The sequence below is a fragment of the Cololabis saira genome, chromosome 7, assembly GCF_033807715.1.
Source record: "Cololabis saira isolate AMF1-May2022 chromosome 7, fColSai1.1, whole genome shotgun sequence".
NCBI classification, from domain to species: domain Eukaryota; kingdom Metazoa; phylum Chordata; class Actinopteri; order Beloniformes; family Belonidae; genus Cololabis; species Cololabis saira.
The window spans coordinates 37949173-38091420 of NC_084593.1; the positions used below are offsets into that span (position 1 = coordinate 37949173).

Here is a 142248-nt window from a genome sequence, read left to right on the forward strand (position 1 = left end):
CCATATAGAATATTTACATTTTGAACTTTTGTCTTCTATCAGGGTCCATCAGAAAAGAGACTCTCTGGAACATGAACCCAGCTGTTTGTCCTTGAAGAGCGACCACTCAAATAACAGATTTATTAACTTTAAAGGAGACCAACATTCTTCTTCAGAGAGGTGAGATGTATTTAAACACATTAAATGTATTTAAATCAGTCCTCATGTTAGGACATTTCCACATATTTCTTCCTCAGTAGATCCATGTAGTCCTGGACCCTTGTGGTCCTCCATCACCTAATGGTGATTTGAGCTTCCTCCTCATAGATCTTCGTCTCCTGTCAGGAGCTTTTTCCTCTGGTTGACACATCTGGAGGTCTTACCTTCCAGAGGACTGATCCTGATGATGATCCAGAGTTCCTCATCTGCTTCATGTCTCCATCAGTTGTCCATGTTCCTGATCTTGTTGTAACTTTTCACTGAGGTCACATGTACGTTTTCAGTGGATCAGCAGGACTAGTAAACCTTCACCACCACAGCCAGTCCTCTGATGGACTGTCCTCATCCAAACACGACTTCATGGACCTCCAGCTTGTGTTTGTCTCTGTGAGGACAGACATGATGTGAGCTAATTCTTCCTGGTTCCTCCACAGACTGGACCAGCAGAGCTCAGGGCCTCCCAGCGGTCCGTCTGTCCAGCAGGATCAGACACAGCTGGACTCCATATTTCTGGTCTGTACATGATCAACAACTGCTTCTCCATTTGTTCTGTTGATGTTTGTCTCCATGCTGGTCTCTGGAGACCAGTGGACTGTCAGTCCGTCCAACATGGATCTGATGTTTGTCTCCATGCTGGTCTCTGGAGACCAGTGGACTGTCAGTCTGTCCAACATGGGTCTGATGTTTGTCTCCGTGGTTTCAGTCTGATTGTGTCCTTCATGTGGTCTTCTGTTCCAGCTGCTGGAGGACAACATTGTCATGTTTGTGAAGAACGAGCTGAATAAGATCCAGAGGGGTCTGAGTCCAGATTACCCAGAATCCCTAGAGCATGTGTTGCAGGGTGAGGATGAAGAGCAGAGGAGGAGCAGCAGAGAGGCGTTTGTGAAGATCACAGTGAACTTCCTGGGGATAATGAAGCAGGAGGAGCTGGCTGAGCGTCTGCAGAGCAGTAAGAGGATTTCTCTGAACATTTAAGCTGCTGTATAAATGACCCAGAATGCCTCATCAGATGAACAACATTCACAGATCAGCCACAACATTAAACCCACTGAAAGATGAAGGGAGGAACTCTGCTCATCTTGTTCCAATAATGTTCTGCTGGAATCAGATCAATATTCTTGATCCACATGAAGGTTATTTTGACCGTTGACACCGAGCTAAACATTTCTGCAGACCAGTCGTCCCCACGTGGTCCCAGCACCCCCCTACAGTAGCATCCTCCTTGTACAGGACAGCAGTGGACCTCAATAAACATGTTTAACTGACCAACACCACAAGATAACTGGAAGATTTTAGTCCTGGTTTCCTCTTCCAGGAATCCTGCTGAACTCCAGATTGTCTTGATTGTCTACAGATTATTGGATCAGATCATCTTCTGGTGTTTTCAAATCCTAAACCTGGAAAATCCACTTCACAGAAACTGAAACAATAACAAGAACACAACAACCCACAATCCATCAGGGCTCTACTGTTACATCCTGGTACTAGAAACTCCAGGACCCCCAAAATGTTCTTGTCACTTCCACGTCCTGAATGTTCAGAGGTGTTTTGGTGGTAACGTTAGAGTTGATAAGTGTCGGTTCACATCCTGATTCTTTAGGAGAATTAAATTGAACTTTATAAAACACTAACTGGTTTCTTTTTTCCACTTTTAATAAGGTTCTTTTGCTGCAGTTTGTAAAAAGGGGCTGAAGTCTAAGCTGAAGAAGAAGTCCCAGTGTGTGTTTGAGGGGATTATTAAAGCAGGAAACCCAACCCTTCTGAAGCAGATCTACACAGAGCTCTACATCACAGAGGGGGGGACTGGAGAGGTCAATGATGAACATGAAGTCAGACAGATTGAAGCAGCATCCAGGAAACTAGACAGAGCAGAAACAACCATCAGACAGGAAGACATCTTTAAACTCCCGCCTGGAAGAGATAAACCAATCAGAACAGTGATGACGAAGGGAGTGGCCGGCATTGGGAAAACAGTCCTAACACAGAAGTTCACTCTGGACTGGGCTGAAGGAAGAACCAACCAGGACATCCAGTTCCTGCTTCCATTCACCTTCAGAGAGCTGAATGTGCTGAAAGAGAGAAAGTTCAGCTTGGTGGAACTTGTCCATCATTTCTTCACTGAAACCAGAGAAATGTGCAGCTTTGAAGAGTTCCAGGTCGTGTTCATCTTTGATGGTCTGGATGAGAGTCGACTTCCTCTGGACTTCCACAACAATGAGGTCCTGACTGATGTTACAGAGTCCACCTCAGTGGACGTGTTGCTGACAAACCTCATCAGGGGGAACCTGCTTCCTTCTGCTCGTCTCTGGATCACCACACGACCCGCAGCAGCCAATCAGATCCCTCCTGAGTGTGTCTCCATGGTGACAGAGGTCAGAGGGTTCACTAACCCACAGAAGGAGGAATACTTCAGGAAGAGGTTCAGAGAAGAGGAGCAGACCAGCAGGATCATCTCCCACATCAAGACATCACGGAGCCTCCACATCATGTGCCACATCCCAGTCTTCTGCTGGATCACTGCTACGGTCCTGGAGAAAGTCCTGGAAACCAGAGAGAGAGGGGAGCTGCCCAAGACCCTGACTGAGATGTACATCCACTTCCTGGTGGTTCAGGCCAAACTGAAGATGGTCAAGTATGATGGAGGAGCTGGGACGGATCCACACTGGAGTCCAGAGAGCAGGAAGATGGTGGAGTCTCTGGGAAAACTGGCTTTTGAGCAGTTGCAGAAAGGAAACCTGATCTTCTATGAACCAGACCTGAGAGAGTGTGGCATCAATATCAGAGAGGCTTCAGTGTACTCAGGAGTGTTCACCCAGATCTTTAGAGAGGAGAGCAACCTGTACCAGGACCAGGTCTTTTGCTTCATCCATCTGAGTGTTCAGGAGTTTCTGGCTGCTCTTCATGTCCATCTGACCTTCATCAAGTCTGGAGTCAACCTGCTGGAAGAACAAAAAAACACCTCCAGGTGGTTTAAAACAAGAGCAGAGACTCACCTCTATCAGAGTGCTGTGGACAAGGCCTTACAGAGTCCAAACGGACACCTGGACTTGTTCCTCCGCTTCCTCCTGGGTTTCTCACTGGAGACCAATCAGACTCTCCTACGAGGTCTGCTGGAACCAAAACAAAGAAGTTCACAGAACAATCAGGAAACTGTTAAATACATCAAGAAGAAGATCAGTGAGGATCTGTCTGCAGAGAGAAGCATCAACCTGTTCCACTGTCTGAATGAACTGAACGATGGTTCTCTGGTGGAGGAGGTCCAACGGTCCCTGAGGTCAGGACATCTCTCAACAGATGAACTGTCTCCTGCTCAGTGGTCGGCTCTGGTCTTCATCTTACTGTCATCAGAAGATCTGGAGGTGTTTGACCTGAAGAAATACTCAGCTTCAGAGGAGGTTCTACGGAGGCTGCTGCCGGTGGTCAAAGCCTCCAAGAAAGTTGTGTAAGGACGAACACGGACACATCTGTTTTAGTTACAATCACATGTTGTGTTCTTGGAGGAAACCAGTTAAATTCACTGTTCAACTAAGTTCAGGTTCATGTGGGACCAGTTCTCCTCCATGATTCATCTCAGGAATCTTTACATGCAGAGAAAAGAAATGCAGCTTTGATCAAGACCGTAGTGCAGCAACACTTGATTAATAGTTGAATTAATCAGTATTCATTTAAATTCTATGATTCATTCATTTGTTGAATTAAATAATCAATGATTATTTCTCTTTTATCTCCTCTGCAGGTTGAGTGACTGTAACCTCTCAGAGGACATCTGTGCAGATCTGTCCTCAGTTCTCAGCTCTCAGTCCTCCAGTCTGACAGAACTGGACCTGAGTTACAACCAGCTGCAGGATTCAGGACTGAAGAAGCTGTGTCCTGGACTGGAGAGTCCACACTGTCACCTGGAGTCTCTCAGGTCAGAATTCACCAAGTGTTCAACTGTTGACCGTTAGAACTGTTTGTTTGGTTGTTTTATTAGACCTCTGTTAGCTGCTGACCTTTCACAGCAGTTTCTCTGGGGTCTCATCAGAATCATCAGCTGAATTACAACATTATCATTAATTAAAATACATAAACATAATGCTCACAATTCGGAGACAACAGACACTAGGACACCTGCTCAAAGTGCAAAAATAACAACATTATAATCAGCACAATGGCATTATGACTCTACATTCCCTCTTTTTAAATTCAGGAATTACATTTTCTCATCACACTCTCAAACAATATATTAAGAAAAAACTAATCAATAGCTCACTTTTCAATGTTTATTTTATTCTCCCTGAGTAAACAGAAATTACTTGAGCTTCTTCTTAAAGCTTAACATATTATTATCTCTAATCCAAACGTCTGGTAATTTATTCCTCGCCACCATCGCCCTGGGATTCATTGTCTTCTGTTTTAAGTTACTTGTACATGGAGGCAACAGAAAACCACCTGCCGAGTTTGAGTTGTCTTGTTCATGAAGTGTTAAACAAATAAACTTTCCTAAATAACCTCATGATCTCTCTTTAATCTCCTCGGCAGGTTGAGTGTCTGTAACCTCTCAGAGGACATCTGTCCACTTCTGTCCTCAGTTCTCAGCTCTCAGTCCTCCAGTCTGACAGAACTGGACCTGAGTTACAACGACCTGCAGGATTCAGGACTGAAGAAGCTGTGTCCTGGACTGGAGAGTCCACACTGTCACCTGGAGTCTCTCAGGTCAGAATTCACCAAGTGTTCAACTGTTGACCGTTAGAACTGTTTGTTTGGTTGTTTTGTTAGATCCCCGTTAGCTGCTGACCTTTCACAGCAGTTTCTCTGGGGTCTCATCAGAATCACAATGGTGGACGAGATTTCGTCTCATCCAGTGAAAACAAAAGAACTCGGAGGCTATGGAGCTAGAACAGTTTAAATCATAACAAATGCACAGGACAATTCACACCTGCGTAGTGTTGTGCAACTCAGGTAGCTAAGCTGGTCAGTTATTGAAGGCTAATGATAATTCTATTAAAGAATTATTAATAATTAATAAAGTTGACTATTTATCAAATTGAATTACCAAAATGATAATAATTCTCGTAGGGGCACCACCCCGGGGCCTTAATCCAGGGAAAAATGATAACTTCACAGCAGAAAATCAGTCTCAGATGATTAGGATTATCCTGCAGAACAGTAAATCTTACTATCACTTACAGAATAACAATTGAAGGAGTGAGATCCGAACACTGGCTCTGCTCAAACAATCAGTTTGTGACCAAATCTTGCATGAAATAACAACAACCACTCATTAAAAATCAATCAGAATTTATTTACATACGGGTATCAAAGAAGATATAGATAAATACCCGAATAAATCCTGATGGCACACTACGTTATTATAAAACCATTAATTAACTAGAAAAACAACAATCAATAAAAATGAAATGAAAGTTAAATGCATGGAATGAAAAAAGAAATCAAAGCCATAACAAAGATGATAAAGAACGTCTACGGTTTAAAACATGGTGGCTGCACAAAGATGGCGGGACTGTAACCACGCCACGTGCAATTAGACCGGATGGCGATCCCGGTGTTTAAACCGTGATCAACTGGCGAAACGGCGCTTTAAAGCATGAATGACTAGCAGAAAGTGGTGACTACAAATTAATGACAACAGTCATGATAATAATGCTGATGTAATCTCAGCTCTGAACACAGATTTAGCTCTGAAACACTCCCAGTTAAACTAATACACCCAGGTCTCAAAACCTCACGCCTCCTCGGGTCTCCGGGTGCCGATCAGGGGTTCCTGCCGGGTCTTTTGGTCGGAGTCCCCAACCCAAGAGGTCTCCCGTCTCTACTGCTCTTCCCCCTGACTCTGGAATCAAAAGAGGACGGTGGTGCAGCGTGCAGCAGCCGGCGCTCCCCCCCCCCCCGGTCGGAGGCTCTCACGTCGTCTCGGGTGCGCGCGGGGCCGGTCCACTTCTTCGGAGTGCGGGTGCCCGTCGGGCTGATGAGCGCGTGGCCCCGGACGGGGCTGCGGGATGCGTCGCGGTCTGCGCTGGGCAGGCTGGCCACAGGTCCTTCCAGGAGAAACTCGAGAGCAGAGAGAGAAGTTAGAAAGAGGAACGGGTCTCACCCTGGACTAGGGTCCGAGCTTCGAAGCGGCTTTCCCCCCCTTTCCAGCTCCCAGGGACCGGGGACACGTGGGGTGGGAGTCGGAGCTCCGGATGAAAAGTTGAGACCAAGAGTCAATGGGAGCCGGAGCTCCGCAGGCCCGGTCCGTTGCGGGCTTTCCGCCTCCCCCCAGCAGGGGGGGAGAAGGGAGATGGGATATTTGGCCCGGAGCCAGATGATCCAGCTGCTCAGGAAGAGAGGTTGATCGGAAGAGAGAGAAAAAGGGAGCAGCTGCAGAGTTTTGATCCTACACGCGCTGCGGTGACGTCATCGATGCCTCGCTCGGGATTGGGTGCGTGTCGCTCTCGGATTGTAGTTCATGGCACAGCGGCCATTCTAGGAGGCACATTAAAGCGGGTTTCAGGCAAGGGGGCGTTGCTGGTATTTATAGCTTTTGGGTCTGTTCAAAGAGGCAGTACCCCCCTTTGAGGCCTGGTTTTCGGGCTCCGCTGCGTCCAGCCCCCCCAGGTGTCGTAAATCCCCAGGGAGTCTGTTCCCTGGCAGAAACCCTGCTGATTCACTGTTTTGACCCCCCCTCTAGGGGTCATAAACTTACTATCTCGAGCCAGGCCGAGATGACCAGAAGTTGGCAGCAGGGGGTCATAAAAACTCTGACTTCAGGAAGAAGGGCCAAAGTCTGGCTTTACTGGTCTTCATAATCCTGAAATTGTTCATATACATTTATAGCAGTCCATATGATCACTGGGCATATGGGCGACGCCCAACAGTAGGACAAGATACACAAATGTATTTCTGATGCACACACAGATATAACCTGATTTACAAACGGTTTTGGGTCTGTGGACTTTGCTGCATTTGTGTGTGATTTTGAGACTCCCCTGACTTGCCTCAATCCACAAATGTCTTTTTTTTAAACAAAGAATGATCTGCAACCAATTAGATATCTTCCTTGTTTCAGCCAATCATAAGAACTCACCCAAAATGGGGGACAATATACTCATAAGCCAATGACATTAAGTCTTTCAAACCACAATATGCATGTGCATTTCAGTTCAACATGTCTTCCAGCAAGGACAGCAGAGCGATAAATCAAACATCTAATTTAACATGTTTGGATACTTAATCTCCTTGTTTACTATGAGAAGTGTTTAGTTATTAATCTCAACCCCTTTAATTGTGCAACTCCCGATACAATCCACATATTATTGTAGTGGCAGCTGTCCATGCAGGGGTCTGTCAGCTGGGATGGTGCAGGGACTCATGGGATGCCATATTCCTTTGGAGGTTTCCTTCACTAACTGGTTTTGTTTGTTTTATATGTGTGGTTTTACAGTTTTTTAAATGTTTTTATTGTTTGGTCTCCCAGTTGCGATAGTTTTCACAGGTGATGCTCTGGTTGCTGGTGCATCATGAGTGAGATGGGTGTAGCAGCTAATGATATCTCTCTGTGTTGTTGCTTGAATAGTTAAAAAAATCTGACTTGCAGAATTTAAATGAAGTTTTCTTATCAAAAAACGGGGAAACAGGCTCGACATCAGCCAGGTAGAATCAGTAGGTTGGGAAATGCTGGAGAGCTGGGCAAACGCACTAGACAATCTGACAGAGGACATGTGGACCTGTGCTGGTATCTGAAGGAGGACTGATGACGATGAAAACCAGGGGTGGAGATGGGCGGGAAGCACAGGTGAGCGGAATGAGATAATTACCTGGATAATGAGGGGGGCAGGATCTGAAATGACAGGAGACTTAGTGACCTGGGGCCTCATTTATAAAGCTTGCTTGCGCACGAAACAGGGCTTGAAAGATGCGCAAGCCACCTTCTACGCAAAGGTTGGGATTTAAAAAGAAAAAACTAACCGAAAAATCTGCGTATCCCTACACCAAACCTGACCCTCCCGTAGGAACTTACTTAAGATATGGGGAACTGGCGACGCAGGCGGTGAGGTGGTGAAATGAAGCCATATTCATGTCATACTCTTAATAATGTCATCACATATCAGACTTATAATATAATAGCGCTGATCGTGTCCCTCTGTGTTTGAAACACAGCGTCAGTCAGGACTCTGGTGCTGCTGCTGCAGCCGCGGTGGACACGCCGTGCCGGGAACCTCCTAGTCACCCACCGCGACAACCGTAGAGTGACTGAGGACTGAACAAATGAGGGGCTCCGTAGAGCGTTTAGGGGCTCTACGGAGCCTCTAAAGGGACACAGATTTTTTTTTTTATATATAATTAGTTTTACGCGCGGGCGTAAGCCTAAATTATGGTTCCGCGTTAAAACGACGAAGAGCCTACGCCGTAGGGTACACGGCGACGCGCACCTACGCCGTAGGCTCTGCGTTGGTGATGCAGAACCATAAATCAGCCTTGAGCAGCTCTGAGGGGAGAGCTGAGGAGGGGGAGCGGGGCTGCCGGGCCGTCTTCGCATCGCCTTTGCAGACTGTCTTGATGATTTGCAATTACAGGCTGAGCCTACCGTTACTTTTTAAAATGTAAAAAGTGGAGGAGACAAAAACACGATTTTGAAAAGTGGGGGGGACATGTCCCCCCTGTCCCCAGGCACTCACAGCGTTTAGCGCAGAAATGGCGGGCTGCCACTCACTCGCTTTATTTTATACTATTTATATACTTTTTCTTCTTTTACTGTGACCACCAAGTAATGTAGTTTTCCTGTCCTCCACTTCATCCACAACATCTCGATCTCAGTCTCCGTGAAATTCAGTGGCACGGTCGCCCGCCATTTTCGGCTTTTGGGTTTACGTGCACTTGTATGTATGAATGTGTATGTATGTATGAATCCTACGCACTCTTTTATAAATGAGGCCCCTGATGATGACATTCACAACAGCGATCATCCCATGACCTGCAGTCAGTCCAGAACCCTGCTGCCTCACTAAGACCAGGAGACCCGAGTCCTCACTAAGACCAGGAGACCAGAGTCCTCACTGAGACCAGGAGACCAGAGTCCTCACTGAGACCAGGAGACCCGAGTCCTCACTAAGACCAGGAGACCAGAGTCCTCACTAAGACCAGGAGACCAGAGTCCTCACTAAGACCAGGAGACCAGAGTCCTCACTGAGACCAGGAGACCAGAGTCCTCACTGAGACCAGGAGACCCGAGTCCTCACTGAGACCAGGAGACCCGAGTCCTCACTGAGACCAGGAGACCCGAGTCCTCACTGAGACCAGGAGACCAGAGTCCTCACTGAGACCAGGAGACCAGAGTCCTCACTGAGACCAGGAGACCAGAGTCCTCACTGAGACCAGGAGACCAGAGTCCTCACTGAGACCAGGAGACCAGAGTCCTCACTGAGACCAGGAGACCAGAGTCCTCACTGAGACCAGGAGACCAGAGTCCTCACTGAGACCAGGAGACCAGAGTCCTCACTGAGACCAGGAGACCAGAGTCCTCACTGAGACCAGGAGACCAGAGTCCTCACTGAGACCAGGAGACCAGAGTCCTCACTGAGACCAGGAGACCCGAGTGGTCACTGAGACCAGGAGACCAGAGTCCTCACTGAGACCAGGAGACCCGACTCCCCACTAAGACAAAGTGGACCACGTAACTCCAAGTCTTAGATCTCTGAATGGTCTCGGACCAAAATACATCTCTGATCTCTTGGTCCATGATGAGGAACACACTCCCAGAATGCATCAGGGCTTCTGAAACTCTCTAGTCTTAAGTCAAGTTGAAAACATTTATATTTTCTGCTGCATTTCAGTAATCTCCCATAATGCACTGCTACCTTTTATTTCTTGCACCTCATTTGTTTTATTCTTTTTAACTTATGTCAGTCTGTCTTTAATTTCTGCTTTTAAATTATTTACCTTTTTAATGTATTTTTTAAAACTGTTTTTATGTAAAGCACTTTGAGTTGTCTTTTTCATGAAATGTTAAACAAATGAACGTTCCTAAATATTCTCAGTCTTCATTTCAATTCTATGATTGATTCATTTGTTGATTTAAATAAGATGATAATTTCTCTTTTATCTAGTTACAATCACATGTTGTGTTCTTGTAGGAAACCAGTTAAATTCACTGTTCAACTAAGTTCAGGTTCATGTGGGACCAGTTCTCCTCAATGATTCATCTCAGGAAACTTTACATGCAGAGAAGAGAAATGTAGCTTTGATCAAGACCGTAGTGCAGCAACACTTGATTAATAGTTGAATTAATCAGTATTCATTTAAATTCTATGATTCATTCATTTGTTGAATTAAATAATCAATGATTATTTCTCTTTTATCTCCTCTGCAGGTTGAGTGACTGTAACCTCTCAGAGGACATCTGTGCAGATCTGTCCTCAGTTCTCAGCTCTCAGTCCTCCAGTCTGACAGAACTGGACCTGAGTTACAACCAGCTGCAGGATTCAGGACTGAAGAAGCTGTGTCCTGGACTGGAGAGTCCACACTGTCACCTGGAGTCTCTCAGGTCAGAATTCACCAAGTGTTCAACTGTTGACCGTTAACTGTTTGTTTGGTTGTGTTTTGGGAGAAAAACACTTTAGGCTCAGGAGCGGTCGGCTGTGCAAAAATGAATCAGACACATACTCGCTTTTGCTATAAGATATGAATACATTTATTAGAAAGCAGTGCACACAAAAAGACTCACACACAATTGCCCTTTTGCTAGAATAACTCTGTGTCAAGTTATCCCCCGCAAATGACAAAGCAACAGACAATTACATAGGGGCTAGACGATGTACCTCTTACCTTAACACAGAAGGACTGGAGAGCCGGAACAGTCCAGGCAGAGTAGCGATAAAAACCCCGGCTGGGCGTCGTGCACGAGACCCGCAGCTGACTCTAACCCGACTTCCGGCTTTCCCCGTCTTTATACGACAGCTCACAGAGGGGGAGCGAAAGGGCACCTTCAACCCCCGCCCGCAAGCTCTCACGCTAAGCCCTGGTTCACACGGGACTGAGCTTCCCGTGTGAACAAGCGCCTCTCTCACAGTTACAATAATACTAAACAGCAGGTGCAGACTGTGTTTTGGGAATTCAGGACATCTTCAGGACACAAAACATATTTTTTCTCCCTTCAGGTTGTTTTATTAGACCTCCGTTAGCTGCTGACCTTTCACAGCAGTTTCTCTGGGGTCTCATCAGAATCATCAGCTGAATTACAACATTGTCATTAATTAAAATACATAAACATAATGCTCACAACTCAGACAACAGACACTAGGACACCTGCTCAAAGTACAAAAATAACAACGTTAAAGCGACACTACGTAACTTTTCCACCTTAATATCATATTTCCAGAGTCATTGTGATGGTACATCAACTTCCAACAGGTTTAATGACACCTCTGTCATGGTCTGGGGGGGTCTGTATCACCTTCACTGGCACTATGTAACTTTGAGGAGCATGGTAGGAACCCTGCCACACTAAAAAACTACACATTTTTACGGCTTTGACTGCGTTACGGCACACGTCACTTCCCCCTCCTTCCCGATTCGTAGTCGAGACGAAAATGGGCGGGGCTTGGAGCGCAGCTCCGCAGAAGCTGGTAACCCGTTGCTGCGTTGTGGCTGCAGCAGCTCAACACAACAGACGTGGGGAAAAGATCGCTAATGGTTTAACTTTTCACCGCTTTCCTACTTGGAGGCAGAACCACGGAGGCCGGCCAATTATTTGAGATAACAAATTAAAAGAGTAAAAGAGTCGTCGGCTCGGTTGGATCGCGGCTGTAACGAGTCCGACCAAACATAATGTTCCTCAGTAAACAAACAAACACGCACAGACGGGCGTTGGATCAAAACACAGGTTTATTAAACCGCAAACAAACACTCACAGACCGGGGTCGGATCATTCAAACGGGTTTATTCCCCACTTCTCCAGCTAAACGCAGTTGTTGGCCAGCTCTCTGCGGTGCGATTAATTTTGTTGAGGAGAAAATATTAACTATTTGATTTGTAGCTGCAGAGGAAAAAAATAATCTCACGAGGAAAAAAAAATATTGCTCACGCCTCGGAGCCTCTTCAAAGCAGTCAAAAGAAAAGTAAGAGTAATACAAAACATGTACTGTATGTTGTACTATTATACTAATTTATTGAAACACATGGCGAGTCAAACATTTACCAAAGCAGCTGCCAAACACTCCTAAACAAGGTAGTCGGAGACGTGGGTTCTGCAGAACTGCGGCAGTAAATCCTTCTAAAGAGTGGCGCTCCGACGAGGAGCTCCATTCTTTAGTAGGGATTTCAAATGGATCCAGACCATTAATAATCATCATTTTCTCCATATACCGCTCCCTGGCTTCCTTGTTTAAGGTATCCCGGTAAATTCCAGTTCCTTTCCAGCAGTTTAACATCTTTTTTTTTTTTGCGTTCCGTCTGTTCACTTGGTGAAACAGAAAAGCGTCCCGTCTTCTCTCAAAACAAATGCACGCGACGGGACAGGAGTTTTCCGGCAGTACGCGCTGGTGCTCATGGGAAACGTAGTGTTCTTTCTGGTAAAGCACTACCGCTTTTGTCCAAAAGATGCCGCCAAACTCAGAAAAGCTGAAAGTTACGTTGTGCTGCTTTAAGATCAGCACAATGACATTTCCAATTTCCTCTCCAATCTGATGTCTTCTTTACCAATAAAAGTTCTCAAATAAGACGTTTATGTCAGACTTTGAAATGTTTCCTTTTTAATATTTAATTAGTTTCCATAAAATGACCAAACTGGAGCACCAATAACTGTCAAATGGTGACAACCTCAGCAGCAGAAGTGTCTGTTCTTCTAATCTTGATGTTGTGCCACAGCGTTTGCGCTGTTCCAGTTATCAAGAGTTATTAATAATTTTATTCAACAATTACTAATAATTAATAAGGTACATTACTTATCAAATTGAATAATCAAAATGACTTAATTCTTGCAGGGGCACCACCTGGGCCTTAACCAGGAAAATGATACTGTAGCTGTATGATACTGATAATGATAATGATACTGTAACTGTAGTAGCAAATCAGTCTCAAAAATAGATATTATTCTGCAGAGTAGTACATTTTACTATTATCACTACAGAATAACCGTTGAAGGCAATTACTAGTTCGGCACTAGCTCTGTCAAACAGCCATTGTCAAAATACGTGCAAACAACACAAAACAACTCTCATTAAAATCAATCAGAATTTATTTACATACAGGTGTCAAGCAGATGGTAAAAGCGACACCCAAATAAATCCTGACGGCGCACTACGTTAAAACATAAAACACTAACCATCAAGAAAACAACAAGAATAAAACGTTAACTGCATAAGGAAAATAAATCAAAACAGTAAACGTGATACAAAACTTCTGACCATCTGTGTCTCCAGACAACTGGCTGCACGTGGCCGGCAACGCATTTAAAGATGGCGGCGCCCTCGTCACCACGTGCAATCAGACGGGATGGAAAAACACGGCATTTAAACCGTCAATAACTGGCGAAAAATGGCGCCACAAAATAAACAAACAACAATAATGCCGGTAATTGCCGGCGTTACACAGTAATATATACATATGGTAAACAACCATAAACACAAATTTAGCTCTGAACCGCTCTAGATTAAACTGATCGCCCAAAACACATGAAACCTCACGTCTTCCGGTCTACGGATCTGGGGCGGCCTCGTTTCTCTCTCTGCTTCCAACTCTGGAAAGAAAGGGGACAGTTGCCGCAGATGGCGCCTTACGCCGGCTCCCTGGTGCCTGACCACGACCTCTACGGTGCCTCGCTGCGCACGGGGACCGGTTCCGTCCGTCAGAATGTGCGGCTCGTCGGTCTCGTCTGTCCCGGGCTGCATGGGCTTCACAGGTCCAAATCTGGAGCTACTGCGGCGGTTCTGGCTCATGCGGGCGGTCATCCTGGGAAGCCACGTTCCTGGTGTAGGACAGTGCTCGAAGAAAAAGAGGGGGTTTAAAGGCAGAGAGAGTCAAGAGCGCAGCGCTCTGGTATCGGATCTCACGCCCGGTCCATTAATCCAGGTCCCGAACGGCTCCCTCCCCGCCCCAGCTCTCAGGAAAAATGGGGAGACGTGATCCAGAGGTGCTGCGGGGGGGGCCGTCAGCGCCTGGCCAGTGATTCAGGCGCCGCTCCCAAGGCACGTTGGTCTTTGTAGTTCTTCACAAAGCCATTTTAAGAGGCATTTTAAAGCTGATTTCAGGCCGGGGTTGAGCCGGCTTTAAAGTCGAATTCACACATTCACAAGAGTTCACATGATCACATGACGTAGTCCAACATCGACAAGGTGCTGGACTGATCAATATTCTGTCATTGATCCATTTCTGATCATCTGACCTTGAATAAAAACCAGCAGATTGTTTCTGGAGACTTCAGAACATTTCAGACCAAACGACATCCCTGGAAACACGAATGCTGTTTGGTTGAGAAAAGAGTCAGAAAGCCAAATGTTTATTCAGCTCAAATGAAGCTCATTAAAGTGATCTTTAAACACAGCTGACTTATCTGGTTGTAAAACTCACTAAAGTGTTGAGGACAGATATGTCAGTCATTGGGTTTGATGTCACATGATGCTCTTCACACGTCTCTCTCCACATCTGGATGCTGTCGGCCTCAGCAGCAGTGGGACTCTTTGTATGTTGATGTTCATCCACAAGTTTAGTTCAGGCTGAAACGTCTCAGCAGCATTTGTTGGATTCAGGGTGAATTCCAGTGTTTCTGCTGATCCTCTGACTTTTCCTTCAGCGCCATCATCAGGTGAACACGAGGACAGAGTCAGCTTTAGTCTCAGAGCAGTTCTCTCAGGCCGCGTTCAGACTGCCAGCCAATATCCGATTTTTATCCCATCCAGATTGAAACTGGATGACTCTTTTGAAGTCTGAACAGTCCCAAACCGCATGAGATCCGATTTTTGCAAACCAGATCGAAACCACCTCCGGGAGGTAGTTTCATATCGCATTCATATCGCATTTGGGCAGATGCGTCTCAGTCTGAACAGCTCCAAACACTCAGATCGGATATGACTGTCCCAGACCCATGCTCCAAACCACCCGCCCATTTCCAGTTGTGGAGCTACTCATCCTTTCACAGAGAGCATGTACAATCTCTGATGTCACGTCAAAAACTATTATTTGTAGTTTAAGTGTTGCAAATTCACATTACAAATCATGTTTTAATAGCAGAAAAAAGACCGCATTTTCCACGCACAGTGCGGGTTGCCGCGTACCCTACGCCGTAGGCTCTGCGTTGGTGTAACTCGGAACTATAAATCAGCCTTCAGTCGCGCTGTGAGCCTGAACCTGCAGCCCGTCAGCTCATCAGGAGGAGAGGTTAAAGAGCAGGGCTGCCAGTTGTTCATTGCTGGTTCGTTTTGTTAACTCTGAGCTTTGTTGGTTGGTTTGTTAGTTTGCTGGTGGTTTTGTTCTGAACACTTTTCTCTGTTTCTCATTTTGCTGGGACGCCGGGTCCCTCCGCCGAGACACAACTTTTTGCGGTATGCGTTCATTGTTATGTCTAAAAATGATGCGCAGTGCCGACCCAATCAGAAACGGTACAGATATTTTGGGATTTTTTTTATATATATAAAAAAATAAAATTATAAAAAAATAAAGGATCCCCATAACCTTTGATCGGGTGGGCAGGACGCACGTTTGGGTGGACACAGCCCACCCCTGCCCCAAAACCAGCCTCGAGTTCCAGTACACAGAGGACTGACGGGAGGATTAGAGTGAGATGGGGCAGTCTCAAACGATTTAAAATAAAGCACAGTGTATGCCCAGCTTTACAGGTATGGAACAGCATGTGAGCTGGCTCCATATTGTTATTGTTTTTGATGCCGCAATTACATGACTTCACACAATACACGCGCTGGGTGACGCCTCCTCTCCGACGTCGTTGCTACGGCAACCCGTCAGATCAGTCAATGATGTGGCCCAGTCTGAACAGAGCCAGATGCGATTTGGACACTTGCTAAAAACAGTGTGGACAGTCAGCCCTGAAAATCGGATATGAGAAGGAATCAGATATGAATCAGATTTGCCTGCAGTCTGAACGCGGCCTCAGAATCTCTGCATGTGTGTCGTGTTTCTGCAGGCTGTCAGGCTGTCTGATCTCAGAGGAAGGCTGTGCTTCTCTGGTCTCAGCTCTGAGCTCCAACCCCTCCCATCTGAGAGAGCTGGACCTGAGCTACAACCATCCAGGAGAGTCAGCAGGGAAGCTTCTGTCTGCTGGACTGGAGGATCCCCGCTGGAGACTGGACACTCTCAGGTATGAAGACAGAAGGACATCAGTGTGCTGGACTCTTCATGGTGTTGTGGACATCATCTTTGTGGCTCTCTGGCTTTGAACAGAGATCTTTGAGCAGATGGAGCTGCTGCAGCTCATCTGGTGCTGCAGCAGAGCTGATAGATGCAGTTCACAACTCTGAGCCGTTCTTGACCCAGTAAACATCCCAGAACCACAGCAGTGTGGTTTTCAGGCCCATCAGAGCACAATAACAGCTGCACCTTCACTCATCCATGACATGCTTTCCTCCTGCTCCTGATTCAGCAAAGATGAAATCAGATGAAAAGAATGTGTTCAATCTGTGCTGCAACGTGACAACCACAGGACAGGACTTCAGAGATGCTGCATTCAAGTGCATCTGTCCAAGTGTTGGACTGTTCCTTCATCAGTGTGTGAGAGCCATGTAATGTTTGTTTAAAGAGACTGTGCTGGTCTGACCCCCCTCTTCCTTTCAGGGTGAAGCCTGCTGGACAACGATGGTTGACACCAGGTCTGAGGAAGTGTAAGTGTGTTTTTATTTCATTCACGCATTCAACCATCTTCACACTGACACATCATTCATTCATGAGTCCATCAATCATCAATGACAGATCAATAATAATTGCAGCTGGGTTGTTTGTTCTGTCCATCAGATTCCTGTCAACTCACCATTGACACAAATACAGTCAACAACTACATCAAACTGTCTGACAACAACAGGAAGATGATGTATGTGGAGGAGGATCAGTTATATCCTGATCATCCAGACAGGTTTGATGTTCTTCCTCAGCTGCTGTGTAGAGAAGTTCTGACGGGTCGCTGTTACTGGGAGTTCCAGTGGAGAGGAGGAGTTACTGTATCAGTGAGTTACAGAAGAATCAGCAGGAAAGGAAACTCTGATGACTGTGTGTTTGGAAGGAACCATCATTCCTGGAGTCTGGACTGTTCTGATGATGGTTGGTACCGTGTCTGTCACAATAACAGAGTAACACATTCGTCCTCCTCTTCCTCAGTCTCTGACAGAGTAGCAGTGTATGTGGACGTTCCTGCTGGAACTCTGTCCTTCTACAGCGTCTCCTCTGACAGACTGATCCACCTCCACACCGTCAACACCATATTCACTGAACCTCTCTATCCTGGGTTCTGGTTCTGGTCTAGTTGTAGTTCTTCTGTGTCTCTGTGTTGAGTTCAGTCTCAAGAGTCTCCTCCTGCCAGAGAAACTGTCTCTGTTGGGCCGATAGCCGATAGTATTCCTTGGAAACTTCTTCCTCTTCCAGTCCTTCAAAGGTGGAAGCTGCCGTTATTCCAGGATCCACATGTTGTTCGTCTGTCTGTTTCCAGTCAGAGCTTCACAGTGAACACCAGCATGTTGTTTCTCTGCAGCTCAGTTCAGCTGAGATCATTCAGTTCATGTCAGCTACAGTTAGTTTGCTGCACATGTGACCAACTGTGATGAGCTGCAATCAGCCAAGATGAATTTCCAACCTGCTGACAGATCTGAGCACAAGGTTGCTGTGCAGCCAGGATTCATCCTGGTCTTTATTCAACCCACTTCCTGTTCCAGCCATGACATCACTACTGGGCTGTCAGGTCTCTGTCATATATGAGCTCTCAACAAGATGAATAAGATGATCCATCCATTATCTAACACTATTATCTTTCCTCTAACACCATCAGCTGGATTCATTCTTACCTCACGGATTGCTTTCAATGCGGGAGAGTAAGCAACAAAATTTTGCCTGTCACAGCCTGTACTGCCCAAAGGTCTATCCTGGGACCGTTGCTTTTTAGTCTGTATATTAATGACTTTCCCTCCATCTGTGATGGTGTGGAAGTCCTAAATGCAGATGACACAGTTGTCTTCACGGATGACACTGACGCAAACGCCGTCGCTCAAAAACTCTCGGTGGCCATGGAAAAGGCAATGAAGTGGCTTAACAAGTCCTGTCTTACACTGAATACAGAAACGGTTGCAATGTACTTTTCAAACAAACAATGCCATAGCGTCCGTCCCAATATATTGGTGGGTAGTTTCATAGTGAAAAATGTTGAAGAGTTTAAATATTTGGGTGTCATTTTGGACCCTAGTCTTAGTTTTAAGAAACATATTAAAAAGACCTCATGGTTTAAAATTTAATATTGCCAACTTCCGTCACATTAGGAACTCCCTATCTTTAGAAGCAGCTAAATCCTACTTTAATGCCTTGATTTTATCCCATATTTTTTACTGTTTGTCTTCATGGTCTCAGGCTAGATCATCAGTTTTAAACCTTCTTAGATCTTTGCACAATCAGGCTTTGAAAATTCTTGATAGAAAGCCACAACGTTTCCATCATTGCCACATATTGTTAAAACTTAAAGTTTTAAGCTTTGATAATTTAATCAGGTACTCCAAAATCCGCCTGGTACACAAAATCCTGCACGATGCTGCCCCACCCCCCCTAAAGGCCTATGTTCAGCCACGCTCTCAATCGACAAGTAGAGTGCTACGGTCTGTCTCCAGGGGTGAGTGCAATGTTCCCATAAGGAAGTCCGGCTTTTCTCAATCAGCTTTTTAATATAAAGCTATTAAGGAATGGAATAGGCTCCCGAACAATCTAATGAACATGGCTGACTTCCATAGTTTTTCTAGGGCCGTCAAAAAGTGGCTTTTGGATGGTCAGTCCTGTTCTCATTGATAGTACCGGACGGGTATTTGGCCATCAGATGGTACCCTTGTGGGTACCATCTGATGGCATTTGGATTTTCTGATTTATTTATCTTGACCAACCTTATTTTTTGTTCAATTAGTCTAATCTATGTTATTTTAATCAGTCTGTATTTTGTACTTGCACTAAGTGATTTAAATGTTAACATTTTGTTGTGGTTTCATGACATTGTACAGTAGTCCGTTGCATTTGAATACTGTCATTATTGTAAACCCTAATGTGTACTATTTATGTTTCTCAAGCACCACAGATGGAAATTAGCTTGTGGCTAACTCTGGTGCAGCCATCTTTTTAATGTACCTGCACATTGTCCTTTAAATAAATAAATAAATAAATCTAGAACTGCTTCTTCATGTTCAGGGTCCCGGGGGTCAGCCTTGTTGATTTTAAATGTACTACGATGATTTTTATGTACATTTGTCAGAAGGAGAAATCAGCAACAATAATGTGCTTCTATGGTTCCTAGACTGCAGAGGAAGAACTGGACAACCCCTCCATTATGTCATCTGTAACGTTGTTTTCAGCTCTCATTTTCTCACCTAATGATTCAGTGAGTCAAGAAAACTGTTTGGTCCATCGTCCACTGGATCACATTTCTACCAAATCTATATTTCTGTTGATACCAAATATAAACAGCTGTTTTCCTCCATTAAAAGCTGTTTCAGCATCTAGAGTGCAGACTGCAGCTCAGGGAAGTAGTTTTGTGGATTACTGAACAATATTAAAGTGTTAATGTCATCACATGAGTGTTGGTTTGTCTTTAAGCTGTAATTCTGGTTGCTGCCATCTTGTCCGTAAAAATCAACCATCAGCATCGATGCCAACTACTGTCCATAGATGCAAAAGGGGAACAACTCCTGCTGTCAGCCTCTGTAGAACTTGACTGGAACATATTTATGACCAAATAAATGTTGGAAACGGGCAGATCCAGACCTGCAGTTCTTCTGTTGACCACTAGAGTCCAGATCCAGACCTGCAGTTAACAGATCAGAAACCATCAGAGTCTGGAATAATGAAGCAACTGAAACACTGAAGGGCTGCTTCGACCTCATAGACTAGGATTTATTTTTTAATGATTGTGGTGGTGATCTCCATGCACTGACAGACACACTGACCTCATATTTTATTCTGTGAGGAGACTGTCACTCCCACCAGACAAATAACTATTCACGCAAACAATAAAACAGGGGACATGAAACGCTGTCTTGCTCTAAAGAAGAAGGCCTTCCTACAAGGAGACAAGCTTAGGGTGAGGGAACTGGAAAAAGATTTCAGGAGGAAGGCCAAACTGGCCAAGATCAACTTTAAAGTAGCACAACGTAACTTTTAGCTTTGTTGAGTTTGGCGCCTCCTTTGGACAAAAATCCGTAGTGCTTTACCAGAAAGAACACTCCATTTCCCATGAGCACCAGTGCGTACTGCCGGAAAACCCCCGTCCCCGTCGCGTGCATTTGTTTTGATGAGAGAAGACGGGACGGACTTTCAAAACTACTTTTCTGTTTTCAGCGGTCGTTTGCAGGATGGATAGCGAAGAGGTAATGTATCTATTTTTGGTTAAACAATATAATATGACGATGTTGAAAAACACTAAGTTTTACTTGGTTTTATAGTTGTTTCAGTGAGATAATGCGCCCTACAAACTCATACGCTCTGCACCTTTTTCCTGTCACGTTTTTTAGAGGGACTTTGTCATTAATTAGTAGTCCAACATACTTACTGACAAAATGAAAAAATACTTTATAACCTGTGAATAACTGAATGCCCATTCCTTATATTTTGCAGATCAGCCCTGCACAATTTTACAGTTCTCAGGAAAAATACTAGAAATGTTCTATACATTTTCTTTGCATTGCATTATTTCCTTTAGTGCTGTAATTCTATTCAATTGTATCATTATTTTATAAAGCTTCCTCATTGCGAATTACACATTTTTATGATCACTATTATTTCTCTGTCTGTTGTTGATATTGTCAGTAATTTTAGAATTACCAAAACCCAAGACGAATATGTGAATGTGAATATGTGAAAACATTCTAATTTTGATTCTTATTGATCATAGAACTCTACATTTACATTTGTATCATAACAATTCTGTCTCTTGTTTTATCAGGAATCTGCTGTTCTTGAGAACACCTCTACCTCTACCTCATCAGAGTTTGAACCCCCACAAAGACAGAACCGACACGCAGCATATCGCCAGTTTGTGCTTTGGCAGCATGATGTTTGGAAAATAAGAGACACCTTTCCAGACCCAATGGGACAGTACAGTGGTTTCAGGGCTCGCCGTCTTCTGTAGAATGGAACCTTTATGAGGATTACTGCAAATATTTTGATATTGTTTTTTTTTTTTGTTACATTTTTTCCTGTACAGTTGTTTTTGTGTGTTTAAAATAAAGACATTTGTGCAAAACAAGACAGACTTTTATTTACACACCTTTCAGAAAATAGAAAATTCTTGAACTTTGTTATTTGCATAGTGACAGCAGTTTCCCATACATACTTATTATAAACAATAAGTAATCTGTATCACAGTAGCAGTAATGAACAACTGTATGACAGGATAAATTACTGTGAATAAAGTAAACAAGTGTAAATAGAGTAGTAGAAAAATAAACTAAAAATAATGAACTGATAATAAAAACTGAACTATGAAACAGTGTAAGAAGTTACTGTAAATAAATACAATGACTATAGTAGCAGTAGCATCTTGTGTCCATCCATGTTTCGTGCTGGGAGAGTCCGCGTGCGATTCACTGCTGGAGTGTAGGAGAACCTTCCCTGCATGAGGATGTGATTCTGGAAGTTTTCCAGATCTGATGTAGTCCTGCTGAGTGTGAGAATAAAGATACAAAAACATTATGTCTTTCTGATAATTACTGACCTATAAATCATTCAACATATTTTGTTGATCACAAGTTTGAATTTTTTTCTTTGTTGAAGTCACTGTAATTACGCAGACAGTAAAAGCAATTAATGTATAGCTATAAAAAAAATTGAGAAATGTATATATTTATACACTCACAAGATAAAACGACACATTATAAACACCATATAAGGGTTCTTTTACTACCCTTGTTATTATTTTAATATAATTCCAACAAAGTAGATTTATTTTATATGCTTATATGGTGTTTTATATTGTATTCTTTTTATCTGGAAGTGTATACTTTGTCTATATATTTCATTTTTCTGGCTATATTTTACTATATCTACAAATTTGTTGCTTTTACCATCTGTATATACAGACCTGAAGAGTCAAAAGGTTTACATAGATATTGACATTTGACTCTTCTTCCGGCTCTCAGTGAAGGCGGACGCTTTTTCTGCTCCTCTCCCTCCTTATCTGCCCTGCTGCTGCTTTTGTCCTGTCTCGTCTTCAGAGTCTCTCCTTTTCACTCCTCCAAAACTCTACAATCATGGAATTGATTAACTGGTCCCTCAGTACCATTGACCAAATTTTTGCAACGAGAAGCCAGGGGGTTAGGGAGCCCTCCTGCCCCGACGGGACATTTTTTGCTGGTTACACGATGGACGGGTACAAGAACTGGCGGCCGATGTGTCTCAAAATCTTATCTGTCGAGGATATTGAGGACGCCTTCATAATTGGATTTATGATAGCAGGATTTCTTCTAATTGAAGTGGGGATCTTCCTGGCCTATCGACAATCGCGGAAGGCTGCGGGGGCCGTTCTGGCCCTCTCTGAGCTGCTCAAAGCTGCTGAAGGATTGAGCACGGGGCTCCGCACTCAGACTGTAACGTTGGGTGAGCAGGGCCGCAAGCTGGATGCGATTCTTGAACAGAATCGTAGGCTAGCAGGGGTCTTTGAGCTCTTTAACAAGATGGAGAACACCTTGGAGAAGCTGGGCACCCGGCTTGGCGGGGACTGATCACAAATTTGTCTGATCGGAGTTTATTGAGGAACCAGAAGACTGGAAAGCAGACGGAAAATTACTGAGCTGCCTGCAAATTGTTGATTCGATTTGGCCTTGATGGAGCGGCTGGCAAGCCTCTTCGTCACAATCTCCCTGGAGGAATGTAAACGTGACGCTCTGCACCCAACTTAACCCTCCCAACAAAGGGATAAAGTGCATAAACACCTGCGGATCTACCTCCCAGAACTGTACCGCTGCCTGATAACATCAAGGACGCTTGGCTGCACTCTGGGCGAAAAGTTCTCGGACTTATCGCGTCACAGACTCTCACATACACACTGACACACCCCCCTCTCCCCATATCCAATCGCCTTCCTGACCCCCCTTCTTATCAGCCCCCCTGACAAGGATGTTTTGAGTTTGAGCGCCACGTGTTCGCGGCGCTCACTTGGATGAACTGTGCCGGGACCCCCCCTCCCCGACTTGCCCACCCCCCATCACCCACATGCAAGTCCTGTGACGTCTGTGCTTCGTGTGCTACGAGGAGTTTTTTTGCAATATGTTGGTCGTGAAAAAAAAACTCAACAAAAAAAATACAATTTAGATTAAATAGCAGCTTTGTCGGGCAAAAAAAGCAAAACCCAAAAAGAAAAGAATACTTAATTGAAACCCATAAATCAATTTATTATATTTTTAATTTTTCATATCATTTTTAGTGGGTGTTTTTATAATTTTTTCTGCGTACTATGTCACAATGTAGCCTGGAAAAACGAATGTTAATACAACCACATGGCTTTTGCTTTACATTAAAACTGCTTAAAATTGTGGTTCCCTAGTCCTTTTAGTTTAGGGAAATTCCTAACAGAGCAAAATGATCCAGAAGTACCTTAGTGGCAGTCAGGATAAGAGCACTAACAATAATTTCAGCTGTTAAAGACTCTACAGAATCTAGAGTCTGACTGCTTTACGGTACTAATGAGAAACTCTCTTTCCTGCTTCCTTTAAACCGAAAGAACACCACTCATTATGGAGAAACCTTATGAGAAATGTGTTGACAGTAACTGCTGGGGGAGGTCCTCACCATCCTTTTATGATACAATAATGGCCCCCTGTTGTGTTTCCTACATTTCTGCAACGTTTCTTGCCTTTATAAAGCTCACAGCACATGACAATCCAACAAAAGCTTAAATACATAGTATTGTGTGTTCAGAACATTGCAGGTTCTCCTCAACAGACCAACACATTCACTTAGTCAACTGCAGCTCATTCAAAACTCTGGGAATCGAGTCCTCACTAAGACCAAAAAAGTGGAGCCCATCAGCTCTGAGGTCTTTACGCTGGCTGCCTGTCCGTCAGAGGACAGATGCTTGTCTATGAAGCTCTGAATGGTTTAGGACCAGAAATACATCAGTGGCCTTCTGACCCAGTATGAACCTTCCAGACCCCCCAGGTCACCTGGATCTGGTTTTTATCAGTTCCCAGAGTCAGAACCAGACATGGAGGAGCTTCATTCAGCTTCTATGCTCCACGTGTTTGGAACAAAAGATAAACTTTAAAAACAGTGTATTTAAGTCCAGGTTGAAGACACACCTGTTGTCAGCTGCATTTAGATTAGATTGTCCTTTATTTCTCCCTCAATGGGGAAATTCGCTTTGTGCAGCAGTAGTACACTCAACACACACATGCAAGGGAAGGGTAAAAAAAGTAAAAAATACATAATTACAAAATATAAACAGTATATACATTGGAATTAAAAATCAAAAGTAGTGCAGTATGGGAAAGAAAGAAAAACAGTGCAAAAAAAAGCAGGTAGGATGTTTATGAAGTAGACAGATATTGCACGTTACTGTCCGTTGCTACTGTGAGCAGGCCTGGTTGTGGAGTCTGATGGCAGCGGGGAGGAAGTACCTGCGATTTTTTTATTATTATTATTATTATTATTGATAGATATATACAGAAAAGGTACAAAACTTCAGGATAAAATGTAGTTACAAAATAAGGACAGTAAATTATATATCAAAATAAAATAGAAGGCTTGAGGTTTAAGGAGGAAAAATTGTTTTAAAAAAATCAGGTTGAGCCTCTGCTGCCCTCTACTGTCCAGCATCAGCTACTGAGATGGACTTTTTAAACGTTTTTTTTTAACATTTTTTTTATTGACATATACAGAAAATGTACAAAGGATAAAATGCAGTTACAAATCATCGAGCTCCTTCAGCTGGAGCCTGTTCTCCCGTCTCTTCTGCCCCCACTTCTTCAATAACCTCTTTCTCTGCATAGACTCTTGCACTTCCTTACTCCACCGCCAAGTCTCCTTGTCTACTTTCCTCCCAGATGACACTCCGAGGACTCCTGTCCGTCTCCCTGATCACATTAGCTGCACTTTTCCAGTTTTCCAGTTCCAACCAGAGCCTGTTTCAACTCCTCCCCGACAGTCACACAACAATCTTTCTTTCTCAGCTTCCTCAGCTCTGCTGGAAGACAGTGAGCTTCTAAATATTCATCACAGATTGGAAAATACTTTACATACTATCAGGGGCGTCAATTGGGTATGGCAAGGTATGGCAGCCGCCACACCTTTGCTTCAAGGGTTAAATGTAAATGTTTGTTTTTTCAAATACATTTATGGAATTACTCTTGTCTCTTTGCATTGATTATTCTATTACTTAATACATATAGAATAACTACAAATGCAAATCAGAACATGATCGATTTCACTAGTTATTATACACTGCAAAAACTCATCTTAACAAGAATATTTGTCTTATTTCTAGTTAAAATGTCTAATTTTTAGTAAAAAAAAATCTCATTACATTTAAGACAAGACTCAAAAACAACCATTTTCACCTGTTTCAAGTAGATTTTCACTTAAAATAAGTAGAAAAATCTGCCAGTGGAACAAGATTGTTTTGCTTGTAATGAGAAGATAAATCTTGTCCCACTGGCAGATTGTTCTACTTATTTCAAGTGAAAATGTACTTGAAACAGGTGAAAATGGTCAAATAACAAGTTATTTTTCTGGTAATGACTCTTGTTTTAAGTGTAATGAGATTTTTTGACTAAAAATGAGACATTTTAACTAGAGATAAGACAAATATTCCTGGTAAGATTTTGAGTTTTTGCAGTGAGCGAGACTGCATTTGAAAAAGTTCCAGTTTTCTTGACCACACACATAAGCTACATAGCAGACTTCTGTGATGGGTATTTGCTGGACGTGTTGATTGATACTCTAGTTAAGTTCTGTGACTCGTAACCTTGCCATACCTTAGCTTCCACTGAATTTACGCCACTGCATACTATCCCAGTTAAACAGGAGGTTTGTTACTGGGGTATGTGGGTGTCCAGAGGTCTGCTAAAGCTAAAATGATGTCTTGAGGACATTTGGTTTTTCTTTACCCAAGTTTATATTTAAGAAATTAGGTGACATTGATTTGCTTTTGAAATGTGACTTTGAATTTTCTAAGTAACTCGTGAAACTCTCTCCCTTCCATCATCAGGTCCTGGAAAATGATTTACAAGCATAACTTTACTCCACATGACGTCAACAGGGCAAATCTAAGAAGAAAATCAATATCCATGGAGGTTGGATGGAGAGACACATTTGGTCCATAGTTCATTTGATAAATGATAAAGGGGATCTATTAAACTATGAGAAATTTAGAAACAAGTACAGTATCTTACATGTTTTTGGTATCTCACACACTATTATCTTTTGTAAAACCCTCCATATTTTGTCCCAGTATCTTTTTAATTTTTGACAGGACCAGAATATATGTGTATGGTCAGCATCCATGTGGCCACATGCTCTCCAGCACGGCTGCTGAGTAGACACTTTCTTAATCTTTGGGGTTATAAAAAATCTGACCATATTCTTCCAGTGGAATTCTCTCCAGATCCTGGAGCTACTGGACGTGCACTGTGTTTTACAGATATTAAACCACTCTTCCTCTGTTATTTGTTCTTTTAATTCCTTTTCCCATTTTTCTTTAATATAAAAGGAAGAAGACTTTGTACATGACATCAAACTTTTATAAAGGACTGAGATTACTCTGCATTTTTTACCTTTATAAACTCTGAAATACCTCAACAACCTCACTTTCAGTGTCAGTTTTTATCTCTTTCTCATAATAGTCCTTTATTTGCAGGTAGCGAATGTATCTTTTTAAAGCTATGTAAACACAGAACGTGTTGAGACTCGAATGTTTGTTTACATTTTTTATGGGCGTGGCTTAACCTCCGCTCCAGTTGCGTCAAAGAATGATGACGCGTGATGACGTCATCGCAGGCTTTAAATACCGTGGTTTTCTGCTTAGTATCTTTGAGAAGCACCTTGACAAAGGATTATCTCTGCGGGACACAGTGTTAAACGCAATTATTTCGGGTGAAAACGCCGATCTGCGACTGAGAAAACTAGTCTGAATATTAGATTGTTGCACTAACAAATATTAACTTAACGTATTCATTAATCATTACAGAAATGCCGAGAAGACAATGGAAAAAACGGGGCACTCTTAACACCGATTTTCAGTCCTCCATCCCTGATGAACTAAAAGAGACTGAGATGGAAATGGAGGAAAAGGAGGATAAAAAGAAGTCTCGGCAGGAGGAAAAGACCATAGAGGAAGAAAAGAAAACAATAAAAGAGGGCTGGAAACAATTGGAAATTGAACAAAGAAATGCCGGTGACATTAAAATTAAACTGGAAAAAGAGCGTGAAAAGCTTGAAGGAAAGATGAAGAAGCTGCAGCAGCAGTCCATTGATTTGGAGGAAAAGAACAAGTTACTTGATGAAACAAAAATAAATATTGAACAAATTAAATGGGAGAACGAGCAGGAGAAAACTGATTTGATAGAACAGAAAAAAAGATTGGTCATTGAGAAAGAAGAATTTGTCAAAGCAAAGAAAGATCATGAGAAAGAAATAGAAATGCAAACAGAACAGAAACTCATTGAGATAAATATTCAATTGGATGAAGGTCTTCTAGAAATCCAGACAGAGAAGACAAAGATGCTTCAGCAGATGTTAAATTTAGAGAAGGAAATTAAACAATTTGAAGAACAGAAGAAAACTTTGGAGATGGATAAATCTATAGCAGATCAATCCAAGTTAGAAGTGGAGGAAACCAGGCATGAATTAAAATTAGAAAAGGATCATCTGCAGCACCAGGTAAGAAAAATGGAGGATGACAGGAAACAATTGGAAGAGGAGAGGGAGGAACTACAGCTGCAGAAAACTGAATTCAGAAAAACAGAGATTAAAATGGAGAAACACCTTCAAGAGCTGCAGACACAAGGGACAAAGATGCTGCATGAGATGTTCGATTTTGAGACGGTAATTAAACATGTTGAAGAACAGAAGAAAATTTTGGAGATGGATAAATCTATAGCAGATCAATCCAAGTTAGAAGTGGAGGAAACAAGGCAGGAATTAAAATTAGAAAATGATCATCTGCAGCAGCAGGTAAGAAAATTGGAGGATGACAGGAAACAATTGGAAGAAGAGAGGGAAGAACTGCAGCTGCAGAAAACTGAAATCATTGAGACAAAGAATAAAATAGAGAAAAACCTTCAAGAGCTGGAGACACAGAAGACAAAGATGCTGCAGCAGATGTTAGATTTTGAGAAGGAAATTAAACAATTTGAAGAACAAAGGAAAACCTTGGAGATGGATAAATCTATAACAGATCAATCCAAGTTAGAAGTGGAGGAAACAAGGCATGAATTAAAATTAGAAAATGATCATCTGCAGCAGCAGGTAAGACAATTGGAGGATGACAGGAAACAATTGGAAGAAGAGAGGGAAGAACTGCAGCTGCAGAAAACTGAAATCATTGAGACAAAGAATAAAATAGAGAAAAACCTTCAAGAGCTGGAGACACAGAAGACAAAGATGCTGCAGCAGATGTTAGATTTTGAGAAGGAAATTAAACAATTTGAAGAACAAAGGAAAACCTTGGAGATGGATAAATCTATAACAGATCAATCCAAGTTAGAAGTGGAGGAAACAAGGCATGAATTAAAATTAGAAAAGGATCATCTGCAGCAGCAGGTAAGAAAATTGGAGGATGACAGGAAACAATTGGAAGAAGAGATGGAGGAAATAAAGCTGCTGAAAACTGAAATTAGTGAAACAAAGATTAAAATACAGAAAAACATTCAAGAGCTGGAGACACAGAAGACAAAGATGCTGCAGCAGACATTAGATTTAGAAACGGAAATTAAACAATTTGAAGAACATATAAAAACCTTGGAGATGGATAAATCCATAACAGATCAATCCAAGTTAGAAATGGAGGAAACCAGGCATGAATTAAAATTAGAAAATTATCATCTGCAGCAGCAGGTAAGAAAATTGGAGGATGACAGGAAACAATTGGAAGAAGAGAGGGAGGAATTGCAGCTGCAGAAAACTGAAATCATTGAGACAAAGAATAAAATAGAGAAAAACCTTCAAGAGCTGGAGACACAGAAGACAAAGATGCTGCAGCAGATGTTAGATTTTGAGAAGGAAATTAAACAATTTGAAGAACAAAGGAAAACCTTGGAGTTGGATAAATCTATAACAGATCAATCCAAGTTAGAAGTGGAGGAAACAAGGCATGAATTAAAATTAGAAAATGATCATCTGCAGCAGCAGGTAAGAAAATTGGAGGATGACAGGAAACAATTGGAAGAGGAGATGGAGGAAATAAAGCTGCTGAAAACTGAAATTAGTGAAACAAAGATTAAAATACAGAAAAACATTCAAGAGCTGGAGACACAGAAGACAAAGATGCTGCAGCAGACATTAGATTTAGAAACGGAAATTAAACAATTTGAAGAACATATAAAAACCTTGGAGATGGATAAATCCATAACAGATCAATCCAAGTTAGAAATGGAGGAAACCAGGCATGAATTAAAATTAGAAAAGGATCATCTGCGGCAGCAGATAAGAAAATTTGAGGATGACAGGAAACAATTGGAAGAAGAGAGGGAGGAAATGCAGCTGCAGAAAACTGAAATCACTGAGACAAAGAATAAAATAGAGAAAAACCTTCAAGAGCTGGAGACACAGAAGACAAAGATGCTGCAGCAGATGTTAGATTTTGAGAAGGAAATTAAACAATTTGAAGAACAAAGGAAAACCTTGGAGTTGGATAAATCTATAACAGATCAATCCAAGTTAGAAGTGGAGGAAACCAGGCATGAATTAAAATTAGAAAATGATCATCTGCAGCAGCAGGTAAGAAAATTGGAGGATGACAGGAAACAATTGGAAGAAGAGATGGAGGAAATAAAGCTGCTGAAAACTGAAATTAGTGAAACAAAGATTAAAATACAGAAAAACATTCAAGAGCTGGAGACACAGAAGACAAAGATGCTGCAGCAGACATTAGATTTAGAAACGGAAATTAAACAATTTGAAGAACATATAAAAACCTTGGAGATGGATAAATCTATAACAGATCAATCCAAGTTAGAAATGGAGGAAACAAGGCATGAATTAAAATTAGAAAATTATCATCTGCAGCAGCAGGGAGGAAAATTGGAGGATGACAGGAAACAATTGGAAGAGGAGAGGGAGGAACTGCAGCTGCAGAAAACTGAAATCAGTGAGATAAAGATTAAATTGGAGGAAGGTTTTCGAGAAATCCAGACAGAGAAGACAAAGATGCTGCAGCAGATGTTAGATTTAGAAAAGGAAAATAAACAATTTGAAGAACAGAAGAAAACCTTGGAAACAGAAAAATCTATAACAGATCAATCCAAGGTTAAAATGAAGAAAATGGATAAAGAATTAAAATTCAAAAACAAAGGTCTGCAAAAAAAGGAGAAAAGATTGGAGGATGACAGAAAACAATTGGAAGAAGAGAAGAAAACTTTTGAGATGGATAAATCCATAACAGATCAAGCCCAGGTAGAAATAAACTACACCAAGGATGCATTAAAATTAAAAAATGATCATCTGCAGCAGCTGGTTAGAAATTTGGAGGATGACAGGAAACTATTGAAAGAAGAGAGGAAAGAACTGCAGCTGCAGAAAACTGAAATCAGTGAGACAAAGATTAAATTGGAGGAAGATCTTCAAGAAATCCAGACAGAGAAGACAAAGATGCTGCAGCAGATGTTGGATTTTGTTACGAATTTATGAAATTGGAAGAATGTCATGGAATGTCACCTCGCTGGGGGGGAAAGAGCCTGAGCTTGTGCGGGAGGCTGAGAGGTACCGACTAGAGATAGTCGGGCTCACCTCCACGCACAGCCTGGGCTCTGGAACCCAACTCCTTGAGAGAGGTTGGACTCTCTTCCACTCTGGAGTTGCCCATGGTGAGAGGCGGCGAGCTGGTGTGGGCTTGCTAATAGCTCCCCAGCTCAGCCGCCATGTGTTGGAGTTCTCCCCACTTAGCGAGAGGGTCGCTTCCCTGCGCCTTCGGGTCGGGGATAGGTCTCTCACTGTCGTTTCGGCCTACGGGCCGAACGGCAGTGCAGAGTACCCGGCCTTCCTGGAGGCCCTGGGAGGGGTGCTGGAAAGTGCCCCAACTGGGGACTCCATCGTTCTGTTGGGGGACTTCAACGCTCACGTGGGCAGCGACAGTGTTACCTGGAGAGGTGTGATTGGGAGGAACGGCCTCCCCGATCTGAACCCGAGTGGTGTTTTGTTGTTGGACTTCTGTGCTAGCCACAGTCTGTCCATCACGAACACCATGTTCGAGCATAAGGGTGTCCATCAGTGCACGTGGCACCAGGACACCCTAGGCCGGAGGTCAATGATCGACTTTGTTGTCGTTTCATCTGACCTTCGGCCGTATGTCTTGGACACTCGGGTGAAGAGAGGGGCTGAGCTGTCAACTGATCACCACCTGGTGGTGAGTTGGATCCGCTGGCAGGGGAGGAAGCTGGTCAGACCTGGAAGACCCAAGCGTATCGTGAGGGTCTGCTGGGAACGTCTGGCAGATTCCCCTGTCAGGGAGGTCTTCAACTCCCACCTCCGGGAGAGCTTTGACCGGATTCCGAGGGAGGCCGGAGACATTGAGTCCGAATGGACCATGTTCTCCACTTCCATTGTTGACGCGGCCGTCCGGAGCTGCGGCCGTAAGGTCTCCGGCGCCTGTCGCGGCGGCAATCCCCAAACCCGGTGGTGGACACCGGAAGTAAGGGATGCCGTCAAGCTGAAGAAGGAGTCCTACCGAGCCTGGCTAGCTCGGCGGACTCCCGAGGCAGCTGACGGGTACCGGCAGGCCAAGTGGACTGCGGCCCGGGCGGTCGCGGAAGCAAAAACTCGGGTCTGGGAAAAGTTCGGGGAGGCCATGGAGGAGGACTACCGGTCGGCCTCGAGGAAATTCTGGCAAACCATCCGGCGCCTCAGGAGGGGGAAGCAGTGCTCCACCAACACTGTTTACAGTGGAGGGGGGGAGCTGTTGACCTCGACTGGGGACATCGTCGGGCGGTGGAAGGAATACTTCGAGGATCTCCTCAATCCCGCTGACACGCCTTCCGTCGAGGAAGCAGAGGCTGAGGATTCAGAGGTTGATTCATTCATCACCCAAGCTGAAGTCACCGAGGTAGTTCGAAAGCTCCTCAGTGGCAAGGCACCGGGGGTGGATGAGATCCGCCCTGAGTACCTCAAGTCTCTGGATGTTGCGGGGCTGTCGTGGCTGACACGCCTCTGCAGCATCGCGTGGCAGTCGGGGACAGTGCCTCTGGACTGGCAGACCGGGGTGGTGGTCCCTCTCTTCAAAAAGGGGGACCGGAGGGTGTGTTCCAACTACCGGGGAATCACACTCCTCAGCCTCCCGGGGAAAGTCTATTCCAGGGTGCTGGAGAGAAGAATTCGGCCGATAGTCGAACCTCGGATTCAAGAGGAACAATGCGGTTTTCGTCCCGGTCGTGGAACACTGGACCAGCTCTACACCCTCCGCAGGGTGCTCGAGGGCGCATGGGAGTTTGCCCAACCAGTCCACATGTGTTTTGTGGACTTGGAGAAGGCTTTCGACCGTGTCCCACGTGGCATCCTGTGGGGGGTGCTCCGAGAGTATGGGGTCGGAGGCCCTCTGCTGAGGGCTGTACGGTCCCTGTATGACCGGAGCAGGAGCTTGGTTCGCATTGCCGGCAGTAAGTCAGACCTGTTCCCGGTGCGTGTTGGACTCCGGCAGGGCTGCCCTTTGTCACCGGTTCTGTTCATTATTTTTATGGACAGAATTTCTAGGCGCAGCCAGGGGCCGGAGGGGGTACGGTTCGGGAGCTACTTGATTTCATCTCTGCTTTTTGCAGATGATGTGGTCTTGTTGGCTCCCTCGAGCCAGGACCTTCAGCATGCACTGGGGCGGTTTGCAGCCGAGTGTGAAGCAGCTGGGATGAGAATCAGCACCTCTAAGTCTGAGGCCATGGTTCTCGACCGGAAAAAGGTGGCTTGCACCCTCCAGGTCGGGGGAGAGTTCCTGCCTCAGGTGGAGGAGTTCAAGTATCTTGGGGTCTTGTTCACGAGTGAGGGGAGAACGGAGCGCGAGATCGACAGGCGGATCGGTGCGGCGGCCGCAGTAATGCGGTCATTGTATCGGTCCGTCGTGGTGAAGAGGGAGCTGAGCCGAAAGGCAAAGCTCTCAGTTTACCGGTCGATCTACGTTCCCACCCTCACCTATGGTCATGAACTCTGGGTCATGACCGAAAGAATGGGATCCCGGATACAAGCGGCCGAAATGAGTTTCCTCCGCAGGGTGGCGGGGCGCTCCCTTAGAGATAGGGTGAGGAGCTCTGTCACCCGGGAGGAGCTCGGAGTAGAGCCGCTGCTCCTCCACATCGAGAGGAGCCAGCTGAGGTGGCTCGGGCACCTGTATAGGATGCCCCCTGGACGCCTCCCTCGTGAGGTGTTCCGGGCATGTCCCACCGGGAGGAGGCCCCGAGGAAGACCCAGGACACGCTGGAGTGACTACGTCGCTCGGCTGGCCTGGGAACGCCTTGGAGTCCCCCCGGAAGAGCTGGAGGAGGTGTCCGGGGAGAGGGAAGTCTGGGGATCCCTGCTCCGACTGCTGCCCCCGCGACCCGGACTCGGATAATGCGGTGGACAATGGATGGATGGATTTATGAAATTGTTAAAAGTATAAGATAAGATAAGATAATCTTTTATTACTCCCTCAATGGGGAAACTCACATGTTAGCAGCAGTACACTTAACACACACATGCAGGGAAGGGGGTAAAAAAGTCAAAAGTAAAAAATATATATAATTACAAGATATAGACAGTATATACATTGCGATTGAAATAAAAGTAGTGTGAAGGAAAAAAACAGTGCAACAAAAAAGCAGGTAGAATGGTGTGAGGTAGACAGACCGGTATTGCATAGATATTGCACATATGGTTATTGCACATCTTGTTATTGCACATATTTTTATTGTCTGTTAGCTATTAAGGGATACTAAGATATATAGAGTTATAGAGGTTATAGAGTCTGATGCAGCAGGGAGGAAGGACCTGCGATGCCTCTCAGTGACGCATCGTGGGTGACGAATCGTGGGTGACGAAGCCGGTCGCTGATGGAGCTCTCCAGGGCTCTGACAGTCTCATGAAGGGGGTGGGAGACATTGTCCATGATGGAGGACACCTTGGCCACCATCCTCCTCTCCCCCACCACCTCCACAGGATGGAGACTGCAGCCAAGGACAGAGCCGGCTCTCCTCACCACCTTGTCCAGTCTCTTCCTCTCTGCTGCTGTGATGCTGCTGCTCCAGCAGACCACACCATAAAAGATGGCCGACGCCACCACACAGTCCTCAGGAGGCCGTCCCTCACTCCAAAGGACCTCAGTCTGCGCAGCAGGTGGATCTGCTTTGGCCTTTCTTGTACAGAGCCTGGGTGTTTACAGTCCAGTCCAGTTTTTTGTTCAGGTGAACACCCAGATACTTGTAAGAGTCCACTATCTCTATGTCCGTTCCCTGGATGTTCACCGGAGAGGGGGGGACTTTGCGGCGGCGGATGTCCGCCACCAACTCCTTTGTTTTTCCAGCATTAATCTGCAGGCGGTTCCGCTGGCACCAGTCCACAAATCTGTGGTTCAGTTCTCCGTACTCCGTCTCGTCTCCGTTGTTGCTGAGACCGACGATGGCGGAGTCGTCCGAGAACTTCTGGAGGTGGCAGTTTGTTGTTTGGTGGGTGAAGTCGGCTGTGTAGACGGTGAAGAGGAGGGGGGCCAGGACGGTCCCCTGTGGAGCTCCTGCTGAAGAGGAGGGGGGCCAGGACGGTCCCCTGTGGTGCTCCTGTGCTGCAGACCACCGTGTCGGACACACGGCCTCCTGTCCTCACAAACTGTGGTCTGTTTGTGAGGAAGTCCAGGACCCATGATGTCAGCTGGTTCCAGACTCCAGCATGGTCCAGTTTGTCCCTCAGCAGTTCTGGCTGGATGGTGTTGAAGGCAGTGGAGAAATCATAGAACATGATCCTCACAGAGCTTCCAGCCTCTCCAGGTGGGGCAGAGACCTCTGCATGAGGAAGATGACGGCGTCCTCAACTCCGATGCTCAGCTGGTAGGGGAACTGCAGCGGGTCGGCGGAGGAGCTCACCAGGGGGCGTAGGTGTGATGTCAGGGCCACCGGCCGGTAGTGGTTGAAGTCGCTGGGTCGAGATGACTTGGGCACCGGTACCACACAGGACGTCTGAGGGGTTTTTCTACTTCTACTCTGTACTTTACCCCTTCCCTGCATGTGTGTGTTAAGTGTACTGCTTCTGCACAAAGTGCATTTCCCCATGAGGGAGAAATAAAGGTCATCTTATCTTATCTAATCTTATGTTGTTTTATTATCTGAGATATGGCTATCCCCTTGTTTGTTTATTTGTCGCATGAATGGATGTTTGTCCGGGTACGTGGGTTTGTTTGTTGGTGAGCTTATGGGTGTGGCGAGGATTTGCCTAGGTGGAAAGTGTAAGACTCAGTGTTAAGAGTGAGATTCTGAGCTTTGGCTTTCTGCTGGAGATCCTCTCCCCTCGGTGTCACAACATCCTGAATCTGTGTTGAATTGTTTAGGGATGGAGCAAGAACCTGCCCGGAAAAGAACCAAAAAAATTAGCTTCTGTGTGCTGGTTATGATGTTGGTTTATGTTAAAATTAGAAAAATTAAATCAGACAGCACAAGTAGATATTATATATATATATATATATATATATATATATATATATATATATATATATATATATATATATATATATATATATATATATATACATACATGTATGTAGCGATTGAGCAAACTGTTGAAAGTGTGGATCTGCTTTGTGCAGCATGCACTGTTAAGATCCACACGTGACTCTCATCTCCAGCTCTGAGGGGAATTTCTGGAAATCATGACACTGGATCTTTGAGGAGAGATGTTGCATTTGTCGTTTGCAAACTTAACTGAGCTGATCATATTGATCACAGTTTTGTCTTTTCCTTCCAGCTCCAGATTAAAGGGGACCTATTATGGCATCTAATACCTATTTTAAACAGGCCTTGCATGTCTTAAAAACAAGCTTTTAATTGTTTTTGCTAAATAAATTAGAAATTCAGCCTCTAAACCATGTCCTTATCTTCCCATTCTCTAACCTCATTATCTATGAAGGATTCTGAGTGGGCGCGGCTATGATGATGAGGCTCTGTGCTGATTGGTTGCCTGAATGAGGCGATAAACCGCTACGAAAAAATGGGCAGAAGCTCCGGCTGGCGTAGTTGTTGTTGTTCCGGCCAGAGTTAGTTGTGGGCATCGCGCCCGTCGTTCCGTAACGACACTGCAGAATTTGGTTGCTTTCTTCCTTCTCTGAGTTGGCAGGCTGAGGGGAGACCACTTTATATATGTTAAAACAAGAAGAAAAAAAAGTGTTTTACATAATAGTTTCCCTCTTAATGCTTCGTCCATTGTTTTATAGTCTTTGGTCATGGAGGAGGTGAAAGTGGACGATGTGACCCACTGACACGGTTCAGTAACGGTTCCTTCATCCTCAAAAACTGGTTTCTGTTCATGGACCAGGAACTTTGAAACAGGGAAGTACTTTTCCCCTCCTTTCTATGCACCTTAAAGCCCATTTATGCTCTGTTGAAAAACAAAAATCAAACAAAAGAATCAAGACTTAAACATATGTCATCTTGGTTGGCGTCAGTCGATGCAGCATCCGGAGCACCCAGATTTTTTTATTACAGTTTTTCACAATTGTTTAAACACATTTATTGGAACATCAGACACAATGTGCACAACCTGAAACTCATTTTTCAGGTGGCTGAACCAATCCTGCTGAACTCCAAGCACATTTACTGCTCTAAACTCAAATTCCCATTCCATACCACACATTTCTCACAACACTACACACAATTCCTAATACCCTGCACACTCTTCCTGAATTCCCTCTCTTGCTGTTCACACAGAACACACAGTCAATCACATTTCTAAACTCCAAAGGCTGTTGTGCAATATGCAATCAGCAATATGCCATTGAATTCATATTCATTGATGAAGCAGGGCTCAACCTTGTAAAAAGAAGGCGCCGAGGGAGGAATATCATCGGCCAGCGTGCCATCACAGAGGTCCCTGGCCAACGTGGAGGGAACATAACAATGTGTGCTGCCTTCAATCACCACGGCGTCCTCCATCACCATGCCACCCTTGGCCCCTACAACCCTGCACTTCTTCTAGCATTCCTGGACCAGCTCTACAATATCATTGTCCAGCCAGACCAGATGGAGGACACAGAGGTGGTCAGGTTCATTGTTATCTGGGACAATGTCAGTTTCCACCGGGCTGCTCTGGTCCGTGACTGGTTCACGGTCCATCCAGAAGTTGATGTCCTATATCTCCCTCCATACTCTCCCTTCCTAAACCCAATTGAGGAGTTTTTCTCTGCCTGGAGATGGAAGGTATACGAGAGAAATCCTCAGACACGGATCCCACTGCTGCAGGCCATGGAGGACGCATGTGGCGATGTCACTGCTGAGGCCTGTCAAGGCTTCATGCGGCGTTGTAGGAGATTGTTCCCCCGCTGCTTGGCCAGGGAGAACATCGACGTGGACGAGGTCCTGTGGCCAGCCAGGGATGAAAGGCAGGATGCAGCCTAATACTTTTGTTCTGTTTCTATTTTCTGTCAAGTTTTTATCCACAGCTTGCTGTGATGTCCAGTGGACTGCACATTTTGAGTCCAAATACTGTACTGTAAAAATATTATTTGTTGTTACAGTAAAGAATTGTGTATTTTCTATTTGAGTAGCCTATACATAAGAATACTATATGGTGATAAATTACATCCAACAGCTGAAGGTGAAACACTGAACATACAAATGCATGATTCTACTGAGGCATTCATTCATTCATTCATTCATATAGTGTTTTCCATTCATACTATAGTGTCTTCCATTCTGCACATCAGTGTTCAGTGGGTGCTTAGAAACGTCTACTCAAATGATGTATGTGTTTGACATTTGAGAAGGAAATACCATTTAGTGAAGAGTTAACACTGTTTTGAAGGTAGAGTGTGCTTTTGCAAGAGAAGTGTAGGATTTTGCATTTTGTGTGTGAGTTTTTTAATTTTTGTTTAGAGTTTTGAGAAAGTGAGGTAGTATATCAGGAAATGTGTTTAAACAATTGTGAAAAACTGTAAGACAAATCCATATCGAAATGCACCAAATGTGAAGAAAAGGGGTCTATCCAAAAAAATGTAAATACATTTGTTTCACATAATCAACAACTAAAATTATCAGCACGGTAAAAAAAGATAAATTCTAATCCATAGTTAAATCGCAATTAATCGCATTATTCACACATTTTTTGTTGTTCTAAATTACCTTTAGGTATGTTTTAAATGTTTTTAATACTGTTAACATGAGAAAGGGCAAATATGTTTGCTTTATGCTAATGTTTATTCAACTTTCCACAAAAAAAAGCTTTTGACCTCCTTCATAAATACAAACACAATGTAGTCCCCAACTTTACACTTGTAAAGACTAACTTAAGATTCCTTGTTTTTTTAAGCAGCTCAATGTAAAACAATGAACCATATACATCACATTGTACAAGAAGTGCATTAGTCAGTTAAATTTTCCATGTGATTATGTCTAACCTCATATGGAGGAAAATAAAAGGCTCATAAAATACCCCCTTCTCCTAAGTGGGATCAAAACAGGGTGACACAAAAAATAAATCACAAAGTGCACATGTAACAGCAGCAGAATGTAACTCAACCTATAAAGTGCAGTTGGGCTATAATTAGCTAATACTTCAGATTCTTTGCTCATAATGTATTCAGGTGAGGAACCAGCCTCCTTCCCTCACATCTATCCAGCGTTGTCTGGTATTTGAGACTCAACGTACTTCGATGGTAACTCATTTCAAATTGACAGTACATGTAAATAACTTTAGTCTTGTCCAGCGAACCATCTGCATCTTTTTGAAAGTGAACTTGCCGTTCAAAAGTCCCTTTTCATTCTCCATCTTTCAGTTCACCATACTTTTCCTCAAGCTACGGGTGCTGTCGAGCGCCAGAAATTATATAATGTGCGTTTTTTTTTTAATATCCTGCACGTTAATCGTGCATTAAAAAAAATTGTCGGCGTTAAGAGGACGTTAAGTTAACGCGTTAACTTTGACGGCCCCTGATAAATTCATAATTTAAACTAATGGCTTCCTAAATGCTGATGTGCCTCATTTCAACCCACATAATCTTTTAAGGAAACTGCTTTGAGTTATGAGCCTGTCGCTTCCTCTGATTATTCAGGCATCAAACAACCTTCGTGTGTCTACAACGCTGCATGGCTATGCTTTTTCCCTCCTGTGAGACTGGACCACATCTACTCCAGAGGCAGCCGCCTGCCGCAGAAATCTAAGTAAATGGCCTTTAAAAGGCAAAAAAAAAAGACAAGTTAAAACTACAGGAATGTTGTGCATTCATGAAAAAGTTTATTAGTAACAACAGAAAAGTCAGTCATAACACTGCTTATGAATGACCAGATTGGAGCAGAACTGACGTACACCACAGCAGATTTACATTATTACGTCTACTTGTACTGTGTCCAGGTGTGTTGGTGCGGCTCGCTCCATCAGAACTTCCCACCGCCGCTCAGGCCCTGCGCTTTCTCCAGCTCCTGCTGTAAACTAGTCAAGACCTCTCGATGCTCTTCAGACCTCTTCTCCAAGTCTTTAAGCAGTGTCTCGTATCTTTGACTGAAATAGCAAAGAAAAGGATGGGGGGGGGGGGTTAACACACCAAACGACCCAGTTTCTCTGAACTGCAAATACAGTAGTTACTGATTTTCTTATCGTCTCCAGTTTTTGAAAATATTCAGTTGTAATACCGTTTAATCATATTCCTGTGCTAATCCCAAAGGAGACGCATTGGTATGTGAACTGTTTGCAAGATTTCAAGAACATTCATCACTGCATGCAGATGTTTTTACTTCTACTAGTACAACTGCTGATACAGATACTAATAAATGCATGTTATTGAGGGGAACAGCAGGGGCCTGTAGAATCCAACCAACTTTTCTGTGGACGACCTTGTCTCCTCTCATTCATTAACAGCCGTCTTGGTTCTGGATCTAACTGGGTTTAAGCATCCAATCATTGTCATCCTGCAGTCCTCTCCAATTTTAGACCAAGGTTGTATCCAAGGTTTTAGAAAAAAATCGTTTTCACACAGTTGCTCTCTTTTATGAAGGAAACCCTTATTTTTGAGAAATTCAAGCCAGGATCAAAACCTGTCACAGCTCTGAATCTCTGCTGCTGAAGGTCCAGACTGACGTCCTCCTGTCCCGGGATGCTCATAAACCATAAACCTCACCGCAGCTTTGGACAGTGTTCACCACTCAGTACTCCTGAAATATCTGGATCAACTGGTCGGCCCAGAGGGACTAGTGGTTCAGATCCTATTTAACAAAAAGGAGTTTCTCCCTTGTGATTATTGACCCCTCCTCTACCTCAGCCCCTTTGACTTCTGTGTGTCACAGCGATCCGTTTTTGGGCCCTGTCCTATTTTAATTATACATGCTGCCATTCCGGTCAATGATTTCCCATCATGTCTCCTTTCATATGTATGCAGATGACCTGCAAATTCACTGCCAATGCAATGCAATGTTTTAACTTTCCACCAACCCAGGAGCGCCTTGCATTCAGCAGGACAACATTCTTTCCATTTGATTTTAATTTTGAAGCACTTTGGTCAGCCCTGGTTGTTTTTAAGTGTGATTGATAGATTGGTAAATAGATACTGAGTAGGATGAACCTGAACTCAGGGAATGTCCATTTTGTTGGTTCAGCCGACTCTGAACACTTTGCCTGAAACTTGAAAAAGGCCCCAGATTTCTCTTGGTGTGTAAATATCCAGTCTGTTCTTATGGATGCAATAGGTCAAATCCAGACAGAGCATTTGACGTGCATCTTTTTTTTAAATTAATAATAATAATTAAAGCTGCATGCAGCAATGAACGGGCCCTCGCACGTGCAATTTTCACCAATAAAGGTCAAGGACTCAAATCTAAGTTCGATGACACCACTCACGAGTCTTTATGTCAAACCATTCAAAAGTTATTGCTGAAAATATGATCTATCAAATATGGACCAATCAGATGAAGGGGGGGTGCGCTTTTTGGCATCTATCGTCGCCATGGTAACACTTTTGACTGAGAACAGTAATGTGTGGTGTCGCAGGATCGAGACACACATTTTGATATATAACACACCTGCGTGCACGTTACGGTTCAGGCAGCATTAACGGCCGAAGAAATGGCATAAATTGCGCCAAAATTACACGATTAATTCAAAATGGCCGACTTCCTGTTGGCTTTCGGCCATGGCGTCAAGAGACTTTTCTTTAAGTTGCAACATGATACAGGTGTGTACCGATTTTGGTGCATGTAAGTCAAACCGTATTGTGGGGCTTGAGGCACAAAGTTTTCTAGGGGGTGCTGTTGAGCCATTAGGTCACGCCCATTAATGCAAACCATTAAATATCCAATTTTTCGCCAGGCCTGGCTTGCGTGCAAAATTTGGGGACTTTTGAGGCACGTTTAGGGGGAAAAAAGACCCTCATTTCGTCGGAAGAAAAACGAGAAAAACAAAAACTTCTACAGATACAATAGGGCCTTCGCACTGTTAGTGCTCGGGCCCTAATAATAATGATAATAATATTTGTTTGTCAGTGAATATCTCACGATACACACCAAAATTAGTCCTCTGGTTTTAAGGCCACACGTTTGCTTTTCATTACGAAACTTAGTCCAGAGAACAGCACACATCAACTGCTTCAAAATCATTTTGATTCATGGTTAGTTCATGGTTGACCCTGACCAAAGTTTCATTTGTGCTGGCATTATAAGATCAATTTAAACAATCATAAAAAAAACATCAATTTCAATTGATGTGAGATGTATCTATGAAATTTGACATGATATAGAATAAATAGCATTAATTATAAATGAGCTGCGGGAAATATCCCTGCACAGAGGACCCAAATATTGATTGAATGCTTTTGAATTTATGTCATCAATACAAGGTCGGAGGGACTGTTGGTACAAGCACAGAGAGACTCTAGACTTACATTTCACCGTTGATGTACTCCAATCTTTTTGAGACTGTGGCTTTGGCCTCATCCAGATCTTGCTTGACTAATACAGGACCAATAAGCTTATAAACGGTGTTTGAGCTGTTCAGCAGAGCAAGTTCCTGCAAGCAGAGATCACGACATTCATGAGAACACAGAAGAAATATGATGAGTATATCACTCATCATATCAAATATAATTGATCTCATGTTTGATATGATTAAAATTATGAGTGATATGATAATTGATATGATGTTTGATATGATAATATGATAAATGAAAGTGATGGTAATATTAAATTAAAAATATGCAATGTTGACATTGAAAGGGTTTTTGAGACTAAATTCCTTGGGGTTGTCATTGACCAAAAGTTAACATGGAAACAACACATTGAATACATTAAAGGGAAAATTTCAAAATCACTTGCAATCCTGTATAAATCCAGAAATGTACTGAATTCCAAGGCCTTGTATTTGATCTACCACTTGATTGTTCCCCATTTATCTTACTGTGTGGAATTGTGGGGATCCACCTTTAAAACCACCTTAAATTCCATAATAAAACTGCAAAAACGAGCCATACGTATCACCAATAAGGCTGATTACTATGCTCACACAGAGCCACTTTTTCTAAATTCTCATGTTATGAAATTTTATGATTTGTTTTATTATCAAAATCATGCAAATTATGTTCAGAGCAAAATCCAAATTGCTCCCTGACTCAATACAGAGGTTATTTTCAATTCAGGAGACTCTGTATAATCTTAGAGGTGTGTGCAATTTTACTGTACAAAAAGCTTAAAAAAAAAAAAGGTATGAAAAGGAGACGTGTCTCCATTACTGGAGTTAGATTCTGGAATGATGCCAACATAAATTTAAAAACATCATCGTCATTCTCTTTTGGTTTTTAAAGCTATTTTTGAAGCTTATACGTGTGATTGATTATCTGTTAATGTTTATTTGCTTTTCTGTGGTTTCTTTGCTTTTCTATTGTCTCTTTGTTTTTCTGGAGGTTCGTAGCCAAAAAAAGAAAATTGATAATATAGGACAGGCTTTTATAAGAAGTTTGCTTCAGCCTAAGCCTTTTCAGTCATTGTTCAACACATGATTATTGGTTTTGTGTGAAATGTCAATGCTGTGCACAATGTTTTTTTTGTGTCGTCATGATTGAATAAACTTCATTCCTTGATTAATAATGTATGTGATGGATGATGATGCTGCTGCTGCTTTACCTCTTTTACAATGTTGTTCTCCGTCAGCTGCGTCTCCAGCTTCTGTCTGGCTGACATGCTCTTGCTAACATCTGAACAGTAAAATGATGTTTATTTATTCATATCAATTCACACAAAAATATAATAATTCATATAATAAATAATAATTATATTCGAGCATACGGGTAAACAGTTTATTTCACAAGGCTAGCTGTCCTGATATGGTAAAGGCTGATTTATGGTTCCGCGTTACACCAACGCAGAGCCTACGGCGAGGGTATCGCGGCGACGCCTACGTACGGTGTGCGTCGCCGCGTACCCTACGCCGTCGATTGAACGCAGAACCATAAATCAGGCTTCGCTGGGATCGTCATGGCACATGCTGCTAACAGGGACGCACCTTTATGAATCCGTGTATATTTTTCTAATTCCGCTTTCATCTTCACTTGAATGACATCGCCCATAGTTGTGTATTTTGTTGTTTTTTCTGCCTGGCTGTGAAGGTAGAGTTGATCTGCTTCCTGCTGTAGATCTGCTGCCAGTGAGAGCTTTAGCTTTAGCCGCTAACAGGAAGACGGACCGGATGTCACGCTAGATTCACGGACCGAAAAGGAGTTGGAATTTCAAGGTAAAACTCAACATGACATGTTCCGCGGCCATCTCGGTGACATGTGCAAGATTTCTTTCTTCACACTTACATTTTCAGTATCATTCACATCCCCAGATCGTTGTTTAAGAAGATAGGATGTCTAGATTTCGTTTTGAAATGTGATTTTGATGTGAACAGGATCCCCATTAAGTTAAATCTAATCTAATTTTCACAAACAAATGGTATTTGCCCACAACTTCTCTCCTCATAAGTCAATTAGTAGAAAATCAGTATTTAAATGTAATTGGTTTAATAAATTTCCAAAAAATATATAATTTCAGTTGTTCTCATAGAGAACAAAATATGTAGTGTTATTCCTACACCCAATTCAGAACTTTTTGGTGTATAATACAGCTTTAAATGTATTACCAAATCTATTAATCGAAGGATGTACTCTGACTGATAAAAAGTGTGGTAACAAGTTCATTTGTAATGTTTTTAAATCCAGATCGTTCCATGATGAAGGATAATTCGACAGGATTCTTGCATGGTAAAATATAAACACATTAAACAAAGCGCATTCCAAATGTATTAAATGGCCTATTTTGCCTAAAGTTAAAGAAGTACATTTTAAAATTATGAATAAGGTCTATCCTGTGGGAGAATTCTTTAAAAAAATATTTAAATTTGAGGTAGATCAATGTTCCTTCTGCAAAAGGGATGAAGAAACACTGGATCATTTGTTTTATCAATGTCCTTTGTCTCATTGTTTCTGGACAGACATACACAATTGGATATCTCTTAAAATTAATAATGTTCCACCTTTTGAATAAAGCCATATTATTTTCTTCATGGATTATTTGGAATTTTCTGTTTGTGATACTATTAATATAATTTTGTTACTGGGTAAGAACCATATTCATTGTGCCAAGTGGAGAAATTGTAAACCCTCCTTCCGGGGGGTTTTATTAACGATTTAAAGTTTTTTTTCACGTGTCTCAAAAGAGTATAAAACAAAAATGCAAGTAAAATAGGTCCAGACATTGCTCGTATTTGTTATTCTAATTTAATAATTCCTAACCTTTTCTATGCTATTGATTTTTTTAAACAAAACTTTATTGAAAATATACTATCAAAGAGGATAATGGACAAATATCAATTTAAATGAGATATGAAAAGAAAGGAAAAAAAAATTGGGATTCTTGTAAGGAATACAAAAAACAAAAAACAAGGCGCTCTAAGAATTAAAAGGTGCATATGAATAACAAAATAAATTAAGCATTTAAATTCACATAATGGAGCATAGAAAAGGAGAGGAATTATTAAATTAGAATAACAAATAACGAGCAATGTCTAGACCTAATTTACTTGCATTTTTGTTTTCTACTCTTTTGAGACATGTGAAAAAAAATCTTAAAATCGTTAATAAAACCCCCGGAAGGAAGGAGGGTTTACAATTTCTGCATTTGGCACAATGAATATGGTACTTACCCAGTAACAAAATGATATTAATAATATCACAAACAGAAAATTCCAAATCATCCACGAAGAAAATAATATGACTTAATTCAAAAGGTGGAACATTATTCATTTTAAATTGGCAGGAGTGTTGCCCCCGTGAGGATCGCTGTGGTTTCCGCCGCTGCTCCTGGGCCGTGAACGCAGCTCCTCCTGCAGTCATGGCCTCGTCGCTGTGGAAAGGCGTCGTCGGCCTCGGCCTGTTCGCCCTAGCACACGCAGCTTTCTCCGCCGCACAGCGTGAGTATCAGTCTAAACATGGATATGTTGGTGTATTTGCCGTGGCGTGTTTTTTAGCGGGGCAGGTTGATTTAAAAGAGCGGGCTGGGCCTCTGGAGCTAACAAGGGGCTAACGCAGCTTAGCTCCGCAGCGGATAAAACACTCCTTTTACTGAAATATGTTCGGGTTTGTGTCACGAATGCACCGGAGAAGTTAAACACCGGTTAAATCTGAGTGAATGTGCTGGGATGAGTGTGTTTGTGGTGACTAATGTGGCCTCTCCCCCAGATCGGTCCTACATGAGGCTCACGGAGAAGGAGCATGAGACTCTGCCGGTGGACGTGAGGATCAATAATCAATCTATCAGTTTATAAAGATCCCTCACAGCCACCATCAATGTAACCAAACCTCTCCCCTTTCTGTCGCAGATTACATTGCAGGCCTTATTATCGTTTGTGATGACTTGTTACGGGATTGTGCACATCGCTGGAGAGTTCAGAGACATGGACGCCTCCTCCGAGCTGAAGAACAAGTGAGTTCATCCACGCTCATTTATGGTTCCGCGTTACACCGACGCAGACCTACGCCGTAGGGTACGCGGCGACGCGCACTTTACGCGTACCTTACGCCGTAGGCTCTGCGTCGATTTAACGCAGAACCATAATTTAAGCTGCACATCACCCCGATGTAAACCTGCTCTGCAGGTGCATGTTTCCAGGTCTGATCTATCAGGCTGCATCGTCCTCTCATCCTGCTGCTGTTTTGTGTCCTCAGTCACAGGGGAAGAAGCACAGCTCAGCCACAGTATTTTTATTTTGTTCCCTGGGGATCTGCTCACCAGTCTCCCAAATGGGATTCAGATTGATTATTATTAGTGATGCACCGAAATGAAAATTTGTGGCCAAAACCAAAAATAATAATAAACACTTGGCCGAATACCGAATAACATACCGAACAATGCTTCTTCGCAGTTTTTCAGTCACTCTGTTGAACATTTGCTGGTGAGTTTGAGGTCATAGTCCTGTTAAGTGATCCTATTTTGGCCAAGTTTTAATTGGCCGGCAGGTGTCCTCACCTTTGACTTTGGAATATTTCGGTGTATGGAGTTGTTCAGGGGTTATTGATTGAAAATTACTCCAGGGTCTTCAAACCTGGTCCTCAGGACCCCCTGTCCTGCATGTTTTAGATGTTTCCTTGCATCATCACACCTGAATCTAATTAATGGTCATCATGGTCTGCAAAACTCTTAATGACAGTCATTTTTATCAGGGTGTGCTGAAGCAGGGAAACATCTAAAACATGCAGGACAGGGGGTCCTGAGGACCGGGTTTGAAGACCCCTGAATTACTCAGATATTGTGATTGCAAGTCTCCTACTCCTACACTGAGCTCAATAAGGAGATTTAGCTCAGTGTAGGGCCCTCCCGGGGTTGGTAGAGGGAGCAATGCCCAGGACTGTCACTTGGGTAGGAGCACCGGGTGATGAAATGGGGAAAAAATCAGCATAAAAAAAGATATTAAGTGATTGCAAAGAACCCCAAATCATCACAGCTCTGCTACTGTGCTGCAGAACTGGTTTGAGATGTCTATCTCCATTTGCTGTTTGGTTTTCATGAAGAAGAAATGTGCATTGAAGCCAAACAAATCTGCTTTGGTCTCCGTTTAAAGGATATCATTAATCATCCTGGAGGACTTTTTTTTCTTCACATAATGCAGTATTTTAAGACAAACACAGATTAGTTAACAGATGGTAGTCATTCCTATTAAATCACTGTTGTTCCTCTCCCCCCTAACTCCTCCATTCATCTGTCATTCAAATGGGTCAAATTATTTAGGATGAACCTCCACTTGTAACCATAGTATTCCAAGGTTGAACACCATAGTGTTTCAGAGTGTGTTTACAGAATTAGACAAAGTTTTAGATGTCAGATTCATGTCTTGAAACATTTGCCCAGGTTCTGTATTTATTTCATAACCCTCCCTGTCTTTTTTTCCTGTCAGAACTTTTGACACGCTGAGGAACCACCCGTCATTTTACCTTTTCAACCACCGAGGTCGAATGCTGTTCCGCACACCAGAAGAGGAGCCGTCCTCTGTCAACCAGCAGGCTCTTCCCAACCCCATCAGGCTACGCAAGCTGGAGCATTTGCACTGAGACTGACCTTTCCTGCCTCCAACATCGTCATCGGTCAGATAGGATTTGTTTTTGTTAGACAGACGGGCGAGGACTGAGAATTAACTATCTTCCACTTTAATATTTTATTTGTAAATAAACTAATATGCTGTTCAAACATGCATCTCTGTTCATAAAGTGGTTACCGACATAATCAAACGTTGACTGTGCCAACCCTTCAGTTTTTCAAGCAGGTTTGTTTCTGTGTATGGTATGTAATTGTTTCAGAGTCTTAAGATACAGAGCGGAGACATGTCTTCTGTTTGTCCCTTCCTAAATGAATCGGGAAGTTGCAGTCTCTTGTATATGTTTTATATGAGGGGGTACAAAACGAAACATCCTGTTTTATCTCAACCAGTCTTCAGCAGCTGGCAGTGCAAACTTGCAAATGAAGTCAGTTTTGTTGCATCACCTGAAGACTTTTTCTTTCCGTGACAAACTTCCTGGAAGCAGAAACGCTGCACGTTTGTATGAAGGAATGTGTCTCGCGCAGGAAGCATTAAACAGTCTCTTAAATGATGCTGCGAGCAGTGAGGCGAAACATTAACAAATGGTACATTCATCCGGGTGAGTTATGCTTTTCCATCGTTTTACATTTTGTTATGATTCAACAGATTGTTTTTAATTTAATAAAAAGGCATACAGATTTTAACAAGTGAATGTTTTTGTTGGTTTTTCTTGCCCCAAGTCTTGTAGCTTGTACTAATAAAACCTTTTATGAAAAACATGCAATGGCTTATGCTACATAAACATTAAAATAAAAAAAAAAAAACAGGCTAAATCTTTTAAATATGAGTATTGGTGCTTGCTGTCACCTTGATGCAGGAAAGTTTAAACACTTTTAAAAAGTCCAACTCAATTTGGAACTTTATTATGGCCCATGTGTTTAATTTATTAGGACTAAACTTTCTGCTCAGATGTAACTACAATATTTCCATATTACCTGTGAAACAATCTAACTTTCACAGCCAACTATTATCCATGTCCATGATGTACATACACAATTTTTCTCCCCACAAATATTTAATTTGGAACAATCAAGATATAAGATTCAAAAATAAATCTTTATATATTAAGAGATGGGTTGGTAATATTTTACTGGTTAGTCAACTATTGCATAACAATGGTCAATTATTCACTTATGAAGAATTTCTCTCAATCTATGGTTTTCTTTTTACTGCTAGAGAATATTCAATTGTTTGATGCAATACCAGACGGTGCTAGAAGGTTACTGTGTTTTGTTCCTAAAGGTAAAAATTGTAATATTCCAAGGTTGAATCCTGATGACATATATGTTGGTAATATTTGTCCTTTACCAAGTGATAAAGCTACGAATCATTGCATTAGGTATATTATACAGAAAGATATTGTTTCTTATATAATGAGATAGATTGGAAAAACACATGGGTCTTGTCAAGAAAATGTATTATTACAAGCAAAGTAAGAGAGGTTACTTTTATAAATACTTCATTGATGCTATCCAGTCAAGACCAATCTTATTAAATATAAGATAAACATTGACACACTCTGTTCTTTTTGTGGTAATGTTGATGAAACAATATCACTTATTCTGGAATTGCACATATACTCATATACACATTCTCTGGATTGACCTTAATAATTTTATAAATGCTAAAGTTGATTCTTCCTTTAAGTTGAGCAGAAAAATGATACGACAAGCCCAGACAAAGTATATTTAATCAACCTTCTCTTAATTATTGCTAATTATCGTATTCACTGTACTAAATTTGCTAGCCAACGTCCAAATATAATTGTTCTCAAAGCTATATTAATATCATATTCAGACAGTCTTAAACAGAACATAAACCCCAAAGTGGTTAAAATGAGAAGCTTATGTGAAAAATATATTTCCTGATCTTTTGTTTTTATTTATTTTTCCTCCTTAAACCTCAAGCCTATTTTATTTTGATGTAGAATTTACTGTCCTTAATTTGTAACTGCATTTTATCCTTTGTACATTTTCTGTATTGTGTCAATAAAATAACATTTAAAAAGTCCATCTCAGTAGCTGAATCTGGACAGTAGAGGGCAGCAGAGATGATTTATCCACAATAGAGTTAAATGTGACTCTTGTATAAACTCCAGCGGGATGGAATGTTGGATGGAAATACTTTAACTTGAGATTTTAGATCCTTGCAACTCGTGATGACTCAAAAAAAAATACATGAAAGTATTTAAAATCCTCACCTCATAATTAAAACACACAATAACAAAACAGCCATTCTAACGTTCATTTTTCTTGTTTATTACAAAAGTATGTTCATAAAACCTTCAACTTCGTATATGTGTTTACCAAGTTAACAAAAAATCTTTAGACATTTTGAAAATATTCGTATACTCTCAGATAGACAAATTCACAAAAATAATCTATATTGCGTATGAACATTAAAAAGTAGTGTACAACTGTTGTAAAAACAAGAACAGAAGAGGACAGAACAGCTGAACCTGGACAGATGAAACACCGGCTTTGAGGAAATCTTTGGCGACGCGGGTCGCTGGAGTGTCTGGTTCCTTTAGGAGCTACGTTAAACATGAGAGAGAGTTTCCTGCAGTCAGAGATGGAACCAGAGGTGATCGTAGGTCTTTAAACCACTGAACATCGCTGGTTTGATTGCAGTTCCAGCATCATCAATACTAGCACTGATGCACCTGCAGGTTGGCCAGTTATCTGACGAGTTACCAGGCAGACATTTGGGATTATTACAAGTTTGGCATATGAGAGGTTTGAACTTTTTCTGGATGAAAAGATGCTAAATGGTGTTGGGCAGAGTTTGTATTTTGTATAAATTTGTTTACTTTGTATACTTTAAAAGGTCAGATTAGTTAGAAATACAAATTCCTAACTTGACACTTCATATTTCGATGGTTTCTTCTCCGAATTCCTGAAAAATCAACGTCATGTATTGCTACTCCAACAAAAACACGACTTGTTTTTATTTCCTTCAAACCTATTGCACGCCCCTGATGCCGATGTCTGTCACCCTTCAAACATAGATTAGATAACACTGTCGATGTGGAGGAAACTAGAAAAAATAAAATAAAATCAGTGCATTCCAGCCATAAATTTACAGAATTGTACAACGTGTTACTTCTTTTTCTTTTCAGTCAAACACTTTTCAGGCCAGCTGAATAAAGGTCAATTTTAAAAAACAATAATAGTGGGAACAAGCCAGTTTATCCCTCGCTCCTGCTCATCTGCCAGCTTATTGTGCATTTATCTGTTGGAGTGTGTGTGTGTGTGTGTGTGTGTGTGTGTGTGTGTGTGTGTGTGTGTGTGTGTGTGTGTGTGTGTGTGTGTGTGTGTGTGTGTGTGTGTGTCCATACAGAAAAACCCATATGGATATTAAAGGCCTCTGTCAATATGAAGAGGATTATTTTTAAAGTCTCTTTACTCATTCCAAATGGCTCTGTCCTGAAGCCCCCCCCCCCCCCCCCCGCTAAACCCTCTGCCTCCAACACGGTGTGATGTAACGGCACGGGGTCACGACGAGCTTCTCCCATCAGTGCACTCGTGCGTCTCCTGCTCCAGCTCTTTGGTGTGTGTTTCTGAGCCCGGTCCGGAGGGAGAGGGGCCGTTCCTCCCCGGGACTACCTGTCGTGGTGGTTGAGGAGCGGCGAGCCCGGGGCTGGCGTCTCCTCCAGGTTGGCGAGGGCGGTCTCCAGCTGCTGGATCAATACTCGCTTCTTAAACCTGTCACAAGAGGGACAATTATTTAGACTGAAGCATGAAAAGAAAGGGGGATTTTATAAAAGCTTGGAGATCCGGCCAAAAACATGAAGGATGTTGTATTTTTCATTTAGCCACTTTAAGTACTGTTCCCTGACAGTGGTGTGACTGACAATCAGAGACCTGTCTTCAGTAACATGAAGTCCCTGAAACAAAACCTGCGGCTAACTAATCACACGATTTCAGCCCAGGCTCCTCGTGCCCAACTGTCAAGTTACTTTTCGTGAACAAAAATTATGACTAAATATCGTCGTCAACGAACCTTTATCACCTGAGGAAAACGAGACGAGACAAAAATGCTGGTCATGTGACGATAACGATAATTAAATATATAATGCAATATCGTAGACGAATAAAAACGAGACTAAAATGTATGTTACAAAATAAAAACTCTGGTCCTCTGGTTTAGTTCTGCTGCTGGGTGACGTTAGTCCTCGTTAGTCCTCAATCCCAGTCGCTGCAACAATACCTTAACCTTGTTTGAATTGTAAAATAGGTTTGGCTAAATGCGATCTTTGACTAAAATAAGACTAAAATGCTCAGACTTTTAGTCGACTAAAACTTGACACGACTAAAAGGAGAATGAACGTGACTAAAACTAATAAAAACTAAAATGATAGCTCGACCCAAAGACTAGACTAAAACTAAAATTGAAACAGGCTGACAAAAACAACACTACCCAACGCTCAAGCGGAGGGATGGAGGGATGGAGGGATGGAGGGATGGAGGGATGGAGGGATGGAGGGATGGAGGGATGGAGGTGATGACGTGGACTACGTGATTGCTGCAGGACCGTGGCACCATGCCTTCATGCACACTCTTTCATGAGTCCGGTGCTGCAGCTGGACCTAACTGTGTTCATCTCAGCGTGTTACGAGTCCCTGCTGCTTCTTACCTGGCAGCTTCTTTGATGGTGTGCTGGATGAAATACTTCTGCACATTCACAGGTCCCCTGACCTGATGCAAGAGACTCATTATTGCCCTATAGTCTGAGAAAAAGCACATTGGCATGTTTAAAGAGGGTGAAAGTGTTTAAATATCCCAACATGAGGTGTATTTTGACACAAACGGTCGGCACACTGGTTGACACTCACTTCGTCCCGGTTTGCGGACCTCCTTGATGACGCGGCTGCGCAGCTCAGCTTGACTGCCGTCTAGTGGGGCGATGGTTGTGTCCTCCGGCTCTGCAGCGTCGGCTTCAGCGTCGGCTTCGACTTCGGCATCGGCTTCGGCTTCCGTGTCCTCCTCGTCGCTCCGTGGACTCAGACCTTCACAGTTGTTGTTCGTCTCTACCGGCTGCTCTTCTAGATGATCTGGTATCCCGTCCTCCGCGGCGCTGGCGTCGTCATCCTGAACCTCGGCTACAGCGTTCTCCTCTACGGTCACGTCAGAGGACGGGCTGCCTTCCTCGGCCTCCACCTCAGGAGCCCACAGCTCTCCAGAGTCGTGCCCGGAAAGGCTGTCACCGTTGCTCTCAGAGACCACCGTGCTGACAGCATCACCTCCTGATGATGGGATAAATATAAGTCCAAACTAGTCAGATCATCGTATCGTTGCTGCATCTACATGATCATAAAAAAGAAAACTCGAGCTTTCGGTGCCGCCTCACTAGTGTTTCTGTTTCAATTCTAGTTTTAGTCTAGTCTTTGGGTCAAGCTATCATTTTAGTTTTTATTAGTTTTAGTCACGTTCATTCTCCTTTTAGTCGTGTCAAGTTTCAGTCGAGTGAAAGTTTGAGCATTTTAGTCTAATTTTAGTCAGAGTTGTCCAGGACCATTTTAGTCTAGTTTCAGTCAAAAATTGTATTTAGCCAAACCCCCGCATCCCCGCATTTCTCTATGTAACTTTGTTTTTAATGGACGTGCACCTAGAGCTCTGCGTTAACGGCATCAGCCTCTAACCTGCAGCTGCATCTTCTGGATCTGATTCCCCGCTGCAGCGACTGGGATTGAGGACTAACGTCAGCCAGCAGCAGAACTAAACCAGAGAAACTACTGAAAACATGGATATTAAGGATCTTTTTTATAACATTTCGTCTCGTCTCGTTTTGGTCAACGAAAATGAAGACACATTTTAACACAGTTTTTATTTTGTAATCTACATTTTAGTTTCGTTTTTATTCGTCTACGATATTGCATTATATATCTAATTATCGTTATCGACCACTATTTTCGTTGCATCTCGTTTTCCTCAGGTGATAAAGGTTAGTTGAGGATGATATGTAGTCATAATTTTCGTCATAATTTACCTTTGAGCGGTGGGCTGGTTTTGAGCGGGTTCTGCTGGCCCGGCCCCCCTGCTGGACTCTTTCCAGCTATCACATGGTTGTTGTTCCCCGATGGCGACTGCGGCGACTGCGGCCGCCGCAACAGCGGCGACATGCTCCGTCTTCTCTTCATGGTGGCATTCAGACCGGAATCGCTGGTGTTTCCTCTCTTCTTGTTTTGGGGGCCTGTGACAAACTCGTCCGCCTCGTCGATCATCATCCCCTGGGAATCACATGTGAAAGAGGGAAACACGGAGGCATGAAACGACGAAGACTGGGTGAAGAAACGTGCGACGGCGACGTCTGTATTCTTAATCTTCACCTTTTTATCCTGTTTGAAGGGATTCCCAAAGGTGTGCAGCCGTTTGGGCTGGTCAGGGTCGATCTCTCTCAAGGGCGACGGCATCATCTTCAGGTATTCCTGATAGTTTCCCATCTGAGCCACGGGAACACTGTGCAGGGAATCTATGGAGGTAGATTTGTGTCTTAATTATTCAATAAAAAAAAAGATGGCTTCAATCAAAAAATATATTTTCAATTAAAAAAAAACACTTCAATCAAAATAAATGATTTCAATCAGAGAAAAACAGTGTTCGAATGCAAAAAAATATGTGAGACTCAAAAAAATGCATTTGAACACTGTTTTTCTTTGATTGGAAATGTTTTCTTTGATAGAAGTGAAGTTGCGGGATGTTTGTGTCAAAATGATTCAATCAAAAAAAAAAGACTTCAAAACTTTTTTCACTTTAATTTAAAAAAAAAAATCACTTCAAATCGAAAAAAATATTTTAAATCCAAAAAAGTGTTCAAATGCAATTTTTTGGGTCTCAAATATTTTTTTGCATTCAAACACTTTTTTTCTTTGATTGAAAAAGTTTTTTTTTATTGAAGTGATTTTCTTTTATTGAAAATATTTTTTCTTTTTGAAGCAACTTCTTTTTTGATTAAATAATAAAGACACAAATGTCCTACCCATAATATGGCCCAAACACAAAAAAACACTACTTCAATCAAAAAAGTTGCTTCAAACTAAAAAAACTTCACTTCTATCAAAGAAAAACTGTGTTCAAATGCCATTTTTTTGAGTCTCAAATATTTGTTTGCATTCAAACACTTTTTTTCTTTGATTGAACTTTGTTTTCAAAGGGTCAGACAGTCAAGAATTAAACGATATTACAGAAATATGCACCCTCTTGCAATTTTTCTTTTGATTGAATAATTAAGACACAAATCTACCTCCATAGGAATCTAACATCAGCAGCAACTTTCATGCAAATGATGCAACGGGGCTCATTTTATATTTGTACAATAGTTAGCAGGAACACCAGAGAAATGTGAAGACTTGTATGAATATTGAACAAATGACTAAAATATAAATGAGGGTTCAGAAGCAACCACCGACCTTCGTCTTGCCCCCGGATCAGTTTCAGAGACGTCCGCAGCAGGTTCAGGCGCATCCGGCTGAGCTGGTCCAGGAGGTTCCGTCTCGGGATGTCGTAGGCGTTCCGGTAGGCTTGAGGCTTCACATCCTGTCGGCACATCAGCAACACATCAGCCAAATGTGGAACTAAACACAGAAAGGAGGAGTGTCCTCGCTGGGACTGGATCTACCTTGTTGAGCAGGGCGATCTGGAAGCCGGCAAACTCCTTGAAGTTGATGTCGTTGAGGCGGAGCGGGCCCTCGCCGGTGATTCCCTGCAGCAGCTGCTTGAAGTCCCGCCGGTGGGCCAGAGACAGCGCGCTGGTGTGGTTAATCACCTTGATGCCCGTTTCTTGAGGAGCCTTTTTCCCCACGGACACAATTAGACGCTCCGACTCCACTTTTGCCTTCAAAGCGACAGAGAAATAATAAAATAAATGAACCGCTGCGTAAATTAATGAATGGTAACTGGTAATCAGGGTGTCTACAGGTTTGACCAAGTTAAATTTAAGACTTTTTCAAACAAAATTTAAGACCAAAAAGACAGTCACACACGTTGAACCCAATGTAACAGTGTAACAATATTAATGCACAAACAGTTGAAACGTAACTTGAATGAGAGTTTTGAAGCACTTGACACAAAACTCTCACTCACACTCACACTCACACTCACACAATACAATACAATACAATACAATACAATACAATACAATACAATACAATACAATACAATACTCCTCCTCTCCGTTAGCCGTGGCGGTTAAACACGTTGATTTGAGGCATTGGCGGACTGCAGAAGAAGCTACGTGTTTACTGATCTGCATACGAGACTCCAGCACTTTGATCCCCTTGTACCCAACTTGAAACGTTGACAGCGAACCACACAGTAGCCTCTCTATCATCTTTGGGCATCTTAGTTTTCAGACACCACGAGTAACCAGAATTTTCGAGCCATTTTTCACTAAATTTACATTTTCCCATATTTGCTTGCCTTGTGTCGAGACTACGCCGACTAAGAAATCCAACACTGAGGTCGACGTTGCCAGATCTGGCTGACAGGTTCCAGCCCAAGCCCGATGTAAAACCCACCGAAATAATGAAAAACCAGCCCGAATCATACATTCTCTATGTTAAAACCGTCAATTATTAAATGCGTAATAATTTTCAAGTCATAAGCAAATGACGCTCCGCAACACCACTAAATAGCCAAAAACGTTAAGGCTCCAAACAAACTACAATTAAATTGAGTAGATTAAAGCAAATAAAACATTGGTGAGTTTATTGTGTAAGTTTCTACGTTTCTGTCCCATAACAGCAACATTTTTGTTAATAATTTCTCCCAAATATTTTGTGTAAACCAGGAAAAGCAGTCCAAATTTTATCAACCCGCCCAGTCCTATATTTTTCAACCCAAAGTCAAATGAAGCCCAATTGGGCGGAAAACCGCTCCATCTGGCAACCCTGACTGAAGCGTCAAGCAAGCGCGCGTCCAACAACTGGTAAACAGATGTAGAAACTCTGCAGGAGATTCTCCTCAAAACGACAAAGAACAAATAAACTTTTCCTTTTCAAACCTTTTCAAACAACTTTCAGATAACTTTTTAATGATGACTGGATAAATTCCTTCTAAAATTAAGATTAAAAAAGACCATGTATTGAGATTTAAAACAAATTAAGACATTTGAAGGCCTTATTATAGGAAAATGGAATTTAAGACTTTTAAAGGACCCACGGCCACCCTGGTAATCCTAGGAGGAGGAACCTAACATCCATCTGGACTGTGGCAGGATGAGCAGGATTCCTCCAAAAATATTGTTTTAGGATTCATGAAAGACATTTTTAAGCATCCTGGGATTTTATAAGATGTATTTCACACGAGCTGTTTCAACTAAACAAATACTGATATGCAAAAAAGTGATGCTGTCTGGGTGATTTCAGTCTTTCCACAGGACGACAGAGCAGTTATAGGAGGCTGTACAGTATAAACACTTTCCTCCCGTGATTCTGACGCAACAAAAGTTCATATTAAGAACTTCAGAAACGATGCGGCTTTATGTTTGTATACATGAGCGATCAGCAGCAGGAGTCTGGGGTTACTCTCCCTGCTCATCCACAAGGTATTTCTCCAGCATCCATCTGCATGGTTCATATAATCTTGGAGGGACTGCAGATGGGCGGGGGGTGTTTCCTCTGGCTCTCCCGTCACGTGCACCGGTCGGCCGGCGTGCTTATAAACGCTGATATACGCCGACTCAGACGCACTTTACGACGGTCAGATGTCCCGCTGAAGCTGATGACCTTTAAGGTGACCTCCAGACTAGACATCCGGAAACTTTTAAAAGCTACTCCACTTGTGTTTCTCATTTAAAGTGTGTGTGCATGTGTGTGTGTGAGCAGCGTTCACCTGCTGGCTGAGCTTCTTCAGGTAGGAGATGACGCTGTAGCTCAAGCCGCAGTCTATGGTGTCTGCGATCAGGTTAGGAGCTCCCATCATCCTCAGGGCTTTCTTGAGCGGCTGTCCCAGAACAGCAGAGGATATTTATGACGTTAGTTATTTTGGAAGAAGAATAACATCAATCCTGCCAAACTTAAACAAGCTTTAGTCTAAGAGTGTTGAAGTACCAGGAGGTAATACGGCGGCATCGTCTTCAGGTACATCTCAAAGGACTGTCGCCACTTGATGTTTGGCTTTAGTTTGTGCACTTTAAATAAATCATCTGAAACGAGAAGAGTGTTTTTAGAGAACGTTAAGGACTTTGTGACACAGTGACTGCGTTTACATGAAGTCAATAACCCTTTTAAAACACGAATATTAGCAGTAACCCGGTTTTGCACGGCCATGTAAACACCAATAACCCCTTTGAATAACCGGAATAACCCCTGGGTTACTCCTTTTAAAACCCGAATATTGGGTCATGTAAACGCCAAACGGAATATCCTGATCAAACGGAACAGGAATTTGTTTTATGCGCATGCTCTGTTCGCAAGGAATCCTGGTCTTTTGAGTCCAGGAAGTTCTTCTAAACATGAGAAACGCAAGACCACGCCACACTTTTGGAGTGAGGAGGAGACTAATCACTTCATAAATGTAATGAAGGATATGAACATTTTGGCATTTGTAGACGGTAGAAAGTACCGGGATAGCCAGATTTACAAGAAGGTGAGCGAAAAGTTGCGTGAAGCACCATTTGTTTTGAATTTGGATACAGGAAGAAGAAGCGGAAATGACGGGAATTGCGTCATGATGTTCTCCGCGCGTCGCTGGTTTGATCGAGATATCGCAAATGATTAATTACCTGATTATGTATACAGAATATTCTGAATGTCTCAGTAACCGGAATATTAGCAATAACACGAATTTTGACTGCATTTAAACGTAGTCACAGTCAGATGGACATCCGTTAGCCCTGCTGCTGCAGAGTACACACTCAGATAAACCTCTCTCTACCCTCACACGCTCCAAAAATGAACAAATGATAAAACATGAACATCGACCTGTTTGTTATAAGCCTCAACTAACTGTGGTTAAAAGAAAGTCCCAGAAAAGGCTTCTAAACGTATCACCAGCTCTGATCCAGTGACCCAGGAGTCCTGAGCTTCAGACAGATTCCCAGCGGCGGGTCTTACCGAGGAGCGGGAGGAGGACCGGGTAGTTGTTGGGCATGACAAACAGATTGACACAGGTGAGGGTGGTGCTGGCCTTCAGGTAGCCGAACGGCTGGCCCAGATCGTTTATCTTCCCGCTGCTGCTCACAAACACCTGAGGACGGGAGGGAACATTAACACTAACTTTGTGACATATTACTGCTTCACCAGAAGGTGAGAAGAACATCTGAGTGAAGTTTTTCTTTTTAATTTTTTTTTAAACTTTATTTAATACTAAACAGGTAACAATACAAATGCACAAAACAAAAACGCATACAGGTACAGGACAAGAGGGGACACTGGAAAACAAACAAACAAACAAACAAAACAGTACAAAACAACAAAGTACATGTTTTTGCTCCGATTTCTTCTATGTGGCCGTGTACAGGACTGTCTCAGAAAATTAGAATATTGTGATTTTCTGTAATGCAATTACAAAAACAACATTACAAATCAACTGAAATATTACAAGCCTTTTATTATTTTAATATTGATGATCATGGCTTACAGTTTAAGAAAACTCAAATATCCTATCTCAAAAAATTTGAATATTCTGGGAATCTTAATCTTAAACTTTAAACCATAATAGCAATATTAAAATAATAAAAGGCTTGCAATATTTAAATTGATTTGTAATGAATCCAGAATGTATGACATTTTTGTTTTTTTTAAATTGCATTACAGAAAATAAAGAACTTTATCACAATATTCTAATTTTCTGAGACAGTCCTGTATATGGGTGTGTGAGTGCGTTTATGTATGTATGCACATGTGTGGTGCACATGGGTGGTGTGTATGAGTATGATGGTTTTCTAGAGTGATGGTTATTTTAGGAGAGATGCAGCAGCTAAAAAAAAAAATAAAGCTAAAATAAATAAATAGGAAAAAAAAAAGTAAGGGTTTAAAAGGGGGAGTCATTAACGCGGGAATAAATGAGAGAGAAAGGGATGCAGGGGGAGAGAAGAGAAGAAGAGAAGAGAGAACAACGGGAAAAACAAACAAGCAAAGAGAGACCCTGATCTTGGGGGCATCTCCGGCCGGGCCAGTGAAGTTTACCACGGGATTTCAGAAAAGCCCCCGAGGCGACCCGAGGGGTGCGAGCGAGAGGATTCAGCGTACCTGCCAGCACATGTGTGGAGACTTCCTCTCCAGGATGTACTGGGTGAGCGGGGACGGCTCCAGCTCGTACTTGTCGAAGGGAAGCTTGTCGATCACCATGGGCTCGCAGTCCACGCAGGAGAAACGCACCACGGGATGAGCGGAGCGAGGAGGCTGGAGGAGCACACGGAGAGGAGAGATGAGAGCCGGCCATGGATCTACGCCATGTCCAGCCATGTGGAAGACACCAGAAGTAATGTACCGGTAACTTAGTTCACCGGCCAGAACACCGGGTCTACGTCAGAGTTAAGCTGATGTCAGGTGGAAAACCTGACTCCCAATAAAACATGGAACTAGGGCTGCAGCTATCGAATATTTTAGTAATCGAGTATTCTACTGAAAATTCCATTGATTAATCGAGTAATCGGATAAAACATATTTTTGTTTAGTTAAAGAGCAATTATAAATATACATAAGATCTTAGATGTTAATTACTAAGACTAAATTATATAATAAAGTAGGTTCATCATGGCCAAATTCACTGCCTTCACTCAAAAAACTAAGGATCTTACCAAGAAATTTTCTTATTTCTAACCTAAAAATGCCATTACACCTGATAACACACATCACTTAAAAGGTTAGGTGTTTTTCCCACGTGTTTCAATTGAACTTTCATTTGTGTCAAGCAAATGTTAAGTTCTAGTTAAGTTTTAAGTTAAAGTCTTTAAGATTTGGAGTTTTGGCAGTGTTCAAAATAAAATTGTAGTGACTCCAAACCAAAAAAAGGAAATTACTGAGAGGCTAAGTGAGGGAGCATGGTACTGCTGACGCGCTGCATAAACGACAAGCCATTTCCGTGTTGTTAAACCGTGTCCGCATTTATTCTCCTCCAACGCTGGACAAACAGCAAAAAGCAAGGCAAGGCAAGGCAAGATGTTCACTCTCTGTCCGTATATTCAAAACGGTAATCAAGCGGCATTCATGCGGTCAACAAAAAATACACTCTCCCTACTCACCCCCTCTCCATGCAGCCGCCGCGGTGAACAGGTGAATATATGCCCATTCATTCATTGACCCAGATTACTACCTTGACCACACCCCCCCGTGACATGAGTGACAGGTGTCAAACTAACAGCTGATGCCAACATAAACATAAATATTTAGCATATGGCACCTACAAAAATTATGAGACCTGCTGTATTGGAGCACATTCTCTTTTAGTTAAAACTGTAGCGGGAACAGATGTTTAGAGGAACCTATGTATGTACCGGGTTAGAGGGGGAACATATAGGAGAACGGACCAGAAGAATATAGAGTGGATTAAAAATAAAAGCCTGCCTGAGCATGGCATGTTACAAAAACCAAACATATCCGCAGCCTCTTTCTTCTACCTTTACGTGCGCGGTGTCAGCGCGTTGTGCCGCATTAAACGTAGTCCAGGCGAAATACCTGCTTTGGGCAAAATTAAACGATTCCTCGATCATTTTTTGTAATCGAATTACTCGAATTATTCGAGGAATCGTTTCAGCCAAGTCCAAAACAAACAGGCCGTTTACTCACCAGGGTTGGAGAGTTCTGGTCGGGCCAGAAGGACTCTGGGATGGGCCAGTGGCCCACCGGCACCCCCGTCTTGGGGTTGGGCCGCACGTATATCAGTTTGTGGCAGCTGTGCCACGGCTGTGGGCTGAAGGAGGACGGGGGGCGGCTGGGCTCTGCAGAGCTGTCTGGGAAACACGTGAAAGCACAGCGTAAACCTCACGGTAGCTAAATGAACCAATAACGGTGTTAATACAGATTCTTAGGATCCTTTGTAAAGGTTTAAACATTCAACTGAATACAAACAACTTCTCAAAGGATGTGCAAGTTTATTTGACCGGCCTAGTTCATTATTCTGCTCTACATCCGGCCTCATTGGGAAATTAAATTAGTGTTGAACAACTACAGAATCTTTCCTCCAGCTGACTGATTCGGTAGATGAGACGGTTTCTCGCAGCATCGTGCAGTTCTGTCCGTCACTAGGGACTAAAAAATGTATCACGATAATTTCTGGCATTTATCCCAATAACGATAAAAAAAAATACCAATACAAAAAGTGTCATCAATGGGAATTTATCTTTCTTTCTTTCTTTCTTTCTTTCTTTCTTTCTTTCTTTCTTTCTTTCTTTCTTTCTTTCTTTCAGGCTCCTTTCTTTCTTTCTTTCTCATTTCCTCAATTTATCGTTTTTACCGTGAGATGACACATTCTTACCGTGGGGAATGTTTTTGACGGTATATCGCTCATTTCTTTCTTTCTTTCTTTCTTTCAGGCTCATTTCTTTCTTTTTTTCTTTCTTTCTTTCTTTCTTTCAGGCTCATTTCTTTCTTTTTTTCTTTCTTTCAGGCTCATTTCTTTCTTTCTTTCTTTCTTTCTTTCTTTCTTTCTGGCTCATTTCTTTCTTTCTTTCTTTCTTTCAGGCTCATTTCTTTCTTTCAGGCTCATTTCTTTCTTTCTTTCTTTCTTTCTTTCTTTCTTTCAGGCTCATTTCTTTCTTTCTTTCTTTCAGGCTCATTTCTTTCTTTCTTTCTTTCAGGCTCATTTCTTTCTTTCTTTCTTTCTTTCTTTCTTTCTTTCTTTCTTTCTTTCTTTCTTTCTTTCTCATTTCCTCAATTTATCGTTTTTACCGTGAGATGACAAATTCTTACCATGGGTAAGACCAACAGTACAAGTCCTCCTCCAGTTACAGTTTTCCTTGGACAGCACTTTTATTTAATTATTTCATAATTTAATAAAGCTTCATGTTCCCCAGACCAGCCGATCATAACACACATCAGTCACATGCCGCAGCAGCAGACCTGAAAGCGTTACATATGTGCGAGTGAGTCATCCAGGCACGACACCAACACTCTGTCGATGGAAAGCAGCGCTCGTCCTAAACTAACACAACTCACCCTCCCCGGTGAGAGGCGGATCTGGACCAGTCTTCTCGAAGTTGATGACGACTCCACTTTGAACTTTTTGGACCAGAGACTCCAGACACTGGTTCAACATCCTCTGCGTTCGCACGCAGTACGAGCGACCTGAGACGAGCACATATGAGAGTAAATCCTTGCGCCGAGGACACCGGGAGGAACGAATCAAAGACACGGGAAGACGGCAAACCTCCGGTGACTTCACACATCTGGGTGATGGCCGACTCGTCGGTGGGGACGCTGCCGAGCTGCTCGTTGTCAGGGGCGGTGGCTCCCGGCAGCCTCAGCACCAACGCAAACAGACGCTGGTCCCAGCGGAACGGCTCCTTGGTCAGCTCGCTGCCCGCCAGGGGGGAGTGGAGAGGCAGGTGCAGCTGCAGGAGAGAGGGGGACATGTGACGCTCATACAGGACTGCACTGCAAAAACTCAAAATCTTAACAAGAATATTTGTCTTATTTCTAGTTAAAATGTCTCATTTTTAGACAGATTTAAAAGAATTTGGGAAAGCTGGTTAGAGTACATAAAACCAATTAGGTCAGACTTTATCTGAGATGTACATCTTGGGAACAAAGACCCCTAGTTCATAGCTACAGATGTTGAAATGTTCTATTTCTTTTTATTTTATTTTATTTCATCATATTTGCAACATTGATGACATGGTAAAACCCTGTTAAGTCTACTGGTCATAAGGTTATAAACAGGCATAGTAATACTTAATCTTGATCCAAAGTAAAAGACAGAGGAATATTGTCATGTTTAATTATATGTTACTGTACTATGGGGAAAAAGGAAAAAAATGAATCATTGTGTACCAGTTATATGCAGAATATATGTGAAAATGTTCAATAAAAAGAAAATTAAAAAAACGAAAAATCTCATTTTTAGTCAAAAACAAAAATCTTATTACACTTAAAACAAGACTCATCACATGAAAATACAACAATTTTCACCTGTTTCAAGTAGATTTTCACTTAAAATAACTAGAAAAATCTGCCAGTGGAACAAGATTTTTTTGCTTGTAATGAGAAGATAAATCTTGTTCCACTGGCAGATTTTTCTATTTATTTCAAGTGAAAATTTACTTGAAACAGGTGAAAATTGTCAAATAACAAGTTATTTTTCTGGTAATGACTCTTGTTTTAAGTGTAATGAGATTTTTTGACAAAAAATTAGACATTTTAACAAGAAAATAAGACAAACATTCCTGGTAAGATTTTGAGTTTTTGCAGTGTACAACTGCACGGATGAAGGTACATGTACGGCTGGATGTGGACTTGCTGCCTCACCTCATCGGGCACCCCCGAGCTATGTGTGAGCTTGTTCCCATCGGTGATGGTGACGATCACAGACGGCTCCAGGAAGAAAGGGTTGCGTCCCTGAGGGAGAACAGTAACATTAAGCAATTACAGCCAAGTTTGGAAAAAACAGTGAGGCCGTTTATTTTCAGCACATTCCCGCCCTGCGACCTGCGCCCGAGCGGCAGTCCCGTCTCCAACGATATAAAGCCTAACTGACCTCTAACACTGAAACTAAGAAACTTCCTGTGTGATGCTCAAACAGAGAATACAGTAATTGGCTGGGAGTTACCGGTCTAAACTCTGCTGCAGCTGCTGGTCTTTGCTTGGTCTCTGAATGGACGTCTAAGCTGCACGCTGTCCCTGCGTTAGTGGTTACAGGCCGCGCTGCAGAGGTCGGCCTTGCCTAGTTCAAACCCAGCGGGACTGCCTAAGCAGACGTACACACTCCTCAAACACAGAGCTCGTCTCACTGCAGTAATCCATCTCTGCCTTCAGGCTTTAGAGAAAATGACGGCTGAGACAGAGTTATCTGAGACAAGGTTAAGTGGATTAAGCCGCAGTCAAGAGTCAATATTCTCCTGGTTGTCTTGAGGGACAAGTGTGAAGACATGGCAACTAAAAGAAATGTGGACGTAACTCTCTTACATGTCACATGATCACATGGTTGATCACAAGATGGGTGCTCATATTCTCCTGACCTGACCACTGCCAGCTTAAAACAAATGCTGTATCATAATGTTTACCTGCATCAACAAATAACCATTTCAATAAGCTGGGTATCCTTATCATAACTGAGGCCTTGCAATAAAACACTCCATTATTTTGTGCTTAATTTCCCAGTAAAATGCATAACAGAACACAAATCCCAGACCTGACCGTAGTTGTCAATTCCCGAGACGAGGCGGTTGAGGTTAAGCAGGTCGAAGGCCGTGCGGAGAGCGTGGCCTAACGTCGTCAGCCCAGACGCCTGCAGGTTCTTCAGCTCGCACATGAAGGTGGCGTGGTTCTCCTTCCAGCCCGCCTGAAACACACACAACCCGGGGATGGCGTTAGGATCCCGCTGCCACGGCCGTACGGCGGCCAGCAGTGGAGGAGGCCCGGAGTCACAGCCACAGGACCAGAATAGCTGCACACCCACGCCGACTGTATTTTTACAGAGAAAAACTGAGAGAACAAGTCATCGATTCAGACAAGGCGTCTGTCACTGCTGGGGAGGAGAATGTGAATGGTTGCAATGCTTTTCTGTAAAACACAACGTGACACGACTGTAACCAACTCTGCTCACTGGAACTGCAGACGGAAGAAGACATTTTGTGGGTTTTTCCTCATAAAGTACATTTCGTTTCTTAATATAAATTCATTTTTACATCCCAAAGGCCTGTAACACCTTTCAGAAACATTGGCACCGGAGTGTTAATGAGGTAAACTGACAGTAATGAGGATTTAGTGCAGAAGCAGTGGTAGCAGCCCACGCGGGGGCTACACTTTCTCAACTAAATTTTTCAAACATTTGAAAGACTGGAAGAGATGTACACATTTCTCCATCTACAATGCCTAATAGGCATTTGGACTAGTTACTTAAGATCAGTCTGGGTTTGCGTCGACGGTAATTTAAACTTATGTGATGGCAGCACTAATGCCGGGAAAGACACTGAGGTTTTAGAGCAACATATGCTGCCTTCATGATAACATCTTTCCCAGGGACACGCATGCATTTTTCAACAAGACGACGCAAAACCGCATTCTGCACACATTAAAAACGCATGGCTGAGGAGGAGGAGGAGGAGCTGGGTCTCCAACACAGCACGTGTGGACAATTTCGACATAAACGACGATACTTAAATAAATGTTGCACACTGGAATAGCAATGTTACAAAGTGGTAAAAACTTGACTTGTTGACGTGTTAAAGGCTTTAAAAAACGAATGGAAGGATGGATGGACATGAACATGAGCATGAACCTTTACACGGGACGGTTTTAAGTGTTAGGCTGCACATTAAAAACTCATTTAAAACACAATCGTTTTGTTGCACCGGAATATAAAGGCCCGCTAAGTTATTTTGTGTCTTTAGTTGCACTGCACTTTTAGTTTATGACAAAACATCTGTTCCTCATCTGCATTACAGACATATGTTAACAAACGGGAAAGTACAATAAATATTCTGCCATGAAAATACAGCAACAAAAGCAGCTTGTTACTGAGGAATGATGAGACAAAATCACACACTGTACCATCAGTTCATGTCATTTGCAGTGGAAAAAAAAACAATATAAGAAGAAAAAGCAATAATGATGGCATTTCATACAAGCAGCCAGACAACCCTTTGCATTGCTGCATGTTGTCAGAGACGGTGAGAAAGAGAAGCTCCCACCGGAGGCGACGCAGGTTTGCTACAGCTCTTATGTTTGTCTCTAGCAGGATCCGGCACTTCGGCTTCATGATGAATTTATGTCTGGCCATAAACGTTTACGTTCCCCTCCGCTGGGAAAGGGAGCGGAAGAGGCTTCAGACACAGATACAAGTGTGAAAAGAAAAGAAATCTTAAGTTGTCAGTGTCAACATGTAGCTATGAATCAACTGCAGCTGCAGCAGCAGAACAACCGAGACACAAGCCCAGCAGAAAGTAACGCTGAGCCTGCAGGATATCATTCAGAAAGGAGAATATTTGTTTTTCCTTCACTCGACCTCTTCCCACTGACTCTGCATCAACTGTTTTACTGCATTTGCTGCTGCGGAGACACTAACTAATGTCAACATCCGTGTGAAGCACACAACAACAAGCGGGATGGAAACGAAGACAAAGGGAAGAAGCGCAGGAGGAGGAGGAGGAGGAGGAGCTGAGGACAGTGTCCCAGTCAGCAGAAACAGACCGCAGCACCTGGGTGATTTTATGAGAGGGTAGAGTTTCACCGCAGATCATTTGACTGTATCGTGAATAAAAAACTGGTCGTCATGAAATGCACTTTGAACTTGTAATGAATACAGCAGGAGCTACAAGTGACTTCATGTCATGACCCCGGCTCTACAAGCATGAAGCTTTACACGAGCGGGGTTTAAGTGTTGGGCTGCACATCAAAAACAATCATTTTGTTGCACTGGAACATGAAGGTCCTTTTGTGTTTTAAGTAGCGCTGCACAACATCTGCTCCTCGTCTGCATTACAGACGTATCTAAGCAGACCGGTGAAAAAGCCAAATGAGAAAGTACAATAAATATTCTGCGATAAAAATACAGCAACAAAAGCAGCTTGTTACTGAGGAAAGGTTTGACGCTAATCTTGAATTATTTTTAATTTAATACAGCTGCATCAAACTTGGATGCTTTTCTCCCAGAGACAATCCTGACAGTAACCATTAACTGCCTTCCCAAGCGTGCATCCATTATTAGTATAACAATGTCAACAATGTCCGGTAAACCCTAACCAATCTGTAAGAAAGCACAAAAATAACACTTTCATAACACTGGTGGGTACGTGTTTATGAGGTGAATATTTTAACTGACTAAACAGAATAAAAAACAAATGTTATAACTGTACTACGCTGAAATGCCTAATATAAGTACACCTTTTGAAGTCTTTAGGCTTTATATTCTCATTTGTAGAATTTGTTGAATTCATGTCTTAACTAATTTTCTGCTTGTGTGATACTTGGAAATGTATCACTAAGTAAGTAAATAAAAATAAGTTACACTTTTAAGGGACACAGAATAAAATAAAAAAAAAGAAGCAGTGATATATGGCATTGAAGGTCAATAATTAAATTAAATCAATAATTAAAGGTGTTTTTAATGGAATGCAAACTAAGTATAGATGACATAGGATTAATGTAATACTGCACTAGCAGAGTGTGTTCAGAGTGATAAATTATTGTTTTGGTTGTTAAAGTTTGGTCAGCCAAGAGAGGTCTATAATACAGAGGCACTTCAAGCAGCTCCGAGGGGACATGTGGGCACTTAATAACAGTTTAATTGGGAATGGAAAGCTCAGAGATATAAATGTCCCAGCTCAGACAAAAAAACTGGTGGAGAAGATATCTTTATTGAAATGAACCCCATGAAATTATTACAGGATTCACAGGTTTCACGTCTGCCTGTGTCTGTGTGTGCATGAAAATTACAATGTTTTTTTTAAAGTGCTAAGAATATGAAAGATGACTGTCATAAAGGAGGACAATACAGCTTTTCTAGTGAACTTGTAGAAATACACAAATAAAATACATATATGTTATAAAGGGCTTATCAACTTTTATCCGAGCCTAACCAATGGAAATGCACGTTTGATGAAAGGGGCGGAGTGGAAGATGATTGACAGGCTCATTGGCCAATCGAAACGTCGCACGCTTGAAAAGGGAGCTGACGTCACGGCGGATAATGATAAGTCCCGCCTCCATCTCGACGCCCGAGACTTTCCTCAACACAAAAGCAAAATGTCCGCTGGATATTCGGGGGCAGTGCGGCTCCGGCTCTGCGGATATTTGGACCATTAATTGGCCGTTTCCACCACCGGGAAGTCGCTCAGCACCGACTACGAACCAAATGGATAATAAAGTCTTGATAAAAGAAAAATACGCACGTGTAAAAATGGTATAATTTGCTAATTACCTTCACTCCGTATGGTGGCTCATCAAATGTAACTAGCATGTACCTGTCGCCTCTACTAGCTGGGTCTCGGGCGCGCAGCTGTCAAAAAAAAAGGAAAACCAAAACAACATATATTAATTTCGACCGATCTTCCACAAGGATCCCTGAACTCATGAAAAAGAAGCTGCACACTGGATGTTGGAGGAAAAAAAAAATGGGGGTAAAATCGTTCTTTACCTTCATAAAGACCTCAACCGCGCCTTTAGCAACGTCCAGATACGTCGTACCCAAATAAGTGCGCTGATTCATAGAGGCGGACGTGTCTAACAGAAACACCAAAATAGGCATTTTGAAATGTAAACCCGCGGTGGTATGCTCTTTTTTAAAAATAAATGTTATCACGTTTGACCTATGTTGCGGCCAAACAGCTCCCACATGTGTGTATATAATCTGTTTTTATATTAAGCCCCCCTCCAGCAGAGGGCCGCCTGCCTCTGCCCTCTCTGCTGTGTCGCTCGTCGCGCTGTTCAACTTCTGCTCCCAACAGGCGGACACGCCCCCTCCCCGGTGCTGCGACCCCATTGGTCCAGCCCCACGCCGTTGGCCACACCCACTCCCCGCCGCTGCGACCCCATTGGTCCAGCCCCACGCCGTTGGCCACGCCCACTCCCCGCCGCTGCGACCCCATTGGTCCAGCCCCACGCCGCTGGCCACGCCCACTCCCCGCCGCTGCAACCCCATTGGTCCAGCCCCACGCCGTTGGCCACGCCCCCGCAGATAACCACTATAAAGAGGTCATGATCATTGTAGTTATGCGCATGCTCGCAGACAAGTTACATGTTCATGGTAGGCAAAGTTTAGGGTTTTAATTAAACGATTGTACATGTTTATTAATTAATGGTTTGAAACCAGAGAAGGTGGTGAACTTAAACAAGTTTAGTTTAGTTTAGAGTTTATTTACAAATAATTAAAAAACACAAATATAGATAATAATCAATCGAGGTTTGTAAAATGGGACTCCCCAGAAGCTACTGTAGCTTATGAATAGGGCCCAGTCACACAGCAGAACAATTATAAATTACACATATAATACATATACATACAGTATAATAACCTTATAACCTAAATAAGAAAAAAATAACACACAAAAAAACAAAAAAAAACCCTGAGACCTCCTCAGATTTCCTAGATACAAATATATTCTTATAAAATAATACATAAAAAAAAACTTTGTCGTCAATTTCTCCTCATCCCACCTCCTTACAAACTCAAAACACACACACACACACACACGCACACACGCACTCATGTCCTTTTTCTGCTGCGTTCATGACCCTTCAAAAATGTCGTTTTTTCTTCGACTCCTATACACAACACGGACACGTGCAGTTACATGACCTGACCAAGTTTTTTAAATTTAATTTTGTTGTTGTCGGGGGTCCTGTTTTGTTTTTAACATCGTTGACGTATTTATGTTTGGTTTGGTAAGTATGCAGATGTGGCCCGAAGAAAGTTATTAAAGAAAGCACTTGATATTTGCCATCAAGCTTCATTAGTTCAACAAGGAAAACAATTATCTATATCTATATATATTGGAAGGGGTGTTTCCTGTCTTCAAAATAGGTCAGAAATAGGATACATATACTTTCCAGAGTGAAATTCTAGCTGTGGAAATGTTCGCTCTTTAGTTTGTGATATGCAAAACATCACATGCTTCCAATAACAGGGTTGAGACAGTACCTTTTTTGACTCTTTTATTATTAGTGTACGTTTAAGATGTGAAAGTTCTCCACAAATAAGGAATACTGGCACGGGTTTAATAGCAGTTTCATCTGATTTTTAGACTGACTGTTATAAAATGATCATTATTATTAAAGACGTAGCCAGCGTGCTGAGGGAGTGTCTGAAGGCTGATTTATGGTTTCGCGTTGCACCAACGCAGAGCCGTGCGCGTCGCCGCGTACCCTACGGCGTAGGCTCTGCGTCGATTTAAGGCATTACGTCCTGCACGTCGCCAGCTAGTCCCAGCATGCACCGCGGGGTCTGCAGTGTAATTATTCACAAAGAAAAACAACACCAGGGTGGATCACAGATCACAGCAGACGCTCCTACACTTGTTACATTTGCGAGCCCACATGGTGACATCAAAGGTAAAATGTCGCTCTGACTTCAAGATATCCTAACAAATGTGTGTTTTTGCTCCTGATCGACTCTTTTGGACAGCGTTAAATGGCTGTCATGTATCTGGGGGGTCCTAGCCCCGGCTAACGCTGGTGAATGTTCATCTACATGGACACCATGTGTTATTACTGAGGCATGGATAGAAAATACATTTTAATTTGTAATTGGTCATTATGATGTGTACGATATAAGTTGTTAAAATGGCCTTATTGTGTTTGTAATAAACAGCGCATACGTGTTTACATTGTACGCGTAATTACACGAAACAGAGCTCAGTTTATTATAAACAACAATACCATCAAACCTTCACTGAATATCTGCTGTTGCTACTGTTGAACAAAATCGTGATTTTAACTTGTAAAATGTAACAAAAAGTGTTACGACACTAGAGTCTTTACGAGCTGGGAACACGTAGCCATGTCAACAGACAGGTCACGTGACCAGCAGTCATTAGCGTTTCTTTGTTTTGTTTGACACATAACATCTTCTTTCAGCCCAGTGAAATAAAAAGATAGCTCCAATAACACGTATAGATTTTTATTTTACCACACACCATCTTCTTTACAAACATTTATGTGAATAAGCTTATGTTTAAGTATATACTATATTTTAGTATCCATACCTACTGTAATTGAGATCTCCATTCAAAGGATGTATTTCTTTAAGATGGTTGAAAGCCTGCCTAATGTTTAAATATGTGTAATTAGTCCATGGGCCAGAGCCCAAAATTTCACTTGTCAGTACCACTCAAGGTGACCAAACTTACTTATAATTTTTGAAAATATCTACGTCTGTAGATGATATTTTGGTATGATAACCTTCCTGAGTGGCAGCTGTATCATAGTTATCAGCTCATGAAGTTACCCACCCCCTTCAGAAAATTACATTTTAGATGCTGCTGCATATCCTGGTTTAGACTCATGTACAGGATATCTGTCAATGTTTCACAATATTGTCTTTGGTATCATTTTAAAGGGGGCCTTTAAAGCATTCATTCAAGCTAAGATGTGAATCTTTCTGACCAACATAGAGGTCACTGGAGCTCTTTAAACTATAAACAACACACATTTTTACAGAATTTTCTCCTAAATGATATACTATCTTTTAGCCCTGTGTCATCTAGGAACAACAGAGACATAAAATACAAAAACTGGAATACTCACAGGACCATAAAGATTCAGGAAATGTATAATATACCCATACTATATGGTTGTTACCAGTCATTGTGAGCCTTAAACTAGAAGAGCATCATTAGACTCCTATGAAACTCAGCCACTAGGTTAATGTCACAAACTGGTCTTTATCATGCAAATACAGGACATAAAGGACACCACAATGAGATAAGGAACCAGCTTAGTTTTATAAACAACATTAGAGACACAAAATACAAAAAAAAAAAAAAAATACAAAAACTGGAATACTTACAGGACCATAAGGATTCAGTAAATGTATAATACACCCAATTTAGAATCATCAATTAACCTGAAGGGGCTGGGTAACTTCATGAGCTGATAACTATGATCCAGCTGCCACTCAGGAAGGTTATCATACCAAAATATCATCTATAGACATGGATCTTTTCAAAAATCATAAGTAAGTTTGGTCACCTTGAGTGGTGCTGACATCTGGTCTGGCCCATTGACTATAATGAGCTGAGGTCCCTGCTCAAGATGATGTTTTGTTTTATAATGAACTGTTTTTGTTCAGAGATGGCAGGAAAGTTAAGAAAGATATCTTGTTTTCACATTTAAGCTTGTATTTTTTTTTTTATTATTATTATTATACAAAGAATATTTTAATGGAAATTACATGGTTAAGTCTTTGTAACCAAAGACTGATGTTTTTAAAGGTCCAGTATGAAATTCTACTTGCTTCTCTTTACAGAACCATCTGATGATGCCAAGGAGCTGAGAGTGGTCCCTTCTCCATTGAGAGGGCGTTTGCAGAGCTTGATTGTTCCCAGAGAAGAGTGGGGGGGCCCAGGTAAACAGTGGACGGGGAGGGGGCAGAGCTCAGCTGGAGCCAATGCAGCAGCACCATCGACAGCCTGAGCTAGTGGAAGGAAACCTTCCCGTGTTCGTGTTCCCCACTGAACTAGTCTTTTATGCAGATGAGCAGACATCTCACAAGCAAGTGCTCACTCTCTACAATCCCTATGAGTTTGCCCTCAAGTTCAAAGGTCAGTGAGCAAACTTCATACAATCATTATTGTAATGGCTTCACAATATATTGAAAATATAGCGTTATTGCATTGGCAGCATTCACACTATAGCATCATTATAAAAATAAATAAGAATATTGCCACAAATGGCATTTTATGGTGTTTTTCTAAGTGCCATGTCAATAATATAGTTCAACAAGCAGATAGAAACTCACAACCAGAGATGGCTATTTGGATGTGTACTTACATTACGAGTGTTGTTGTTGCAGGATGCACTTTTATTTATACCATATAAAACTAAAACCATGTTCTTAGAATAGAAATAATACTTTTATTTTTTTTGTATGCTCTTGGCAGAAAGACATTAACACCATACATTGAAATATTGGTTTCTATATTTTTGACATACATGCGATTTTCAACAATATCTCAGATGTTTTCCTGATATCGTGCAGCCCTAACTATTGTCATATATTTTTGTCAGTTATGTTATTGTAGTTAGTGTTGATCATGTTTTGTTTTTGTCATCTTGACAGTGCTGTGCACAGCGCCAAACAAGTACACTGTGGTTGATTCCACAGGAGCTGTCAAACCACAGTGCTGTGTTGACATGTGAGTGCATTTTTGATGTCAGACCTTTTTTTTCCATCTTGTTGTTGTCAGATTATCTTATTCCTAATGTCTTCAAATGATAAACGTTTGCCTGCAGATTTGCTTGTCAGTTTTGATCCCATCTTCTTTGTCAGATGGCTGTTTATAACTTCGTTCGTTCGTTCTGGCTGATCCTTTATCCACACAGAGTAATCAGACACAGAGATGTGCGACCATGCCACTATGGGGTGTACGACAAGTTCAGACTGCAGGTGTCGGAACAAAGTCAACGGAAAGCTCTGGGCCGCAAAGAGGTGACGGCCACACTTCGCCCCTCTGCTGCGCAGGAGCCGCCGAGCCCCCGGCCCCAAGACGACGAACGCAGAATGAAAGAGCAGTTTGCTGACAGCGAGTTCTTTGAACAGGCTGCATTTCAGTCAGGTAAGAAGAACTGAATTCAATAATATACAGTATGGGAAATTATATTATTCAGCTATTTGTTTTCCACTAAAATAAATTATATAAGAAAAGTCTGAAATAAATACTAAATATTTATTATAAATAATTAATAAGGCTTCTGCTTGGTCAGAAATGACCTCTTGTTCTGGTTTTTATTGCAGTAAACCTGGCGACGCCTCAGACTGAAGATACTTCCCTGTTTTATTGGGCTTTTTATGTCGTGAAGTTTTGTCCATTATGTAGCTTGTGCAACATCACATTTTGTACAGTCAGAGCAGTCTGCACAGAGCCGGCCCTCTGTTTGTGCAGTTTCTTTGCTGCTCAGCAGGTGACTCTGCACAACTGCACTCTCCACCACAAATTGTGGAAGTTATGCAACGTTTTGCAGGAAACATTAAATGTAAACATTTAAAATAGCCTCAGGAAGCACTATTTGTAGCGATCTGTGGTTTTCAAGGTGAACAGCCAGGTATCGGTCGTCCTCCGCCAGCTCCACCTCTTCTCCAAGGATAGAAATAGTGATCAATCTATTCCTCATTTTCCTAAAATTCACTATACAGGACTGTCTCAGAAAATTAGAATATTGTGATAAAGTTGATAAAGATTCTAAGAGTATTCAAATTTTTTGAGATAGGATATTTGAGTTTTCTTAAGCTGTAAGCCATGATCAGCAATATTAAAATAATAAAAGGCTTGCAATATTTCAGTTGATTTGTAATGAATCAAGAATGTATGACTTTTTTTTTTTTTTTTAATTGCATTACAGAAAATAAAGAACTTTATCACAATATTCTAATTTTCTGAGACAGTCCTGTAATTATATTTGTCCTGTTCACATTGAAGATACAGTGATTGTTCCAGTACGAGGCAACAAACTGGTGTACCAGTTGTCCGTACTCAGCGTCCGGTCCACCACTGATACTCCCACATCTGCAGAGTATTTCTAGAGATGGCTGGTCTGACATGTTCAGAGTGAAGAGAAACGGCGAGAGAACTGTCCCACGCAGTGCTCCTGTGCTGCCGACCACCCACTCGGATACACAAACCATCGTCAATAATCTAGGTGATGTTTGAATTGCGCTTTCTGAATTGAATTGAAGTACAGGCCCAATGAATAAATCATGCAAAGTGGTCCTGCTGACAGCGAGATGAGAGTGGCATCCTCTCCTCCAGACAAAGGCCATAAGCAAGTTGCAGGTTGTGAAAGGGTTTAGTTGCTTGCTTAAGGGGGCTATTATTTTTATGATGAGAGATGTCAGGGCGACTGGTTTCTGCCAGCAGATGGATGGTTTTCTTCCTCTTTTTTTAGTGTCTGAACAAGGTGGGACATCTTCCACAGCAGTGAAATCTGATTCCACTATGGCAGAAGTTGTGCTAAAGAACCTCATAAAGCTGGTCGGCACAGGCCTTCAGGATTGTTGCGCTGACATCATCTGGACGTGGTTCAGTCTCTGTAGCTGCAGGAGACAAACGGGCGGGAGTGGGATTTAGAGCGGGTTTAGGTGTTGGCTTCTTTTGTGTGTATATCATCTTATCATTGGTCATCTCGGTACGTGGCTTCCACAAGTATATAACCTTAAACACCGAGTAGACGTCCTCTGCTGACAGCTCAGCAGGATGAATCTGGCTCTTTTTACTGTGCCATATTAAAAAAACAGATCGAGCCTGTCGGGTCTGTCCAGACATCCATTAGTCTGATCACCCTTCACCTTGAAGTCTATGATCTTTATCTATCTTTATCACCGCTGAGCATGTTTTGCACGATGTGCTTTGATAGTTACCACTAGATGGAGGCAAATAGCCAATGTACCACTGGCAATAGCAGTACCTTCACTAGCAGACGTTTGTATACTCTTGCTCTTTATCATGTCTGCTGTAATTCTGGGTCATGTTCTTGTCCCTAACATTTTTCACTGGAGTCCTAATTTTTTGTGGGCTATTTTAGAGAATCAGATACAAGAAACACATGTGAGGGATCAAACACATTTTGTTCAAGAAGTATGAAGTTTTGCAGACTTCTGTAAGCTTCTCTTCTCCAAGTTTGCCTGCAACCTGTCTTGTACAAAGTCTGGAAAATTTCCAGCTGAGACTGTAGTTCATTCAATCTGTTTGCTATTTCCTTTTTTTTCTGTGAGTGTTTGTATAGCTTTCCCCATTTTGTGCTTGTTTACACGATTCACAACCTCCCAGCAACAGCCATTGTTACAGATTAGCCACTCTGCCATGTTCAACCTGCTGATAATCAAACGCTGAGATTTCCACATTGTACGTGTTGCATCCCATCCTGCCTCCGGTACGTTCTCCCTCAGGTGCCACTCCAGAACATTTCCAGCTGTGAGCACATGTCTCAAAAACATCTCAAACCTTCTGCTCTCAAGTGCATTTTTGACAGACGACTACAGACGATGTTTTTACCTGCTTCCACCGCCACAGCCTGGAGTCTCTGTGTGAAATGTTTTCTAACTTATTTCATTTAATGCATTCCTCCCTCTACCCGGTCTGCGTGCCCAAACACATGCCTACGGTATAATTGATCCCCATTTGTATTTTTATGTGTGTGTGTGTTCAGCAGAGAGCCGTCCTGTTGCCGGAGGGCCCAGCCTGCTCACGGTGCTGCTCGGACTCATGTGCATGGCCGCCCTGATGCTCCCGACGTTGGGCGAGCAGGATTCCAACGTGCCTGTCTACCTCCACTTAAGTGTTAACAAGAAACTTGTAGCTGCTTATGTTCTTGGTAAGTTTACAGGGAACTTATTAAAAATCTGCCGGTTTTCTGCGCTAATTTGACCCCCCCAAAAAAGTGAGCTATTCTTCATCGGAGTCAAAATAATATATAAATGCCATGTCCTCAAGCTGAAAACACAAAGACCTTTCTGTGTCATTTTAAAATCACCCAGTAAACACTCAGTTCTACTTGTGTAGATCATGACTGGTCCACCCTCCTTTAAGCAGATCATACCTGCACAAGCCGCAGTCCTGCATGTTTTAGATGGTTCCCTGCTTCATCACACCCTGATACAAAGGACTGTGTCATTAATAGACTTGTGCCGACCTGGATGAGGAGCAGATGACGACCGTTAGTTAGAATCAGGTTTGGTGATGCAAGGCAACACCTAAAACATGCAGGACTGCGGCTCTCTAGGACCAGGGTTTAAGACCCCTGTACTAAACAGACCTTTCCAAATTAAACCAACAATATCTCCACAATTATCGGGACAATACGCAATAATCTTGGTCTCCATACTCTCCCAGCACTTCAGTAACTTTAGGGTCAATGACGTGACGCCTATATTTTCTGAAAAACAGATTTTTTTCAATTCAAAAAAGGTTTAAATTGATAAAAAAAATACCAGATATATGACCTACCTGTCCAACATATGGACTCACTTGAATTTTACAAAAAAATACTAGTTATTTGGGATTTTGTTGTTGTTTTAAGCATCAAAATGTCATGTGGTGCGACCGTCCGACCATGACTCTTGTTTTGAAAACTTTTTTTGAAATCACTCTAAATGAATCTTCTGCCCTATCTGGCATGATTTCCGAAGTATCTTGTAGTGTGTAAGATTGCAACACATTTGTATTTATATTTACATCATAATATACTAACAAAGTTTGACTGATGATCCATTTTATGAAATATCATGTGGTGCGACCATTAAAAAAACAACCATTTTTGTATAATACTGAAAACTTGTCAAAAGATGTCAAGATGTTAAGGAAATTAATTTATTTTAATATGAATCATGGTTGCGCCACATGACCTTTTTTAAGGCTAGTGCCAATTCATCTTGACAAAAAACTAAATTTAAAATTTTTATATGAGTTTTTGTGTACACAACATTCTTAATGTTTGAACTACTGCAATAGATATTCTTTTTTTTATTATTTTAAAATTGACCTATTGAAAATCCTTATTCGTCATTGACCCTTTAACACACATGAACACAGGACTGCTTTAGCTCAGACATGTTTGGGACGCTCCAAAAGGTGGATTATGTTGTCTGGTGCCACTGTGGCTGATTTACTTTGACCCTGATTACCCAGTTTCTGCTAAATTTCATCTGGCAGATTATCCTGTAATATATCTTGTTAAATGTGGACATTTATTTTAACTTCGTTGATGACAAACAGTCCAGGCTGTGAGGGAGGAAATCAACTTTAAATCATGATGTTCCCTCCCCCATACTAAGGTGATGGGATCAAGGTTTGATGTTGGCAACCGTCCTTTTTTTGGATCAGACAGAGCTGAGGATTCTTCCCAAACGATTAAACTTGTGCTTGATCAGTCCAGGAAATAGTTCAGACATGCAGCAATGTCCTGGTGTCGACTCCTGTGCTGGTGAGATGTTTCCCAGCTCCAGGGAAGTCTTTAAGCCTTCAGCTGCTACTTGTGGCTGCTGAATTCTGCACGTTGCCTTCAGATTCGTCTTAGTTGGGCTCCCGCCTCAAGCACGAGTAACCCAAGTGCTAAACTTTTTGTGAGACGTGATTTACACCAGCAGATGTTTCTCATGAGCAGAAAACTGATATATATGTTTGGCATATTATTTATTGACTCCTGGCAGCTCTCGCTGAAGTAATTCATCTATATATTCACCCCCTTTTCTTCCAGCATGTTTAATAAAGATACAAGAAATATTTCTTAGCCTGAGCACATTGTGCTCGTCTGTTCTTGTGACCCACCTGAAGATCAGATCCCGCTTCACAGCAAAGTAATGCAGAAAATCGGTTCAATTCCAGAGTTCACGTATACTTTCTTGCCATATGTAGTCCAGTTATCCGACTTCTCCATCTCTATAGTCACCCAACATCCGATCGTAACACACTAGCTGTTTTATAGAGACAGCCCTAAAAACTTTCTCCTGTGAGCAGAATGTAAAAACATAATTGAACAAAGGAGGTTTTGTGTTGTATCTCTGTGGAAATTTGACCAAAGTATGTCATCAACCTTATCATAACCTCAGGAAATTGTGTCCTTTTTTAATAAAAGGGCACAATATGTGCTCTTTGGAACAGTGTGAGGCTACATTGTGTGTTGAGAAAAAAAAACAGGCCTGAATCTGAACAGTTTTGGTCTATGAATGATTTGCTCACATAGCTGTGGGTTACAATATCTAGTGGCGCTGATGTGTTTCATGATATGTTTTTAGGTCTTCTTACAATGGTCATCCTGCGCACGCTTTTTTTTTTATAAATGCTCCAGCAGCCAGCTGTTTTTATGTAAATTATGACAAATTATTCACTTTCACTGGTGATAGAAACCTATCACCGCTCAATTCTATATAAACTTTCGTCCATAAATACCCAAAAGCAAAGAAAGGTCAACTTTTGTGTACTTCTATCTACAAAAAAATGCTCCTGACAAAAACACAGGACGTAAGGAAACCTTTAGTGTTGACAGTCTACCAGGAATGACCGCCTTCTTGCTTCCAATCACGCTCAACTGCGAGGTGCATCCACTCCTCGCTCTGGGCCACTTTAACTGCAGCAAATCATTTAGGATCTCTGGCATAAAGAACCATCGAGAGAAAAAAAAAAAATGTTCACAGCGTAGATCATAAAAATATTCTGAAAATCTTCTCAAAACAATTAATACAGTATAACAGGAAGTTTCCATTGTTGTACCGCAGATAGTTCATATAGAAAGCCTTTGCTTTTTAAGTACTGTGCCCATCAACCTTATCATAACCTCAGGAAATTGTGTCCTTTTTTAATAAAAGGGCACAATATGTGCTCTTTGGAACAGTGTGAGGCTACATTGTGCGTTGAGAAAAAAAACAGGCCTGAATCTGAACAGTCTTGGTCTACGAATGATTTGCTCACATAGCTGTGGGTTACAATGTCTAGTGGCGCTGATGTGTTTCATGATATGTTTTTAGGTCTTCTTACAATGGTCATCCTGCGCACATGAAGAGCTCGGGGCTAAGAAGAGGAGGATTAATATCATTAAGGATGAAGAGAACATCCTTACACCCGAGGCCCTACTGCGCTTCAGTGGAGCCGACAACAGGGAGACAGTCCTTACCTCATCCTTGGAAAAGTACATTTTAGAACTTGTTTTCAATTACGTTTGTGTTAACACACGTTGTTACAGTTGTGGAGACCTGCAGCGTACGCTGTAGATCCGAGGAGTGTTACTATGAGCCGAGCTGTCCCCGGAAAGGGCCCGTGAAGAAACGTGAGCCCGTTGGGCGTAGACCGAGATCACGCTCTTTGTTTCATTGCAATTATGTTACCGAATGTTAACGACTGAAGAAATCTACATGCAAACATGATAAATGTATATAAAGCCATTCAAGCTTTATGGAATTTACTTGCAGCCGTCATATTGATGTTTTTTTGACCCTTTTATAGTTTAGACTGAGGACGACGTGCAGTTATTTGCATGTGAATACGTTATTTCGGCGGGCTTTCAGTTTTCCCTGTAAGAGTCTTTTACATGTCAAAGGAGGTTTTTACCATGGTTGGCCATCTGTATTATATCAATGCTCCATCATGTTTATTAAAGTCTGAATACATACTGTATTGTATTTTTGTAAATGTTTTGTTTTTTGAGAGCACACTCCATGACGTTAATGCCTCCATTAGCTTTACAGGAAATAAGCCGTCTGCCTTCAGGACTGAACCCCAGCAGGTTCAACTAAAGTGTTTACACCCCACTGGGTTCCAGAGCTGTAAATAAGATAAAATCATGCAACTGGGTAAAAAGTTGACCTTTTAAAATAAAACAATGTGTACTATTCAAAAGTGCTACACAAACCTAACAATGAAATCATTTATTGGGTCCTGATGTCTGCTATGACGACAATCACAAAAGTCACAAGCAAAGGCAAGGTGTTAGCCGACCTGACAGGTTACAGTCCGTCAATTACAAACATACAGTACACCATAAAAATCCATTGCTAAATTCATGCCCTGAATATTTTGTCAGACGGAAGGGCAGAAACAAAAAAGCTCCAGTGGCTGCTTCTTCCATTACCTCAGAATAAAGGGAAGACATTCATCAAATGAACCAAAGCCACAATATTCCTTCAATTAAAAAGGGCACACTTCTAGAAAATGATTTACAATCACCTTTTTTTTTGTTGCTTCAGAGCCACATGGGGGTCAGAACATTTAAGTTACATATGTGAGGATGGACACAAACCATGGCGACTGATGGCAAATTTAGGTGCAAATATCACAGCACAGGCTTATCCTATGCATCTTTTAACTTTAAGATATAAAGTTTTGCTTCTTTCCTATTTAAGATTAAAACATAACAGGATTTGGCCTTCTGTGCAACAAGCTTTTAATAGATGAAACCACAGTAGCAACAGCAGTCTCTTCTCTCACAATGTCACGGTGCTTTTTTTGTATAAATGCTCCAGCAGCCAGCTGATTTTATGTAAATTATGACAAATTATTCACTTTCACTGGAGATAGAAACCTATCCCCGCTCAATTCTATATAAACTTTCGTCCATAAATACCCAAAAGCAAAGAAAGGTCAACTTTTGTGTACTTCTATCTACAAAAATGCTCCTGACAAAAACACAGGACGTAAGGAAACCTTTAGTGTTGACAGTCTACCAGGAACGACCGCCTTCTTGCTTCCAATCACGCTCGACTGCGAGGTTCATCCACTCCTCGTTCTGGGCCACTTTAACTGCAGCAAATCATTTAGGATCTCTGGCATAAAGAACCATCGAGAGAAAAGAAAAAATGTTCACAGCGTAGATCATAAAAATATTCTGAAAATCTTCTCAAAACAATTAATACAGTATAACAGGAAGTTTCCATTGTTGTACCGCAGATAGTTCATATAGAAAGCTTTTGCTTTTTAAGTACTGTGCCTACATTCACATCACAGCCAAACAAACTAAATATGACTTCAGACAAGGTTAATATTTACATATTTATAAACAGAGCAGGAAAACAATAAGTTAAATCTTTCTTACAAAATCTGCAGACTGTGTACAAACAGAGGCCTAGAGGGGAAGGGAAAAAAAAAGCTGTCCAGCACAAAAACAGGGAATCATACACATCCATAAAGTCTTTTTGTCTTTTGTCCAGTGCTCATTGTCTCTCTGCAGCAAGGGGAACTGGTAGGACAGATCTGCAGGTTTGCCAGTTAGAATATTACTAGGAAGCCAAGCACCATCGATCGTCATCAACTAGCAGCTGGTGCTCACAGTGTCTTCAGTCATGTTTGCACAATTTATATGGAACACAGCAGCATTGACTGTCCAATGCCGTTTGCACCAGACCTACGTCTGGCACACAAACCCGCCCACTGGCTTTGGTTTCCTTCGCTCAAATGTATCTAGACGTGAAGACGGCCACAAAACAGCAGTTCAGAGGCAATCATGAGAAACTCCACATCAACTAAATTTGGTGAGGTGAGGGGTCTGAGAGGGGAACAACACCTTTCCTCTCTTATTTATTCATTCAGTCTTTTATGTCTCTAGCAATCACCCGTTCGCTTGGGAGACAGATCCTGAAGGGATGTGAATGGTGAGTTGCTGGACGACGAAGGCGACACTCCCTCCATCTTGCCCGGGGAGCCGGTGGACGAGACACTGCTGAGACTGCCGTCCAGTAAATCTGGAGAATGACTGCAAGGGGGAAAAAAAATAAAAATAAAAAAAAGCATTAAATCACCCCAACTGCAGGAACCTAATGTGGAAACACTTTGAAGATGGGTACTACAGAGAACCTCACATTTTATGCCCACTGAAGTTGAATTTTTAATCTTAGTCAAAACACAAACGAACACATTACCTAATAACATCAAAAATATTACATCAAAACAGTTTTAAAAAAGGTAGCAAAAGACTATTTACACAAAATTCAATGAGTAACAAATATACCACATGCTATAATTTGTTACAGGAATTTATTTGTGGGTTATACTTTGTGATATTGTAATGACTGTATGATGCATTCTTTGTACCAATAATGTATTTTAGACAGTTTGCTGTTTGTGTATATGATGACTCGGTGTTACAGTGATCCGTAACAGCGATAAATGTGTGTATGTATGGACTATACATGGAATACTCTTAAAATTGCATTGGGGACCCTCAGCTAATGGGGATCCTATAAATAAACAATAAATAAACATAGAAATTGTGAGGATCGCTGTTAAAAATCATGAAATTCAAAAAAGCTGTTTCCTCAGTCTGGGTTGACGCAGCATTGCTGATATTTTTTAGGCTTCCAATTTTAAGTCTGGGTTTCAGGTTCCCTTCAGACCCAATAACGCTACACATCACCTTGATTATATCACCTTCCCTTAAATCAGTGGTCACCAACCCTGGTCCTCGAGGGCTGGTGTCCCTGCAGGTTTTAGATGTTTCCCTGCTTCATTGCACCATGATACAAGTGACTGTGTCATCAACAGAAGTATCATGACTTTGATGACAAGCTGGTGACGATGATTAATTAGAATCAGGTGTGTTAAAGCAGGGAAACATCTAAAACATGCAGGACACCGGCCCTCGAGGACCAGGGTTGGTGACCCCTGCCTTAAATCAATGACTTTTTACTCGATATCAAAATAAGTCCATTCTAGGTGAGCTGTTAAACTCAGCTTTTCTAACGGCAGCTCGGTCACTCAAGCAGTGAGATGAATCTCACTTTCTGAGCAGTTTAATATTGGTTCGTTACCAGGAACTGATGTCGGACAGGTTGGAGACGTCCGATGTCAGCATTGTGGTTGTTCCCTGGAAGAGTCTCTTCGGCTGACTCTCCATCTCCGACTCACCTGTGGAATAAAAGGACATGAAAAAAACGATCTAAAAGAGCATCTCTCATTAATGCGAACAGGGAGGACTGACTGGCATGAGTGTCCTTTGGACTGAAACCTCATTTCAGGTCAAGACAGCAATAAATCTATTATTTCAATTAAACAAAAGTCCAGAAAGCTGGATACAAATTTTATACAAAATAAGAACACACACACCAACATTTCCAGAAATCGAGGCCAACCATCAATGAAACGTAGTGTGCTCACAATAAAAAAGGATTTACAAAGCAAACAAATGCGTACTGCCCCCCACCTTTGCGTTTCATTGGGCCAAGTATGCTGGCTCTGATGCAGTTGATTGGGCTTTGACTTCGCCGGCTGAAGAAAACAAAACCACGTTAAGCCATTTTATTTTGAAACACAGCAACAATCAGTGGCTCAGAATCAATGAGCTAAACTAATAAAATGCCAAGATTTATTTCTTTAAAAATTAATATATTCTGGTAGATGAATACACTCCAACCCCAGTCATTAGTCGAAAAACTGGTACCAACCTAAAACGCCGTGTTGGGCTGGGTATTGGACTGGGCGTTAGACCATTGCAGCTCACCAGTATTTGTAGTGAAGGAGAGAAGCACTGCTGCTTGAAACAGAGGGAAAGAAAATTGCAAAAAAAAAAATAGGGTGATGAAGTTGAGGCCGTGCTTTGAGCTGTCAAGAGTGCTGGAAAATCTAACTACACAAGACATTTGACAATCATTTGAGTTATATTTCTCTCAATGATCACAAAATAGTCTATATAGTAAATAGTTGGAGATGCAGCACACCAAGAGAAAAAAAAAAAAAAAAAAAAAAATCCTATACTTGGTTCTCATTTCACTAGGCACAAACATTCTTCTACAAGATTTGTCGACATGGACCCTTTTTTCCTCATTAAATTCTTGATGGGCACAAAGATCTCTGCAGCTGGACCCATAATGAAAGGATACTTTCCACCAGCGACTATGAAGCAGGTCAAGGTAATGAAACGGGTTGCATTTGCTACCGTGTAAGTGTCTACGGACATTAGAGAGACGGCATCTACTCTGTAGCAGAAGATTTGATATACTAATAGAATGTTGCGCGGCTGCTTTTCTAAAGCAACATGTTCATGTTTGCTTTTTTGCAAACGTGTGACTAAATTAAATCAAAGTTTTAAAGCATCACACACCACTTTTCAGGACGGGCTGCAGCGGTAAGAGCAACAACCACCAACAAATCCAACCAACTTTGTACATATTGATGAATATTTTCACTGGAACCAATACTGATAATCAATTACAAGAAATTTAACAGTGAGGCGCCATCTTAAGAAAAAAAAGCAGCTCCAAAAGCAGTCCTGCTGTAGATGTGTGATTGTATCCGTTGCTTCTCGTACTTTTTCCAATGCATAGATTTCATTTTTAATGTGAAGATTCATAAGCAGCTGCACCGGACAATCTGACGTTACTGCAGATATTTAGTGATTGCTGGTGACGGCATTCTTGGTCTGGCTGCATTTTTGCCCCCATCACTATTTTATATATACATACGCACAGAAATGTGAGGAAAATTAGGTCCATGTTGAAAGGCATAATATTCTATTTTGAGCTTCCTAAAGTTTTTAGATTTTAGTATTCGGATTATAATGTTAATCTCAAAAAGGCAGGCAGGGCAGGTGTACCTTTTTTCCTATTCCTCTGGTTGGGGACGGGGCAGGTGATACAGGCACAAAGTCAATCCGCTTTGGAGATGAGGATGCCGACTTCTCAAAATCATTGTCACTCTGAGAACGCAACAGTACCACATACACCGAAAGCTATTTAATTGGGTGGCTTATTTTGTTTTAAACCAAGCACCATTTAAAAAAAAGACAGACGTAAAAACACACATGCAAAACAAAACACTGAATGTGGGAGTATTATACTACCGACTCAGCCTGACCTTGAAAGACTGGTGGCCCTGATAACTCCCTCCCAAATGTTATGGTGTTATTCTAGCATGTTTTTAACTTGTCCTCTCCACGTTCATTAGAAGAGGCCAAAAATGGGCCTGGGCCCAAAACATGCATGCTAAATGTACAGCAGGGTTTACTTTTAGGAAAGCACAGAAAACATGTAAAAAATAAACCAGTAGGTCAAGAAAGGTTTGCAGTGAGAAGTAATAGTGTTTTTACCAGGCTAAGACTTTCCTCCCATGAGTGGCTCATTTGCATCGCAGCTTGAACTTCCCTGCATTTACAAGAAACATAAAAAACAGTAAGTTCAGACCGTTTAGCATTTTACCATCAACAAAAAGTTTGTTTTTTTTGGGTCCCCATCCACAAGCTGTATGAATCAATATACTGCTTACCGCTCATGAGCAGTTTCTCTGTTCATTACATCTACTCCCTCTTCCTGCAAAAACATCAACAGCTGCTGAATTTAAGGGCACATAACCAACATATAATTCCCTTCCTGAATTAAATCCAGTTTTTCAAGCAGATAAGCTCACCACATCACTGCTTTTGGACTCAAATCAAACTGAACTGTATTTCAAAGCAAATTAAATTCAACCAGTACAGTATTAATTTCCTCTGTAGGAGCCTGATACTACCAATTGATCACACTGTAAGATCAATGGTCCTGTGAACTCCAAAGATCTTCTCTTGCATGTTTCTTTTTATACACCATCACTCCCTACACTTGAGAGGGAAACAGCAGTCTGACATGCTCAGTGTGGCACTGACTGTGAAACAACGACCCTTTGGCTTACCTGTTTAATCTGATGAAGTCTGGTGCTGGGGACGCGGATGGGTGATGACGGGACCTGCAGGAGGAGGATGAGTGTGATGAGTTAATGCAGTGATGCTCAGGCATAAACTGTGCAAAAGGTGTCAAATACAAACTTAGTACCACGTTAGGTCTGTTGACAACTGTAGTGCTGTTTCTGCGACTTCGTAGGACCTCTCTCTGGAAAACCTGGGAGTTATCACTGAAACAACAGAAGCAGAACATGCATCAGGCATCCTCCATCTATAATAGCCATGTTTCAATGTATATTCTAATAAACAACACATTTAACTAAAGATTATTTCAGATTGGCGTGCAACCAACGTGACATTAACCAGTTTAAAAATAAATATAAAAACGAGGTACAAAGAGGAAGGGGTTTAGCACCTTTAGGGGCCTGAATGTAACACTATTGGGTGAAGGGGTAGTTTTGTTTATATTTATGTACAGAAATGGGCAGCTAATTATATGTGTGTGTGTGTGTGTATATATATATATATATATATATATATATATATATATATATATATATATATAAAAATAAATAAATAAATAAAGGGGTGTATGCGTATATATATATATATATATATATATATATATATATATATATATATATATATATGGGTGTGTGTGTGTGATTATGTGTGTAAGTAGATATATACATAGATAGATATAGAGACAGTATAGTGTAAATAAGTATATTTATATAAATATTTGGGCATGTGTGTGAGTATAATTACAGTATATAATACTGTTATTTAGCAGTGCGAGTATTTCTAAATACGGGTTAAATGATTATTGAATGGGGGTAGGATTAAATAAGTTTACACTTCTTCCTACTCCTTTTTTGCACATGTAAATTAAGATATCAAGTGTTAAAGGATGACATTCTTTGTTTTCTTAAACGTCTCTTGAAGTGTTGTTTTTTTACATCACAAAAATAAATCAAATAAAAACATCAAACCCACCTGAGTGCGTTGATCATGGGCGCGCTGTTGGACCTCCTGAGGGTTCCGTCCTGGCCCAGGCACGGCGGCCCCTCCAGGTCCAGCTCCATCTTCTCTGCTGGCCCACAGTTGCTCATCTCGCTCACAAACCACGTCTCCTCAGTAATATTACATGACTGATCCCAGCCCCGACTGCTATTACATGTTTAGTTACAACAACCCCCTCCGAACCCGCCGCTGGACTGAATAGAAAAGAACCACAGCCCTGCAGGCCGCACTAGCTCTGCTGTCCCCGGCTCTGCCCTCGCTCCTCCGGGGGGTTTAGCAGCAGCTCCCCGACCGACGCTCCGCGGCTACATAGCCGAGGCTCGGCGCCGCAGCTGCGGCCCCGCTACATGTTACACACCCCTTCAACCCACCAGCAATGTTCCTGTCGCCTGCTCTGATTCAGACCAGTTAAGCCCGCAGCATCGGTGTAGACAGAGCGTCACGCTTCAGGCTAATGTGTAGCTGCATGCAGCTAGCCGGGCCAGCTAGCGCGCTAGGTTAGCACCGACGCCGGCTCGCAGCTTCCCCCAAACCTGCTGGTCCATCAGCCCCGATCAGGACTCCGGCTCAGGGACGCACCTACGCCATGTCTGCTCAAAATGCTGCCCCCGAAATCAAAAACCCGCGCTTCTATTTCCCGGAGCAGCAAAGCGGCGCAAAGAATGAAACAAGAGTCTGAGGAGATAGAAGAGAAGAGTGAGGGCCGCGGAGCCACGCCCCTTTCAACGGATAGACCACGCCCCCGGCGGGAAAGTTACGCCCCTTTCAACGCATGCGCACTGCTCCAATGCAACCGCTTCAAATCTGGGTGCCGTTGTTCCATACGTCTCAGAAAATTAGTCCTTTATTTTCTGTAATGCAAAAATGTTATACATTCTGGATTCATTACAAATCAACTGAAATATTGCAAGCCTTTATTATTTTATATATATATTATATATTATATATATATATATATTATTCTGGGAATCTCAATCTTAAACTGTAAACCATAATCAGCAATATTAAAATAATAAAAGGCTTGCAATATTTCAGTTGATTTGTAATGAATCCAGAATGTATGACATTTTTGTTTTTTTAATTGCATTACAGAAAATAAAGAACTTTATCAGAATATTCAAATTTTTCTGAGACTGTCCTGTATACGTATATATATATATATATATATATATATATATATATATATATATATATATATGTATGTATGTATGTATGTATGTATATATAGACGTATATATATATAGACGTATATATATTTGTATATATATATATATTTGTTTTATTTGATATTCATTCAGTAATTCGCCTTTATTTAACCAGGCAGGTCATTAAGAACACATTCTTATTTACAATGATGGCCTGGCAAGAGACAAGGACCACTTGGGGGGAAAGGGAAGTGGTTTAGGGAGTAAAACACAGTAAAAAGCCCATTCGATGTGGCGTCTACGTATATATGTCTATGGCAGTCACCCTTTCAGATACCAAAAGAAAAGTCTCCCCCGTTATGTTATTAGTGCGCTACCAAGAGTCCTGCTCCACAGTAGTTTCAATATGGCCAGAAATCTCAACAAATGTTAGTCATAGATTGTGTACCGCCATGTCCATCCATCCATCCATTTTTTTATACCTGCTTTATCCTCTACAGCAGGGGTCTTCATCCCTGGACCTCAGGACCCCCATGTCCTGCATGTTTTAGATGTTTCCCTGCTTCAGCACACCCTGATAAAAATGACTGTGTCATTAACAAACTTGTGCAGACCTGGATGAGGAGCTGATGACGACCATTAATTAGAATCAGGTGCGGTGATGCAAGGCAACATGCAGGACAGGGGGTCCCGAGGACCAGGGATGAATACCCCTGCTGTACAGGGTCACAGGGGTCTGCTGGAGCCTATCCCAGCTCATCACAGGCGAGAGGCAGGGGTTCACCCTGGACAGTTCACCAGTCTATCACAGGGCCACATAGATAGACAACCGTGCACACTCATACTCACACCTACAGGCAATTTATAATCATCAATTAACCTACTATGCATGTTTTTGGACTGTGGGAGGAAGCCGGAGCACGCGGGGGGAACCCACGCAAGCACGGGGAAAACACACAGAAAGACCCCTGCCGGGCCCGGGAGTCAAACTGGGAACCTTCTTGCTGTGAAGCAACAGTGCTAATCACCAAGCCACAGTGCTGCCCTACTCCCATGTCAACTTATGTTATATTAGGGAAGTACACTACTATCATACTCTGGTTTAAAAATTAGTTACCACTTTAGATTAACATCAACCCCATTTCATTATCTGTTTAACACAAACTAAGCCAAAAGGTTAGCAGTGCATGATAAAGTTAGTAACCTACTCCATGGTTTAATTGTGTCTTCTGGAGTTTCTTACAAAGTAAATCAAACTTCTCCAGCGTATTTGACACAATTCAGCCTGTTTTACAATGTAAGAACCCCCAGGAGATACAGGTGGATGCATCCACAATCTTCAATAGCAACCCGACAAGCAGACCACAGTTTGAGAGAATAAAGGGAGTCTAATCAGGTTGCAGTTGTCAGTGGTGGACAAGAGATGGAGTAGAAAGATCTGATAGATCGCTTCGTGGCATAGTGTGGGAGCAAATAATCTCATCTGAATTGTTTCAAACACTGTTTTCATCATGGTAAAAGTACAGGTGGTGGAGGAGTATACCTTGCTATTCACCTGGACAATAAACTGGACTGGAGATGTAACAAGAGGGGACAGAGCAGACTTTACTTCTTGAGGAAGTTCAGGTCCTTCAGTGTTTACAGCGAGATGTTGTATATGTTTTATATGTCTGTTGTGGAGAATCTCGTCTGCAGTCATCTTATGGGATAGTGGCACCAGAGCCAGTGACTTAAAAAAGCTAAAACAAACTGATAAAGTGGATCTGCTCTGAAGACTGGAGCCTCTAGAGCTGATTGTGCAAAAAGAGGTTGTGCCGTAAAATGAAAAACATAATGGCTGAAAATCCTCTCCAAAGACAGTGATTAAACAACAGCATCATCAGTCAGAGATCTGCTGTAACACAAGCCGCTACAGGAGATCCTTCCTGCACAGTCATAACCACATAATGACTCTATGGAGAAACCTAGACGATGTAAGTTACTAAAACATTATTGTGGCAGGGTGGAGGAGCAGCCACTCAGCTGATTGGGCACAGGTGTGCCCAATCAGCCTCTCCACCCTGACTGGTTACTTGAACAGCGGCTGCACACTAGCAAGGGTCTCTGCTGGGAGGAAGGAGATCGCGTGTGTCTGGGTGCAAAGAGGAAATAAAAAGTTTCCTGCACGAAACCCTGTGTCTGCTGTCCTGTCTGGTGACCCCTGTAGCACGAGCATTGCTACAATTATATTTCCCTTAACGATTAATAATGGATTATTTAATTGAATTGAAATTAATGGGTTAGCACGGTGGCTTGATAGTTAGCACTGTTCCCTCACAGCAAGAAGGTTCCCAGTTTGACTCCCTGGCCCGGCGGGGGTCTTTCTGTGTGGAGTTTGCATGTTCTCCCTGTGCTTGGTGGGGTTCCTTCCAGTTACTCCGGTTTCCTCCCACAGTCCAAAAACATGCGTAGTAGGTTAATTGATGATTCTAAATTGCCCGTAGGTGTGAGTGTGTCTGTATATGTGGCCCTGCAAAGGACTGGCGACCTGTCCAGGCGTACCCCTGCCTGCCTGTAATGAGCTGGGATAGGCTGCAGCAGACCCCCGTGACCCTGCTAAGGATAAAACTATGGATTTAATTTTAATAGCAACAATTTTTTATTATTTTTTTCTGAGTATCAATTTCTCACATCAATGTGGAGAAATGTTGTCCCACTCTTCTTTACAATGTTGCTTCAGTTCAGTGAGGTAGCATTACAAAACCTGAAATATTTCCTTTTTATTCTATTGCTAATATCTTGGTGTCCTTAAGATAATTGTCCTGTTGTAAGGTTAGGTTTCGGGGACGTGTTAGATGTCAGGTAGAATTGCATTTGACTCTAAAACAATTTGGTGCAAGGACGGGGTAATACTGGGCTCGGTGAGTGAAAGGTGTCCAGATTGTGGAAATGCAAAACAAGCCCAGATCATCACCCCTCCACCGCCGTGCTCGACAGCTGATACAAGATGTTTGTGCTAAAATACTGTTGATTTGAGGCGTGATGGGGAAAACATCTCTCATGTCCAAAAGACATTGCTCCAGAAGTGATTGGTTCCAAGTTTACAAAATAAAGCTGTCCTGACGTGTTCCTTGCAGAAAGCAGAGGCTTCTTCCAGACCGTTTCAAGTAAACTCACATAGCTGTTTGGAAGTTTTCTAACTGCACATCTTCAGCTTGTGGCATTTCACAGTCTGACCTTGGGGTGAACCCACTTAGATGTCCAGTTTGCATACCAGGTGAAGGAGAGGACGATGCCATCCTTTATCCACGACACAGGTCCTACTCTCGTCTGGACAACGGGAGCAGCGTGATGAGAATCATGTTCTTTGATTTCTCAGACACCATTAACACCGTCCATCTCCTCCTACTGAGAGACAAGCTGACCGAGGTGAGGGTGGACTTCCACCTGGTGAGACGGATCACTGACTACCTCACAGAGAGACCACAGTACGGTATGTCAGATTTAAGGACTGCACATGACACTGACGTGGAGGTAGTCAGGACCTACGGGGATCTGGGGGTGCAGTTGGGTTACCGGTCACCAAATATGGACATTACCCGCAGGAAAGGGACAGAGCTGTCTGTACTTCCTGAGAAAGCTGAGGTCTTTCACATCCGCAAAAAGCTGCTGCAGATGTTTACCAGCCTGTGGTGGCCAGTGTCCTTTTCTACGCTGTGGTGTGTTGGGGAGGAAGCTGCAAGAAGAGGGACACAGCACGGCTGTACAGAGTTCTGTGGTGCGGTGGGTAGAGCTGGACTCACTGGTGACGGTGGGAAAGGGGGCGACTCTGGACACATTATTGTACTTCTGCACCTTTAATGTTTGTGACTAATGTCATGTGCGACTGCCACTGGATGCCTTGAATTTCCCTCGGGATCAATAAAGTATCAGCCTATTCTTGGGAGCAGTGGCAACTGTATTGAATGGTTGCAGATTGCATGGAAACACCCTGAAAACTCTTCCCAGATCAATGAGTGACAACAATTAATTCTCTCTAATGAATTCCTTTAGTCCTTAGCACTGTGACGATAAACATTTGAATGCTACAGACCAGCAAACTAAAATGTTAATTCTCTTCCCAGGATAAGGAGCAGCCCGGCTACACTGATTCATCAGTATATTCACCTAAATGTTGTACTCAAGTACAGTTTTGTACTTTATGCCATTCTCTTCTGTTGTGCCAGCTTTAGTTGGTCTTACTTTTAAGATGATGCTTTTTCACAATGGATAATGCAACCGCAACATTGTTTGAGATTAAGTTTCCTTTGATATCCTACAAAAGCAAGGCATGGGTGAAGGCCACATCTGAAATTAAAAGATACATTTAAATGACCTTTTTCCTCTCTAATCCTTCACATGACTTTATTCTAATAAGGAATCTAATGTTCAAACAGCTTTTTAAACAATAGATTTTGGGTCTAGAGTCAGAACGCTTTGAAAAGTATCAAATCTAATGATTTATCTATTACAAAATGCAAATCAAGACAGAGTAGGACGTCGCTGGATTCAAACATTATCAGTTTTTCGTGGCCCACTTGGTTACGGGTTATAAGGAACTCGTGGGCAGAGTGCCCCGAGTATCTCGGAGAACCAGCTACAGAGCACCCGTAATTATACCCGTCTCCAGCGAGCTAACGTCCTCCTGATACAGCCGGATATTTCACATTTTGACTCATCAGTCTGTCGAACATGCTGCAACCTTTTCTGCACCTCAGTTCCTACATGTTCATGTGTATCTGGGTCACAAGGCCTTGTTTACGCATCGCAATTTTCCACTTCTGGCCAGAATGATCCCGGCAGTAGATGGGAGTAATAAGGTCCCTGTGGTTCCTACAGTAACAGTGGATAAAGGAGCAGCAGAGGAGCACACATTATTCTTTCTTCCTGGAAAGAAGCTGAGCTTTTTCTGAGAAAGAAAAATAACAAAATGGCACAGCTTTTCATTTCTGTCCACATCAAACGAGAGACAATCTTTAGTCTGTTTCTCTGAACTATGATTGCATGACTGACCGATACATCCAGTGTTTCCATTTCTGTGGGTTTCTTCACAAGAGCTTAAACTATCTTGATGCCGTGTTCTGTTTGAGGTCTTTGTCTGCGAGACCTTGCTGAAGTGGTGAAGTGGTGTTGTGGTTGACTCAGTCTCTGACACAGCTCCTTCTGTTTGACTTAATGACCGCGTTTCAAACGGCAGCTGAAGTTGTGGTGAAATCATGGACTTTCCCTTCTCTCCCCGCATTTTGCAATTTGCAAACTGCTAAAATAAATCATTATATTATATAAATTTGATACATTTTCAGCATGCTCAAGACAGTGCTGTACTGGACACAGACCAACACAGTGGCTGAGGGGATAAACTGTGGACATCAGTCTGAAAGGCTAATGAGGAGGTGGAGATCTCTGGTCAGGGTTGGAGGAAAATACAAATTGATTTGAGAAGAAAAGCATCCACCAGGCTCCCTGGTGAAGTTTCGCAAAATATGGCTCCCCTTCTTAGTTTATTATGATAGGCTACAAGTATGGAATTGGGATGAGCAATAATCTGAATTGGGTTGAGGACACACCCACCCCACCCCTCTCTCTCTCTCTTTCTTTCCTCTCTTCCCCCTCTATCTCTTTATGTTCCCATTTTAATTTGCAATTATTGTCACAATCTTACACTTATTTTTATTGTAGTGCTATTGTTGTTTTGTTTTTGTTTATTTGGCCGGGATATTTGCCATTGCCTTGATCCGTATGGACAGGACTGTTATGGAAACTGAAACCTGAACTGAAACCTTATCAGTGTTCTGGGATTTCTGCGCATCCAGCGCCCGCCTATCCCAGCTCTATGGGGCCTCACTCCCCCATCTCGGAATGTCTTGGACTGCCATACCTAGCCCTGTTCACATGTCAGGCTACAATCTGTGTACAATCTGTTTTTGTATTATTGTACTGTAGGGTTTTTGTTTTTCTTCTTCTCTCTGCACATCTATATATTATTTTTGTACAGCCATGCAATTGTGGGTGGGTTGGGGTTTAAAAGATGGCATATTTGATAGGGTTGGTTTTGATATCTGTTTTTACCATTTTGTTATTGACCAAAAAAACCAATAAAAAGATTTATAAAAAAAAAGAAAAGCATCAACCAGGAAGTAGACTTTTCTTTCCGAAAGCAACTGGGTGGTTTAAACAAGAAACCCTTCTTACATTTGCATTAACAACACAAATCAATGTTGGATTGAAAAATCATGATGAAAGTTTTCAGATTATTTTAAGATCAGGCAACAGATCAAACATTTTCAATCACTGAGAAGAGACAGCAGGTTTGATCAAAGCCAGTTTGATTGCTAGAAAAATAAAAACAAGTTATTTTATGTCTTCTTCCAGATTGAACTTAAAAGACAACTTTGTAATAATACTGTAATAACAGTCACTCGTCATAGGAGGTGAAAAAATTTAATAGCTGCAGCTGCAATGTTCAAGATTACAGAAGAAGTGAAAGACAGCTTTTTCATTTAATCGAAATATAAACTATGGGGCAATTGAACGATAAATACGAACAGACAACAGGGGAACATTTCCACGTCTGTAAGCATTTAAGAATCTCATATGACGCGCAGAAAACATCCAAAAGCTTTGCTTACACAAATATGTCATTAACACTTATATATTAAAGAGACAAAAAGAGGAGGGTATACCCATGTGTGTTTAATGGGGGATTGCTGCCCACGTTGTGACTTTACAACATGAGTTTTCACCAAAGTCTTCTTACACGAAACGGTACCAGGGAAGACTTCTGTCCCAAAACATATGAACACACGTCAAAGAAATGCTACACAGTCTTTAAAAGTGCTCTTAAAACACTTGACTTGATAATTCCTGGCAAAAACAGAATTACAATTAAAGCCATGTTAAAAAAAAAAAAATTTGGGAAATCTTATGATCATACAATAATTTTGAATTTGTACTTCACGCTAGCAGCATTTCTTTGAATAAATTACTCCATTACTTGGGGTGGGGGGTGGGTTGGGACGTAAAACATTCATTTTCAGGTGAAACGGGACGCCATGCTCTTATCCCGTATTCGGTTGCCACGTGTGCATGTGTGTAAAAACAAAAAGGTAGGATTTTCACTTCCGCTGTGCATCCTCAGGGACCCTGAGTAAACACTGTGACACAATATGAAGAATTAAAAAAAAAAAGACGAAGAGCAAACCATACAATCATACTTGAAAAGCTGTGGCCGAGCTTTCCTCACGCCTTGTACTTCTCCTTCCCTGTTTCACTAATGACGCAGATATGCTGAAAAGGAAAAAAGGATCGATGAGCGTTGCAGCATTCGATTGATTCACCTTATCTCCTACAGGTCGGACCCAAAAGTCAGCACACGGGTGTTTGTTTTGTTTGTTTGTCTATGTGAATACTTACATTTAGATCCCTAAAGTACTCGTTGTAGTCTAGCGCATATCCCACCACAAATTTATCCGGGACCTCAAATCCAACAACTGGGACAAAAAACAAAGACAAAAGAAAACAGCAAAAGTTAGTAAATAATATTAAATAATGCTGCTGTTAAATATCCTAATTCAAAATTCTGGCAACTTCAAGCCGTGCTGGTAAAAAACTCACAGTCCGGTCGGTAGCCAACACTTCGGGGCGTCCTTTTCACCAGCAGACTGACGACAGAGGCGAAACAGGTCATCAAAACGCTGAGCACGTCACAGTTTGTACGTGAAACAGCAGAGGTGAAACCAGCGTGTTACCTTGCTACTTTAACCATTTTGGGATTGTACTGTTTGAGGAGTTCCAATAGCGTCTTCATCGTCTTCCCCGTGTCGATGATGTCCTTGAAGAGCAGCAACAGAGGGGCTCACATTAGGAGTTTTGGAGGTAAGGGCCGTCTAATTCGTTAAACATGGAAAAATAAAGCCAGCACATACCTCTACGATCAAGACATTCTGTGGAAAAAGAGAAAGAGGAGCTTGTTTTAATGTACAATAACGTGATATGACACGGCTGCGTCTCTACAGTTAAGTAATAGTCATACTGAAAACCTCCCAGGGCATAACATGTGTTACTTTACTTGCTTTGCTTCTCTTTTCTCAGAAACAAAGTTTGCCTGACTTGTTTAAAAGCAATCATTTTTTTCAAATCTATACTTCTTAGAAACCTACGTCATAAAATTACGAATCAGTGAATGTTTCAGTTCATTAAAAAAAAAAACAAAACCATCTGTTTTCTGTTAGAAACTGCATGAAATGGCAGCAACATTTGTTGGACAACAGAACCAGAGCAGTGAAACAAGCCTCACATCAACTACGTTTAACCTTCAGAACACCGGTCCTCCAAACTTCTCACCTTGCCCGTAAGCGTAGACAGGTCGTCTCCACCGATCACCTTGATTTCGCCTGTCGACTGGTCGTTCTGTGAAGACGAGTGCGAGAGTGAGACTGCAGACTTCCCATAATACTTTACACGAGTGCAAAAATACCATAAAGGCACATAACATGGAGAAACACGGGGCTGAATGTTGTGTATTACGTTATACTGAACATGCATTTCTAGTTAAAATGGATTTCGTGTGTAATTAGGACTCACTAAATACAGTTTGCATCTCATAAAAGCGATTATACTACACAGTCAACATCCCGGGCCTTGTTATTCAAAGTTTAGGGTCTCAATGATTAAAAAAGCCAAAAAAATGCTAGGAATTGGTCCAATATCTGGAAAAAGAATAGCATAATTAGCAACTGTCCATGCCAAAGCTGCAACTGCAAGGCTCAGCTCGTTCTGATGGATAAGTTTCAAACGAGCGTCTAAAATCTAGAAGATGATTTCCACAGCTTCACTTCTGCCAGCCAAACAGGACAGAGGAAGTTGCACTAATTCCAGAAACTAATCCCAGGGCAGAGCCAAACGCTACTGATTCAGGTTCATTTGTTGGCTTGTTTTCAATATACAGAAAAACACTGCAATGAAACGGCAAAAATGACCATCCTGATGCAGAAAAGCAACCCATCTAATCAATATACGGCCGCTTTGCAGCTTCAACATTCTCGTAAACGAGCGGGCCGTTTCCCGATGAATGTTTCCGTGCACGACCAGGAAACAGGCTCCGCTCTTAAATGACTGAAATTTTCCTTTCGGGTTGAACGCGCCGTTCTTGAAGCTGCCTTCACGCACGTGTAAAAGCAGCGGCGTGCAGAACTAGCTCGTGCTTCATCCTATACTGACTGACTGCATTAACAGCACTTATGAACAATGTAACCACAGTATGAATCACCGTGGCGACGGGGTCGCACAATGCACAGAAGTGGAGTGATCGGGCCCACCGGGGAAATGCTGGTATGACTCACCGCAGACAAAAACTCAGATCTAGATACAATTCATGCCGTGTTCGTGATGAAGCAATGCCAGTCGTGGCAGATCATAAACCCTCGCCTTTTCTGCTTTTTTAGCTCCCCCCACTTCTGATTACTGGAACAGCGTGACCATGTGCTGCATTGTGTGCACGTTGCATGCATTGGAACATATGCATCTGTGTGCAAATACTCAAGACGGCAGTAAAAACATGGGCCTCTCGTGGGTCAAACCAAACAGAGATAAAGTGGTAGATTACGCAGTAGCTCTTGAGGCGGATGAAGTCCACCGTCATGGGGATGGACCGGTCACTGTTCCTGTTCAGGGCTTTGATGTAGTCCAGCAGGTCTGCGAAAAACTTGTACCCCCCTTTGAGCACGCACAGGGCCACGATGTGGTGTCCCCCCATCTCCTTCATGATCTCTCTGGCCAGCCGCTCTGTCCTGAGGTCACGTGAGAGGCAGAAAAACACGGAGAGGATAATCAGCTCACTTTTTCTGCTACAGTCAGCACAAGTTCTTGTCTCTATTCTGTTTGTGCCAGCAGGAAAAGCTGACATTTCTAAAGCACGCCATCTGGCTAACAGGAACAACAGAGTTTGTACATTTAACTACACAGTCCAAACATCCTCAAATGGTAAAAAGAATAATAATGAAGAACTGAAACAGTAACTGGTGTAATATAACCAGAAATGGTCTCTGATCATGTTTGGGAGCCTTTTTTGTGGATTTTTGTATGTTTCCAGCGTCTCAGATGACAGTTAGTGGACGTAACGGTCTCACAGTCTCACTGCTGGATGTGTGAGCACCCACCTGTCCAAGATGAGTCCATGAGGGATATAAACCCTCTCCAGGTCCGATGCGTAGTGCTTTGGTATGCAGAAGAGATCCAGGTCGTAGCCCTGCTCTTCATCGCTGATCTGACGGAAGACACAACACAGACGGGTGAGAGAGAGCTCTCAGGTGGTGTCACCCCGCTGACGGGGAGCAGTTAAAGGTGGGGGGCCTTTTACTGGTTCGGTGGTCTATCTGTCCCAGATCAGAGGACAACGCCCGCTCTGTACAGATTAACAAGCAACCAGGATCTCTGCCCGGCACCTGGCCGAGACAGCTGTCAATAACGGGGCATACAAATGTTCTTAAAAACAGGAGATGTCTGTCAACACTTTGGTTTCCATCCGGTGAAGTTGTCATGTTGTGTTTGCCCCTTTCTAACTTCTGCACCAATGACATTGTGCACATAGAAATCACTTTAATATTTACAGAATCAGGGCTCACATCGTCCCCCAGCTCCCGGGGTTAAAACAAGTCCCAGAAAACTGAAAGATCCAGTTGCTAACTGAAGGTCCCTGCAGCCCGTCCACCAAACCTGCAGTGAGTTTATTACAGGTAGGAATAAAAACGATATTAATTACATGACTCATCCCAGAAATCCTCAACTACTTAAGGTGAATGTTGCAGAGAAAAGGTGGCGGTCAGGTATGTTTACGCTTGTATTTCAGGGTATTCTATACAATTATATGATAGTTATAACACCTTTCATGAGTATACATATATACAAATGTGATATACAAAAATATTCAAAGCCCCAATCCTCCCCGTTTTAAACTTAAGCACATCCCTCAGCTGCAAGTGCTGAAGGTTTGATCCAAACAAACATGTCCAGACAGAAAGATGTTGACAACATGAGTCTCATCCTAGAATTTCTACATTATGTTTAATCCTATAAAGTCAGTATTTCTAATATTCACTCAAATCAAATTTCCTGCTCCGGGTCAAACAGCGTGCCACGAGAACGCAGACGGAATAACTGCAATCATGTGACGTTTGGGAGGTCGAGTCGCTCTCGCCGGGTGGTGGGAAATGTGTCAAAGTAGACTCACACGGCCGTGAGACTGTGTACATTCTGAATTACATCGGTGCAATGAAGGATTCACTGAGTAGTGATAAAAAAAATACCCTCCCTCATATATTAGGTGGCTATATGTGGATAAACCTTTACCTTTAATACCTTCCGTAATAAAATATGACAATCTGTTCAGCTTTAAACCCGTCAGTGAGCAGCAATAACGACCAGATGTCCTGGCATTTGGAAAAGATTAGTTTTCATCACTACTTACAAGCTTACTTTTAATCAAGGAATACACCGAATGTGGCGAACTAATCTTTTCATCTGGAGGAAAAACTCAAATAAACTGTACTCACACAAGATTTCCCTGGAAAAAGGAGTTTTGGGGCATGAGATGACCCTGTGGTTCGGTTATTCAGCTTCCTCATTTTTCTTCCAGCAAATGTTTACAGTCTACGTACCAGAACTGACCTTACGCAACCTCTTCTTGGAAAAAGACAGGGAGCTGGTTATTTATTTACCTATTCCTGGAGAGAGGCCATCACGGTGCAGACAAACATTCACATGTACTGAAGGACAGGAGGACCTTGTGCTGGGATTTTAATACATACATGTGTGTGTGTCTGCTCCACAATGAACCTCCCAAATCTCAATTTTAACAGTTTCATGGCACCAGCATGACCTCTAACTGTAATTTCCAGGCTGATTGCGTCACTAAACCTGTTTTATTTAGCAGATTGTATCACTGTGTTGCTCTCAACAAACAGCAACTCCACAAAAACAGCTTATTTTATTTATATATTTATTCTTTGTGATGTTAACAAACCCTGAGGACAATAACATGCCCCCTGAAGGCAAATACAAGCCTCCCACTTCCACTTCCACTCATCCTTTTACTCAATTTAGTGTCATGTTAAAGGAAAACGTCCATTAGCGCCCTGTATTATGGTCTGCTGAGTATTTAAGTTGTCTGGTTGTAAACAGACAATGATATTATTCTACATCCGGCTCACATTTGATCTTCTGGGTTCATCTCCAACAGCTCTTACGTAATTCCCGCTGAGCGTGGCCTGCACGCTCCGGGGCGCGTCCCCGTCCCGCGTGTGAGCGCAGCCGCCACGCGGACAGGTGACTGTTTTCCCGGGAACGAGCGGACCCTCCGGGCCGCTACTCACCACCACACAGGAGCCGGATGTCGCCATGTCGCTGCCCCGCCGCGCTGGAGCCTCAACGCCCTGCCGTGGCTCTTCTGCTGGAGGAGGCGGAAATGTGCGTGATGCAGCTGCTGCGTCGCGGGTGGAGGTCTCGCCGAAGATCCGCCGTACGGTTCTGCGCAGGAGCGCGGAGGGTCAGGGCTGGCCCCGCCCCTCCGGGACGCGCGGGAGAGGTGTGCGAGCGACCTCTGTTTTTATTATAAAGCCTACATTATGGTTCCGCACCAACGCAGAGCCTACGGCGTAGGCTCTGCGTTGGTGTAACGCGGAACCATAAATCAGCCTTAACACTGGCCATGTTTTCATTTCATTTCCGTGGTAGTATTTATTTTTTTACATACAGGACTGTCTCAGAAAATTAGAATATTGTGATAAAGTTCGTTATTTTCTGTAATGCAATTAAAAAAACAAAAACGTCATACATTCTGGATTCATTACAAAACAACTGAAATATTGCAAGCCTTTTATTATTTTAATATAGCTGATTATGGCTTACAGTTTAAGATTAAGATTCCCCGAATATTCTAATTTTGTGAGATAGGATATTTGAGTTTTCTTAAGCTGTAAACCATGATCAGGAATATTAAAATAATAAAAGGCTTGCAATATTTCAGTTGATTTGTAATGAATCCAGAATGTATGACATTTTTGGTTTTGTAATTGCATTACAGAAAATCACAATATTAAAATTTTCTGAGACAGTCCTGTATGTCATTTTCGTTATAGTAAAAATTGAGTTCTGCTGTAATACGAAATTACATTTATATTATCCACCTCTAAATATATATTATATTAATGTAGACTATACTCAGTACTCGAGTTGTAAAAAAAAAATCAGGGGGTATGGTGGTTTTATCATATGGGGACAGATAATTTGTGTTGATTACAAATAATATAATATATTACAAATAATAGCACTGACCAAAACACCTGCAGAAATACTGCAGGAATGACATAGCAGCAGTTAAATGCAGCCTTCTGTAAGCTTTAAATATCCACTGGGCTTACATCAAATACATCAAAACACAACAATAAAAAACAGTTTTCGGAACTTATCAATATGACTCTGTCCTTCACAGGATAAGTAAAACTCTAAATCCTAAGAATATTTGTCCTATTTCTCATTATAGTAAAAGAAATTCAATACACTTGAAACAAGACTCATCACTGGAAAAAACAACAATTTTCAACTGTTTCAAGTAGATTTTCACTTGAAATTGGTAGAAAAATCTGCCAGTGGAACAAGATTTTTTTGGCTTGTAATAAGAAGATAAATCTTGTCCCACTGGCAGATTTTTCTACTTATTTCAAGTGAAGATTTACTTGAAACAGGTGAAAATTGTCAAATAGGTTATTTTTCTGGTGATGACTCTAAATGTTGAAATAGCAGTAAAACCACATTCATTGATGAAATGACATAAGGGATGGAAAGGGGGGATGGCAGTTTTACAGGGGGGATGATTTTGACCGTTTTTATTTCAGGGGGGGATGCCATAGCCCCTCATCTCGAGTACTGGCTATACTATATTTTTAAGGTACTCTATCATGGACTGAGATGGTGCGGACATGTCCAGAGGAGAGATAGTGAATATATTGGTAGAAGGATGCTGAGTTTTGAACTGCCAGGCAGGAGGCCCAGAGGAAGACCAAAGAGGAGGTTTATAGATGTAGTGAAAGAGGACATGAAGGTAGTTAGGGTAAGAGAAGAGGATGCAGAAGACAGGCTCAGATGGAGGCAAATGATTGGCTGTGGCGACCCCTGATGGGAAAAGCCGAAAAGAGAAGAAGTTTTTAAGGTACAATATCATGCATCAGTATGTCCATAATAATAACATACAACTACAAAACCCTAAACAAATGTCTTTGAGATATTGGTCTACTCATGAAAGCAAAGTCACTCCTAAGGATCTACAGCAGTCATCTTCAGCGAGCCAACTCTCATCTACACAAATGGAGATCTATGAGGATCAATGGTTGATCTATTTTGATTAACATTTTGAAGCCTGCACTGCAATGTGAGGAGGTCCAGAAAACAGACATAGATGCCTCCACGTTCCCCACCATTTCTGTCAGGAGAGTTGAGGTGGTGGGTGTTTGGGTGCTCACCTGGACAACAGACTGGCCTGGAAATGCATCAGGGCTGTCGACAAGACGGTGCAGAGAAGCCTGCAGAGCTTTAAGAAGCCTAGGCCTGTCGATGCTGACGGCTGGATGTTGGATGTTTTCCATGGGTTTGTGTTAGAGTGTGTAGTTTAATCTGCTGGGGAAGCAGCATCAGAGCCAATACTGTGAAACTGAGAAAGACAGGCTCTGCGCTGGGGGCTCTGGAGCCGACTGTGCAAAGAAGACATTTCACAAGCTGCTGAACATAATGAAAACATTGCACACCCTGATCTACAGTTATTAATAACCAGTGAATTCAGTTGGAGACATCATTTTTGCCCACAGCCGACTCTTTATAATGACTTTGATTCTTTATCGTATAATACTGGATATTCACAGCAGTCATGTCACTTGTCTTTAGAGATAAATGCATTTTTTGAAATTAAGTTGAACTGAACTTTTCATACAACATTCACCTCGATACTTGTATGTTGTCGGATTGATCATCTGTAGTTTTACAGTAACAAGATCAAATTAATTCCTTCACATCAACACATTTCTTCCATACATTTGACACAATCAGAAGTCACATCTCAAACTAGAGAGCAACATAGCTGAAGGCAGGGCCTGAGTCTGCAGCTCCGTCTGCTCGGCCCTGGTGCTGCACGCAGCAGAAACGGTGCTGGAGGACTCTGAGCCGCGCTACCTGCTGACTGACAGGAACGCAGCTCCACCAGGAGAGCTGTCAGTCTGAATCATGGAGATGATTATGAAGCCCCTACACTAGTGATGAACTGATGTTTTAGGATGATGATGCATATCGCTACAGACCAAAGACAAAATCACCCTCAAGCTAAAATAAATAAAACTAAGGCAAGATTCCATACGTGAAGGTTAATATGAGAAAGTTGGAACTTGATTGATGGAAATATTGATTTTAATTAAGGAATCCCTCACAGAACTGTAGCTCATAAAAACCAGAGAAGTGCAACCAAATCATAACTGAGGTTATTCTGGTTCATGAGTTAACCTCGTGATTGATTACATTTTTTTTCTTTTATCTAAAAAAATAAAACACAGTAAAGCCATGAATTTTAGATGTTTTACAAAGTCAGTATGTTCTGCAACCGTTCTATATCTTATAATATACACATTAAAAGGCAAATACGGGTAGATACCATCAGCTATATGACGAAGCAGTTGGTTTAGTAATGCATAAAAGGTTTAATTGACAGTGGCACTTGAAAACCTGATGTTTTTTAAAGTGCACACAATTAAGTATGGAAATATGGCAAATTCATTATGTGACTTTTTATTATTCGTTAGTTTTAAACTGCAGCCTTCTTCAGCTGTGTCTCTTTTGCTGTGTCTATAAGTGAACTGCAGCTCAGTCAGGTTGAGAGTTCGACTCTTTACCTCCTCCACGACAGCATGGGTGCAGATTTCTTAAAAATGTAAAGAATCCTGCTATTGTCCTGCTTCATCTTCGCCGCAACGGTTTCCAAAGTCAGGACTGGACTGCAGATGTTTTACTTCCCAAATCCCTCCCGGTAAATGTTTTGGGAATATTCTGCCCATGACAAAATAGCCCACAAATAGATTTATTCATTAAATACACTATTTATATTGCATGTTAAAATAGCAAGTGGTACTGTATACCTCATCACTGGACTTTTGTTCATAAATGATGTTTGTGTCATTGCTTTTTGTTTTTTGTGCACAGTAGCTCCCAGTCACACTAATGGTTTATGATATGATACCGTAGCACAGCTAACAACATTACAAACTGTGACAGGTTGTCTCTTAAAAATGGGCTTTAGTAGCAAATTAACTTAGCTGTGGAATGAAGCTACAATTTAATTATCTTTTGAATTTTAAAGACAGTACTTTAAACTTTATGTACAGAAGAGACTTTGGAAGAAGGATCATGCTAATTTGCAGACTTACACATTTATAATGACCGAACATCCGCTTTAATATTTATATTTTACTCATAATAGCATGCTGCCGATAGAATTTAAATATGCTCAATAATGGGATTACTTTGCTTTTGAATCAGATGTATACTTTTGTCAATGTTGAGAACGCCAAATTCTGGAACGACTGCAACCGTCGCGTAGTGTAGACGTTTGGACTATGTGACGTCCTTCACTCTGAACCCGATCCTTCAGATTGAAACACCGTCACTACTGTCTGAACACACACGGGGAAAAAAAACAAACACTCAATTCACTCAGTGACATGTAAAATAAAATAATTTCTATTCCAATTGTCCATGGGTACATTTGTTGAGATACAAGTAACAGTACAAACAAAGTCAAGCGAACTCCTCTAAAGGGCTCTACTTTACCCTTCAGCAGCCAATATAAAAAAAGAAAGAAAAGAAAACGCCACCTTTAACAGTGGGAAACTCCAAGTGCATGCTGGCAAAACTCGTCACCATTTGAAATCCAGATATTCAAAAGTACTTATGATAATACCGTAGCAAAATATTACATATTGAGAAAGAAAGGCTAACATGAAAGAGTATTCTTAAGACATGGTTACGGAAACAAGGTCATTGAACTGCACAACTTCATAGAGACTAGTAACAAATGGACTCGTCTTAAAAGTGAGTCCTTTAGAGGTGGAGGGAGGGCGAGAATGTTGCAGCTTTCAGCAAGTGTGGTTCATGTAATAAGGGGGGATGATGGGCAGTGAATGACAATCAAAAGATCAGTTCTTCAGCTCTTATTGGGGGCGTTTGTCCGTGCCGTGGATCTTCCTGGGGCTGCAGCCGCCCAGAGCTCGGCAGAACAACACCAGTCTGTGAAACGCTCAGCAACTCATAAACGGGATTTAAAAAAAAAGACGACATCTGATGCACATTGGAACTTCATGTCCAGTTAGGGGAAGAAACCACGTGAAAGACTCGCGGGAGCTCCAGGACCAAGACTTTGTGAGTAGGCTAAGATTTAGTATAAAAAATATCTCCCCCATGTCTTTGACTTCTAATCTTCACCACCAGATCTGAAAGGGCAAACACACGTAGACACAAACATTTGCAGAAATGTTTAATTTATGGACCCTCTACTGCTGCTATAGAAAATACTCCAATGTTAGATGTTGGGTGTCCGGCTAAGATCATCGTACCTAGTTACCGTTCACTTGTGTTGATGGTGTTCCTCCGTGGTTGATCGCTGCCCTCTCTCTACTGCGATTCTCCCGCTCCTCGTCCTCCTCATCCCGCTCCTCGTTGCCGCTGTGGTTCTTACAATATAGTCTAAGAGAGGAAAAAAATTAAAAAAATTGTAATAACGTGTTGGTTTGTTTATATATATATATATATACACACACACACACACACACACACACACACACACACACACACACACACACACACACACACACACACACACACACACACACACACACACACACACACACACACACACACACACACACACACACACACAGGACTGTCTCAGAAAATTAGAATATTGTGATTTTCTGTAATGCAATTACAAAAACGTCATACATTCTGGATTCATTACAAATCAACTGAAATATTGCAAGCCTTTTATTATTTTAATATTGCTGATCATGGCTTACAGTTTAAGAAAACTAAAATATCGTATCTCAAAAAATTAGAATATTCTGGGAATCTTAATCTGTAAGCCATAATCAGCAATATTAAAATAATAAAAGGCTTGCAATATTTCAGTTGATTTGTAATGAATCCAGAATGTATGACATTTTTGTTTTTTTTAAATTGCATTACAGAAAATAAAGAACTTTATCACAATATTCAAATTTTCTGAGACAGTCCTGTATATACATATATCTCTCAATGCGCCATTGATGCAGCGATCAAAGTAGCTCTGTTTTTAGGTTTTAGGGTGTGGCTTTTTTTTTTTAATGCATGGATGCAAAGCACTTAAAAATTGCCAGTCACCATTTTCCCAAAAGTGGAAATTCTTCTTCGTGACTTTACACATTAGGTGGAACTTCTGTGATAAAGTGATAAAGGTTCCCAGCAAAGGTGTGTGAATAAAAACTGGATTCGAGATTATGTTATATATAATGACCCGATTGAGCCCTGAGGGGAAATTATTTGTTGCAGCAACTGTTTTTATTGAAGTTTCTTCAAAGAGTCGTGATAGATGGTTGTCGCCGGGGGCAGGAAGGATTTCCTGTAGTTGTGTCACAGCAGATCTGAAGAGACCTCTGACTGAAGACGCTCTGGTGTTCAATCACTTTCCCAGACTAAGTAAGAAGTTAATTTAACAAGAACATGATGCGTCAGGAAAAGCTGTCACTCTTTACTCCATCAATAGAGATTTGGGGTAATGCAGGGGTTGCACAAAATGGTGTTTCATTTTTCTTTATCTTAAAGTATGTTCAATCCTTAGAAGTGCCCTTCTGCGGTTATTTGTCAGCTGAGTTAATTCGTGAAACATCTAAATGCCTGTTGGTTGACCTGTGTGAGGGTCTGTGCACCTGTCCAGGTAGATGAACACACAGCATCAATGATGCTGTTCTCAACTGCCACTGTGAAGTAGCGAAATAGACACCAGCCATGACATTTCTATGTAAAATGTACTGTAATGGAAGTGTCAGGGAACTCCACCCAGGAAGGTGTTCAAGTATGAACTGAACATTTCAAAACTTCAGCCTGCTGGATCAACCGAGCCTCAAACGCTCCTTGAACAAATAGCTGCTCCTCGCGTTGGGAAACAAGAGCGTGGGAGCACGGGCCAGGTTTTAACACATCATTCGTTACTGTGCCTACATCCACACTACTCTGTAACTGATCCATAACTAAGTCAATCTGCATCCACAGCAGCTTTTCAGCTCCGTGTCTGAAAGTTCTCCCTTCATATTACACAACTGGAAACATGAATCACGTGGCCGTCCACGCTGATGGTACGCAGATGAGGGAAACAGGCTGAAAACTCCTTCCTGCAGATTTTTATAATCTCTTCCCTCCTACACATGTAGGCAGCTGAAACGTTACTAAATACAGACTCGTGGTGCATATCACCTAATAATAATGATGATAATGATAATAATAACCAAATACTCTGAGGGTCATTTGATGAGGTATCCATCTGTCACAGGCAAACGTCAGTCAGACTGAGTTGGTTAAAATCAAAATGTTGATAGACATTCAGAAAAAAAGCGCATCATATCCATGAAAAAAAGCTGGCCTCACCTTTAACTCTTCTTTTACCAAAAATATTTTGGGGGAAAAACAAAAACATCCCAACTAATTTCTGTTCTTGCAGATGCACAGCACAGCATGGTACTGCAGTGACTGATCTGAAACAACTGCGCCTCGGCCACAAACATGTTTTTTGGAGTCTTGCCGGACAGATTCTCTCACAAATGTGCAGTTGGAAATCTTACAAGATTCCCTCTGTCTCACAGGACTGCTGCTCACTGCACAAACACCACTCAGTTACAATTATGCCAGACTTCATTTCCCGAAATTTTGAAAGAAAGGCAAATAAGGCATTGGCCATTCATCATAATAAGATGCACTAAATGAAATATATTAAGCAGCACTCATGTTCATTATCTAAAATTTGTTGTAATTACTTAAATGGTGGAATTCAATTGTATAGAACTGCAACTTTACCCCCAAATACCAACTACTGAAGTGAAAAAAGATTTGTCAAAACCCATTTATGAAATCATAACATTTGTGGAATGAAAGCCTGCAGAACTTGATCTCACTTGTAAATGCCGCGGGCCATGTTTTCGATGTACTTGGCTTTGTCCTGCAGGCCACAGTGATAGTGATAGGTCTTTACACACGCCTTGATTTCACACCCAATGGTTGCACCCAACTGAGTACACAGTGTGCATTTCTGTAGGAAAAAATAAATAAGAAAAAAAAGGGAGAGAGTCAGTCAGCTGGATTAAAAAAGGACATATGAGCACCGCTGTTTTATTTATCTTCCCACCATTCTTTTGCCCCTCTTGATTTCCTGGATGACCGTTTTCACATCAAAGTTTCCGAATTCGGCCCGTGACGTAGTGGTCAGCTGTACTGTCCCCGAAGAAAAGAGCTAGAAAAGATGGATAAATGACCAGGAAATGGAATTAATGTAGTTTAAAAAGCAGATTTGGGGTGTAAACAGACCCTCAGGCTGACTAATCCTACCATGCACTTGTAGTGTGCAGCCACTTTCTTGGAGTTGTCTGTGTGCAGCATTCCTCTTGTTTCATTCTCTTCCTCACCAGCATGGCAAAAGCCACAGCGCTGGCCGCTTTCTCCTGGGCTGGCCCGAAGGGGTGACCTGTCCCGCTAGAACACAGCAAACCATTGAGACAATATTAACCACGCTCACATATAGCAAACAGGCCATTCACATCAGTTTGGCTGCATGTATTTACATGAGAGGAGCTCTCCTCGTCTGCAGCCTGCGAGGAGGCGGAGCGGGTTTCTTCTGACTGCCCACGAGATCCAACCTTGGCTCGCCCCTTTTCAAACCTTCCCCGTCCCCGACTTTGTGGAGGTGACGAATCTGAATCATTAGCCACTCCTTCCTCTTCATCTAGAGAGAAAAGCACAGCCACACTCAATACAAACGTTTCTGATTTGAAGTAACGCTACAAACGAGGTTCATGAAAGTGAACTGGATTAAAAGCAGATCAAAAATGTAAATCAAAATTAGTGTCGACTGTAATTCAGCTGATATGGGGAACTGCTGCACGAGCACGTTTTTGTGGTAATACTTTCATTTATTATGCAACATAATTAACTGAAGCAGTAAGTGCATCTCAAAACAATCAAATCATTTCTCTTTGTTGTTTGGATTTAAAATCAAGCTCAAAGTCAAAAAAGCAGCAGACAGAACATTTCAAATAACTTGCAGGTATAACAGATAGACATACTTTACCTTGAATGTCATTCTGAGAAGCATCACGATGTTTCCGACAGTAAACACTAGGGGAGCAAAGGAAGGCGAATTTCATTTAAATGAACCCGATGCTGTAGTTTCCCCAGCAGCCCATAAATGTCAAAGTCAAACGTGTGACTACAGCTTGATTTTGTGGCTTTTTACATCACTTTAGTCATGTTACCAACACATGGAGTACCGGATGGATGGATGGATGCATGAATGAAATAATCCTTACAGGTGACTTACAGGTAGATCCCCTGTGAGGCATTCTCTTTAATCTGCGCTTTATCCTTCAAAGCACAATAGTAGTGATACGTCTTCCGGCATGTCTTGACGTCACAGCCAATAGTTGCACCTGGTCGGTGACACGAAGAACACGTCTAGCCAGAGATCACAAAGAGATGCAAGTTTAAGGACAGGTTTGAAATTATGTGCGTTTGCGCTTGTGAATAACTTTTACAAAATAATTCACTATTAAGATGCGCTCCCAATTAAAATGTCAGGATAGCATTCAAATACACCAGAAACCTTATATATTAAGGCACGCCAGAGAGTTGCAGGCAGCTACTATACATCCTGTTAACATTCAGTGAAATATGTGGACATCACATCTGCTTTTAGACATTTTGTCATCTTTTAGTGCAAGATATTTTACTGGACACAATCTGATGATTGTGATCTAATACAAGAGCAGGATCAGATGTGTTGCTAGCAGCTAGTATCAATATCTAAGTGATATACTAACGCAATAAAACATAACACTAAGCATACACAGCTATCACATCTGTAACAAAACTTGTGCTTGAATAAGTGAATGCTCATCATAAAACAGTATCACGAAGGGTCATCTTCTGCATGTCCTCAGTTTTATGAAAAAAATTAAGATGTAAAACAGAATTAAATTAAAGTGTTAAAATCTCAACATAACAAAACTGAACGTTACTCTCAATGGCAACTTGATTACCAATTTAGTTCCCCTCTTGATCTCCTTTTTCACATCTTCAATGGAAAATCCTCCAATGTTTTCACTCTCCGAGGGTGACGAGACCAGAGCTGACGAGAAAAGCTGCAGAGGACATTTATAAAACCAAATGTAATAGATGCTGTATAAATACAACTGAAAGGAATTTAACTCAAATTTACATTTTTTGCAGGATTTCACCTCACTACTGTTCATACTTCTTTTACTAAAGAGACAATGGCTTTTGATCATTTATGAAATACATAAATTATTTTAAATCCCACAGATCTACAATATCATCTTGACTATATTTCATGTTTTTCTGTATAAATATGTATAATTACTATGGAGTTGTGAGTGCATATATGTTAGGAACTGCTAATCGGTGTGAGAGGCTGACAACCACTGCTCTCCTCACCATGCACTTATGGTGGGCTGCCACCTTCTGGCTGTCAGACATCAGCAGCTGACCGCACTCCTTCTCCCGGGTGGTTTTGCAGAAGGCACATTTGAGCAGCCGCGATGCAGCCCCTTTCCTCGGTCCTGACATGGCCAAAGGCTCTCCCACGTGCCCAAGGGTCTAGATAAAAATAAATAACACCACAGAAGTGAGAACAACAAGTGAGCTCTGATTTACAAGGTTGATAAACCCCTTCCAAAAAAAAGAAAAGAAACAAAGTAGTTGTTAAAATGAGAAACCTCCTCTTAACTATGTAAATAAAACTGCTTCAATGCATATCTATTTATCATACTCATGGCTCATACCTGAGTCAACCTGGATTCAATCCGGCCAGCAGATGCTAACACCACGGCATTGCAGGTAAAAAGAAAAATGATGACTCTAAACATTTACAACAACAGGCTGCTGATGTGATTACAACATATGTAATGAACGGTGATTCTGACCATGATGCCAAACATCCCCAGCATGTTTAATTATTCAAGACAAAGTTGTTCTTTCCCATCTGAAAAAACTAAAAATTAGTGCTATGAAATAAGGATTAAAACAGTATGGAAATTAAGAAACTATTAGAAACTCTTTGCCAGATACAGCTGGAAACTAATCTTACACTCAACTTGGAGTTATTTCAAACTAGTACACTAAATCACAACAGAGCAGCTCTGTGTGAGACCTGCCAAGTCTACAATGGACCACACATTTACTGCAGGCCTCCACAGTTTGGATGTCAGATACTCACTAACTTAACTTAAGATAACTCAAGTATGGATGAATCCTAATGTACTGCTTAACGTAATAATGCAGTGGTTGAAAATCCTTGCCAAACCCAAAATTGAGTAAGATGCTGATTCTGTGAGGTAGTCGGTCAAAAATACTTCTATGCTATAAGTGAAATTGAGTTAAATAACTAAAGCCTGAATCAGATTAAGCTAGAGAACGAGGGAAAAAACCCCAGAATAGACTGTAACCCGGTGGTAACCAGATGTGGTGCATCCCAGGTTACTTCCAGTGTATTACAGTGTACTCCACAGCAGACAAAACCCACATTAAGTAGCTTTTCTATAAATGATGCATTGCATTTCCTATTTAGCGTATAAACTCTGCACCATGTCTCACCTGCTTCACACTGAATCCACTTCTCCTAATTAACATCACTGGGCTGCAGAAAATGATTTGTCTGTTTATGTAGGGGGGTAAAATCAGAATCAGAATCATCTTTATTGGCCAGGTTCAAACATTGTCCACCAAGGAATTTGACTCCGGTAATTTCTCTCTTTAATAAACAAATGTGGTATTTCTTGACATATATACAGAATAAACATCTAAGGTGCAGCAGTTTGAGGTAGAGAAAAAAGGACAGCTCTGAATAAAATAACCTATTTACAATTATACAAAACAAATTATACAAAAGAAATACAAAAAGTGAGAGGTGCAGCAGAGTGAGGCAGACATGATTATTACCGAAGGTGCTAAATGATTATTATTGCACTTGATTGGTTACTCTGAGACTTAAACATCAAGATTACGTTGGATATTTAAATAATTGCATTCATCCAGTACTAAATCTCCCCGTAATTCATGCAACATTGGTTGCAAAACCTTGACTGTACTCCTCAGAGTAGATGTGTACAGTAAGCCAAACCTCCAAATATGTGCGGCCATACTGTTCTTTTTATTAGATTAGAATTAGATTTAGGTAAAAAATATTATATTCAGTCCTATTTGTTTAACAAAATGCAAGTGGATGTTTTAAAAACGCACACACAATAGCGTTGAGCTGCGCCGCCTTGATTGAGCCGTTCCAGCCCTGATAGCAGGGCCGGGCTCCAGTCTGCTCCACTGCGGCGCTACGGCGGCGGGGCTCGGCGTGCTGCCGCACAACCGCCCTGGAAACACCGACAAATACCCCCCAGTTCTACCACCACTACCCTTTATAAACCTATAACACCACGGCCAAACGCTACGTGGAAATGCGAGGCTACATTTGTGACGAGAGCAAACGAAAGCCACCAAGAGCTGCTACATTTCTCGGACAAAAGTTTTGAATTAAAGGGGGTGTGTGAGTCTCTTTCTCCGCCGAAGTGGCTGAAACTGAGAACTATTTTCCCTCTGAACCCCTCACCGCCCCGGAAAACAAGAAAAATGCACCCAAGGCCTGTTTTATGTGGGGGAATAAGGGGTTGGTGGTGGGAAACTTTGAGTCCAGGTTTGTGTTTCTGCTGGAATCACAGGCTGCGATCATTTCCCTTTAACCGCGGGCGGTGATGGAGCCGGCGCGGTCCCTGCCAGCCCACCAGCCCGCCATCCGAGACGTCTCCCCGGGACCCGAGCCGCGCGGCGGGCACGCCGGCCGGGCGGCCCGGACCCGCGGCCGAGGCCACACGGGGCGGTGGGGACGGCCCGGCCGCGGACAGAGGCTCACTCCTTACCTGTTGATATGAGGTTATGGAGCGGAAAAGGCAGCAGAAGGAGAAAGCGTGTCCCGGGCAGCGCCAGCTCCTCCGTCCTTCACCAGGGATTGTGTGCTGCTTTTCCTGCGACCGTGAAGCTCGCTCTGCGGCGCCGCCACGGCTTCCGGTCCGGCCTTTCAAAATAAAGGTCGCAGTCACGCTAACGTTATGAAATGTTTCTCCAAGAGTTCCCATGGGCATTATTACCTAAATGTTGCCCAATAACAATATTATTTAATTAAGATTTGAAACGGAACATATTCATCTTTGACATTCATTATTGAGTTTTTATCAGAATCAGAAAGAGAATCAGAAAGAAAATTATTGCCAAGTATTTTAACACACAAGGAATTTGTTGTGGTGAGTGGCGCAATACAAAAGAGCAAATAATATTAAAAGAAAAAATGTACAACATGTTGTTTACTTGTCTGCACTCATATTAAATGGTTAATACCATGCTGGTAAGAGCCTATGGCATATATATGTGTATTGTTAATATATTTATCTCATTAATACATTTACATATACCGCTGCTAATCCAGGACACGAGAACACACATGGAGGTGCACGTCGAGTACTGTAAATCTGAAAAAAAAAAAAGAACAGAACAGACACGAAACAGACACGGAACCGGCAGAAACACGAACAGCAACCGTCCCAGGTCCTGAGACCCAATCACAATCTAGCTAAGCTAGTAGCTAAGCTACCGCAATTAACTAACCCGCAAAACTACAGAGCAAGCATGCAGGTGAACGAGCCGGTGTATATGTCTATATGTGCATGTGTATATGTCTGTGTGGCTATGTGTGTGTGTGTGTGTGTGTGTGTATGTCCGTGTGGCTAAGTGTGTGTGTGTGTATGTGTGTATATGTCTGTGTGGCTATGTGTATGTGTGTATATGTCTGTGTGGCTATGTGTGTGTGTGTGTATATGTCTGTGTGGCTATGTGTATGTATGTGTGTGTGTATATGTCTGTGTGGCTATGTGTGTGTGTATGTATACACACACAAAACCAACATGTTGGTTTTAAAGTGCCGGAGTAATGAGTCTGTACAAAGGTGACCTAGGATGTGCGTTAATGTAACGCATAAGGTCAGAAGTGGGGTCTTTACGTTAATGTGACGTAGAGTGGGGAATCCCAATTTTTGTTTTTTATTTTGTCTTTCAGAGTTGTTCCAACAACAGTGTCAGAAATACTCCTTGATATTGGTGAAAATAAGGTTGTTGGTATCAATGGGTATTTGCTTCCCTGTAATTTTCATAAACAGAATACCCTTTTTTTTGTTGCCCTAAAAACAAGCCTCAGAAGGTTTAAAATACTGCCTTGCAACTTCCTGTTTCAAGTGTACAGAAAGAGATAACCAATTTTTAATGTCAACCATATGTTTTCTGAAAAGGTTGTTTCTCAATATCCGTGCTTGTCTGCACTTGTGTTCTTGTGTACTTGCATCTTTTTCTTCATACTGAGCACAGCCATGTTGCCTGGGATCCAATGGGAAATCTGCCCACTGCATGTCAATCAAAGTTAGTCGTGGCTACAGGCTCCTTCAGCTGATCCCTGCCAGAATAGCTGCAGAGCTGTCAGCAGACATTTACACAGAATATCCCATTTCACAAGTTGATTCTTTCTCTCATTGTTGTTGTTGATCTATTTTTGATATTTTTGGGGGAGGCGCTTTTTATAAGCCTATAACAGGTTTTTTAACCTCTCCTGCACTTACTATTCTTGATTTATTTCTGTTTTTGAAATTGTCTTTTCTTATGTGCAAATAAATAAATAAATAGATAATAAAAATAAAAAATAAAAACAAATAATTCAAACAGTTGAGACCAAAAAGGTTTTTTGAACCAGGCTCCAAACGTGTTTATTACTACTGCAAAGTTCAACATTTTAATATGGGTGTATGGATTAGTTCAACCTACTAACTGCTTAGTAAGGCTTTGTAGCATAATGGTGACTGATGAGGAAGTGATGACAGCCATTAGCTCAGCTGGCAGACAATCAAAAGTCCACTTATGCATAAATGTATTATTTTATATAATTTTTGCTGATATGGTACAAGAGAATTCAGTATGGTCGTCGTAGATTGGTGAAATCTGACTATTGAGACCAAAATCAAATTTTTAACCAGACTATAAATATATTGATTTCTGGTGCAAAGTTGGACATCTTAACTTAATGGAGATTGACTTGCTTGTAGTGCCAGCACCCCAATCTATAGCCGTCTAGCATCAGCATTATGTTGGAAATATGGTGGTGTTTTTAACTGTAAAACATCCACAGGAAGTGTGACACAATCATGCAAAGCTGCAGTTTCCAAAGGTGGCATGAATGTTGACAAAAATAAAACAAACTGCCTTATCCAGCATTTACAGAGCACAAGGTTATAACAAGAAAGAGAAAACGTTTATTTTTTCAAAGTATCTAAGACAATTTAATAAAAAGGAAAAGAGAAATGTACAGTTGTACTGAAGTTAACAAAAAGAACAACTGAAAAAGTGAAAAACAAGAATACTAAATCTTTGTATGAATTATACAAGTTGGCCACAATCTTCATTTTATTCCTGCCGTGGTCTTGAGAAGTGACTGCATTAAAATAGAATGACAGACAAATACGCTTTATTGTAAGTACTGTAGTTACTAAGCGGCATATGGATGATCCTTGAGGTTTTAATTTCTTGAAATGAGCATTTCCTTTCTCACATAGTTATTTACTGGACCAGCAGTAAACTACATATCCAGGGCCAATAGGAATCTGTTTTTGATTAAAACTTGTGATCAACAAGAAAAAGCCATGTGCAAATTAATAAAACATGTGGCACAATACTACTACCGTACTTTAAATCAATTAATCAAACAAACAGTGACATGGTGTGAAAAAGGGATTCTGGTACAATTTGTTCTTCCCTGCAATTTCCACCAACCAAAAACTCCAAATTGATTATTTTGAACTCATAGACTGAAAAACGTTATATTGATATGGTGAGATGTCTGCTCAGAGTCCAGAGGAACTAAAAGGCTATATTCACCAAATTAGCAACAACCTACTGGCAAGCAATGCAGACGTTTCCAATGGCTGTGAACATATTGAGTTTATCAACTACACTTGTCTTGAGACTTAAATATATTAAGCATTTTGTGTGCTACATGTGTTTTCAGGGGTCACTGACTTTTCTTGTTATTTTAGTGCCATTTCACCGCGAATATGAAAGCTGGGTGGCTGCACTTCCATCACAGTCTGGTTCGGATCAGCCACCAAACAGGCACAGACTGCAATGGACAATTAAGCCTGCAGAGACGATAATTGGGACTAATCTCCCATCTATCCAGGACCTGTACCTGTCCAGGACCAGGAAACGGGCAGGTAGCATCTCTGCAGACCCCTCACACCCAGGACACAGTCTGGTTGAACTCCTCCCCTCTGGACGGCACTATAGAGCTCTGTAGCCAAAACCTCCAGACACAGAGACAGTTTCTTCCCCCAAGCTGTTGCTCTTATCAACTCTCATCACTCATAGAGTCTGAGTAATCAACCACTAATTGTAATAATTATAATAATAACCACAATCATATGCTGTAACAATGCACCTTTCAATAACCATGACTATCTCATACTGATGCACCTTTCACTTAAAAAAAAAAAGTATATATGTTAAGAGTCATTTGTCTATAACTGTTTGCAATTATTTAAATCTGGGTTCAGTGTGGGAAACAACCAAAGGCAAATTCCCTGTCTGACATGTTCATACTTGGCCAATAAAGCTTATTCTTATTCTTATTATTTAAATCAGGGTTAAAAACATTACTGTTTACTGAAGCGTACTCTTGAATCAAATACTCACCTGCTGTACTCTACTGCCCTTACTTTTTAACAACTTGTGCTTTTTATTATTTTACATCTTTTATTATCATTTTATTTCATTTTATTAGTTATTTACTGTTTAATTGTGTCTTGCCGCTTTTAATATTGATGTAAAGCACTTTGAATTACCTTGTGTTGAATTGTGCTATACAAATAAACTTGTCTTGCCTTCTTATGTTGGAGATTTTCAGAAGATAGGCTACATTAAACCTTTTTTACAAATATACATTCATATGTTGTGTGTTTTCTTTCTTTATTGAATCCACAAAGGAGTTAAAACACACTGACTTTTCAGTTTTTTTTAAATAAATCTTTATTGAAAAGGATTACAATATACAGTATAAAGATCACAACGTATCACATCCAGGGTACTTATTTAATGGTGTTTAAGTGTTTCTTAATCAATACTATATCTACTAATGTTTTCCCCCTTTTGCTCTATTATTATTATTTATATTATTATTATTATTATTTTTTTAAATTTTATTTATTTATTTATTTATTTTTTTTATTATTCTAACCCATTTTTCTTATTCTTTCTAGGGGACAAGGGGATGGGAGGGAGAACAGGGAGAAAAAGTTTGCTTTGTTGTCTGTAACAGTGACTGATGTTTGTCTTGTTAGAAACTGCAAACAAAAATCTAATAAATACATTTAAAAAATAAAAAATAAAGATCACAACGTACAGTGAACAGTATACAGGTGGAACAGAGAACAGAAAAGCCAGGGGTACAGTGTGTTATATAAAAATGTTGTAGAGGGTGTAAATATTCACAGTCTTTTGATTAGAAAAAGTGATTTAAGTGATTTGAAATAAATTTCCATTTCCTTCTGAAACACAACAAAACAAGGTTTTTTGTCAACGAATTTACTTTCATTTTTTTTTGCCAAAATTAAAAATAGATTTATTAAAAAGTAAAATTTTTCTTCTCCTCTAGGACATTAGGAAGCAAAACACAAGATTTTCCCAAAGCAAAGAAAAATCTTTGGTGACATGATCAATAATAAATCTACCGAGGTCTGCCCAAAATGTTTTTGTGTAAGAAAAATGCCAAAACATATGTAAAACAGTTTCTGGATAAAGGTCACAAAATTAGCAGTTTGTATTAATGTTTTTTTTTTTATTATTATTATTTCTGCATACAGGACTGTCTCAGAAAATTAGAATATTGTGATTTTCTGTAATGCAATTACAAAAACAAAAATGTCATACATTCTGGATTCATTACAAATCAACTGAAATATTGCAAGCCTTTTATTATTTTAATATTGCTGATCATTGCTGATGGTTTACAGCTTAAAAAAACTCAAATATCCTATCTAAAAAAATTAAAATATTCTGGGAATCTTAATCTTAAACTGTAAACCATAATCAGCAATATTAAAATACACAATATTAAAAGGCTTGCAATATTTCAGTTGATTTGTAATGAATCCAGAATGTATGACATTTTTGTTTTTTTAATTGCATTACAGAAAATAAATAACTTTATCACAATATTCTCATTTTCTGAGACAGTCCTGAGTGGCCGTGACTTTTCACAGTTGTCTGTTTCTTTACGTTTTATCCATAGAGAATTTAGATACGCTCGATATGTTTCACAGGGCAGCCCGGTAAAACGACTCCCGAGGAGACTCCCTCGCACCGCCCACACGGACAACAAAAGTCAGCTCAAAACAAGCAGCCCCGCTGCGAGGGCGTGTCCGGAGCGGAGTTCAAACTGATTGGCTGAGGCGGCTGTCCGTCACGCGTTCAGCCCCGCGTCCCGCCCCGCGTCCCCGGCATGAAGAGGCGGCCGTGACGGCGGAACAGGGAAATGAAGCGGTCGGACAGGCTGGCCCGCCGGAGCACCGTCAGCCCGTCATCACAGCGTTCTATGGACTCCCCCCGCCGCGCTACTCGTCTCTCAGTACCGGCCGGAGCTCCGCGGGTCTAAAGCGACCACTCACACCTCTCATAGTGACGATCCACCGGGGTTTTGTGATTGTTTTAAAAGTGGAGCCGCCGGCGTCCTGCTAACTCTCCTGCCCGGGCTGCCAGCGCTGTTCGGCCGGACGTTATTCGGTGAGTTGTTGCTGGACTTCCCGAGGCCGGTGAGTCCCGTCCCCGTCGACGTCCAGCCGGACCTGTCATGTCTCTGCTGCCCCTTCACGTCCTGCTGCTAAAGCCTGGAGTTATGGTCCCGCGTTAAAGCCACGGCGTAGCCTACGGCGTAGGGTATGCGGCGACGCGCACCGTACGCCGTAGGCTCTGCGTCGCTGTGACGCAGAACCAAAAATCAGCCTTAACTAGGTCACCAGCTAGCCCCACTCTCCCCGCGGCTCCACCCGCTCACCCGGCTCAAACTTGTCTTTTTATTAGTTAATTGAGGTTAATGTTTGACCTAATGTACTGTAAACTCACTTCACCAGTGCTGTCTTCACTAATGAACTCCGTTTTTCTGAGTGGAAATGAGTTGACCTGAAAACTAAACTTATGCTGAAAAAGTTATCCGGTTTTCTGTTGAGATGTGTGAGTGCGTGTGTAGATATTTATACATATTTTAACACCAAATGTTACCTAAGTCACATAGATGTGCTGCAGGACGTCTTATGAAACAGCAGACCCCACGGACACAGATGTGTAACCCCCCACCCACCCATCCTGTCTAAAACATCCAGCCTGACAGACACAAAAACATGGACATGAAATTCATATTTGTTTAACTTTAACACTATATCTTTTTGCCTCTTTGTAGCTTTTTAAATCTATCAAGCCCCTTTTTTTTTACACTTATCTTTCCCCCGTTCTGGTTCATGTACATTTCTATGTGGTGGTGGTATGTTGAGTTTTGGTTGCTGTGCATCTGTGTATGTTTAGTATAAAAACAAGTCCCAGGGCACCACACAAAAGGCCTTTACACCAAGGCTTTCTTCAAGATTCTGTATTTGTCATTGAGCCAGTGTCCCGGCACAACTGAAGTTTATTCCAGCACAGCCCGTACACATTATTTGTCATTGAGTATTCAGGCACATTCAAATCTGATTAGTGGTGACATTCTCCCAATCATATCTATAAGCCAGAAAAAGAACGTTGCACAAGTTTTTGTTACAAGCTTGATGTTTTTTTGTTGTTTTGTATATATTCCCATCAGTTTGACAGCACAGAGTCACCATACAAGCAAACATAATGATCCAAAATAACATGTGACAAAGAGAATCTCTTTATTTCCCAGCACCAAACAACAACCTAATGTATGTCTAATAGATAAAAATGCATGTTTTTGTTTTATAATGTGTGCTTCCATTATTGTCAGCAAATTGAACCACTAAAATCCTGAAATATATCTGGAAACAGTTTGGATATGGCACTTTTTAAATATATATTATCTTTTTAATTTTATTTCAAACCATTTGGTGAAATTCCTTGCTATTGATGCGAGATAGAATTCAGTCAGTATTTACTTTTTACTACTCTGAAGATGCTTAGTGATTTTTGTGTAAGCTCTCATAGCAAATATCCTAGATGGAAAGATTAATAAAACGCATTGGACTCATTGTCCAAGCTTTCTGTGTGTGATTTATTATTATTATTATTATTATTATTATTATTATTATTATGATTACGATGACTAATTAAAAAAAAAAAAGAAGACAAGCAAAAAACACAGTTTAAGTCGATTGTACATGAATTGTAACAACCTTACGTGTATTTGTTCTGCGGTTACTTTACGTTTTTATGTCTTTATGTCTGTTTATGTCTTTATGTCTTCTTAGTTTGATCCATGTATTTTTGTTATGTCATGTTTTTGAGACTTTTGTTAATTATATTTCCAAAATACCCTGGAACTCCTGGTTCAGGGCGAGTAGACGTATTAAACAATCTGCCAGTGACTGTAACTGCTCAGGTGACAGCTTTTACAGCTATTTCCTGATTCAGCTAGGTACTGGTAAGCTGAACTGTTGTAGTTGCAAATAATATTTTACTTTACTTTTTTACAACAGTGTTGTATTTTTTTATTTTTATAGTGATTTTGGCTTGGATTGCCTGTCTTCAGTCATGCCTTTTCCTTTTGGAAAGTCTCAGAAGAGTCCAGCTGAAATAGTGAGGAGTTTGAAGGAGAATGTTGCATGCATGGAAAAGCTGGATGTTGGAGACAGTAAAAAATGTGAAAAGGTTAGAAACTGTTTTCCTTTGTTGCTTGAAAAAAAAAAGAGGTAATTTTGCATTTTCAATTTGCATGGCGTCAGCTCATCACTCTCGTTGACTATTGTGTGCTACCAAGGTTGCGGAGGAGGCGTCCAAAAATCTTGCTTCACTGAAGGAAGTGCTTTGTGGAACAGGTGATAAGGAGCCTCAAACTGAAGCTGTGGCTCAGCTTGCACAGGAACTGTACAACACCAACCTTCTTATTTCCCTCATTGCAAACCTGCAGAAGATAGATTTTGAGGTAAGGAAAATATATGTATTTATTGACTTTTAAGAGTGCAGAAAATATTGATCTCTTTGTACAGACATCAAATGATCAGTGGAAACATGTATGCATGCGGAGCGACTGTGCCTGGAGCAGAAGTATCTTTGCTGATCAGCTGCTCATCCCTCTGGTTTGTTGTTGTTTGACAGGGGAAGAAGGATGTGGTCCATTTGTTCAGCAACATTGTTAGACGTCAGATCGGCACCCGCACACCGACGGTAGAATACATTTCTACACACCCTGAGATCCTCTTCATGCTTCTGAAAGGGCAAGTTTGTCTTTTCCATCTACAACAATACTGTGTCTGACATTTTGTAGTTAGATATGGAGTACGGGTGCTTTGTTTGCACCTGTTTTTATAAGTGGTAAGATAAACGGTAATACTAATTTAACTAAATCACGTGTTTGACAAAGGAAACAAACCAAAATGCCATCCTATGAGGGTAGGGGGTGACTGGTCATTTTATTTCATTTACTTTTATTATAGAATGCTGTTGTGTATAAAATGCTTTTACATCTTTCTATTTTAAGGGTATTTATGTTAACTTGGTGCAGGAAGCGTTAATATTGCAGCTTTATTGCCTTATTTCTATACATATCTGCTATCCCCTGTTAATATATTGATTATGCCTCCAACTTCCCGCTGTTGGCAAATGTCTTTCTTTTCGGATAAATGCAAACTTTATTGGAGCAATTACATACACTAATATTGGGAGTTTCTCATTCAGTTTTATTGAATGTGTACATATAATTGCATCAGAATGAAACAGAAAATACAAAGGAATAAGCAAGTAGCTCGGTTTACCTGTGTGTCATCGGTTTTGTGAAATTTCTTTGTTAAAACACGTTTGAACCACAATGCAGGAACTCTTTACACTTGTACATATTCCCTTTATCTTAATAGGAATAATTGCTGAATACGGCTGTAAAATTTTCCCTTGCATGGGTTCAAAACCTGGTTCAGTAGCTTGTTAATCCAACTTGCTGGCACAAAGTACAGTTTTTCTCCAAATTCCACTGTAAAAACAGAACATTTTTAATGCACTTCGGGGAAATTGAGGGGGAGAGAACAACAGAACGCAGAGCTCTGCCCTGTTATGTCCACGGATCCAGATTTTATTTTGAGGTGTTGAAAGAAGACGTTGATAATTAAAAGCGAAGGCCTCTTGCCTCTCATGAAGGCCTGGTATTATACGTTGTTGAAGTAAAGGAAGACTTGAGCTTTTATCTGATGAAACTTTTGAAAAATTAGTCATCAAAACTGTCTGTGTGTCTATGTGAAATGGCATTCTTCATGCTGTATGTTTCTGACATGTTCTGATGTGTCTCAAACACTCCCAGAGAAACAGGCAAGAACTTGCTGCCGTCACCTGTGGGTTGATAGATGAACAGATAGTAGAAAGCTGGTTTTACGGCCGCGTTGCTAACCCGGAGAGGAACAGTGTGTTTTTGCCTGCGCTGCATTGGGGCCACTTTCGGTAGATCAAATGTTGTCACCCAGTTGTGTGCTGTGATGGATTTGTTCTGCTGTGTTTTTGAGCCTAAACTCCAAAATGGTACATCAACAAAGGACCTTTCACTTTGATTTCCAGAGGCAAACTTCAAAGCCTGACATTTAAAGCTAATATGCTCGATTATTCTGACATGTTTATACTCACCAGGAGTTTGAGGTAAACTGTGCTTTGACCTGCAACCTGTGTTGTGTGTGAGTGGGGAGATAAGATTCATAAATATGACATTTATCGCTTCATTAAATACACATTTAAAGTATTTTTTGACAGTGGTTAAAACAACTGATTATTGTCTGTTATATTTATATATTGTGTGTGTAATTTTGGTCTTTCAGATATGAAAATGCAGAGGTGGCTCTGAACTGTGGCATGATGCTAAGGGAGTGCCTGCGCCACGACCCTTTGGCCAGGACGGTGCTCTACTCTGAAGACTTCTTCTGCTTCTTCCGATACGTGGACCTCTCAACCTTCGACATCGCCTCGGACGCCTTTGCCTCGTTCAAGGTGGACTGTTTTCTGTTTACGCCACAGCCCTCGCACACAGACAGTCCTCAAGCTAATTTCTCTCTTATATTCCTTTTAAGGATCTCCTGACAAGACACAAGATTATGTGTGCAGATTTCCTGGAGAACAACTACGACAGGGTGAGTATTTTTGATTTATTTTTGTATTTTAAAGACTGATTATTTTGTGCTTATGCTTTTGAAATGTCCTTCAGGTTTTTACAGAATATGAGAAGCTCCTGCATTCTGACAACTACGTCACCAAACGGCAGTCTCTGAAGGTATTCTTACTTTGTTAGTAAAAATCGCTCTCAAACTTTTATTTGAACTAAAGATTCAAATTGTATCTTGCTTTTGTTCTTTCAGCATTGGTTTGATTTTATTTTGTGTATTTTTTTAGCTTCTTGGTGAACTTCTCTTGGATAGACACAACTTCAGTGTCATGACAAAGTACATCAGCCGAGCTGAGAACCTGAAACTGATGATGAACTTGCTAAGAGATAACAGCCGAAACATCCAGTTTGAAGCATTCCATGTCTTCAAGGTATGATTATGAATTATGCCTTTTTTATAATTTATTTTTTTCATTTAAAATATTAAATTGTGCTTTTTCTTTGGGGGGGGGGGGGGGATAAATCAAAACACATAACCTCTGCTTCCTTAAATTACATTACATTGACATTCTATATGATGTAGTCTCCTGGTTTTATCAGATATTTTTCTGTTTTCAAAGGTATTTGTTGCAAACCCCAACAAGACTCAGCCCGTGCTGGACATACTGCTGAAGAACCAGACCAAGCTTGTGGAGTTCCTGAGCCACTTCCAGACAGACCGATCTGAAGACGAGCAGTTCTGTGACGAGAAAAACTATCTGATTAAGCAGATCCGGGACCTGAAGAGACCCACGGCGTCCGAGGAAGCTTGAGGCTGCAGGAGCGGCCGGTTGTCACATGGTAGATTATAGAGGTGTTTATTGAAGCTGCAGATGAATGAGTCTTTAAAAACACACACAAACACACACTATTTCATAATCTTCTTTCCTTTACTTTCTGGTTTAGTGTGGATCTCGAGGAGATGCATCCATCAACCTGAACGGGCCAAGAACTGCCATTTAATCCACAGCGCTTGTTGTTTAGTGTTAATGAAATTCCTTTACCGAGTTCTTATAACGTTGGACCTTAAACTGTCACTCCCCCACATACACGGATGCTGGCAGAGACCATAGAATGAGAGAAATGTCTCCCCATTCACACCTAACACAAGCTCTGAGATGTTCTTGAGAAGCCTTTTCTATATTTTACTTTGACTCTTTTTTTCTTGTTTTTGGAGATTGAAATGCAGAGAAGTAAATATATTATTTTTCCAATGTATCTTCTTGGGAAACTGCTTACACTTCCTAAATGCTTAGGTTTGGTTTATTGGGCTTATTGTACGTTTTTGTGTATATACGTCTGTCTGTGTGCGTGTACAGGGACATGCATGCGCTTTAAGAAATACGGCTTTGGCAGCGTGACATCGGGATCATATTGGCCAGGTCAGCACATAGTAGTCATTTTATTGCTTTTTTTCCCCCCCCTGTGTGTGTGCAGCCGTCAGAAATGACCCATGCACTGACTGTGCTGTACTTGCCAATTCATTAGTTGTCTAATCATATTCCACTGAGGAATCGATGAGTTGAGTTGGGATTCAGTTTTTAGGCTGTGTTCAGTGACGCTTGCACGACTGAAATGGAAACACGGCATCAGATAGTGCTGCAGGGTCCGGGCCGACCGTTCAGGGTTAACATGAACAACCAGCTAATTGATCTGTGAGCGCTCCATCTTCACACGCCGAGTTCATACGGCAGCGCTTCAACCAAACATGAGCGTTGCGTAACACGGCAAGCAGAATCCCTGTCTGCACACTGATGTTGCTCGCAAGGATTCATCGCAAGAGCTGCATGTCTAATACGTTTGTAGCAAAGCATAGTGTGTTATTTAAACATCCTGGAGAAACTTAAAACTGAGCTTAATTAGGGTCGTCTGCTTTCCTTGATCATTTCAACAATCTTTTTTTCTCATTTGCAATACATTGAGGACCTGCTGCACAAAAAAATGCGTAAAGATGTTTTTTTGTTTTTTAATTATTTCCTTAAATTACAATAATTTGACCTGTGATGCATCAGAATGTAGCAGATATCACAATATTGTCCCAGACTAGAGGAACCATCAGATGGTGCGTCATCTTTTAAGGCATACTTTAACAAAAAACAACAAATGAATAAATTGGCCTTTTTGTTTTTGTGTGTAATCTTGGGTGCAGAAAAAGAGGGGAAAGGGTGGGCAGTATTTACATGTAGTGAAATGTAAGGTTTATTTTAGATAAGTGCTGAGTTTATTTCTCACAAGCATCACTGTTTGTGTTAAAATTAGTTTTTTTTTTTTTCCTGTTTTTAACCCTCTACCATTGTCATCAAAATGGCTGAAATTCAAGATTTTAGGATGTCTGTGTGGAAATACCTCATGGGTCTCGACTGCAGATGCTGTGTGCTTACTTTCCTAGACGAGATATTTTATTTGGTATTTTTTTGTCTGTATGATGTGTATGTTCAGACTTGAACGGGGACTGCAGCTTTATTTTCACAATGGAAAACCAGAATTTTAGACAAATATTTCATTGTGTGGTGCGACATACGTGCTAATTCATAGTGAATTGCAGTGTGGTACCTCTTAATAAACGTTGCCTTATTTAAAGACATCGAATGAATAGTAATAATCTTGGTGAATGAATTCAAGGCCTCTTGATTGGTTTTTAAAACCAATGTGAATATTTTGACTTAGTGTGGGCATCAAAATGTATGCGTTCCCCACACACCTATCCTGTACAAAGATCTAAGACCCCACTAAACATCTGTGATAAGTATAATTACCTCTACCTCTAGGTGACGCTTTGTTTAGTCTTGTATCTGCAGAACTGTTTGGGCAGGAACAAAGATGATTTTTTTTTTTTTTTTTTTTTTTCTTCCTCCAATTCTTCTCAATTCCTCAATCAAACCCATCAACATGCAGAATCCACTTCAAATGTATTCACTAGTCAAACTTGTGGGAGCGGCACTACTATAGCCTTTAGCTTATATAGTCAGTGAATAGGCTAGCTTTTACAAATGAACAGCAAATCAAGTTCATGATGTTCATCACTTTCACGGGCTGCTTCATTACGGCCTGCAGGAAGAAAGACCACATTTAAGGCTAATTGGCCTGTAGAGAGGTTTTGCTCATATACTGAGTTAAAGGTATAAGTGAAATTACAATTACAACTTTATAGAGCGGGTGAGAAGGCAAACTCTTCCAAGTCTTCCTCAAGTTGTCACAAAATTCGTTTTGTATCATCCATAGACCGCATTTACTGAAAGAGGAAAAAAGATGTGATTTGTCTGCTTCAAAGATTGAGCCAGTGATTATTACAGACGTGGCCCCTTAAGGCGGTAAATATGTTACTGATTTACAAGTTAAAATTGCAAGAAAGTCAAGTCGGATGATCACCCTTGAAATTCTGGCGACACTTTCTCCCCAGGGGTGTTATTGAAACTGTTTTAATGGTGGGTACATGTACAGGCTGGTCCAGTATTGGGTATTTAAAAGTGAACAAAAACGTAAAAAATTAAGGAACGCAGCTGTGAATGTGGTACTTAAAAAATAGACAGAGGCTCAACTTTCACTGTCATGTCATCAGGCGATGAAAAGAGGTTTGTGAAGATGTTTTTGAGATTCTCAAAACATCCTGAAACTTAGCTAAATTTCATAATTTTGTAACAAATACAGCACAGTTTGAAACAGTTTTTTAAATGAAACTTGATGACGCATTGAGCAAAAAGTCTATATATATGTGTGTCTATGTAACAGTAAAATTACTATAATAACGTTATTTAACATATGTCTAGAAAACATCTGTGTTTTTATGAGTGAATATGTAGTTTCTAAGAACTTTGTGGAAATTTGAATCCGAGACTTTGGAGTGAGGCGCTGTGGCGGTTATTCCACCAGGGGGCGCTGTGGCAGCGGCTCTGCAGACCGGGCCAGGCTTCACTTGCAAACACGGCTGATAATGAGCGTAACAATCACTGGCAACATTATGCAGACATCTTTTTCGTGCTTTACTCCAGTGCCTTCTCTTTCCACACTGGGTATTTTATTCACCATTGGAGTGGTTTATGTATATATAACGTTATAACTGTATAAAAGATCATTGAAGTGTGAAGCATTAATGAAAATAAAGAGTTAAGGCAATTTTTTTGTGTTTTGTGGATCTGTGATACTTCATGGTTTGAGAGAAAACATTCAAATGGTTCACAAACATAAGATTTATTATCTATCCATCCATCCGGCTGCGTCCTAGGTCATGGAAAGAATACGGTGATTGTAAGGAGTTGGATCATTTGCACTTTCATCTATTTTGAAGTCTTTTTTTCAGTCCAGCAGAGACTGTAATGTTGGTGTCATTATTACATGTTGCTGAGCAAGTGATTTGAAATACATTTTAGAGCTTTTAAAGCAAAAATGGGTTCCTGATGGAGCTGATAGCCACTGTGAGAATGTTAAAAACGTACAAAAGTCTAAAGTAGGAAGCATTACAGGCTATTTTCTCCTACCGAGTGCAGTCAGCAGAAAGTAGTTGAGACTGTCTGGATGTTTTTTCATGTTATGATGAGGTTGATAAGTACTTAAGATGTCTGTTTAAATTCTACAATTAAAAGTAGAAGCTAATAAGATGTTTTTGACTATTTAATTGGGTCACATGAACAGAGTTTAGTTGGAAACAGCACGGCAGATGAATTGTGGATCAGAACCGACATGAATACAGACGTTACATGGAGACCAGATTTAATGTGATCCAAAAGGTGCACAGGACAGTCGTTATGTTAGTTATTTCACATTACAGTTGTGTCATGTCTGTGCATTTTGTTAGATTATTGTATTACTTTTTCTGTGTCTATCAATATGAACTGTTTAAAATGGCCCACTAGTTTGAGTTAAAAAGAAGCAGTGATTTATTTTGTTGCTTCCACAGGAGTGAGGAAGGGAAACGAGAGATGTAAAGGAAATAAAGCCTCAGTAGAATTTCATCAGACCTACGCAGCTGCACCGGTTGACTGGTAGAAAAGGCTCTTTTAACAATGACTGTACAATCATCAGAATGTTTAAATGTGAACTTTATAGCCAATAAAACTCTTAAAATGATCACTAACTCAACCTTTAATGTCGACTTCCACCCGAAGCGTCCATCTAACGTTGATTAGAGGCCCAGACTTGTGTTAGTACTTAGGATGGGGAACTTACTCAGGAGCTACTGAGTAAATACAAACCTTATAGCCTTTAAAGGGGACCTATTATGAAAAACGTGTTTTCTCTTGCTTTAACATATATAAAGTGGTCTCCCCTCAGCCTGCCAACTCAGAGAAGGAGGAAAGTAACCAAATTCTGCAGTGTCTGTACAGCCGCCTGGATGAGCCGTCCAGTGTGATGTGGATCTACGAGCCGTTCAGATTCTGCTCCCGTCGTTACGTAACGATGGAGCGATTTACATCGGTTGGCCTCCGATTTTTGAAACCATGCCCACAACTAACTCCACCGGTGTTCTGCCAATCCTTGCTACCTGCCGAGAAACGCTACTTTGTGGTTCTGCGCATGCGCACAGTGGATTTTCAAAGTTTGATTGCCACGTCCATCATTTCTTGCACAATGTAAAGTTGATAATATGGAATGTTGAGTATTTGATCCTTTAAAATATATTACCCATGACATGAATTGCATTACACTTTGTGAACATTATATGATAAAGAGAAAAAAAACAACAATTCTATGGCTTTATTTGATATTCATTCAGTCATTGGCCTTTATTTTGCCAGGCAGGTCATTAAGAACACATTCTTATTTACACAGACTGCGTTTACTCGCACTCAATAACCCTTTTAAAACCCGAATATTGGTAATAACCCGAATTTTCACGGCCATGTAAACACCAATAACCCCTTTGAATAACCCGAATTTGCTCACATTCCGGTTTTTAAAAACCTGAATATGACCCCTGGGTTACTCCTTTTAAAACCCGAACATTTTGGCATTTGTAGACGGTAGAAAGTACCGGGATAGCCAGATTTACAAGAAGGTGAGCAAAAAGTTTCACGAAGCAGCATTTGTTTTGAATTTGGATACAGGAAGAAGAAGCGGAAATGATGGTAATTGCGTCATGATGTTCTCCGCGCGTCGCTGGTTTGATCGAGATATCCCAAATGATTAATTACCATGTAAACGGAATATTCCGAATGTCTCAGTAACCGGAATATTAGCAATAACCCAAATTTTGACTGCACGTAAACGTAGTCAATGACGGCCTGGCAAGAGACAAGGACCACTTGGGGAAAAAGGAAGTGGGTTAGGAAGTAAAACATAGTAAAATTGTAGCTCTACAAAAGGTAGAAAACCATTAGGTAGCATTTTTTGGCAAAGCAGCAGAAATTGGCAGAACACCAGCCGGAGCTTCCACCATTTTTACGTAGCGGTGTAGCCTCCATTCAGGCAGCCAATCAGCACAGAGCCTCATCATCATAGCCCCGCCCACTCAGAATCCCTTATAGATAATGAGGTTAGAGAATGGGATGATAAAGACATGGTTTAGAGGCTGAATTTCTAATTTATTTAGCAAAAACAATCAAAAGCTTGTTTTTAAGACATTCAAGGCCTGTTTAAAATAGATATTACATGCCATAATAGGTCCCCTCCTAAATCCCATCCTAATGGAGCGGAGAGGAGCAGCATGGGGAAGTGGGTTAAAGTTCACTGCAGCCCTTCCCCAGCAGCCTCTCCCAGCATCTCCCTGGTTTAGGGCAGGGATCCTGAGCTGAGGGTGTGTGGGGGCAGGGTTACCAGGGGTTAGAGGTCACCAGCCTCGTGGGCTCCCTTGACCAGACCAGAGGCGGAGCCACGAGGATCAATAAAACCTTTCTCCCTCCCCGACCAATACCATTTTTTGAGGGGGACACCAGGATTCCCCCAGGAGAGGTTTTGCTGTGCTCCATGTGGACGGATGGTTACTATAAAGCGGTGGTCGTGAAGAGGCTCACAGAGGGCCCCCACCCCCACAAAGAGAAACCAAACAGAAAAGATGCGCTCGCATTTTCATGCATGACAAAACTTTTTGTCTGAGCCAAAGAGTGTGAGGACGAGTCTGCAGGAAGGTCTTGGTGGGAGAACACCGGTCCATTCTGAGGTAGGATCTGCTCATCTGGGGCCAAGGAGACCTCAGAGGAGCGTCTGCGTCTCAGATTAGAGAGTTTGATCGTGTAGGCTGGTGTAAAATGTATTTTTGCATGTTTTTTCTCGTCTTTTGGGTTTTTTTTGGTTTATTGTCCAACATCTCTAATGGTGTGACCCGCGCTTGGGGTCTGTGGTCCCCCAGGATGGACCCCGACCCCTGTCCGAGCAGGGGGGGACCTGGATAAAAGCGGGGGTGATTGGAATCGAGAGGACTTTTTTAATTGAGCGGCTGCGCGCTCATCCTCATGTCCGCGCCACTTTTACCCCCAACCCCCCAACACACGTAGGACTCGCTCTCTAATGCCGCGTTCCATTTGTCCTCGGAAGTGGGGATTTTCCAGTTCCCAGTTGGATTTTTGAACTGGAACGCCCCTCGAAGTGGGATTTCCCACTGGGAAAGTGGGAGAGTCTTCACCACCCCCGAGTTACCATTCCAAGATGGCTGCCCCGGTTGTAAACAGTAGAAGAGAGCTTCGTAGCACTTCATTCTAGTTTTGGTCACACTAAATCAGTCGTATACAAGTTATTGTTCGGCATATATATGCTGCTATAGTGTAATTTACATTTTTCATGTGGTATATGCGAACTACAAACTTGTTTTCCTACTTTGTAACTGGAACGCTGATAACTCGGCTGTGACGTCATTCCCTGTTCCGAGTTCCGAGGTAAATGGAACGCAGCATAAGCAGACACAGAGCCTACGGCGTAGGGTACGCGGCGACGCACACCGTACGTTGTGCGTCGCAGCGTACCCTACGCCGTATGCTCTGCGTCGGTGTAACGCGGATCCATAAATCATCCTTCAGCCACGACGACTTTACAGCATTAAACCGCTCAATTCGTGCTGCCGCTCAGAGAGACTGGGGCTTTTATAGAACATACATGCTTATTTATGTATTATTATTGTTTTTTTGACTGTGGACCCTCCGGGGTGTGACCCTCCCCCCACGCACGCGTCCTGCGGGGAAGGCCGCAGAAAGCGCCGCGATATTTGTGGAAAAGTTGGACATTTTAGGAGAAATATCATATTCCTCAGGCCGGGACACCAGCAAACACCAGCAGGGACACTGGACTGAAGACTGAGGGAACATGGCCGTGTTTTATAGTAATAATGTCTATTATCGTTTCAAAACTATTGTCTTTAAATGATGAGCTAAAGATTACTTCTGCAGGAGTGAACGCAAAACATGCGGCAAAAAAGACTAAATGCTCTTACGGGTCTCTGGATCATGATACGTTATTGTCCCTTGCATGATGAGCACCTTGCATTGAACTTTGGCTCCTTCTGATCATTTTTAATAACTCTAAACCAATCCTCATAGCTGTTGTTACGGGATCCATCCATCAGTCCATCCATGCAGCCATGCAACCATCCATCAGTCCGTCCATCCAACCATCCATCCATCCATCCCGGTTTAACCCCACTCAGGGTCCTGGGGCATGCCTGCATGCCTTCAGGGTGTGACGCAGCAAAGCATTAAACGCTTCACAATAGAAACAATATTGTTTATTTTGCTACAATAACCTAAAATAGCCTGGAAAGATTTGTTTGGTGACCAAAGTAATTGTTTAACTTCAGTATCACAGGTGTTTTCATCGTCTTCATCGGCCATTTAAAGGAGGAAACTCTCTTCTGTGAGGTTTGTTATCACTGTGTGTAAAACAGTTAAAGTGGTGCGTCCTCCTGACCGGAGCTGCAAACACGGAGACGTGTCGGGTCCGTGAGGCCCTGACTTCCAGGATGTGGCTGTGGGAGGAAATGTGGACGGAGCGTGGACGGGAGACAAAGGCCCCGCTGGACTCCAGGCTCAGAGCACGCCAGCGCCTGACCCGCCACCAGGGACCACTGAAACACAGCGGGACCCCTGAAACACAGCGGGCCCCGGAGGAGCCTGGCTGGGAGCTGCTCAGCTGCACGGCCACAACCATGAGACTAACTGTAGCTTTAGCGTAGTGATGCACGTCGTTGGCTTTTGTCAGGTAGCTGCAGGCGTCTCCGTGCGTTACGGTGCCAGCAGATCCATCAACACCTGCACCTGCACTGTGTATAATCTCACGTTGCTGCTGAAGTAACTGATCTGAAAACTTCTTCTCACCTTGAAGTGAATGAAACCTGTAGGACATTGGTACCGATGATGCCACCGCCTGCAAAGCTTTCTTCTCCAGCAGGATTTCTGAAAACCTATCAAATATTCATATGTTTGTCACTACTGATTGCTTTTGTGTTTCAGATGCTCGTGTCTGGAGGAGCCGGCCCCCTGCTGGCCCCCCTGCTTGTACGGTCCTCCAGCTAAGGTGCATCTAGTGTAGTTAGTGACGTAGCTCAGCATCTACTGCCCTAGTTGCTCCTTCTAGCTGGAGGGCTCGTTCTGTTTTTGACTGCACATGCCCTGAAAACTACGGAGAGCCCCGGGTCTCGTTTCAGAGCTGCACGCCGCGTCCGTTCTCTAATTTTGCTCCCATTTTCTGATGATGTATTGTTTGTTGTACCTGCTCATCAGAAGTGTGACACGTCAGAGCGATCTTCACCGTATCAGTGATCAGTCTTCATGTCAGTGACAACAAATGATGATTATGAGGTTGAATCTGTTAGTGTTTGATTATGAGGAGCATCACATCCATCTCCGTTCATCCCCCAACAACTCCCCGGCTCTTCCAACTCTGATAACCGTGTTATCTTATCGGCTTGGCGGTTCAAAAGTGCTCACAGTGCAGGTAGTGAACACTGAACTACTGCAGTTTGTGCACTTCAGGCACCGCCGGCCCCCTCCCCGCGAGCGCTCGTCCTCCCCAAGGCAACAACTCTGCTGGGTTACAGCGAGTTTTGTTGGTTTGCTCTCAGCTTCTGGCAGTGTTTGCTGTGCAAATCCATGCAAAGCTCTCTGTAGCTCAGACTCACAGAGGTGCGCGGCTGTTGTTTTCTGCTGCTCCGAGCTTTGAGGAGCACTTGAAAGGCTGCAAATGTCTGTCACTGCAGGCACAAAAGAGAGAGAGAAAGAGAGGAGCCCTTTTCTTCTTCTCCCTCTTTAAACTTGGTTGCGGTGGTGTTGGAGATATGTGAACATGTCTTTTGAAGCTGTTGTTGAGCTCGGTGTTTTCTAGTAAATGAATGCACAATTTCAAAATCCAAACACATGGGAGGGAATTACATGCATCTCATTGCCAGTTTCCAAATGCTGCAAAAAAAAAAGCGTTGCACTTATCTGATTGTAACAACCAGATTAGAGAAAGTGGAGTCTGTAAAAGCAGATGTTTTCTGTGATTTGCCACCTCTGAGCGGGGAAGTGGGTCACTGTGGCCACTAGATGGCTCCGTTTCAACTTGAATGTTTGTACTAACTTTGACACGAGACTGGTGTGCTGAAGAGATTAGAAATGTGAAATAAACTAACATCAAGCATCAGTAAAGTTTTAAAGTTGTATGTATGTATGTTTGTATTATTATATGATTCTTGCACATTTGAATAAAAACACCTTCCAGGCTGTTTTCTCTGCTAAAACAATGACTATCACATGTTTGCAGCTCCAGGCGACTCAGGCACGGCTTTCTGTTGTGTGAAAACTAAAATATACATGCCTGCGTACGCGTATTGTAGTTTATCTCCAACATAACAGCTCAAACCGCTTTGAGAAATTATTATTTTTAACAGGAAGAGAGATATCTGTAAGCCTATTTTATAAGGCTCTGCGTTTCACATCCCCAGTTGGGTTGGACAAGGCACATGGGAGAAGGAGCTAAACATCATAATTGATGATGAAGAATGGAAGGATGTATGGAGACAGGCTAAATCAATTTCAGTTTGCAATTGCGCCCAAGCAATACAGTTAAAACTTATACACAGAATGCACATATCCCCCAACCGTAGACATCACTTCAATCCTACTCTCACCCATGTGCCTTAAATGCAAGATAGAAATTGGTACTAACTCATTGTTTTTGGTCATGTTGTAAACTGCAGGTGTATTGGTCTAATGTGCTAATCCTAATGTGCTGAAATAGAAAAGATATTGGACTTAAAACTGGAGATGGACCCCCTATCTCTTTTATTGGGCGTCCCAAGGCAACACATAAACATATCAAAACTTAATCGGATTCTGTATTGCATTCTCACTTATGCAGTGAGGAAGAATATTTTATTGCAGTGGATCAATGAAAAAGTTCCAACTGTTAAAGGCTGGCAAAGCTCAATAAGGTTGTCAGTCTAAGCAGTAAAATCATTGGGTCGGCTCAACAAACTTTACAAGAACTTTATAACAAACAGCTGATCAAGAAGGCAAACTCCATGTTTGATTCTCACATCCCTTACATAAACAGTTTCAGTTTCTACCATCAGTTACTGCTTAGACTCCCTTTTGCAAAGACTAACAGATACAAACACTCCTTTGTTCCTCCGCTATTGTTCTTTTAAATGCCGGAAGGAAAAGGTAGTGGGTGAAAAAGCCTTCACTCTTAAGCTTAGGTCTATACTATGATGTGTAACTTATAGCTTATTTTGTATATTTGATGTATATTTACCATTGTGTGCTTCTCCTGTCCTGAAACTAATCCCCCCCTTGGGGACAAATAAAGTAATTGATTGATTGATCGATTGATTGAAAGAGTGGTGTTTGATCTAGTGCCATTACAGTACCTTACATGTATATTACATTCAAAAACAGAGCAATTCTATAAAGTTTGGGAGCCCTACTTGAACTATGTAGAGCCTGATGTCTCTAGTATCATCTTGCAGGGATTTTATTGACTGGTCATACTGTACATTTTTACTGTAACCTAGGATATTATTGATATGGATCTGAGCTGGTGTACAAATATAACAGTGAAACAAATACCTCACACCTTCACATGTATATGTACACGTTCGGCAGTAATGTGATTAGCACTTGCATCCTAGAGAAACAGATGAAATACACACACACACACGCACAGATACATACACGTGGATTCTGTGCAAAAAAAAAAAAAAGGTCAAATCCTTTCCTTCCATGTGGGGTTAAAATGCTTCTAGTTTTGCCATCGGGCCATGTTTTATGATTAAAGTGATCAATTAATGGCTGCCAAACCTCGTAGAACTTTCTTTCTTGATTCTTCAATACAAATCTGATTTTCCCCAGCTCTAAATGTCTCAGACATGACATCAGTCATAAGATTTGAATAGGTTGGTGCTGCCTTTTGCTTCCAGTTCAGTAAAATCAATCTTTGCGCAAGTATACTGACGTGTTTTGTTTTTTTAGTTGTTTTTTTTGTTCAGTTTGTTTTATTTGCCTGTTTTGCTTGTAAAAGTGAAAAATTAATAAAAATATTGTTAACAAAATAAATAAAAAAACCCCCAGCTCAAACCGCGCATGAATCTGCTCCTTCTAACCTAACCACACATGCACTGACGCAGCTCGTGTGTTGGTTCACACCGCCGTTTAAGGCTGATTTATGGTTCCGCGTTACACCAACGCAGAGCCTACGGCGTACGGTGCGCGTCGCCGCGTACCCTACGCCGTAGGCAACGGCGTAGTCTCTGCGTCGCTTTTAGCGCGGAACCATAAATCCGGCTTTACTATGAGGAGAGAGAGGGAGCTGCGCTCAGCCAGGTTGGAGCCGCGGCGCGCTTGTGGGGAGCGCGCATGTGAATCCAGTCCTCTTCTCCTCCAGAGCGCATTCAGTTACCAGCAGACGCACAAGTTGCCAGGCTCCGCGCAGCTTCCCCAGGCGGGTGGTGGAGCATCTTTCTGGGAGGACCAGTCTCTCGGAGGAGACAGGGAGGATGCTGATGCGAGCACAGCCCGGAGCTGCAGCTTCCCCCCATCAGCGCCAGCGCGGGATCTCCCTCTAACTTTTCCTGCGTCCGAGTTCATCCCAGCCTCCGTCCTCGTGCCGGGGCTCCCCGCTCCCCGCAGCCGTGCGCCCTCGGCCATGGCCCGTCCGTGCGCCCGCGGAGCGCTGTTCCTGGTGCTCTTCTCCCAGCTGCTGCCCCTGCCCGGCGGACAGACGCCCAGCTGCCAGGAGGTGCGGGCGGTCTTCCACAACCTGCACCCCGGCTCCAAGTGGGTCCCCGAGAGCCCCGTGTCAGGTAACCCTCGCCCCCCCATGCTGCTTTACGCATCATGATGCAATTAACCAAATACACGCAGGCGGTTTCTGTTCCAGTAGTTTCTGTTATTGGTGTTTTTCTGTATCAGCAACGAGATCAATCACACAAAAACAGCCAACATCCCTCCGGCTGGAGAATCTGTTACCTATATCCAGTGGAAAAACGCGGGTTGAATTTCCCTTAACTGTTATAAAACAAGCGGACCAAAATCAATCTGCTCAGGTATCGATCCGAACATGGAGACAAGTAACCTTTCCTCAGACCCGACTTCGATCTGCTCACTTAAGCCTGATTTATGGTTCTGCGTTACATCGACGCAGAGCCTACGCCGTAGGGTACGCGGCGACGCGCACCGCACGCCGTAGGCGCTGCGCTGGTGTAACGCGGAACCATAAATCAGCCTTAAAGGCTTTATTTAATCGGAAACCGGGGGGGAGATGTGTTGATCCTCCAGCAGGTCGGACTAGTTTTGTGCGTATGCCTCGTTCAGGAGGTGACTGATTGGTCGTGTTGGGTCTCTCTCAGTAACATATCACAGCATTTTAATCCAAATTGTGATCCAAATGAGGCTTCTGTTGAAAATGGGAGTCATCCACAATATTCTCTTATCTAATGACTTGTGTTTAGTCTGGTGTCTGTTTCACTGTGACACCTTGTTGACTGGGTCAGGGCAGCAGCTACAATCCCCTGTCCTGTTCTGCAGAACCGGGCCCTGGATGGGTCCGGAGCCTGTTGCTTGCATTCTGATGGGCATGTAAATGAGCAGCTCTCTCATGTGGCTGAATCACCAGCAGCTGCAAATGTTAATTGGGTGTTTTAGTGTCATGTCAGCACGGGGAAGTGCTCCAGGTTAACAGCTTTTCGCGCCATCCCCAGCGTGAAATCCTTAAACACAACACCCCCACCTGACTGGAAGAGGTTTACAAAATAATACAAAATGTTCACTTGACGTGATGGTGGAACAAATCAGGGAAGGCTGCGAATCAAACGGCGGGGAAGAAAGTGAGAGGCACTTTGAAGCTGATTTTGTCATGCTCCCTCTTGTAAAGTATATGCAGCCCTAACACCCCCCCCCTCCTTCTTCCTGCACATCCATCTTTAATCACACACCTTCCACCCGGGCCATCAAGCGTTTTATCTGCCAGCCAAAGGGGGGAAACACTGCGGCAGGCCAAGAGAAATATTTAGCCTCCCAAACGCTGAGGCGGAGCTGAGTACAGGCTGTGCTGCCTCTTCAGTGAGCAGACTCCCACAGAACCATCACCCACATTTAAAACCGGTTCACCAGATAGCCGCGGGGCAATTCATACCAGCTAGAACATCCTTTGCTTTGGCAGTTGTTAAAGAAATAATAATTTTGCAGCTTCAACCGACAAATTGTACTCAGTCTCATTACCTTGGCAGGGCAGCCTTTTTGTCTTTGCGTACCCAGACAGCTCCATATGAGTGTGGACAATAAAAGGGATGATAAAAACCATTTAGATTCACATGAATGCAAAGTCCTCTTCAAATTTTTTATTACGTGCTCCACTGAGCATCCTCTTAAAAATAACACTTCCATAAGACATTTTTAATTGTGAAATAGTGGCAGGTCTATTAACAGCAGAGCACTGCAGGACTTAAACTCTTCCTCCTGCTTCTCCTACTGTACCCGCATGGCCCCCGGGTTGCTAAACTTTATTGTGAGTAAAGTTTATTGCAGCGTCTCAGGACTCACAGCCATAACAGAAGTGCTGTGAGATTGGTGGGGTTTAATCTGAATCAGTGGTTTTCTGAAGCGATCAGTCCCGTTCCTGCCCTGCTTCAGTCTGAGATTTACATCCGTTATAGGCAAGGCAAGTTTATTTGTATAGCACAGTTCAACACAAGGTAATTCAAAGTGTTTTACATCAACATTTAAAGCGACAAGACATAATTGAACAGTAAATGACAAATAAAATGAAATAAAATGATAAGAAAAGTGGTAAAATAATAAAAAGCACAAGTTGTTAAAAAGGGTAGTACAGTACAGCAGGTACATCTCATTCTTAAAATGGCAAGAATTACGTTTCTATACGGTCAAAACGTACAAAGACTGCGTTAAATACAGTATTACAAAAGTAATCTGTAACAATTCGTACGATGAATTAAACCAAATTGACAATTCTATGCCACAATGCCTGTTTTCAGGTATTATTATTGTTATAATCGTGAGTTGAGTTGAGTTGAGTTATACTTTAATGTCCACTAGGGAAATTTTAGGCATCAAATACATGCATAGCGTATAAAATCACATACAATCAACACATACAGACAGCAACAGATATCAGACTCAATACCACGATAAAATTAGTAAGAAACCAAGCAGCAGTGAACGACATTGCACATACTCTAGGCAAAAATTGCATCTATCCCGGAACCTCATTTCATTACATTTCATTATTGGTACAGTATGAAAAAAAGCAAGAACAAAGAATAAAAACTTCTCTCGCTTTTTCCTCATTTCCTCATTAGCAGCATGGTAGTAAAGATATAAAAACAAGGACTGACTACTACTGGATCAGTCAGCAGCTTAGTTACAGCAGATCAGATCTGCTCCTGTCCCCTACCTGTGGCCTGTTTAAGCACAGGTGCAGCAGGAAGGTTGGGGTCAAAGGTCACTGATGTGGACCCATCCACGCTCCAGCACCGCCTGATTCCTGGTAAAGCTGGAAGAAGCGTGCGCCGGGCGGGCTGTGCACGTATTCTGAGTAGTGGGTGTAAGCAACATCCGCATGGCAATAATTAACCAACATAACGGCCAGATCCAGAGATTGTATCTGACCGGAGAGGCGCAGCGGTGTCGGTATCTGATTTTATCTGCTGCTTTAATTGATTGATCTGCTCCCACGCGGATCTCTGAGACTGTGTGTGCAGATGGGCAATCAATGTAACAATGTGAGGACGAATATACTGCAGAAATCCTGCTGAGGCGCGGTGAGACCGGAGTAATGTGAGCAGAGGCCAGCACGGAGCATGGAGGGTCGGTCCTCCTGAATGGTCCTGCGTGAGAGCGCTGTAAGGACCACAAAACAACATTTCTGGTTGTTTCCCCTCCATCCGTGACTGTTGTGTCAGTGACGTGACTTTCACAGTCATTTTGGACTTCAAACTGACAGTTTTCCTCAATTTTCCACAGTCTCCATTGGTGTGGAGTCTTCTTGTAGTCATCTATGGTTGTCTTGTTGTTTTATTCTGGTCTCACGCATCTTTCTGTTGTCATTTCACTTCATTTATCTATTTGTTTCATTTCAGCTGTTGTTCACCGCTTTGTTGCACTTGTGTTATTTTTATACATGCTGATTCAAATAAAAATAGGGTTTCTATGAAGCTCAGCTTCTCCCTTCTTGTCATAACCAGCTGAGTTTTAATAATGAAACATGCACTTTTCATAGTTTTGTTCTGTTTGTGCTCATTCATGTCATAGTTTTGTCTTGAACTTATAGCACTTAAGTCCTACCTGAATCCTGGGTGGTTGGAGCGTTGTGCTTGTGGAAATGTGGCGTGTAATGTAAATGTGGAGCAGGAGTCTGGTAGGCCGTCTAACGTTACACCAGTTCTCCGCTGAGGCGTACAGCAGATGAAAGATTGATGGTATTGCAGGCAGGATTGTTGGGGTGGCTGGCTGTGATCTGTCCGTCTCTGGGAGTGTGAGCGCTGGTGCGTGTGAGGGGGTGAGGTGGCCTGTATCAGTGAGGAGTCTGGTGTGGGGGGGGCGGGCTCAGGCGGAGCTTGGCTCTAATAATGCCGCATGTGGTGCCAGGGGGCAGGAAACTCCAAAACACAAGTTTCTTCCTCCAGCAGCATGAATGAAGACGAGCAGAGCAGGGAGACAACATGACGGTGGAGATGTGAGGAGACGAGGCCCAGTGGGC

The 142248-nt window shown here is 41.9% G+C and overlaps 9 protein-coding genes and 1 non-coding gene across 15 annotated transcripts in view; 4 read left to right on the forward strand and 6 right to left on the reverse strand.

Moving 5' to 3' along the window:
• Positions 1-39935: 39935 nt before the first annotated feature.
• Positions 39936-44397, reverse strand: pfdn6 (prefoldin subunit 6). The gene is made up of 4 exons (XM_061726390.1): positions 44206-44397; positions 43827-43897; positions 42593-42717; positions 39936-40221 (listed from the first exon to the last, which is right to left on the reverse strand). The coding sequence occupies exons 1-4, from the start codon at positions 44267-44269 to the stop codon at positions 40098-40100; spliced, it is 384 nt and encodes a 127-aa protein (XP_061582374.1). The 5' UTR covers positions 44270-44397; the 3' UTR covers positions 39936-40097.
• A 1643-nt stretch (positions 44398-46040) lies between these two features.
• mmgt1 (membrane magnesium transporter 1) lies at positions 46041-48959 on the forward strand. The gene is made up of 4 exons (XM_061725828.1): positions 46041-46152; positions 46421-46473; positions 46561-46664; positions 48133-48959. Exons 1-4 carry the CDS (start codon positions 46074-46076, stop codon positions 48284-48286), a joined length of 390 nt encoding a protein of 129 aa, XP_061581812.1. The 5' UTR covers positions 46041-46073; the 3' UTR covers positions 48287-48959.
• Positions 48960-50588: 1629 nt separating this feature from the next.
• On the reverse strand, positions 50589-69819 carry ints6l (integrator complex subunit 6 like). The gene is made up of 18 exons (XM_061725827.1): positions 69546-69819; positions 69330-69407; positions 65601-65750; positions 64718-64807; positions 63621-63804; positions 63410-63538; positions 62042-62205; positions 60503-60655; positions 59366-59498; positions 58361-58455; positions 58143-58253; positions 55930-56145; positions 55721-55847; positions 54641-54783; positions 54301-54541; positions 53147-53557; positions 52948-53041; positions 50589-52016 (listed from the first exon to the last, which is right to left on the reverse strand). Exons 1-18 carry the CDS (start codon positions 69654-69656, stop codon positions 51914-51916), a joined length of 2733 nt encoding a protein of 910 aa, XP_061581811.1. The 5' UTR covers positions 69657-69819; the 3' UTR covers positions 50589-51913.
• A 1498-nt stretch (positions 69820-71317) lies between these two features.
• On the forward strand, positions 71318-81217 carry mospd1 (motile sperm domain containing 1). Of its 3 annotated transcripts, none has more exons than XM_061725829.1 (7): positions 71318-71458; positions 73374-73472; positions 73600-73668; positions 74187-74262; positions 74450-74682; positions 77270-77434; positions 80583-81217. In XM_061725829.1, the coding sequence occupies exons 1-7, from the start codon at positions 71338-71340 to the stop codon at positions 80612-80614; spliced, it is 795 nt and encodes a 264-aa protein (XP_061581813.1). In that variant the 5' UTR covers positions 71318-71337; the 3' UTR covers positions 80615-81217. The 3 variants fall into 3 exon arrangements, with proteins under 3 accessions (XP_061581813.1, XP_061581814.1, XP_061581815.1); XM_061725830.1 differs by having other exon boundaries at positions 77273-77434; XM_061725831.1 differs by having other exon boundaries at positions 71410-71458; positions 73374-73668.
• Positions 81218-81464: 247 nt separating this feature from the next.
• On the reverse strand, positions 81465-88999 carry pabir2 (PABIR family member 2). Its single transcript, XM_061725833.1, has 10 exons — positions 88190-88999; positions 87345-87423; positions 87205-87258; positions 86803-86846; positions 86627-86681; positions 86135-86236; positions 84987-85072; positions 84746-84810; positions 84354-84450; positions 81465-83299 (listed from the first exon to the last, which is right to left on the reverse strand). Exons 1-10 carry the CDS (start codon positions 88303-88305, stop codon positions 83149-83151), a joined length of 849 nt encoding a protein of 282 aa, XP_061581817.1. The 5' UTR covers positions 88306-88999; the 3' UTR covers positions 81465-83148.
• LOC133447786 (small nucleolar RNA U109) lies at positions 86359-86521 on the reverse strand. The gene has a single exon (XR_009782948.1). It is a non-coding gene; the product is annotated as a small nucleolar RNA U109 (small nucleolar RNA).
• Positions 89000-95804: 6805 nt separating the features above from the next.
• On the reverse strand, positions 95805-101919 carry hprt1 (hypoxanthine phosphoribosyltransferase 1). Of its 2 annotated transcripts, none has more exons than XM_061725836.1 (9): positions 101748-101919; positions 99537-99643; positions 98984-99167; positions 97723-97788; positions 97305-97322; positions 97128-97210; positions 96994-97040; positions 96793-96869; positions 95805-96666 (listed from the first exon to the last, which is right to left on the reverse strand). In XM_061725836.1, the coding sequence occupies exons 1-9, from the start codon at positions 101772-101774 to the stop codon at positions 96619-96621; spliced, it is 657 nt and encodes a 218-aa protein (XP_061581820.1). In that variant the 5' UTR covers positions 101775-101919; the 3' UTR covers positions 95805-96618. The 2 variants fall into 2 exon arrangements, with proteins under 2 accessions (XP_061581820.1, XP_061581819.1); XM_061725835.1 differs by lacking the exon at positions 101748-101919 and adding an exon at positions 100929-101015.
• Positions 101920-106126: 4207 nt separating this feature from the next.
• On the reverse strand, positions 106127-114772 carry phf6 (PHD finger protein 6). Its single transcript, XM_061725834.1, has 11 exons — positions 114630-114772; positions 112159-112320; positions 111744-111845; positions 111026-111159; positions 110777-110823; positions 110271-110431; positions 110038-110181; positions 109838-109942; positions 109608-109741; positions 107022-107151; positions 106127-106898 (listed from the first exon to the last, which is right to left on the reverse strand). The coding sequence occupies exons 2-10, from the start codon at positions 112288-112290 to the stop codon at positions 107022-107024; spliced, it is 1089 nt and encodes a 362-aa protein (XP_061581818.1). The 5' UTR covers positions 112291-112320; positions 114630-114772; the 3' UTR covers positions 106127-106898.
• A 5518-nt stretch (positions 114773-120290) lies between these two features.
• On the forward strand, positions 120291-129240 carry cab39l1 (calcium binding protein 39, like 1). 3 transcript variants are annotated; one of them, XM_061725839.1, is made up of 10 exons: positions 120291-120607; positions 122522-122669; positions 122779-122943; positions 123117-123235; positions 124814-124982; positions 125063-125122; positions 125197-125262; positions 125382-125525; positions 125715-125934; positions 126040-129240. In XM_061725839.1, exons 2-9 carry the CDS (start codon positions 122553-122555, stop codon positions 125904-125906), a joined length of 1032 nt encoding a protein of 343 aa, XP_061581823.1. In that variant the 5' UTR covers positions 120291-120607; positions 122522-122552; the 3' UTR covers positions 125907-125934; positions 126040-129240. The 3 variants fall into 3 exon arrangements, with proteins under 3 accessions (XP_061581823.1, XP_061581821.1, XP_061581822.1); XM_061725837.1 differs by having other exon boundaries at positions 120292-120607; positions 125715-125947; XM_061725838.1 differs by having other exon boundaries at positions 120292-120578; positions 125715-125947.
• An 8644-nt stretch (positions 129241-137884) lies between these two features.
• Positions 137885-142248, forward strand: part of gpc3 (glypican 3) — a 154240-nt gene continuing 149876 nt past the window's right edge. Inside the window, exon 1 of the mRNA XM_061726391.1 lies at positions 137885-138334. Within this exon, the coding sequence (XP_061582375.1) occupies positions 138178-138334 (157 nt within the window). The 5' untranslated portion in view covers positions 137885-138177. The remainder of the gene's footprint in view (positions 138335-142248) is intronic.

What these genes read in the sequence shown, in the direction of transcription:
- pfdn6 (XM_061726390.1), bottom strand. Translation starts at nt 44,269, where the DNA reads ATGGGCGATGTCATTCAAGTGAAGATGAAAGCGGAATTAGAAAAATAT. An exon ending in AGAACAACATTGTAAAAGAG is followed by an intron (nt 42,718 to 43,826) that starts GTAAAGCAGCAG and finishes CTCTGCTTGCAG; the next exon opens with GAACTTGCTCTGCTGAACAG. An exon ending in GAGTACATCAACGGTGAAAT is followed by an intron (nt 40,222 to 42,592) that starts GTAAGTCTAGAG and finishes TTGCTATTTCAG; the next exon opens with TCAAAGATACGAGACACTGC.
- mmgt1 (XM_061725828.1), top strand. Translation starts at nt 46,074, where the DNA reads ATGGCCTCGTCGCTGTGGAAAGGCGTCGTCGGCCTCGGCCTGTTCGCC. An exon ending in ATGAGACTCTGCCGGTGGAC is followed by an intron (nt 46,474 to 46,560) that starts GTGAGGATCAAT and finishes TTTCTGTCGCAG; the next exon opens with ATTACATTGCAGGCCTTATT. An exon ending in TCCTCCGAGCTGAAGAACAA is followed by an intron (nt 46,665 to 48,132) that starts GTGAGTTCATCC and finishes TTTTCCTGTCAG; the next exon opens with AACTTTTGACACGCTGAGGA.
- ints6l (XM_061725827.1), bottom strand. Translation starts at nt 69,656, where the DNA reads ATGCCTATTTTGGTGTTTCTGTTAGACACGTCCGCCTCTATGAATCAG. An exon ending in ACCAGAACTCTCCAACCCTG is followed by an intron (nt 60,656 to 62,041) that starts GTGAGTAAACGG and finishes GTGCTCCTCCAG; the next exon opens with CCTCCTCGCTCCGCTCATCC. An exon ending in GATCCGGGGGCAAGACGAAG is followed by an intron (nt 54,784 to 55,720) that starts GTCGGTGGTTGC and finishes CTACCTCCATAG; the next exon opens with ATTCCCTGCACAGTGTTCCC.
- mospd1 (XM_061725829.1), top strand. Translation starts at nt 71,338, where the DNA reads ATGCACCGCGGGGTCTGCAGTGTAATTATTCACAAAGAAAAACAACAC. An exon ending in AGAAGAGTGGGGGGGCCCAG is followed by an intron (nt 73,473 to 73,599) that starts GTAAACAGTGGA and finishes TCTTTTATGCAG; the next exon opens with ATGAGCAGACATCTCACAAG. An exon ending in ACAGGCTGCATTTCAGTCAG is followed by an intron (nt 74,683 to 77,269) that starts GTAAGAAGAACT and finishes GTGTGTGTTCAG; the next exon opens with CAGAGAGCCGTCCTGTTGCC.
- pabir2 (XM_061725833.1), bottom strand. Translation starts at nt 88,305, where the DNA reads ATGAGCAACTGTGGGCCAGCAGAGAAGATGGAGCTGGACCTGGAGGGG. An exon ending in TTGTCAACAGACCTAACGTG is followed by an intron (nt 87,259 to 87,344) that starts GTACTAAGTTTG and finishes CTCCTCCTGCAG; the next exon opens with GTCCCGTCATCACCCATCCG. An exon ending in CCAGAGGAATAGGAAAAAAG is followed by an intron (nt 85,073 to 86,134) that starts GTACACCTGCCC and finishes TGTTTCAAGCAG; the next exon opens with CAGTGCTTCTCTCCTTCACT.
- hprt1 (XM_061725835.1), bottom strand. Translation starts at nt 101,000, where the DNA reads ATGAGGAAGCTGAATAACCGAACCACAGGGTCATCTCATGCCCCAAAA. An exon ending in TTTTTCCAGGGAAATCTTGT is followed by an intron (nt 99,644 to 100,928) that starts GTGAGTACAGTT and finishes GTCTTCCGTCAG; the next exon opens with ATCAGCGATGAAGAGCAGGG. An exon ending in AAAATGGTTAAAGTAGCAAG is followed by an intron (nt 97,041 to 97,127) that starts GTAACACGCTGG and finishes CTCTGTCGTCAG; the next exon opens with TCTGCTGGTGAAAAGGACGC.
- phf6 (XM_061725834.1), bottom strand. Translation starts at nt 112,290, where the DNA reads ATGTCAGGACCGAGGAAAGGGGCTGCATCGCGGCTGCTCAAATGTGCC. An exon ending in ACGAGGAGAGCTCCTCTCAT is followed by an intron (nt 110,182 to 110,270) that starts GTAAATACATGC and finishes GCTGTGTTCTAG; the next exon opens with CGGGACAGGTCACCCCTTCG. An exon ending in ATGGCCCGCGGCATTTACAA is followed by an intron (nt 107,152 to 109,607) that starts GTGAGATCAAGT and finishes TTCCTCTCTTAG; the next exon opens with ACTATATTGTAAGAACCACA.
- cab39l1 (XM_061725839.1), top strand. Translation starts at nt 122,553, where the DNA reads ATGCCTTTTCCTTTTGGAAAGTCTCAGAAGAGTCCAGCTGAAATAGTG. An exon ending in ACGCCTTTGCCTCGTTCAAG is followed by an intron (nt 124,983 to 125,062) that starts GTGGACTGTTTT and finishes ATTCCTTTTAAG; the next exon opens with GATCTCCTGACAAGACACAA. An exon ending in AAGCATTCCATGTCTTCAAG is followed by an intron (nt 125,526 to 125,714) that starts GTATGATTATGA and finishes CTGTTTTCAAAG; the next exon opens with GTATTTGTTGCAAACCCCAA.